At 37.3% G+C, this 140,040-nt stretch overlaps 11 protein-coding genes and 1 long non-coding RNA gene across 17 annotated transcripts; 5 read left to right on the top strand and 7 right to left on the bottom strand.

Annotated features, from left to right (window-relative positions):
* Positions 1–25,647: 25,647 nt before the first annotated feature.
* Positions 25,648–33,853, top strand: LOC104101619 (uncharacterized). Of its 5 annotated transcripts, none has more exons than XR_011409684.1 (11): positions 25,648–26,122; positions 27,234–27,374; positions 27,447–27,812; positions 29,076–29,321; positions 30,250–30,342; positions 30,644–30,844; positions 31,481–31,730; positions 32,873–32,934; positions 33,026–33,140; positions 33,307–33,593; positions 33,727–33,853. XR_011409684.1 is itself a non-coding variant. In XM_070181508.1 (8 exons), the coding sequence occupies exons 1-7, from the start codon at positions 25,808–25,810 to the stop codon at positions 31,694–31,696; spliced, it is 1,578 nt and encodes a 525-aa protein (XP_070037609.1). In that variant the 5' UTR covers positions 25,648–25,807; the 3' UTR covers positions 31,697–31,730; positions 32,657–32,795. The 5 variants fall into 5 exon arrangements, 2 of the variants coding, with proteins under 2 accessions (XP_070037609.1, XP_009607397.1); XR_011409685.1 differs by having other exon boundaries at positions 33,026–33,071; XR_687515.4 differs by having other exon boundaries at positions 33,026–33,593.
* LOC104101621 (cytochrome P450 716B1-like) lies at positions 32,394–34,193 on the bottom strand. The gene is made up of 4 exons (XM_009609104.3): positions 33,702–34,193; positions 33,178–33,619; positions 32,914–33,101; positions 32,394–32,798 (listed from the first exon to the last, which is right to left on the bottom strand). The coding sequence occupies exons 1-4, from the start codon at positions 34,191–34,193 to the stop codon at positions 32,442–32,444; spliced, it is 1,479 nt and encodes a 492-aa protein (XP_009607399.1). The 3' UTR covers positions 32,394–32,441.
* Positions 34,194–35,563: 1,370 nt separating this feature from the next.
* On the bottom strand, positions 35,564–38,225 carry LOC104101622 (cytochrome P450 716B1-like). The gene is made up of 4 exons (XM_009609105.4): positions 37,486–38,225; positions 36,790–37,231; positions 36,166–36,353; positions 35,564–36,048 (listed from the first exon to the last, which is right to left on the bottom strand). Exons 1-4 carry the CDS (start codon positions 37,975–37,977, stop codon positions 35,743–35,745), a joined length of 1,428 nt encoding a protein of 475 aa, XP_009607400.1. The 5' UTR covers positions 37,978–38,225; the 3' UTR covers positions 35,564–35,742.
* Positions 38,226–38,911: 686 nt separating this feature from the next.
* Positions 38,912–42,387, bottom strand: LOC104101618 (protein FATTY ACID EXPORT 5-like). The gene is made up of 3 exons (XM_009609101.4): positions 41,986–42,387; positions 40,164–40,251; positions 38,912–39,206 (listed from the first exon to the last, which is right to left on the bottom strand). The coding sequence occupies exons 1-3, from the start codon at positions 42,182–42,184 to the stop codon at positions 39,134–39,136; spliced, it is 360 nt and encodes a 119-aa protein (XP_009607396.1). The 5' UTR covers positions 42,185–42,387; the 3' UTR covers positions 38,912–39,133.
* A 963-nt stretch (positions 42,388–43,350) lies between these two features.
* Positions 43,351–44,700, top strand: LOC104101617 (uncharacterized). Its single transcript, XM_009609100.4, has 2 exons — positions 43,351–43,786; positions 43,961–44,700. Exons 1-2 carry the CDS (start codon positions 43,495–43,497, stop codon positions 44,506–44,508), a joined length of 840 nt encoding a protein of 279 aa, XP_009607395.1. The 5' UTR covers positions 43,351–43,494; the 3' UTR covers positions 44,509–44,700.
* Positions 44,701–45,531: 831 nt separating this feature from the next.
* On the top strand, positions 45,532–48,346 carry LOC104101616 (CRS2-associated factor 2, mitochondrial). The gene is made up of 5 exons (XM_009609099.4): positions 45,532–46,192; positions 46,800–46,927; positions 47,072–47,297; positions 47,411–47,538; positions 47,860–48,346. The coding sequence occupies exons 1-5, from the start codon at positions 45,655–45,657 to the stop codon at positions 47,950–47,952; spliced, it is 1,113 nt and encodes a 370-aa protein (XP_009607394.1). The 5' UTR covers positions 45,532–45,654; the 3' UTR covers positions 47,953–48,346.
* A 7,944-nt stretch (positions 48,347–56,290) lies between these two features.
* LOC104095666 (purple acid phosphatase 18-like) lies at positions 56,291–60,326 on the bottom strand. The gene is made up of 5 exons (XM_009601839.4): positions 60,162–60,326; positions 58,255–58,923; positions 57,232–57,420; positions 57,066–57,154; positions 56,291–56,795 (listed from the first exon to the last, which is right to left on the bottom strand). Exons 1-5 carry the CDS (start codon positions 60,324–60,326, stop codon positions 56,573–56,575), a joined length of 1,335 nt encoding a protein of 444 aa, XP_009600134.1. The 3' UTR covers positions 56,291–56,572.
* LOC117276635 (uncharacterized) lies at positions 56,698–60,245 on the top strand. Its single transcript, XR_011409686.1, has 2 exons — positions 56,698–56,818; positions 58,232–60,245. It is a non-coding gene; the product is annotated as an uncharacterized lncRNA (long non-coding RNA).
* Positions 60,327–61,690: 1,364 nt separating the features above from the next.
* LOC104095667 (polyadenylate-binding protein RBP45) lies at positions 61,691–67,223 on the bottom strand. Its single transcript, XM_009601840.4, has 7 exons — positions 66,758–67,223; positions 65,518–65,983; positions 62,893–62,948; positions 62,688–62,818; positions 62,506–62,602; positions 62,285–62,434; positions 61,691–61,955 (listed from the first exon to the last, which is right to left on the bottom strand). The coding sequence occupies exons 1-7, from the start codon at positions 67,085–67,087 to the stop codon at positions 61,953–61,955; spliced, it is 1,233 nt and encodes a 410-aa protein (XP_009600135.1). The 5' UTR covers positions 67,088–67,223; the 3' UTR covers positions 61,691–61,952.
* Positions 67,224–69,991: 2,768 nt separating this feature from the next.
* On the bottom strand, positions 69,992–77,067 carry LOC104095668 (DEAD-box ATP-dependent RNA helicase 32). Its single transcript, XM_009601841.4, has 8 exons — positions 76,517–77,067; positions 73,985–74,260; positions 72,848–73,171; positions 72,364–72,555; positions 72,078–72,233; positions 71,534–71,952; positions 71,063–71,226; positions 69,992–70,540 (listed from the first exon to the last, which is right to left on the bottom strand). The coding sequence occupies exons 1-8, from the start codon at positions 76,889–76,891 to the stop codon at positions 70,209–70,211; spliced, it is 2,238 nt and encodes a 745-aa protein (XP_009600136.1). The 5' UTR covers positions 76,892–77,067; the 3' UTR covers positions 69,992–70,208.
* A 1,892-nt stretch (positions 77,068–78,959) lies between these two features.
* On the top strand, positions 78,960–87,235 carry LOC104095669 (uncharacterized). The gene is made up of 11 exons (XM_009601842.4): positions 78,960–79,360; positions 79,763–79,884; positions 80,188–80,348; positions 83,138–83,210; positions 83,319–83,349; positions 83,935–84,224; positions 84,443–84,691; positions 85,366–85,467; positions 85,684–85,734; positions 85,894–85,981; positions 86,685–87,235. Exons 1-11 carry the CDS (start codon positions 79,183–79,185, stop codon positions 86,852–86,854), a joined length of 1,515 nt encoding a protein of 504 aa, XP_009600137.1. The 5' UTR covers positions 78,960–79,182; the 3' UTR covers positions 86,855–87,235.
* Positions 87,236–87,703: 468 nt separating this feature from the next.
* LOC104095670 (protein METABOLIC NETWORK MODULATOR 1) lies at positions 87,704–90,870 on the bottom strand. Of its 2 annotated transcripts, none has more exons than XM_009601843.4 (3): positions 90,730–90,870; positions 88,144–89,277; positions 87,704–88,046 (listed from the first exon to the last, which is right to left on the bottom strand). In XM_009601843.4, exons 2-3 carry the CDS (start codon positions 89,224–89,226, stop codon positions 87,933–87,935), a joined length of 1,197 nt encoding a protein of 398 aa, XP_009600138.1. In that variant the 5' UTR covers positions 89,227–89,277; positions 90,730–90,870; the 3' UTR covers positions 87,704–87,932. The 2 variants fall into 2 exon arrangements, with proteins under 2 accessions (XP_009600138.1, XP_009600139.1); XM_009601844.4 differs by having other exon boundaries at positions 88,144–89,268; positions 90,730–90,845.
* Positions 90,871–140,040: the final 49,170 nt, after the last annotated feature.

Here is a 140,040-nt window from a genome sequence, read left to right on the forward strand (position 1 = left end):
CGGGATCGCGATGCATAGCCGATACACCAGAAACCAGCAATCATAAAACTAAGGAAAATGGTCTGAGACCACCCCGAAACACACCCGAGGCCCCCAGGACCCCGTCTAATCACACCAACCTAACCCATAACATAACACGGACCTGCTTGATGCCTCAAATCACATCAAATAACGTCGAATTCATGAATCGTACCCCATTCCAAGCTTAATGAACTTTAAAATTTTAAACTTCTACATTCGATGTCGAAACCTATCAAATTACGTCCGATTGATCTCAAAACCCGATCTGGACATACGCCCAAGTCCGAATTCATCATACAAACTTGTTGGAACCCTCAAATTCTGATTCCGAGATCGTTTACTCAAAAATCCAACCTTAGTCAATTCTTCCAACTTAAAGCTTTCGAAATGAGAATTTGCTTTACAAATCAACTCTGAACTTCCGAAATTTCAATTACGACCACACGTACAAGTCATAATACCTGAAGTAAAGTTGCTCATAGCCTCAAACTACTGAACGACGCACTAGAGCTCAAAACGACCGGTCGGATCGTTACAACCCTATTAGTGGTTCAGGAGTTATGATGAAATTCTTGTACTCTTGCGCATTGGCATGATTAAGTGCATCAAGTAGCATGGGATTCGAAAGTTGGGATTCAAGATTTGCGATTCGGTGCTGACAAGGATGTCATGAGCTCGGATGAGCAAGAAAAGGATTTAGATGTTTAAAGTAATATTGTTTTCGGCGTCGCCTAAGGTCGATGTCATGTGTAAGAGGCCTTGTGTATTGATTTATGAATTCTTGATTTGCTTTACAGCTTTAGTATTGGTCGGTGGTATGGATGTGTAGACTTGTTACCTGGTGCGGAAGGTTGTGGGAGCATATCCCATGGGAAGTTTGTATAAGTGTGATGTGTAGTAACTTGAATGATTGAAGAATTGAAACCAAGTATGAAGATTGTGGTAATATCGCTAATTTGAGAACTTATGTCTGGAGAGCGCTCGGTTCATTTGGCCGTGGACTATGGAAGTTTTTTTCTGATTATAATGGTTGTTCTTGTGTGTTATGGGAGAATGAGGTTATTATGGACCCTTGAAAGGTTATTAGCCTAGTACGGTGCGATCAGAATCGGCTTGAGGTCCGTGGATGGATTTAAATATGAATATGGGCTCTATATCAGGCCGGATGTGTTCATTTCAGCATAGCGCTCCTTATGGAGGAGTATTAGGATGTTGGATGTCGTTTCGTCATCGGCTATTTCATGTAATACTATATTGTGACGTGTGAGTTGTGAAACGGCTTGACAAATTTCTTATGTGTTGAGGTTCCGCGTAGAGATGGTGTTATGTGAGCAGGATGGCTCTCGAGATTCAGATCATATATCGCACCTTAGTTGTGCTTGAGTTTTGTAGCGTATGGCGTTGTCGGTCCTCCCAGGGATGGCATTATGCACTTAGCATGCTTGCCTCCGATATTCGGATATTTTGTAGTAATAAGAATTCTAGCTCAATAAGTATTCCCTTATAGATTTTTTTTCTTTCGTTGTGTGGATCGGGTGGCACGCCTCCACGGGTATGTTGTTTGGATCGGGTTGCACGCCGCAACAGTGTGATGTTGGGTACAGTCCCCTATATCTATTTTCGTGTTTTGTTTTCCATTTTTTGAGGAAGGTTCATGGCACCTTTTCGGTTGTCTAATGAGTTACGTGGGTTAAGTAGTCCGTTCCAGAGTTCATTTTCCTTATGTATCACATCGAGTTTGTAGCCTATTGGCACATTGTGGCATCACATGAGACTTTTGGTAGCGTCTCAGGTGGCTTATTGCCTAAATAGCTTATACTGGTTGAGGCAAGATTATTGGATCCGGGATCAGTGCGATCGGGTTATATGAAATATAGTAAAGAGAAAATACCATTATTTGGTTCATAATGAGGTGATGATTCAAGTCAAGAGGAGAGGTTCAATGGTTTGTTGACTCGACAATTGGTTATGAATTTCTACAAATCTCTTCCGTCATGGCGGTATTGCCAGAGTTGAAACAACACTTATATATGTCATGAGGTATATTGTGAGCATCAAATTCATGAGATTTCGGCTATTATGATCAAAGAAAGTTATTATGGTCATGTGAATATTGCGGTGCATGGTATGAATTGTAACGACATGACTTGTCATTTTAAGAATTAATACCCCGTTCAGTGACTTAAGGTCTTGAGCAGCTTCGCAATATGTATTATGACCCACGGGTGTGGTCGAGTTTGATTTACTGAAGATTCGGAATTAAATTAAAAGAACAATCCTTATTTAGAAGCATAAATGGAAAGAGTTGACCAGAGAGTTGACTTTTGAGTAAACGATCTCGGATTCAAATTCTCATGGTTCCAATAGCTTTGTATGGTGATTTTGGACGTAGAAGCATGTCCGGAAAATTATTTGGAAGTCCGTAGTGGAATTTGGCTTGAAATGGCGAAAATAGAATTTTTGGGAAGTTTGACCGGGGAGTTGACTTTTTGATATCGGGGTCGGAATCCAGTTCTGAAAATTTGTATAGGTCAGTTATGTCATTTATGACTTGTGTGCAAAATTTGAGGTCAATCGAAAGTGATTTGATAGGTTTCGGCATTAAATGTAGAAGTTGGAATTTCTTAGTTTCATTAAGCTTGAAATGGGGTATGATTCATGGTTCTAGCATTGTTCGATGTAATTTGAAATTTCGACTAAGTTCGTATGATGTTTTAGGACTTGTTGGTATGATTTGATGGGTCCCGAGGGGCTTAGGTGTATTTTTGGATCATTGGTAGAAAGACTAGTAAAGTTAAGAAATTTGGGAGTTTGACCATGGTCAATATCGGGTCAAGACTGCCTCCTTTCAGTATTTTGAGTACGCGATCAGGTCCGTAACATGTTTTATGATTGAAATTCATATATGGTTTGTGTCCGAAAGGTTCCGGATGAGTTTCAGTGTGATTTCGGATCATTTCGGAGAAGTTTGAGTTTGCTGGTTTCTGGTGAAACACTGTTCGTTCGCAATTGCGAACCATTTATGGCAATTGCGAAAACACTGTTCATGTGAGGTACTGTTCATTCGCAAATGCGAAGCTTTTGTCCGTAAATGCGAACCTGGGCAGAAACTTAAGGATTGAAAATCTGTCATTTCTTCATTTTCGATTGGGATTTTTGGAGCTCGATTTTTGGGCGATTTTGAGGATTTCTTCACGACTTCGACTGGGGTAAGTGTTCTATATCCTAAAGTGATTATATTTCATGAATCTATGATTATATTCATCGTTTAATTCGGATTTAAATGGAAGAAATCAAGAGTTTTACAAAATCTTCCAAAAACGAAAATTTAAGATTTGGAGGTCGAGTTGTTATTGGAATTCGATAAAATTGGTATGTTTGAACTCGTATCGGAATGGGTGCTCGGATTTCAAATTATGTCGGGTTCCGAGGGGCGAGCCCCGTGTTGACTTTTTGGAATAAAATATTAAGTCGATGTATTATTATCCAGAATTATTTTCGATGAATTTTAATGAAGTTATACAATTAATTTGGATAGATTTGAGCTGTTCGGAGGCCAATTCAAGCAAGAATGCTATTTTGGAATATCGACCTAACTTCAAAAAGGTAAGTGTCTTGCTTAACCTCGAGTGGGGGAATTACCCCTTAGGCATTATGTCTTATGTGCCATTTGTGAAATGTGAAAAGCCGTGTACGCGAGGTGACGAGTATGTACTCGGTCTTATACGTGCAAAATTCATTGAAATAAAGTCTTAGGCATTATTGCGTAGTAAATTGGGAAATTATGAAAAATTATTAAATCATATGTTTGCCATGCCTAAATTCTTATTGTTGAATTTGTTTTTATATGATAATTTGATGTGATTATTACTTGAAATATTTATGAAATTTCGTGAGTATTGTTGGTTTAATATTTCTTGGAAATTAATTCCAATATGAATCTTCTTATGCAAATAATTAATTTAAACGAGCTTAAGAATAAGTGTTAATATAATTATCTAAATTTGCATTAATGAAGGTTTTGCTTTATGCTGAGTAATTTCTATCTCAATTGATTGTTTTTGGGTGTTATATACATTGTGTGGAGCCTTGGGTTAATTATTGTGAAATTAATTGATTTTGTTATATCTTTGGAATATGGTTGTGGCCATTGGGAAAATTGTGATATGAATTGATTTTATTATATTGTCGTGTTAATTTTCCGTGTAAATTATTGTGTTGTGTGAGTTACTATTTTGGGGAGATAAGGGTGGGATTTCACCGTTGATATTATGTGGGTATAAGGGTGGCATTTCACTGTTGTTGTATTTGTTGGAATATTGTCTGGGCGGAGCGATAAGAGTGGATATAGGAGCGATAAGGGTGGCTATTGATATTGTCTGGGCGGAGCGATAAGGGTGGCTATAGGAGTGATAAGGGTGGCCATAAGAGCGATAAGGGTGGCTATTGTCAGGGACGATATGTGATGATGTGGGGTTGTGGTGTTGATAATTTTCATGTGATGTTGTGATTTTCTTGTGTTTATTTCTATACCTTGTGCAACTTGTCTTATTGTTGGTAAATTGATAACAATCTGATTTATGTTGATATTGAGAGCTTGTGGCTATTGCCAGGCGGATTATTAAAAAATAAAATATGGGCACGAGGTGCCTTGAGTAAATAATGAGAATATTTGGCATGTGAACTGTCCGTGCAGTTGTGATATGAAATGTGGGCACGAGGTGCTGTGATGAAATGATAATGATAATTGGCACGTGAATTGTCCGTGCAGTTGTGATATGAAATGAGGGCACGAGGTGCCGGAAAAATATGATGATTTAATTATGGGCATGAGGTGTCGTGGAAACATGAAAATGGGCTAAGACCCGTGTTTACGAAAAATATGAAAATGGGCTGAGACCCGTATTTTTATGATTATGAAATGAGGTGTCACATGGTGACTTTTTAATTGAAAGAATTATATTCAAAATATTTATTTGGAAGGATTTTTACTTAGAAAGTATTATGTGAAAGAATTTTATTTGAAAGATATTTATTTGAGGAAATTATATTTGAAAAGATTTATTGAAAGAATTATATTTGAAAAATAATTATTTGAGAAAATTATATTTGAAAGAGAGTTATCTGGAAGAATTATATGTGAAAGACATTTATTTGAAGGATTTGATTTAATTGGGTGTACTTGTGTTTATTAATTGTTGAGTGATATTAATGGTATTCTTATTGTCTGTTGTGCATATCACTGGTTGTTCCATGTTGTCCTATTGTTATTTGTTTCCTATTATTTTGTATATTATATTGCACATGTTATATGACTAGTGAGTGTCTTGACTGTACCTCGTCTCTACTCCATTGAGGTTAGTCTTGATACTTACTAGGTACCGACCGTGGTGTACTCATACTACACTTCTGCACATTTTTGTGCAGAGCCAGGTATTGAAGATATCAGACTTGAGCAGAGTTAAAGCGCGATCATAAGGATTCAAGGTAGAGCTGCTTGGCCGTCATAGTCCCTTGGAGTCTTTTCATTTCATTGTACTGTTAATTTGTAATCAAACATCATTGTATATTCGATCCTCGTGATCATTCCATGTATTCAGTTAGAGTTCGTGACTCAGTACTACCAGTCTTGGGAGGTTGTGTATTGTAATTATTTTCGTTGTTAGATTTTAATCCAAAAAATAAATGGCTTCAAAATGTAAAAGAAATTCTCTTACCTAGTCTTAGAGACTAGGTGCCATCACGACGCCTGTGGTGGGATTTTGGGTCGTGACAAGTTGGTATCAGAGCTCTAGGTTCATAGGTTCTACGAGTCACGAATGAGTCTAGTAGAGTCTTGCGGATCGGTACGGAGACGTCTGTACTTATCTTCGAGAGGCTACAGTACTGCTAGGAAATTTCCATTTCTTTCATTCCTATCGTGCTGAATTTGTTGAATTTGGAATTTGAGCCTTTGTATCTCTATTCTCTCACAGATGGTGAGGACACGTGCTACCAGGTTAGCTGAGCAGGCATCCGCTCATACTGCTAGGGCTACAAGAGGTCGAGGTAGAGGTCGAGGAAGGGCACGTGCTGCGACTAGAGCACCTGTCAGAACAACAGTTGAGGAGCCACTAGTAGCTCCAGTTGGGGGACAGGTACCAGAAGCACCTATTGTTACCCCCGAAATTCAGGAGACTTTAGCACAGTTCCTGAGTATGTTTGGTACATTAACTCAGGCGGGATTGATCTCTGTTGCACCAAACATTCCGCAGATTGGGGGAGTAGCTCAGACTCCTACCACAACTCCAGAGTAGCAGGTTCCCGTTGGTCAGGTTCCCGGTGTAGTACCGGTACAACCTGTTATTCCGGTTTGACCTGAGGTCAGGCCAGAGGCATCAGAAGAAGAACAAAAGAGACTAGAAAGGTTTATGAAATATGATCCACCAACTTTCAGTGGCACAGCCACAGAGGATGCCCAAGAATTTTTGGAAAATTGTCACCGTATTCTCCGTACCATGGGTATTGTGGACGTGAACGGAGTTGCCTTTACTACATTTCAACTGTTAGGCGCAGCATATCGGTAGTGGCAAATCTATGAAGAAGGTAGACCAGTCGATGCAACACCACCAACTTGGACTCAATTTTCGGAAATATTCTTGAAAATATTTGTTCCCCAGACTCTCTGAGATGCGTGGAGCACGGAGTTTGAACGGTTGCGTCATGGCACTATGACAGTGTCAGAATATGCTATCAGGTTCAGTGAGTTAGCCCGTCATGCACCTATCTTAGTTTCTACAATCAGAGAACGGGTCCGCAGATTCATTGAGGGGCTCGATTATGATATTAAAATATGCATGGCTAGAGAGTTGCAAACCGATGCTCCATTTCAACAAGTAGTGGATATTGCAAGGAAGATTGGGGGTGTTTTAGGCGAGGAAAGGGAGTCTAAGGAGGCCAAAACTTCTCGAAGATCTGGAGGGTTCAATGGGTTTTACTCTTCAACTAGAACCCATTATAGCGGAGGCTCGAGCAGTCGGTCAGCTCAGTCCACACATCAGATTACTCGGAGTGTTCCAGTTTATAGTGCACCACCGATACGAGATTCTTACAGTGGTTATTCCATTTATCCAGCACAGACTCAGTACGAACAGTCGCGTCCTCATAGGGGTTGTTATGAGTGTGGTGATACTAGGCATATCATGAGAGATTGTCCCAGACTTAGGAGGGGTGGATTTCATCTTAACACCCCAGCCACAAGCTTTATTCCAGTTAATACTCCACGTGCACAGTCAGTTAGAGGCGAAGGACAGGCAGGTAGTGGGCGCCTAAGAGGTGGAGACCCGACCCATTGATATAATCACTATGATTTAGCTGGGGCCAATACACCAGATGGTGTCGTTACAGGTACGATCCTGATTTTATTATAAAAGGATATTTTTCCTTAATTTGATTCGGTTCTGAATATTGAGGTGAGTCCTCCTATTACGCTCCACTTATGGTGAGCTTCGTAAATTTGTGACCCACTTATATGTTTATCCCTGTTGGGAGATTTAAAGATGTGAGCCCGTATCTGTTATTTTATTTCTATACACCATTGAGGGCTATAAGTCCAAAAGTAATTTTTATTATTCATTACAGTAGGTTTAATATGTGTCGGAATAATTGATTCTAATTTTTGTGAATTATATTCCCTACCGGTATGAGGGTTCGTTATGTGTTATGAAAAATGTTTATGAAATTTATTGAAAAGAAGAAAGAAAGGAAATTGAAAATTTCAGTTGGCACAATATGCAAAATACTTGTGATTCGGAGTTGAGGATGAGATCCTTGCATTTTATACATTATGTGAAATATTTAAACCGGGCGGCAAGCCGCGATGAAAGTTATGTAAGGATGAGGTCCTTGTGGTGAAATATTTATGAGTTTAAAAAAAAATTCCCTTTGTAAAATTTAATTGTACAATAGTATTAATAGGGAGTCATGCCTGTTAGGCTTATTTGATAATTCTTGTATATTTTTCTGTGCATATTCAACCATTTTGGTATTGTAAACATTGAGTTTTAACCTATGAGATGAGTGCCCATGTGGCGTTAAATGTGACTCATTAATCCGAGTAAGCAATCATGAGGTCTTCATGCCTCACATTCTATTGTAAGTGTTGTGAAAATTCGGAATGAGGTGGTGGTTAATATGAGATTAATTGATGATGCTGGAATTAATTATGAGCAACTTTTAAGACCAGAGATGTGGTGATGAGCATACATATGATGTGCTTCATATCCTGATATCATTATGATAATGCAGTATTTGTAACGCTGAGATTGTGTTATTGATATATACATTGTGGATGTATTGTTAGGAGTTGTTTTGGTGTTACTCTGGCAGGTGGATATGCCCAATTACAGGGGAGACTCTGCCGGAATTTCTGAAAAATTTGAGAGTTAGTAAAATTTGAAGGATTGAGATTTGCAAAGGAAGAGATAAGTTATGTTATGTGTTTGAGGGCGAATGACCCTAAGCGGGGAAGAATGAAACACCCCAGAATTTTTTTTGAAGTACTTCAACACTATCAAGAAAAATGATGTGTGTGTAGGCATGAGTTGCTATAGCCAGTTGAGACTAATACCGTGCGTTGTTGTGGAAAACAAAATCAGACCTTTTGAAATGTTGGAGTGTAAGAAATTGATTTTGAAGTTTACAAATATGGATAAAAGAAATAATCTCAAATGAGATGATGTTGTCGGGCTTATCTCAAATGCGGTAGCGTGGAATCAACCGTGAGTATATGTGTAAAAGTAAAATCATCAATTTAGTAACCTCAGAATAATTTTTAGAATTATTTAAGAGGTGGAGAATGTAACGACCCGACTTGTCATTTTAAGAATTAATGGACCATTCAGTGACTTAAGATCTCGAGCAGCTTCGCAATATATATATGACCCACGGGTGTGGTCGAGTTTGATTTACTAAAGATTCGGAATTAAATTAAAAGAACAATCCTTATTTAGAAGCATAAATGGAAAGAGTTGACCGAAGAGTTGACTTTTGAGTAAATGATCTCGGATTCAAATTCCCATGGTTCCAATAGCTTTGTATGGTGATTTTGGACGTAGGAACGTGTCCAGAAAATTATTTGGAAGTCCGTAGTATAATTTGGATTGAAATGGCAAAAATAGAATTTTTGGGAAGTTTGACGGGGGAATTGACTTTTTGATATCGGGGTCGGAATCCAGTTTTGAAAATTTGTATAGGTCCGTTATGTCATTTATGAATTGTGTGCAAAATTTGAGGTCAACCGGACATGATTTGATAGGTTTCGGCATTAAATGTAGAAGTTAGAATTTCTTAGTTTCATTAAGCTTAAATTGGGGTATGATTCATGGTTCTAGCATTGTTCGATGTAATTTGAAGTTTCAACTAAGTTCGTATGATGTTTTAGGACTTGTTGGTATGATTTGACGGGTCCTGAGGGGCTTAGGTGCATTTTTGGATCATTGGTTGAAAGACTAGTAAAGTTAAGAAATTTGAGAGTTTGACCATGGTCAATATCGGGTCAAGACGACCTCCTTTCAGTGTTTTGAGTACGCGATCAGGTCCGTAGCATATTTTATGATTAAAATTCATATATGGTTTGTGTCAGGGAGGTTTCGGATGAGTTTCAGGGTGGTTTCGGATCACTTCGGAGAAGTTTGAGTTTGCTGATTTCTGGTGAAACATTGTTCATTCACAATTGCGAACCATTTATGGCAATTGCGAAAATACTGTTCATTCGCAATTGCGAACCATTTATGACAATTGCGAAAACGTTGTTCATTCGCAATTGCGAACCATTTATGGCAATTGCGAAAACACTGTTCATGTGAGGTACTGTTCATTCGCAAATGCGAAGTTTTTGTCCGCAAATGCGAACCTAGGCAGAAACTTAAGGATTGAAAATCTGTCATTTCTTCATTTTCGATTGGGATTTTTGGAGCTCGATTTTTGGGCGATTTTAAGGATTTCTTCACGACTTCGACTGGGGTAAGTGTTCTAAATCCTAAAGTGATTATATTTCATGAATCTATGATTATATTCATCGTTTAATTCGGATTTAAATGGAAGAAATCAAGATTTTTTAAAAATCTTCCAAAAACAAAAATTTAAGATTTAGAGGTCGAGTTGTTATTGGAATTCGATAAAATTGATATGGTTGAACTCGTATCGGAATAGGTGTTCAGATTTTATGAAAATTATATCGGGTTCCGAGGGACGGGCCCCGTGTTGACTTTTTGGAATAAAATTTTAAGTCGACGTATTATTATCCGGAATTATTTTCGATGAATTTTAATGAAGTTATACAATTAATTTGAATAGATTTGAGCTGTCCGGAGGCCAATTCAAGCAAGAAGGCTATTTTGGAATATCGACCTAACTTCAAAAAGGTAAGTGTCTTGCTTAACCTTAAGTAGGGGAATTACCCCTTAGGCATTGAGTTTTATGCGCCATTTGTGAAATGTGAAAATCCGTGTACGCGAGGTGACGAGTACGTACTCGGGCTTATACGTACAAAATTCATTGAAATAAAGTCTTGGGCATTATTGCGTAGTAAATTGGAAAATTGTGAAAAATTATTAAATCATCTGTTTGCCATGCCTAAATCCTTATTGTTGAATTTGTTTTTATATGATAATTTGATGTGACTGTTACTTGAAATATTTATGAAATTTCGTGAGTATTGTTGGTTTAATATTTCTTGGAAATTAATTCCAATATGAATCTTCTTATGCAAATAATTAATTTAAGCAAGATTAAGAATAAGTGTTAATATAATTATCTAAATTTGCATTAATGAAGGTTTTGCTTTATGCTGAGTAATTTCTATCTCAATTGATTATTTTTGGGTGTTATATACATTGTGTGGAGCCTTGGGCTAATTGTTGTGAAATTAATTGATTTTGTTATATCTTTGGAATTTGGTTGTGGCCATTGGGCAAATTATGATATGAATTGATTTTATTATATTGTCGTGTTAATTTCCCGTGTAAATTGTTGTATTGTGTGAGTTACTATTTTGGGGAGATAAGGGTGGCATTTCACCGTTGATATTATGTGGGTATAAGGGTGGCATTTCACTGTTGTTGTGTTTGTTGGAATATTGTCTGGGCGGAGCGATAAGGGTGGATATAGGAGCGATAAGGGTGGTAATAGGAGCGATAAGGGTGGCTATTGATATTGTCTGGGCGAAGCGATAAGGGTGGCTATAGGAGTGATAAGGGTGGCAATAGGAGCGATAAGGGTGGCTATTATCAGGGACAATATGTGATGATGTGGGGTTGTGGTGTTGATAATTTTCTTGTGATGTTGTGATTTTCTTGTGTTTATTTCTATAGCTTGTGCAACTTGTCTTGTTGTTGGTAAATTGATAACAATCTGATTTATGTTGAAAATGAGAGCATGTGGCTATTGCCAGGCGGATTATAAAAAAAATAAAATGTGGACACGAGGTGCCGTAAGTAAATAATGAGAATATTTGGCATGTGAACTGTCCGTGCAGTTGTGATATGAAATGTGGGCACGAGGTGCGGTGATGAAATGATAATGATAATTGGCACGTGAATTGTCCGTGCAGTTGTGATATGAAATGAGGGCACGAGGTGCCGGAAAAATATGATGATTTAATTATGGGCACGAGGCGCCGTGAAAATATGAAAATGGGCTGGGACCCGTGTTTACGAAAAATATGAAAATGGCTGAGACCCGTATTTTTATGATTATGAAATGAGGTGTCATATGGTGACTTTTTAATTGAAAGAATTATATTCAAAATATTTATTTGAAAGGATTTTTACTTAGAAAGTATTATATGAAAGAATTTTATTTGAAAGATATTTATTTGAGGAATTTATATTTGAAAAGATTTATTGAAAGAATTATATTTGAAAAATAATTATTTGAGAAAATTATATTTGAAAGGGAGTTATCTGGAAGAATTATATGTGAAAGACATTTATTTGAAGGACTTGATTTAATTGGGTGTACTTGTGTTTATTAATTGTTGAGTGATATTAATGGTGTTCTTGTTGTCTGTTGTGCATATCACTGGTTGTTCCATATTGTCCTATTGTTATTTAATTCCTATTATTTTGTATATTATATTGCACGGGTTATTAGACTAGTGAGTGTCTTGACTGTACCTCGTCTCTACTCCATTGAGGTTAGTCTTGATACTTACTGGGTACCGACCGTGGCGTACTCATACTACACTTCTACATATTTTTGTGCAGAGCCAGGTATTGAAGATATCAGACTTGAGCAGAGTTAAAGTGTGATCATAAGGATTCAAGGTAGAGTTGCTTGGCCGTCACAGTTCCTTGGAGTCTTTTCATTTCATTGTACTATTAATTTATAATCAAACAATATTGTATATTCGGTCCTCGTGATCATTCCATATATTCAGTTAGAGTTCGTGACTCAGTACTACCAGTCTTGGGAGGTTGTGTATTGTAATTATTTCCGCTGTTAGATATTAATTAAAAAAATGGCTTCAAAATGTAAAAGAAATCCTCTTACCTAGTCTTAGAGACTAGGTGCCATCACGACGCCTGTGGTGGGATTTTGGGTTGTGACATGAATTCAGCAAAGGTATGCAGTCATGTTCTGGTACATCGTTTGGTGATTGATACGGTGTTCGTATGTGGGAAGTCGGTCTGGCAGAGAATTCCGGATATTGGAACTGGGCTCTAAGGCTTATTTGCCTAAATAAAAGAGAATATCTTCAGATTTGATCGAGCTAATATGCTCAACTGAGTTGTGGTAGCAGGTAGGTGCACGAGGTGTTAAACAGTGATTTCGGACAACTCCATCGCAGTTCTTAGCACGTTCGAGGATGAACGTATGTTTAAGTGGGAGAGAATGTAACGACCCGATCGATCATTTTGAGCTCTAGCACATTGTTCATCAGTTTGAGGCCATGAGCAATTTTACTTCAGGTATTATGACTTGTACACGTAGTCGGAATTGGGATTCAGGGAGTTCAGAGTTGATTTGGAAAGAAAATTCTCATTTCGGAAGCTTTAAGTTGGAAGAATTGACTAAGGTTGGAATTTTGAGAAAACAATCTCAAAATCGGGATTTGAAGGTTCCAATAGGTTCGTATGATGACTTCAGACTTGGGCGTATGTCCAGATCTAATTTTGGATGACCCGGGAGCGTTTCGGCGCCTATTGTGGAAGTTAACATTTTGGAAGAATTTCATAAATTTGGGTTGAAGGGCATTTCAATGTTATCAATGTCTGTTTGAGATTCCGAGTCTGGGAATATCTCCGTATGGTGAATATGGAATTGGGAGCACGTCTGGAAGTGGATTCGGAGATCCGTAGGTCATTTTGGAGTCATTTGGTTAAAGTTAGAAATTTGAAGGTTTTTGAGAAGTTTGACTAGAAGTGGACTTTTCGATATCGGAGTCGGATTTCGATTCTGGAAGTTGGAGTGCAAACTTTGAGGACAATCAGACGTGATTTGATAGGTCTTGGCATCGATTGTAGAAGTTGAAGTTTCGAAGTTCATTAAGTTTGAATTGGGGTGCGATTCATGATTTTAATGTTGTTTGATGCGATTTGAGGTCTCGAGCAAGTTTGTGTTATGTTATGGGACTGGTTGGTATGATTGGACGGGGACTCAGTTGTGTTTTGGGGTAGTTTCGGATCATTTCGGGTTGTTTTGGACTGTTCTTGCTCGTATTTGGTTTCCTTCATCGCGAATGCGAAGGAAGTCCCGCGTTCGTGAAGAAGAAATTTTGGGGGTGCTGGATTTGGCCTTCGCGAACGTGAAGCAGTGGACGCGAACGCGAGGCAGGAGCTGGGCAAGCCTTCGTGAACGCGGCCAAGGCGACGCGAACACGAATAATAATGGAGAAGATGGGTCCGAGGTCGTTGGCCTTCGCGAACGTGAAGTGTGTAATGCGAACGCGAGGCAAGAACTAGTCAAGCTTTCGCGAACGTGACGCAGTGGTCACGAACGCGAAGAAGGAAGGGAGCTAGGCCTGGAAGTGCTTAGCCTTCGCGAACGTGGGTTTGGTACCGCGAACTCGAAGAGGTATTTGAGGCAGCTGGGTTTTTGGCCTTCGTGAACGCGAGACAGAGGTCACGAATGCGAAGAAGGGCCTGGCCTGGCAGATTGTTTTAAAGACGGGGTTTGGCGATTTTTCCTCCATTTTTCATTTGGTTGGGCGATTCTTGGAGCTCTTGGAAGGGAGATTTAAGTTATCTATGTCAAGTTAAGTGATTCCCACCTATTGCAAGTTAAATATTTGGATTTTGTAAGGATTTAGACATAAAAATTTGTAAAAAATTGGGATTTTAAGAGGAAAACCTAGAATTTGGTATTTGTGGATTTTGACCACGAATTTGGGCATGGAATTGGAAATAAACTATATATTTGAGTTCGTGAGGTTATGGGTAAAGTTTATCTTCGAAAAGTTTCGGAATCCGGGCATGTGGGCCCGAGGGTTGCTTTATCGATTTTTCGCGCGGAGTAAGAAATTGTTATAAATTGATTAATTATGAGTATTAGAGCATATTTTGATTGGGTTGCAACTTATTTGACTAGTTTTGGAGCGATGGGCGTCGGTTTGAGGTGTTAGAAAGGCTTTGGAGCCGGTTATGGAATTTCGGAGCGAGGTAAGTCTCCTTTCTAACCTTGTAAGAGGGAATTAACCCCATAGGTGAACTAAATTATTGTGTGCTTCTATTTGTGGGGGCTACGTACGCACGAGGTGATGAGAGTCCGTACATAGCTACTAGTTATGCCTATGTCCAGGTAGTTTTAGTCTCACATCATGCCTTGTTGATATTGTTACTGATTTATGTTTAATTATTTGCCTCGAGAGGGAGCGAGATTGAGTTTGCTTATTAAATGTTTTGAAAGGAGTTGAAATTGAAGAACTTAAGATTTAAAAAAAAGTTTCATTTGAACTTCGTAATTTCGAAAAGGATTGAGGAATACCATAATAGCTTAAGAAATCTATGTGTAACCGCGTCGCATGTATGTTTCGCGAGCGGGGAAATTTCCTTAAAAGCTACAAGCTGAATTTCCCTCATTTTGAAAAGAATCAAGAAAGAGATAGGATTTTTAATGTTAAATTATATTAGACAGCATTGCAAGTATGATCCGCGAGCGGGGAGATCTCCTTAAATTTATATTTGACTGCGTCGCACGTATGATTCGCGAGCGAGGTATTTCCTTCTACCACTCTTACGAGATCGGGTCATTCGCCTCGGTAGGATTTATGTACCACACTCTCATAGGAGCGGGCCGTTCACCTCGGCAGGTTCATAGATGCATCTATGGTTCGCGTCGTTCGACCCTGCGCAGAGCATAATTTATTTTTATGTTGGATCGGGCCGTACGCCTCGGCACTTTCTATATATATATATATATATATATATATATATATATATATTATCCTCATGGAATCGTGCGTAATATTTGGCAAGAAGCCAGTGTATCTGAGGGTTTTTTCCCTGATTTGAATTATGACAACCTCTTTAATGAAATCCACTATATCTAAATATATATGCTCCAATTACGGAGGGAACTTGCTAGTTGAGAGCTTGAGTAAATTGTAAAGAGGAAAATTGTACCACGTATTTTATACTTGTTTGTGTCATATATTTACTCTGTCTCATATTTATTCACTTCTTTACTGTACCTGATAATATTGGACCACTAGTAAATGTCGAAGTCGACCCCTTGTCACTACTTCTTCGGGGTTAGGCGGGATACTTACTGGGTACGTGTTGATTTACGTACTCATGCTACACTTGCTACATATTTTGTGCAGGTACACATATGTTTATCGGCCTTGTGGGGGCAGAGGCACGGTTATGAAAGGGACTTAGGTGAGCTGCATTCTTTACGATGATCTGCAGCCAATGGAGTCTCCCTCGGACTATTGTATTTTTCTTTTCTGTCCAAATTTGTATCCCAGACAGTTATTGTATTTTATTTTACCTTCCTAATTGATGCTCGTGCACTTGTGATACCGGGATTTGGGATGATTATGAGTTGTGCTGTATTGGAATTGTTTTTAAAGATATTATTATTTATTTTGTAAGTTTCATCTTTTACGATTTAAATTGAAGGAAAATATGATTTCATAAATAACAAAAATGAGAACCCATTTAAGTATTCATTATTGGCTTGCCTGACAGTGGTGTCCGGCGCTATCACGACCTTTATGGATTTTGGGTCATGACATGCGGACTAGGCTGACCGACTGTCCTGGCCTCCGCCATGATGAGTCAGAGTTGCAGAGTAGAATCCACTGAATTCTCCAAAATTCCGAGACCTCTTGGCCTCTTTAGACTCATTTTCTTCATTTCGAACACGTTCTAACATCCTGGCAATCTTTACTACTTGTTGAAATGGAATGTCAGTCTGTAACTCTCGAGCCATACATATTTTAAAATCATAATCGAGCCCTTCAATGAATCTGCGGACTCGCTCTCTAACTGTAGGAACCAAGATAGGTGCATAACGAGCTAATTCACTGAACCTGATAGCATATTCTGACAATGTCATAGTGCCCTGATACAACCATTCAAACTTTGTGCGTCACGCATCTCGGAGAGTCTGGGAAACAAACCCTTTCAAAAATATTTTTGAAAATTGATCTTAAGTTGGTGGTGTTGCATCGGCTGGTCTACCTTCTTCATAAACTTGCCACTACTGATACGCTGCGCCTGGCAGCTGAAATGTAGTAAAGTCTACATTACTCACTTCCACAATACCCATGGTGCGGAGAGTACGGTGACACATTTCTAGAAATCCCTGGGCATCCTCGGTAGCCGTGCCACTGAAGGTAGGTGGGCTATACCTCTTAAATCTCTCAAGTCTCTTTTGTTCTTATTTTGATGCTTCTAGCCTGACCTCAGGCTGAACCGGAATAACAGGATGTACCGGTACTATACTCAGAATCTAACCAACATGAATCTGTTGCTCTGGAGTCAGGCGGTAGGAGTCTGAGTTACTCCCCCAATCTGTGAAATATTTGGTTCAACAGAGATCAATCCCGCCTCAGTTAATGTACCAAACATATTCAAGAACTGTGCTAAAATCTCCTGAAGTCCGGGGGTAACAACAGGTGCTTCTGGTACTTGTCCCTCAACCGTATCTACTGGTGGCTCCTCAACTGTTGCTCTGACAGCTGCTCTAGTTGCGGCACGTGTCCTTCGTCGGCCCCGCCTCTTGCGGCCCTAGCAGAATGCGCGGGTGCCTGCTCAGCTGACCCGATCGCATGTGTCCTCACCATCAGTGAGAGAATAGAGATACAAATGTTCAAATTCCAAATTCAACAAATTTCGCATGACAAGAATGAAAGAAGTGAAACTGTCCTAATAGTCCTGTAGCCTCTCGAAGATAAGTACAGACGTCTCCGTACCGATCCGCAAGACTCTACTAAACTTACTTATGACTCGTAGCACCTATGAACCTAGAGCTCTGATACCAACTTATCACGACCCAATTTTCCCTCTGTTGGGTATTGTGATGGCACCTAGTCTTAGGGACTAGGTAAGCCTAACATTTACTGAACAACAACAATAATTAAATAACATCTAACAATTATTTTTTGAAATGGAAATCTCTATAAAATTTACAATTTTCAAAATCGGTAGTACAAGTCATAAGCTTTACAGAGTTTGTTACAATTTTCTAAATACGACTGTTTGAAATAAAGTAAACAGTGTGAATACAAATCAGAAGGTGACTCCGAAACCTGCGAACACAACAACAGGTTTACCTTGAGTCTCCATAGCAAGATATATACTGCTAGCGATCAGTCAACTGGCTCCACATTACCTGGCTCTGCACAAAAATATGCAGAAGTGTAGTATGAGTACACCACAGCCGGTACCCAGTAAGTATCAAGACTAACTTCAGTGGAGTAGTGACAAGGTACAGTCAAGACACTCAGTAGTCAAATAGCATGTGACATACTAAAATAATCAAAAACAAATAGCAGTGATAGCAACAATAATCTACTAGTATTATAAACAGTAATGCAGCAAGAACACCATAATTATTACTCCGACGAATAAGAAACACAAGAACAACCAATTAAACAAGTCTTTCACATATAATCTCTTCAAATAAATATCCTCCAAATATATTTCTTCGAATAAGTATCCATCGAATATAAAACTCTTCCAAATAAATATATCATATCATAATCAAAAATACAGTTCTCGACCCCCTTTTATTTTCCCACAGCACCTCATGCCCATATCTCTAATCACAACTTCACGAACAACTCTCATGCCAAATATTTCAATACATAAGATCCGTACGATTAATTTAGTTTCAATAAAGTAAGGTTACAATTTTTAAACCAAGTAAGAATTCAACAAAGAAATGAGTTTATTTTAGAAATAGTTTGAGTAAAGAAAAAATAACATTTTAATTTAAATAAAACATCAGATAATCTATTGCTTCGGATGTAAAACTTATTAATTTCAAACATAATAGTAACTTCTTTTATTTAAAACAACTCAGTTATAAAAATATTTTAATAAAACCTAGGAATATAAATCTCCAGAGTCTCGTACTAAAAAGCCCAAGCCAACACAATACAACAAGGAATACAAATACATAGTAAAACTCAAATAATACTTCACGGCAGATTACATGAATTTACCTAACACGAAAATACAAAATAACCAAAGGCAAGTGCAACCATAGAGAGATGTCAACAAAAAGGAACTCCCGAGATATCGTCTCGTAGTCCCAAAAGTAAATACTCAACAGGGGATCTCCCGAGGTACCGCCTCATAGTCCCAAAAGTAAATATGCAAGACATGAGGATCTCCCGAGGTACCGCCTCATAGTCTCAAAGTAAATATGCAAGACAGGGGGATCTCCCGAGGTACTGCCTCATAGTCCCAAAGTAAATATGCAACAACAACAATGCCCCCAGGCTATCATAAGTCATCACAATTCAATTTCCGACATAGCCCACCTTGTCTCGCCACGTGTGCAATAATAAAGTAAATGCCCGCCTTGTCTCGCCACACGCGCATAATAATATTCCCACTTTGTATCTCCACATGCGCAAACCCATATATATATATATATATATATATAGCCCGTCTTATCACACCGCATGTGCATAAATCAGTAGTAATAATCGCACGATAGAAACCTCGTGCAAACATCCGAACAAAACTTTCTAGCAACATAACGTGCCAATATCACATCTCATAAATTGCACCTCAAGTGCTCAAATATTACAACATATCATAGATTTGCACATCAATGCTCAAATATTATAATTTATCACAGATTGCACATCAAGTGTTCAAATATTATAATTTATCACAGATTGCACATCAAGTGCTCAAATATTACAACTTGCCACCAAATTCAACAATACATTATTTTTCACAATAAGAAGCCCATGGCTCGACCATAATGTGTACAAAATCTTAACAAATATATCTGGGAGAGAACAACTCAACAAAATAATCACATAAGAATCAAAGCGGCAATCACACCAAATCATCATATAAAAATAAATCCAACAAAATAAGAATTTAGGCAAGACAATTAAAGGATTTAATAAGTGCCAATAATTTTCAATTTAATACATAAGGGCGTCTTAGGATTTTAACCAATGTAATTTACACATATAAATCAAGTACATGCTCGTCACCTCGCGTACATAATTTTCAATTACACAAATTGCACATAAGACTCAATGCCTAAGGAGAATTTTCTCCCACTTAAGGTTAGACAAGATATTTACCTTTTTGAAGTTATGCCGATATTCCAAAAATTACCTTCTTGCTTGAATTGACCTCCGAACAGCTCAAATCTATCCAAATTAATTGTATAACTTCATTAAAATTCATCGGAAATAATTACGGATAATAAAACTTTGGCCTAAAAATTTATTCCAAAAAGTCAACAAAAGTAAAACACGGGGCTCGCCTCTCGGAACCCGACATAATTTTCACAAAATCCGAACACTCATTCCGATACGAGTTCAACCATACCAATTTTATCGAATTCCAATAATCAATCGACCTCCAAATCTTAAATTTTTATTTTTTGGAAGATTTTACAAAAATCTTGATTTCCTCCATTTAAATTCGAATTAAACGATGAATATAACCATATATTCATGAAATATAATCACTTTAGGATATAGAACACTTACTCAAGTCAAAGTCGTGAAGAACCCCTCCAAATTCGCCCCAAAACCAAGCTCCAAAATCTCAATGGAAAATGGCAAAATGACCAATTTTGGTCCTTAATGGTTCTGTCCATTTCCGCTTCTACGGATAAATTGGTCGCATTTGCGGGCTCGCTTCTGCGAGAAAAATTTCGCTTTTGCGAAGGTGCACTGTCCAGCCAAAGGTCGCACCTGCAGACAGAGTGCCGCTTTTGCGGTTTCGCATGTGCGGAACATGAATCGCACCTGCGACCTCTGCCCAGGCTTCCCAATATCGCTTCTGCGATGAGGCTTCCACATAAGCGAAAAAACCAGCAACAGATTTCCAACAGTTCCTTCAAGTCCAAAATCAATCCGTTAACAATCCGGAATTCACCCGAGGCCCTCAGGACTTTAACCAAATATACCAACATGTCCCAAAATACAATACAAACTTAGTCGAGGCTTCAAACCACGTCAAACAATGCCGAAATTACGAATCGCATATCGAATCGAATTATGAGTTTTCAAATCTTCCAACTTCTATATTTTGCACTGAAACGTATCAAATCAATCCGGAATGACTTCCAATTTTGCACACAAGTCATAAATGACGTAATGGAGCTATTCTCATTTCCGGAATCGAAATCCGACCTCGTTATCAAAAATTCAACCTTCCATCGGACTTTCCAAAAATCTTCTATTTTTTAACTTTCGCCAAAATGTATAGAATTGTCCTACAGACTTCCAAATCCAAATCCGGACACACGCCTAAGTCCAAAATTACCATACGAAACTATTGACATCATCAAAATTCCATCTCGGGGTCGTTTGCTCAAAAGTCAACTCTCCGGTCAACTCTTTCCATTTAAACTTCTAAATAAGAATTGTTCTTTTAATTTAATTCCGAATCTTCCGAAAACCAAACTCGAGCACACCCACGGGTCACAATACATATTGCAAAACAGCTCGAAACCTTAAGTCACTGAACGGGGCATAAATTCTTAAAATGACAAGTCGGGACGTTACAAATATCAATAAAAATTTATAAAATAATATGTGAATTGAATGTTGGCGAGTCATGAAAAGTGACGTGTTTGTTGTGAATATCAAGATTATACTTAAAATAGGTGTTTAACACTAAAATAATATAAAAATTTGGGTTCGGTAAAAAATTTAGTGTTCACAGCCCCAACAACTTTAGTCTTATTCCTACTCTTATCTTTTTATTTTTTATTCTCCCCCCTTTCTATTATATTTATTAACTTTCAAACATCCATTTTGTATGTATCGGCATATGGTCAAAAAGACTACTATAAGGGTGCATGTCTCATCCTTCTTAAACAAACTCATAAAAGTTTGACCGCAAATAATGTTATCTATCTTGGATAATCTTTCTGCATTCTAGTCAATGCAAGGGTAAAATGGTAACTTCAATCCTGAGGGTTATTTTAAAATTCTTTAACAAAAAATAAAACGCGCTCTCACGGCTCTCAATTCCCGCTCTATCAAAAGCCAAATCGTTTGTGCTGATATGTTGGTAGGTCTTTTCTGTGTTCTGGTGACATTATTCTTGCTATAATTTTATTTTGTTTCTCATCTGATAGCTAACATTTCTTATAAAAATAATTTTTGTTTCTCTTTTCTGCACGTATTCATAATTGATAATACGGGTACACTTGAAAAACTTGGCATAGTCTTCCTCCCACATCAAAATGATACTACCCTTGTATTGATGTGCTCCGATATAATATTTTCTTTCCATGGTTGAGCCTCACTTACCTCTTGCAAAGTAACTATGCGTGGAGAACAATGCTCAGCATATTTTTTATCGTTAAATTATTTTGCTTTCTTTCTTTGGTCTTATTTCTGGCAGATACGTTTTTCTTCCCATCCTTTCTTTCTTTGACTCTATTTTCGGCAGACACGTTTTTCTCATCTTTTTTTCTTTGTCTCTATTTCCGACAGATACATTTTTTTCCCTCATCCTTTCTTTCTTCGGTAGACACATTTTTCTCCTTATCATTTTTCGATAACGTTCCATGAAATTATTTTTAAGCTTTGTAAGCATTGAGATGAACTTTTACCTCCACTCATCTTTGATTCTGCAGTGATACCCGTTGGTACCGGATTCAAGGGATTAGTGCCGAGAAAAACTCTACTTTACAAACTTGCCTGCCTCCGCTCAACCTTTCTGCCCCACCTATACTAATATTGGAGGATTTTTTCTTATTTAGTAGATTTAGACGACTCCTTATTAACGGCAACTTCTGTATTTATTATTGCCTTCATTGCTGCTCCTCCAGTAGACATTGATGGTATTCGTGAGCTGGTCTGTTCCGATCGGTCCGGAGGATTTTTAGCTTAACTCCGAGGCCATTAGTAGTGCACGAGCTTCGAAAGAAAGAGAGATCGAGTCACTAAGCAGAGAATTAGATCCAAGAGCGAAAAAGATTCTTAAAGTTCTCCCACGGGGCAACCCAACCTTTGAAACAAGTTCTTGCCCTATATTCTGCACCGAAAAAACAGACTAGAGAATCTTCTCCTTCGGAGTCAAGGCTGTTTGAACCCCAATTAGTATTGAGATTGAGAGCCGTAAAGTCTTTTACATAAAATATAATTTAGCAAATAAAAATAATAATCATATATCAAAGTAATAATCTAATTCCTTATTTGGTTGTAGCTATTTTCTAAGTAGATACGCATGCTTTTTCTGTTGGATTTAAAACATGATATCAGATCATGTTACCCTTTACGTGTATGCTTTATTTTTATTGGTCATGCACGTAATTTATTTCTTATAATGGGTGGTTTTGAGACACGAAACATAATCTCTGCCTACTCTGATACCATGTTGAAGTCATACTTTATTCACTTAATTGTCTTTTCAGTACGCCCTCTCACGTGCAGGTTTCTTTCAATTTTATTGGCCAAACACGTGAAAATTTTATTTTTTTTACAATGGTGGCGGTGAGACTCGAACTCATGACCTTTACCTGCTCTGATACCATATTGAAAATAAGAGAATAAAATATTGTATTGATATTTACTTTTCTATACAATAATATTACAACAGATATATATTACAATAAAACTAGAAAATAAAATATTTTACAACTATACAACACTTAAATAAGGAAATAAAATAATATAATATAAAAGATTTATATAGAGATATAGGGAGAGAATATCTCGTAAAATTTCTCAGAAAATTTCTACAAAATAATCCTCAAAAGAAAAAAGTTAAGATTTTCATATTTTGGCTTGAAATCCAATGCAAGACTAAAAGGAAATTTTGGAACAAGAGTGGTAATAAAAAGCTCAATTAACATGGTATTTATAAGAAAATTTTAGCATTAGGTATTGGGCTTGCAAAAAATGAGGTTAGTGAAGGGGGAGAGATTGAATATTAAATTATTTCAGTCACAGGTTCAATACTTTTGAGCAACCAAATAACAAAGATTATTTTTATAGAGATTTCAAAAGAGGAGAGAAAGAAAAATTATGCACAATCGAGAAATAGTAGTAGCATATTTGATATGAATCAAATCTCTATACAAACAGTTTCTTTGATTTTTATTTTTTTGTATCTTTATGTTTTGGTATTGGGGATTACATCAAAATGGGGATAAAATGCAAAGAGAAATGTATAGCTTTATGGCTTTTTGTTATAAAGGTGAAAAAGAAGAAACGGAAGGGTAAGAACTTCACAAGAATAGAGTGTCTTAGCTTTTGACCATGAGGTTTGATAAATTAATTTTTTTACCATAGGTCATGGGTTCGAATGGTGAACGCCGGATACTTTGTGCACCGTGATCGTGATCTAATATTTTTATTTTAGATCCTTTATGGTTCTAAGATGTACAAGGATTCAAATGTTGTTCCATTTGACATTATTTTGTCATCAACTCAACTTGGTATATTTCTTTATCTCTCTATTTTTCCAGTTCTTGCGGCATTTTGACTTTTTTTTTTTGGATAAAGTAATGTGTTCATTGTAAAAGACAACAAGAAGAAGCAAAGTTACAAGAGGCATAATTACAAAAGAAACAAAAAATATAAGAGATCATTGTTTGCCCCAAAACAAAGTTTCAATATAGGATAAGAGAGTTAATAAAATCCAAAAGATGTCCGGCACTATTTACTGAGGACAAATTCATCTAGCAAACATTTAGATTTGAGCAAGTAGTATTGAAGTATCAAACTGATACAGTGAGTAGTTAATTGGAGCTGACCCAAGACCTATGGGATAAACTTTGTCAAAACAGAATGGGGAATGCATAATTAGGTAAATATCGAATTATCGTATCGAAATCGAAAATTTTATTTGGTATTCGATATTTTGGTATTCGGTATGATATTTGGTTTAAGTTTTAAAATATATTGGTATTAGATATGATATTTGGTATTTTAAAATGAAATACCGATACCGTACCGAAATATATATTATATTACACAATACACATATTATTAATTATAACATAAATATAAAAATCTAAAATTTACTTTCTTTTATTCTCTAAATTTATCAATTAACTCTAAGCAAGTAACAAGACATTTCTAATGATCAAATTTATTCTTTTATGTATAGTTTTCTCTTTCTGGGTTGATATTTGCTAGTTTTGGACAAAATTTTTATCAACAAATATTTTTAATTTTGTACTTTTGAGTACTTTAATTTGTAATATTACAGTCTATGACTCTATGTACTAGTTAGTATTTAAACCGAATAAACCGAAATTGAAAGGAAAAAAAACGAACCATACCGAATTTAATTAGGTACGGTATTGGTATTGCATTTTAAGAAACCGAATACCGAAAATACCGAACCGAAATATCTGAGTAAAACCAAAAAAGGAATCATTTTAAACTTATATATAGTGGACCAACAATCAATCAATCAACTTTCTTTCCAGTATGATATATCTAAATATTTAGAGACGATTTTTGATTATAAGCAACTTGCTTATTCGTTCACAAGAAAAAAAAAGCAGCTAATTGGAAATTACATAAATGTGCAAGTCACTGATATAGCGCGTCTAATTTTTTTAAAAACTCTCTTATTCCATTTGTTTTATTTTATATGATATTTTCGTTTTTATTAATTCTTAAAAAAATAATGTACTTTTTTATATTTTAAGCTTTTACTTATTTATCGTTTTATCCTTGGCGATGTGTTCCATAAAATGTCAATGAAGTATTTAAAAGTACTAGTTTTAAAAATACTTTTCATATGTGTAAAAATTGAATCTTTTTTTTAAGTTAAACCAAACATCTAGAAAGCTAAAAGGAAGAAGCAACAAATTCAAGAATATTCACAGAATTGTCTTTCCTGTCACTATTACGTAGTGACGAAAACCAATTTTGTCAGAACTATGAAACTTATTTTGTGATTGTAGTGACGACACATAATTGATTAAAATGGAATATATATCGATTAAAGAATTAATGAAACTGAACAAATGATGGGTCAGAAAATCGAAATAAATGAAATTGGAAAGAAATATCTATTTGTAAGTTAATGAATGAAATAAAGTTAGAACTTAGAAGCATGTGGAACAACCATTTTCCTAATAAACATAGTATTGAACAAAGAATCTTCCACAGAAGAAAGCCATGGCTGTTATATTGAAGAATCACAGCCTATTAATCACTTTCTTGTTCCTCTGCTGTTTATTGCCATGGCGGCAGATAGATGGGTTCAAAGTACCATTTCATCCAAAGGATATTCTGCCATTTTTACCAAGACAGGTCTCTTGGCCTATCCTCAACTCTCTCCACAGTGCTGTGGACCTCATGCCCACTTTTATTGGGGCTGCTTCAGATAATATACTGGAGTGGAAAGGTGCTTGCTTTTACAAGAATATTGCTTGGTTGGAGCTTCACAATAAGTCCCAAAGTCAATTTGGTGGAGGCACTCTTCATATTAAGGTCTCACTCTATCTATTTTTCTTTTCTTTTTCTTCTTTTTGCTATTTGTAAAATGGGTCTGAATTATGAGAAGTTTTTTCCTTGTGTGTTTGTATTTTTGAATAAGGATTAGTTGCTATTGTTATACTTACATTAGGTGTATGGTTAAGGACTTGTATGAATATGAGATCCTCTAAGTTAAGAGAAGAGAACCCATAATTTGCCTTACAATACAAATTATATACTTGTACTGAAAAGAAATGGGCCCAAATGGAGCGGAATGGATATAGAGGATTCCTACAGCTGAACACAATATGCTGGGATGGAGGCATAATTGATTGATTCATTGATTATGTTAAGTATTTTTTGAGTTGGTATTTACTGTGAATTCTGATCTAGGTGATTCCCTAATTTAGTTGACTAAGATAAGTCCTTGCAGCTGGTCCTAGTTATCCTTTGCTATTAAATATCTGTTTTTTTTAGTATTAAATATCTGTTGATTGGTGGATAGACTTAACTGGTACCTGTTGCCGGTGGAAGGTGGCAGGTATCCCGTGGAATAAGTCGAGGTGCGCGCAAGCTGCCCTGGACACGACGGTTATCAAAAAAGAATCTGTTGATTGGTTGCCAAATATATAGAAAAGATCATGTGGAAGTAAAGTTAATCTTGATTATTTTGCTCCACCCTCTTCATGGGAAGCCTAAAAGTTGACTTATATCTGTCTAATGTTATTCGTTGAAACTTTGCCGCAGGCTGTGGATGTGATGTATCTTTTATAGAGTCTTAGTCTTTGTATTGATTCTATGCTGGTAATATTTAGTGGAAACTGTGCTTAGCGATGTTGTAAATGCCAACATTATTGGTGTTTATGGAGAATGAAAACAATTTGGGAAGCATGATCTGTATACATTATTATTAATGATGAGTATTTGTTATCTGCATAAGTATATGAGATAGGTTTGATAAAGCAACTTGTAGATTGTAATTTTTACCTGCTTTTTACTTCTCTTTGTGCCTTCTTTTTAATGCTTGGATGGAAAGAGTTCCCATTTTAAAGCCAATGCTTGATCTATGGGATTCTTGTACTTATCCTAATATTAATGATTGTAATCCTATTAAAATATTATGCAGGTGAGCAATGCACACAGTTGGACATGTATGGATCTTTACATCTTTGCAACCCCATATCGTGTGACATGGGACTACTATTTATTGTCTCGTGAACATACTCTTGAAGTCAAAGAATGGGAGTCTCAAGCTGAGTTAGAATATGTGAGTACCAATCATTACTTAAATGAAGCTAAAAGCATTATTTATGAGACTAATGGAATAGATTTGAAACAGGTCAAACATAAAGGTATCTCAATTTTCCTAATGCAAGCAGGAATGTTAGGAACCCTTTCAGCACTCTGGGATGTTCTCCCTTTGTTCACAAACACTGGATGGGGTGAGAACTCAAATATTGGTTTTCTAAAGAAACATATGGGCGCTTCATTTGAAAAACGTCCACAGCCATGGGTCACCAACCTTACTACCGATGACATACATTCTGGAGATTTTCTTGCATTATCAAAAATTAGAGGTCGCTGGGGTGGTTTTGAGACTCTAGAGAAATGGGTATCAGGAGCTTATGCTGGCCATTCTGCTGTTTGCTTGAGAGACTCCGAAGGAAAACTATGGGTTGGCGAATCTGGAAATGAGAATGATAAGGTAGTATTCTAAACTATTCTGTTTTCACGTTATGTTACTCTTTGGTATTTACTCTTTCTTTTCTTGGGGAGCAAGGGCAAAGTAGGTTACGCAGTAAAGAGCTGGAAGAATAGAAGGATAATGGAGATAGAGAAAATTTTCTCATACTGTGCAAATTTGCTTTTGTTTCTCATTGTACTAGGCTGCTAGCATTGTTTTATGATCTTCTCTAGTCTTATTAATTAACTTCTCATTTGCTTATCTCCTACTATCGTTTAACATTCTCCAAATATAGAAATCACAGCCTTGAGAATTCAAATTCAAGATTCAAAGTAAATATAATTGTTCCATGACTTATTCTTGCTAGAATTTTTTTATTAGACATTCAGTTGTTGTTTACGGGAATTATGTAGTTCTATATTACTTTCTCCTGTATTTACTGTATAGAAAACTATTACTTTTCCGCTTCTTTTTTCTTCTTTTCTCCGTCCATGTTAATAAAACATTTATATCCTTATTTTGAGGGAATGCATTTTACTTTTGCCAGAATTATTTTAATTTTGGCAATCCTTATAGTTCCATTTTTTTGTTTATAAAGATTATTTACTTGTGTATTATTTTGCGGTGTCTTTATTATACTATGCTACTATTATCCACTATCTCTTTTCATACTTTCTCGTTTCAGAACTTATGTTCAGGGAATTCTGAATTTTTGCCAAAGTAATAAGGAGAATTGATAGAAAATTTAACTTTTAGGGAATAAAAAGTTCTTTTCCTAATAAATGAAAAAGAAAGAGATAAAAGTGCTACATGTTGGAACAATTGATTAAAGTATTAGAGTGATATTCAAATCAGCAAACTTAACGGGAAAAAAGCATCTAAGTTCGTGATTGTGGTCTGGCAAGCGACGCTTATTTTGGAGTGTACAACTTTAGATATTAGTATGACTATTACAACGTTGACTTCAAATATCACGTTGTATGAGTATCATATTAAAAGGTATGATCCCTATTCAATATTTGCACAAACTTTAAGCACCTCTAACTAGGTAGCAACTTGTGGGCATGCAATACACACAACACAATATCCAAAGGCGCATGGTTAACAACTTGAGTGTGTACGCTGTAGTTCTGGATATTCGTCTTGGCCCGGACACCTTGGGAATTGAGGGAGGTGAGCAGGTTGAAGATATAAGAAAAAGTTTAAGCATGAACGGCCATATATTTAGTAACGTAATCTCTAAACCATATTTGCACCAATTTTATTCTTCACATTTCCTTTCAGGGAGAAGATGTTATTGCTCTATTGCCATGGGAAGAGTGGTGGGAGTTTGAGCTGACAAAAGATGATTCCAATCCACATATTGCATTGCTCCCTTTGCACCCTGACCTCCGTGCCAAGTTTAATGAAACTGCTGCTTGGGAATATGCAAAAAGCATGGATGGCCAACCTTATGGTTACCACAACTTAATATTTAGCTGGATAGACACAATTGACGGAAATTACCCCTCACCATTGGATGCTCATCTGGTAATGCATGTTATTTCATATTACAGTCTTCACAATTTTGTGTTTGCACTTTGCAGTATTATTTTGAAGCTGTTTTCTTTCATACGGTCCTTTACTTCCTGATTCCTCTGGTTTGCGACTATAGCCAGTTGTTCTTTTGCTGAATTATGTCCTCACAAATAAATAAAATAAGTACGAAGACCGTGTAACATAGACGCCAGCTGATTTAGTTGCTCAGCTAGTGAAATAATAATGTTGGCAAATGAAGTATTTGGGTAAATGCATGCATTTCACACACAAGACCATTCAGCTTCAGGTTTCATGTATCGAACAGTATCTAGATTTCCATAAAGGTGTATCCATTCGAATTTTAACTTGATGTTATCATCAATTTCTTCTTGGAGCTTCATTTGACTGCTATAACATTCTTGTATGAGTCAAGTGTTCCATAGAACTCCACGAAGTATGCATATGTGCTTAAGAAGTGAATAAATGATAGGTTAGTATCTCGTGGGAGCTGAATTGGTATTTGTTTCGTTGTAAGAACCTTGAAGCACCATAGAGTCATGAATGAGCTTGAAATCACTCTATGTGATACCCTATGAATATGAGAAAGACAACTGAAATCAGAAATTTAGGAGGATGTCGGGTGAGGGATGGGAAGAGAGGATAATTGCATTAAGCAAGTAAAAATGACCGGCATTTATAGATAAAGTGGGTCATCGTGGCAGTTGGTTTTTGTGTGCTGAATAGCTGCTACTGTATTCCTGCAAATTGAAATTGAAAGTGGCAGAGTGGCCTTGCTACCATGATCCGCTGAGATTCAGCTCTTTGTCGCTCCTATTCGTATTAAAATTTAAAAAAAGCTTAATAAATGTTTTTCCTGAATTGAAACTTAACCTGTTTTTTTATGTAATTGTTGCTGATGGTTTAGTGATGTGTGGTGCAGGTTGCTTCTGTCATGACTGTTTGGAACCAATTACAGCCTGCGTATGCTTCTAACATGTGGAATGAAGCCTTGAACAAGCGACTCGGAACTCAGGTTATGTTTTTGTATGATCACATTCATGAGATGCCTCTGTTTGTTGAGAACAAAATAGTGGACAAAAACACTGTTAAAGCAGCTGATTGGATACTATTTTTTTCCATTTAGTAACTAATTTAAAGCAGATCAGATACTGTATTTACTAAGGTTGATGACATAAAACCATTGTTACACGGAAAATGTACTTTGCTTTGTTAACTCTCTGATATCTCAAGCAAAATTGATAAATTAGTGCAGACCTCTATCATGCACTTGATAAAATATAGTACTACATGCTGATCCATTTTGTTCCATGCAGAACCTTAGTCTTCCTGATGTTCTTGTGGAAGTTGAAAAGCGTGGATCCTCTTTTGCTGAATTGTTGACTATTCCAGAGAAGGATGATTGGGTTTATAGTGATGGAAAGTCAACATCATGTGTTGCTTTCATTCTTGAAATGTACAAGGAAGCAGGATTATTTGGTGAACTTGCAAGCTCAATTCAGGTTACAGAATTCACGGTGAGTTCGTATTCTTTATTTTCCACTTTTCAGTTGGTTTTCAGGGCATTTGCACGGTATGTACTTAGATGAACCTGAAGCTGCTTTTTTTCAAGTGGGGTGACGGTTCTTTTTTTTGGGGGGGTGGGGGTGGGGTCACATGTCTGCATCTGTAGCGAGGCATCTTTCGCTCGTTATTCCTATTATTCTTTACATCCCTACTAAATATATATTTTCGTCTTGCTCCAATTATTTTAAGTTCCAAATAAACTTTTGTACTTAATTGTTTGGGGTTGTCTAAACATTGTGTCCATTTTCCACTTCCCTAAAATAGAAAACTTTTTACTGTACTCTTGCATACCTTTCAGTATCTTAATTCCAAAAATGTATAAGGAACCAAATTTTAACCAGAAGTATTTCAATTCTTGGAAAGTTATCCAAATCTTCTATGATCTATGTTAAAGTTTCTTGTGTTTGTGAAACTATTGCATCAATTTTTGATCATCGGGAAAAAAGAAAACTACAATTCTTGCATTACTTGTTTTCTGTTGGATGTTGGAGCCTGGTGGTTCATCTCATTGAAAAACACATGGAAGTCTCATGTTGGATTCAACTTCTAGAGTTTGAAAAGTAATGTATTTATTGCTGGGAGTGCAGATAAAAGATGCTTACTCTCTCAAGTTTTTCGAGACCAATTCAAGTCGGTTACCGAAGTGGTGCAATGCAGATGACAGTGTGAAGCTTCCTTTCTGTCAAATTCGAGGAAAGTACCGGATGGAACTACCTGGATACAATAGTATGGATCTATACCCCCATATGAATGAAAGATGTCCATCTATGCCTCCGAAATATTACAGACCTCAAGGTTGTTGACAAGAGTTTCCCATCTTCCTTGTAATTATCAGAGGTTAGCATGTTGCATATAATTCTTCGCTCATCAGTTCTCAAGTTGCTGTACAATTCCCTAGGTACATAGTTTGCTGATGGACATATATGTTGCTCTTATTTAAGAGTTTGTACAAAGTTTGGTCTTTCAGTGCTTCTTGAAAGTTGCACAGGCCAGAATGCTAGCTTGACAAGTTCCTCGTTTTTATTTAGATATATACTGAACGATCTTTGGAAAATGAATCCCAAAGAACTTGTACATGTGGAAAAGAGTTGGTATTAAAAGTGAATATTAGTTGTTTCTTTCTGCCTTAAAACCTTAGAGATCTTCTCTCAACTTTCCATTGTAGAGTTATCTTAACGCTAAACCCCAAATTTCGAAAAGTTGCCCGAGAATCAAATTACATAGTTTAGAAGGACTAATAAGTGCTAAAATATGACCGTGAAAATTTTCATTTTTCACATCCAATTTTTAGCCTTCAAGTTTCAAAAAAGGAAAAAGGTTGTATAAATTTTAGCTGTAAACTCTGAATCTAGAAAAATATTCCAATTTTAAAAAATGGAGAATCTTGCTTATGCATGTCTAAAGTTTCAATTTTTCACATCCAACGTTTAGCCCTCAAATTTCGAATATTTCAGTAAATGTGGCTGGATGGTCAGACCTTAAAGTGTACATTTTTTAACATGAATACATCATAATATAGGGAGTATTCTCCTTAGGAGTTTGTGAGGGTTACAAAACTCTGCTGCCTCTTGGAGAAGCATGTAGGATTAAATTTGTTGAATTAGGGAGATTCCTGGGAATTATTTGAATGGGAAGTCCTTGAGTTGGTGCTGGCATTGGGTCCCTGCTGAAGAAATCATCTGTACAGCATAGCTTCCATGTGAAATGTGTTACTAGGTAATGGATTGTGACCAAGGTTTCAATCTTTGCAAACTCGTATCCAGGACATATGCGGGCTCCCCCTCCAAATGGAACAAAGTTGTAAGGAGGCAAGGATCCTGGGTTCTCAAAGCGTGCTGGATCAAATTTTTCTGGTTCTTGGAAAATGCTGCTATCCATGTGTGTTTTAACCGTTACCCAGAATATCTATGTACAGTCATTAGGCAGGGGTTAACTTTGGATTATGCCAATCAGAAATTAAAAAAAAACAAAATTAACAGGTTGATGAATGGAAGATCAAAGATGGGGATTCTGATCTTACTTGCCATCCTTTAGGAATGAGGTAGCCTCTGTACTCAATGTCTTTTACAGTTTGCCTGAAGCCTCCAAAAATGGGAGGGAATATTCTCATCGTCTCCATTGCCACTCTCCAGGTATACTTCATCTTGCCAAGGTCTTCCCAAGTTAAGGACTCCCCAGGTGACTTACTCTGTGCAATCTCTTCTTGTTCTGTACTTCCACCAAGCTACTTTAGAAGAAACTCGAAAGGTAGAATGACTCACATGACATTCAGAGGGGTTCTTACCTTTAAGGACAGCTGCATGAATGTTGGGATTGTTTGCTAAAAGTCTTACTATGAAAGTTATCAGGACGGATGAAGTGTCATGTCCAGCAACCATGATAAGCATGACATTGTGAATGATCTCATTTTCAGATATAAGTTGTTGGTTGTTCTCTCCACGGATGCTGAGCAAGCAGGTGATGAGGTCCTGGTGGGATGAAGCTAAGTTGTTCTCAAACTCATACTGTTTCTCGCGAATAAGTTGTTTCAGCATTTTCTGGACATCTTTGCTTGCCTTGAGGCTGCGGTTGAAACGTGTAAAGGGAAAGTTTATGGGGATTGACCACATCCCTTCTATCATCCGCTGGAAATACTGAACCAGTTGGTCTCTTCGCGCTCCACTTTCAAGCCCGAAAAGGAGAGAGCAAATAATGTCGAAGGTGAGTGTCTTCATTAGAGGCAATGCCTACCATCAAATACCATACACGAAAATTAGTTGTAAATGTCTATTTTTGTATGCAAGAATATTACAGGTATACTTGACAAACCTTAACTATTTGCTTGCCTTTCCAGTAAGTCTCAAGGTGGATTCTGACTTCTTCTTCCATCTTTCCAACATAACGCTTCAAACAATCTGGCTTCAAGAATGATACCAGAGCATCTCTAACCCGTTTATGATCTTCACCATTGAGTTCCAAAAGGCAACGCTCGCCCAGAATCATCTTGACTGATCGTGTCTGCTGGTTACTGAGGACAGAGCCATCACTGGTAAATATAAACTTGTTAGCTGCCTGTCCATAAATGAATACAGTGGGTTTGCCAAAGAGGCTTAACTTTGAGATAGGACCATATTTTTGAACTCTTTCCTCAAGCCATTTCTCTGCTGTGTTGGTTCTCATTGCCCTTAGCATGCCAAGGCTTTGGCCGATGATCGGTAATCCAAGGGATCCTGGTGGAACCCTTTTTGATGGTCTTCCCCTCCGAACAAAGAGGAGGAAGACTGGGAAAAGAAATAGGAAAATAGTTAAGATAATGTTCATGATTGAGGTATAAAGGGAAAGAGCTTAGAGGTAGGAGGATTTTATATGATCTTCTTGTGTTGTTGACTCTGTTGGTTACTGGTAATTGGTGAGATATCTTAGCTCCATAATGGTATCCTGAAACAAGAATATGCCCCATCTTGAGATACCAAGTTATACTCTCCTATATGATTGTGGATTGTGGTGTCTAACTCGAGCGACATGTCCAAAGAGAATAGTGTTTTGTAAACATTAACTGTTGTGTTCGGTTTTCTATTAAAAACAAGTTGTCCAAATCAATAATGTGACAAAAGTGGCGATGATCTTTATTAGGTTGCGTGGCTGGAAGGATCTGCTTGTGTTCATTGACTATCGTTCTTATTAAATGAGGAATCTTTCCATTATGCAAACTACCATTTATATGTTTCTACTCAATGGGAATCCACTTTCACCAAGCAAGTGAAGGCATTTCTGCTTGTTTTGAGCTATATTTAGCTAAACAGACTTACTCTTCTACATCATTTTTCTTCATATTTTGGTTTAAAAAATGTAATTTAAGTAGCGGTAATCCCAGTTTCTCGTTCAATTTCCTAAAATAGACTTAACAACCACAGGACTTCTATTCTGTTAGCAAGCTCTCCCACATAAATGCTGTCAAACAAGCGAACAAATACTGAAAAGATTTTGGTCTAATTTGATTCTGCATTGTGTTCTTCGTCATAATAAATAGAAATCACCTATTGGTGAATTATTTAAAAAATGTTGAAGAGGTAAAATGAAGCATAAGGAGACCTACCACCAAGTCTTACAGTGTAATGTGGTACTACTGAAAGTCTCTCAACGCAATAAGTTCAATTCTCACTGTCCTCTTTCTCCTTCCTGATTCCCCAATGTAATAGAAACAATTTTTTTATAAAGAAAAAACATAAGGCCAATCACTATTGGACGCTAAATGGCCAAATTTTTCAAATGCCTTCTTTGGCTTAAGCTTTTAGATGAGAAGGCCGAACACTTCTGTATTTATTACAAATCTCAAGGTTGTTAACAATGTTTTCCCTATTTTTCCCTGTAAATTGCATATTAATTTTTCACCCATGAGTTCGTGGTGGTGTTATACAATTGCATAGGATGCATAAGGCCATATATCTTATTTTAGAATTCGTGTACAAAGTTTTGTCTTTAAAATGCTTCTTCAATGTTGTACAGGACATAGTGTTTGCTTGACAAGTTGCTCGTGTTTGTTAAGTTAGCTTTATATTGCATGAGATTTAGGGAAGAAATCCAAAAGAACTTGTTCATACGGATGAGACTTGGTATAAAAAGTCAATATTAGCTGCTCATGTTCTGCCTGCAAAACTTTAGAGATCCGCACTTATTTTTCCATGGTAAAGTTCTCTAACCCCAAAACATTTTTCAAATAAATTACCCAAATGCAGAATACATTGGAATAAGGAGAAAGGATGAAGTTTTATGTCAATTACAACTTCATTAATCTTTCACGTCCAAATTTTAGCCTTCAACTTTCTATTCTAAAGTTGTACAGCTCCAAGCCAAGGATTAATTCATTGAATTAGAGAGGTTTCTTGGGAATTATTTGGATGGGAAGACCTTGATTTGGTGTTGGCATTGGATCCCTGCTGAAGGTATCCTCTATACAGCATAGTTTCCATGTGAAATGCCTTACTAAGTAATGGATTGTTACCAAAGTTTCAATCTTTGCAAACTCGTAACCAGGACATACACGGGCTCCCCCTCCGAATGCAATATAGTTGTAAGGGGGCAACGTTGCTTGGTTCTCAAAGTGCGCTGGATCAAATTTCTCTGGTTCTTGGAAAATGCTGCTATCCATGTGTGTCTTTGCTGTTACCCAGAATATCTACGTGCAGCCGTTAATCAGTGGTTAACTTTTGATCAGATATGATAGGGAAACAAAAGGCTATCAAAATTGTGTATTGAAGAATGGAAGTTCAAAGACAGAGGATCTTGATCTTACTTGCCATCCTTTAGGAATGAGGTAGCCTCCGTACTCAATGTCCTTTACAGCCTGCCTGAAACCTCCAAAAACCGGAGGAACCATTCGGAGTGTCTCCATTGCCACTCTCCAGGTATACTTCATCTTGCCGAGGTCTTCCCAAGTTAGGGACTCTCCTGGTAACTTACTTTGTGCAATCTCTTCTTGTTCTGTGAACTCACGGAGCTTATTCAGGGAAGCCGTAAAGCATAGGCTTAATTTCATGCGTGGTCACAGTAAAGTCACAAAACTATCTTCTGTCACATTGAGAGTAACTAAATTTTATCCACTATAATAGTAAAGCTAGTAATCTTTATCCACGGTAACGACAAAACATACCTGTCAAGGTGAATTTACTATAATAATCGGTAAAGTTTTGTGACATTACTATTATAATGGGTAAAGTTTAGTTACTTTAATACGGAAAAATAGTTTAGTGACTTTACTGTTATAGTGAGTAAAGTTCAGTTGCTTTAGTGTGACAAAAAGTAGTTTCGCAACTTTATTGTTATAATTGGGTAAAGTTCAGTGACCATACGTGAAATTAAGCCCAAAGCATAGAACGACTAACTCAGAACGAAATTCAGAGGAGTTCTTAGTTCTTACCTTTAAGGACAGAGGCATAGATGTTGGGATGATTAGCTAAAACTCTTATCATAAAGGTTATCAAGATGGATGAAGTGTCATGTCCAGCAGCCATAATTAGTGTGATATTGTGAATCATCTCTTTTTCAGATAAAAGTTCTTTGTTGTTCTCTCCGCGGATGCTGAGCAAACAGGTGATGAGGTCCTGGTGGGATGAAGCTGAATTGTGCTCAAACGCATAGCGCTTCTCACATAGAATCTGCTGCAGCATTTTCCGGAGATCTGTGCTTGCCTTGAGGCTGCGGTTGAAGCGTGTAAATGGCAAGTTTATAGGGATTGACCACATTCCTTCCATCATCCGCTCGAAGCAGTGAACCATTTGGTCTCTTCGTGTTCCACATTCAAGCCCGAAAAGGAGAGAGCAAACAATGTCGAAGGTGAGTGTCTTCATCAAAGGTAAGACCTATTATCAATCAACACCATATACAGAAGTCAGTTGTTAATGCCTAAGCTTAATGCAGGTAACAATTATAGTACGAGGGTCTGTGAGGGCGGAGCTAGCCCTAAAGATACGGGTTCGCTGAACCCTGTAACTTTTGTCCATTGTCTTAATAAATTATTGAATTATGTACAAATTATTGATTTAGTAACTTAAAAGAATTAGAATACCGAACTCATAAGTTTCAAATCATGGTTCCGCCTCTGTTTGTGGCATACCTTAACTATTTGGTTGTCTTTCCAGTGCTTCTGAAGATGAATTCTGACTTCTTCTTCCATCTTTCCAACATAAAGCTTCAGACTTTCTGGCTTCAAGAATGATACAAGAGCAGCTCTAACGCGCTTATGATCTTCACCGTTGAGTTCTAAAAGGCAGCGATCTCCTAGAATCATCTTGATTGATTGTGTTTGTGCATTACTGAGGACAGTGCCATCACTAGTGAATAGAAACTTGTTAGCAGCCTGTCCATAAATGAATACAGTGGGTTTGCCAAAGAGGCTTAATTTTGAGATAGGGCCATATTTTTGGACTTTTTCCTCAAGCCATTTCTCTGCTGTATTCGCTCTCATTGCCCTTAGCAAGCCAAGGCTTTGACCGATGATTGGTAATCCAAGTGATCCTGGTGGAACTCTTTTCGATGTTCTTCTCTTCCGAACGAAGAGGAGGAAGATTGGGACAAGAAATAGGAGAAGAATTAAGGTAATGTTCATTATTGAGATAAAAAGCAAATGAGCTTAGAGGCAAAGAATTTATACTGCAAATTTCAGAGATTTATAATGTTTCTGTGTAGTTGACTTTGTTGGTTTCTGGAAAGGTATCTTAGCTCCATTGGTATCTTGAGACAAAAATATGCCTTATTTAGAGATATCAAACTATACTTTCTTTTTGTGGATGGTGTCTTCTCAATGTCCAGAAAGAATTTTTTTTCGTAAAACGTGGGAGTAATTTTTAAGCTTTGTTAATTTTAGTTGATACTTTTAATATTTCATGTGCCTAATTGTTTGTGGCGACAAATCTGAGCCTCATTTCGTCTATCCTTCGCCACCCACCCGGGCCCCTAGATCCCAACCTACCACCTTCCTCGCATTACTTATTTTGTCTCTAATAGTTCTTGCCTAAATTATATATTTTTCAAAAAATATTTTCAGCTACCTAACCAAACACCATAAAATAAGTAAGAAAATCACTGATTTTTTAAGAAAATATTTTACTTCGTACCAAACACACTCTTAATTAGTACTACTTGTGATCTACACAGAGATTGCAGAATAATTTAACGTAGTAACACTGCCGGATGCCTCATGAAAAGTTAAAATGGTTATATATAGTTATAAACAAACATCAAAATAAGGTCAACAAGCCCCCCTCTCCATATAAAGTGGAAAAGTATATAATCAGCCTTTTAGCGTTATCAAAAGAAATAGTCGGCCTTTTAACTTTTACATTTGCAATTTCAACAGCTAACCCTAAGTTCCATTTGGGCAAATAGCCAAACGATGACCGATAATGGATTTGGCAGATTGATACACCATGAAAGCAAAGATAAGTGTGATTCCTTTCATCTGCCTACGCCTTGGTACGCGTAGTACCCATGTTGGTGGGAGATAATAAGTACCTGGTGGATTAATTGAAGTGCGAGCAAGATAGACCGAACACCATTGTTATAAAAATTGATGACCAATAATTGATTTGTTACATTGATACACCATAAAGTAAAGACAATTTGTCTATCACAAAACTAATGTTCAACACCTTAAAGTAATCCCTTTGTATTCAATAAACGTGCATTTTCAGCCGGCTGTGTACAGCAAATACTCAATACATGCAGTATGGAATTGGAACTCCAAATAAACAAATCAGATGGTATTACTCAGTCTTAGGTGGGAAATGGTTTCCTCCTGTGACAATTTTATAGAGGTAAAATCCAGTCATGAGGGCACTGCAGAAAAGAGAGAAAGAACAGAATAAATACACCATCAACCTCATAAAACAAGATAAAAAGACTTTTTCAATTATCATTTTAGCATGACAGATTCCCCAGACCCCAGATAAGAATAGCAAGCAAGATTCTTCTCTATTAACCCAATAAGAAACTATGTAGTGCCCATTAAATTTTTGTGAAGCTTCCAACTTTTAAGATCTACAAAGATTTCTTCATATGACCAATCTTTAGCTTTTGAGGGACATAAGGCAATTTCGGCTTGCAAAGGCTAGACAGATGAACTGAACTTCCACTCTCTTCTTCCCCTAATTTGCTCTATATTTGCAATGATGATTTAACGAGATAAAGGCTCCCTACACAGAACTTTTTAGTCTGCATAATTAACCAAAAAGAATAAAAAGAGATACATTGTAACTGCAGGTCGTGCATGTTACTTTAAAGCTATAGTAACACAGCAGTACATGTTGACACAGCTAGAAAAGTATAAGATAACTATCATGTATTCTTAATTAATACATGGAACAAACTACAGGACTGAAGTCTGTTCTGTTCTTATATTATAGCAAGTGTCTGAAAACAGTAGCGAAGATAAGCAAATTTTTCATCCTCCCAACAAATCATCCTGTCCCATATTGCATGGGATGAACTTTTGAAACAATTCGCTCTTATTCATGTATTATGGATAGACATGGAAATATTTTTTCACTATTATCCGCTTTAAACAAAATCTAACAACTTCTTTAAAAGGAACCCAACATTTTGTTTGCTGCTGATGTACTAGTACCGCAGATATAATGACCAGCATAGAGCATCTTCATATATTGTCCTATGTGATATGCCTCAAATAAAATATTCATACCACACAAACCTATTATGCTTAAAGAGACAAAATACAGCAAACAAGAAGCAAGTTGACTAGAAAACCAGTATGGCATCCTTTTCATTAGCAGTTACCTGATACCAGCAACAACGCCAGCCGGCATGATTTTTGAAGTTTGCATGTACCGCTGTCCCATAACCCATGTTAACATGACTGCACAAGCTGTTCGGAACCAAATAAAGTGAGTGGAGAAACCCGCATGTTTATAACAAAAAAGCAAATTCATTAACAGAAACAAAAAAGATGAAATTTTGATTTTTCTTTTCTGAATCAGAAGGTAATCATGCTGTCATCAGACAAACAAAAACTTAATATATTCTCTCTGTACTTGCATTTCTATTTCAACAAACTTTGAAGAAGTAGAAGATAAGCACCATAACAAGTAGGAAACTACAGAATTCTGGTCATTGGGAAACAGCTAGATTTCAACCTTCAAAAGTTATGTTCTTGTTATTGACCTTTTCTTCCTATTTGTTGGGGGGGGGGGGGGGGGGGACTGGGAAAATTGTAATGCTAAACGCTAAGATTGTACTTGACACTTCCATCTGCTAGAGTCCAAGACTAAGGGAGCCAAACCAAGGATGCTGTGACTCTTTGTGTCTTTCCGCAATTCGTCATCTATGTTGAAGGAGATGCTGAGAGGAAACTTGCATGATCATTTACCATCTTCTTTTTGGTTTTGTTTAATACACCATATAATGTAGTAATATTTTTAGAGTTCTCTTTTGATAATAGTTGCTCCTCCCAGAGAAATAGAGATGATTGTAAGCCGATGCTATATTAATGATAACGAAGATACCAAGCCAAATAATGAACTTAGCAGTCTGAAGAAACCACTTTCACCATGTAACATGTAGGAAGGAATTATATTTAATTGAGGCATCTAGGTATTACATATTACTTTAAGAGGCATCCCATTATTTCTCATGCACTTAAAAAGCAACAAAAGCCTAATTCTCTAAGTCTGTTTGCACTATGCAAACCACCATCTATTGGTTTCTTCTCAATGAGATTGTATTTCTTCCAAAACCAGTACTCAATGGGATTGCATTTCACTTTCATCAAACAAAGTGAAAGCATGCAACTCGTATTGTGCTATTTTTAGTTAAATGTTCTTACTCTTTTACATTATTCTTCCTGAACTTTTGGTCAACAAATTGCAATCCAGATCAGGAAATCCGGGAACACCAAATTAACTAGTATAAAATGTAGTAGCCTGAGTGCATGTTTTCTCTTTCCTAACCACAAGAACTTCAAATTCAACAGATATGAGAAAACGTAAAATGAAGTCTAAGGAAACCTAATCACAATTAGATTCTAAGCAATCAGAATTCCGCTAACAATATCCACGTAAGAACAAACAGTTCACATTAATTCTTAGGTGCAAACTATACAGTCCATATTATTTTTATAAAACAAGAGACAAACGCACAACAAGAAAACACACTAGGGCAGGGGCAGCCTTTCATTTTTGGTATTCAGGAGTGGCAATCAATTTCTTTGAAGGATAATAATCTAAGAACATTATATTCCTGAAGAGGAGTAATACTAAATCAGAACTAGTCTTAATACCCTACAGATCTGAAGAATATCAAGCATTAAAGAAACACTATATGATATATTCTATAGTCGGATCCAGGATTTGAACATTATGGGTTCGAGTTTGAAATTTTACCACAACCAATTTGATTTAACTCTATTATTTGTACTTATTTAGTATTTTTTTAATCATATATACAGGCTCGAGCCAAAGCTAGTGGGTTCGAATGACCGTGTAAGTCCTTACTGCTCTAGTGAACTGTGATTCAATACTATATCAGCACAATATAGAAATAAAGACCCAAGATTGACAAATATGAAATGCAGCTTTATTTAAGGAAATGAAAAGGGGTATACCAGTTTCAAGAATCGAGGCAAAGTAAGAATTTTTGCGCTTGTGAAATGCTTGTAGGCTCAAGTAACCAGCTAAGATGAGAGCAAATCCAGTACCCGCACCTCCGGCCAGTGAAGCTGTGCTTCCTTTGCTGGCATATCCAATGACACCACCACATACCAAAATTAACCCATAAGGGATCGTGAAGCAGAAATCATGCATCTTTTAACCAATTACTAATACTCCACCAAGATTTGAATTTTATGCAAAATTAGCTCAAGATTTCAGAGATCAAGCAAGACTAGACTTTCCAAGTTTCAAACTTTGGAACTGGTCATGGCATTGGCATATAAAACTGATTCCAACTTTTTGCCTTGCCTGTCCAAATTGGCCTCAGGATGTCTCTTGGATGTACTGAAAAATATGAAATATGCGAGGCTAATATGGTCAATTAAATCAGCAGGTTGTCCCTTTGACCCCAGGGTGCTTGTGTGCACCACGCTCAACATATGTTTGACAAAATGGTTCTTTATGTTTGTGATAGATTCAACATAGTTCCTTGAATATACTTTTGAACAGGTTTGGTCCTCCAAACTTGTCAAAAATGATTAATTTTGGTCTCAGGCAAATATTTATTAAACTATAAAAAGAAAATTTCAAAATACTAGAGAAGTCCCCAAATATCAAAAATCGCAATACCAACTACACCAAACACTAAAAAAATATATATAAAAAACCTCAAAAAGTTACACCTAAACTCCAAATATAGATTAAAAAACAGAAATTGCAAAAATTGCATTTCTAAATGTCAGTTTATTAAAAAAAATATTTCACAATTCATGTTAAATCTAACAACCATATCTTGTTAAATATTTGACAGTAGTGGTGGCAAAATGGTTAAAAAAATAGTTATCCATCCGTATTATCCAGTACAAAATGAGTTGAATAATGAATTTTTTAAAAACGGGTCCAATATAGATAAGAACCATATTATCCAGTTATAAAATGGATAATCAATGGGTAACCAATGGATAACTAATAGGTTTAATTTTTATATTTGTAAACCCTCAAATTGGGATTCCTCAAGTTTAGGAGACTAAGAATTTTCTCAAAAGTGATCATATTCAAGAAGTCATGAATAATATAGATCCGCCGGTTAACCTATTTTTTATCCGTATTAAATATGAGTCAGGTCAAATATTTATACATTTTGGCATTACCAGCTTTTGACCCCTCTATATCCGACACGACCTGCCCGTTTGACACTCCTATTTGATAGTTACCAAAAATGCTCGGTTTTGATAAATTTAGAGAATTAAAACTGCTCAAAGTATATTTATAGCACCATTTGTAATTACCCCAACCAGAAGGGACGATTTTTGTCATTTTTTCACATATGTTTTCTACTTCTCTCCCATGGACTTATTTCGTCATCTCCTTTCGTTCTGCAACTTCCAGGGTCGGGTCACACCTGTCCTATTTCCTTTTCGACCATACCCGAAAAAATCTGTTAGCATGGAACTGTGAAAGACATGAAATTGCAATTCAAGAATCGGGTTGCTTCATTGCCAGGTGGTAACCATTTCTTAACCCGAAAGAATCCTCTACCTTTTCGAGCTCACAATTTGCCTCAAGCCCTAGAAATGGTGACTGAATCGGGTCATTCAAAGAGACCCATGTGCCCATCATGCTCAAAACCGATCCGCCTCTGTCTCTGCACCCGACTGAAGACCCCATGTCTCCAAAACTCCGTGGCTGTCACAATCCTTCAACACAGTCTAGAGAAAAAACACCCTCTCAATTCAACAAGAATTGCTTCTATAGGTCTGCAAAATCTAAGTGTAATCTCAGTTTCTGATGTTAATTATGAAGCTCAATTTGTTATACGTTTGCTGAACTCAAATCTTGAAATGGCTTCTCAAAATTTGGATGAAAAGAGTAGCATAAACATTAAAGACTCCAACTTTGATATTAATGCTGTTGTTTCTTTTACTATAGAGAAGTATGATGCAAATTGTTCCTTTCAGAATCAAGATTTGAGTAAGCTATTTGGCTCTAGAGCAGCTACTGATGATATACGAAAAGGGTTTTTAGTAAAAAAGTTACAGAGAAAGCCATTGAATGGGAGCAGTGAGTATCAAGAATCGGAGGAGTTTGAAGTTGCAGTTCCTCCAGGGTCAGTGCTGCTTTTTCCAAGTGAAAACTCGATTGGCATGGAGGAGATAGATTTTGAAGTGAAAAATCTGATAGTACTGGATGGAACATGGGCAAAGGCAAAGAGAATGTATAATGAGAATCCTTGGTTAAAGGTGTTGCCACATGTGAAGTTGGATGTAGAGAAGCTGAGCTTGTATAGTGAAGTAAGGCATCAACCTAGAGCTGGATATTTGTCCACAATTGAGAGCATTGTATATGCTTTGAAAGCTGTTGGGGAAGAAGATTCTGAAGGATTGGATCATTTGTTGGATGTATTTGAGTCCATGGTTGGAGATCAGAGGAGATGCAAGGATGATAGACTGAAGCAAAGGCTCTCTAATTGTGACTAAAATTTAAATGAATGTTCTTAAGTTTGCTGAACTTGATTTGGATTGCTAGTTGAGCACATCCAATCTTCTTTCTCAATGAGTATGCTAGTACAAGGATTGTTCAATTTGTGTTGTATTTTTTTTCAGTGTACTCTGACTCTTGTTGCTTTTGCACTTTGAAGCAGCTAATGCTCTCAACTATTTCAAAATGAACACTCTTTCGCAGTGCTGTTACAATTCAGAGAACAAGCATGGCAAGAAAAGGAGAAATAAGTTTAAAATTAGGAAATCCATGCATGGGCAAGAACTCTTCAAATTGAAAGATATTACCACAAAGAAAAAGGGAATCAAACATTCCCTTATGCAAAATCTTTGTCATAACACATTCCACTTATGTAGATGTTAGAAGCTTGTTTTAAATAAGAATCAGACGCGTAGTGTAATACCCTAGGCAAATTCACTTCGAAGGAACATTTGAAATTGATATTGGGTATATAAGAAGCAAGCGTTAGACTTTAGTGACGCGTTTTAAAGTCGCATATACTATTATAAATGGTATTAGAGCAAAACTCTGCGTGAAACATTGAGCGAGCAAACCTCAACGTTCATTTGAATTAAAGGATACAAGTCTATATCCTAGTGATGCGTTTTAAAGTCATATTGGCCTATGCTCAAAGTTGTGTGCAACCTTTTTCTTACATCTCTAAAACCATGGCAATGCAAACCTTAACGTTCATTTCAGTTTAGTCAAATCTCACCTCTTTGAAACGATGGAAAGGCGAATCTCAACATTATAAGCGGAGTATATAAGAAAACAAGCTTTGGACTCTAGTAACACGTTTTAAAACTTAGTGGCCTAGAACTTATTTGTTTGAGAAGTAATTTCTTTGTAAAAACTTGTTTAGGCAATACTGAAGAACTTTCTTAAATAACAATTATCAAATGGAGTACGTTTTGTCTTTGTAAGAAATCCCAAAAACTTCTTCCAAACAAATTGTCCATAGAAACACCGGATACGTAAAAAAGAAAAAGAAAAAAGAGATTTGGCAATTTATATTTTTGTTTCTCCACATTACTTCAACACTTCGTAATCAACCAACTTGTCCCCAAGTTTTCTTGCTCTTCAGAGCTTCGACACACAGAGCAATAAAGTTATACGAGCCGAGTATGTCGAAGCTATTTCCATGGCGTCACTTAACCCGTCAAGCACAGAATACCCTCTATTCCAAAATCCCCAGTATCCCCTCTTTATCATTCATCAAGATTCCCCATTTCCTTTTCCATTCTCAGCCAGAGGAAGAAGATTTCGACCCTCCATTTTCTCCCACCTTAAAACCCCGGAAACCCAATAAAAAGAAAAAAGGAGAAAAGAAACAGAATGCTTCATCCACTGAAGATTGTGAAAAAGTTCACAACTTTACTGTGAATTCCGATTTACCCTTTGATTATCGATACTCTTACTCTGAGACCAACCCGGCGGTCGAGCCAATTGGTTTCCGTGAACCGACCCGGTTCTCTCCGTTTGGACCGGGACGGCTTGATAGAAAATGGACCGGGACTTCAGCTCCGCGTTTACAGTCGGGGGATTTGGAGAAAGTAGCTGAAGAGCGGCGGCTGGTTCTCGGAGAACCGCTCTCCGAGGAAGAAACGGCGGAGCTAGTTGAAAAGTATCGTCACGATGATTGCTCTCGCCAAATAAATTTGGGTAATTTCAGTAATGCCCCTTAACTTATTTTAAGTTACAGTTTATCTATCACCCAATTTGGTTATGAGTTTCCTGTGCAAAAAATGGAGTAAGTTTTTGGATATAAGCCAAAAGATAAAATTACTGAAGCAAAATGAACTAGTCCTTTTTTCCTGTGGCTTAGTTAATATGGTGAATATCGAATACTGCCAGCCTTTTGTGATAAAATTATGTAAAATAGAGCCATTTATATTTGCATTCTGAATACATTTTGTTACTATGTACTTCCCCAAAAAGTTATGGTATATCGTGTATATGAACTCCATCTTAGCTGGGGTAAACTGAAAGTAAGTTGACGGCCGACATAAAATTAGTCAATTATTAGGATGAATTCTTTGAATATTGAAGAATCAATTGGAAGAAATCCAAAGATTTCATATTGTAACCGCAAATACTCAAGTTGAAGTAGTTGAGTTAAGTGGATATTCTTGCACACATGGCTTCAGCTTCACAAATCATTAAATATAATTTTTATCCTCATGGACATCCACTTTTGGTATAATGACCACTGCATTCAATTCAATTTGATCCACATTTATACGGTTATCATGGCATTACTGTGTGTCAGGGCGGGGTGGAGTTACACACAATATGCTGGAAGACATCCATAGCCATTGGAAGAGGGCTGAAGCTGTAAGGATTAAGTGCTTGGGGGTGCCAACACTTGATATGGATAATGTATGCTCTCATCTCGAGGTTTGTGATCTAAATGCCAGTGCTGACACATATTTTCTTGAATGTTGATTTCTTTAACCTTTTACAAATGATCACTTCTGCTGACTCATCACAAAAAGAAAATAAACAGTTCTGCTGCTGATGCAACGCACAGTGTCATTGTAGGACAAATCAGGTGGAAAGGTTGTCTATCGCCATATCAATATCTTACTCTTATATCGTGGTCGAAACTATGATCCCAAAAGTAGACCTACTGTTCCTGTGATGCTGTGGAAGCCTTTGGCTCCAATATATCCAAAGCTTGTGAAGAATGTTGCTGATGGCCTGGCATTTGAAGAAACGAAGGCGATGAGGAACAAAGGGCTCAATTCTCCTCCTTTAACAAAACTCAGTGAGTAACTTGTGTTTTGTGAGTCCAAGTTAAACTCCTAATTTCTCCTCTTTATCGGGAACAAGTTAACAGTTGCCTTCTGTATTGCTGATTGTTACCTGTTACTCCTCTAGGCAGAAATGGAGTGTATGTGTATGTGGTGGACAAAGTCAGAGTGGCGTTTGAAACAGAAGAAGTCATTAGATTAGATTGTACCCACGTGGGTACAAGCGACTGCAAAAGAATCGGTGTTAAATTACGGGTATGACTCATATATGCTGCATCAGCTTTCAACTCTTTATTAATGTAAATCAAAATATCCTTGCAATGTTTAAACAAAAATTGGTTACCCCATTTCGGTCTTAAAAAATGAAGCTTTATCTCAGGAATTGTCAGTTTACCTCTACATCTGTCCATCTATGACAATAAGGCAAATAACTACTGAACTAGGATACATATTCTCCCCCATTCTCCGAAAACTTGTTCGTTCATACTTTTTGTGTCCCCATCCCCACCCCGCATCACCCCCCTTTTTTTCTGTGGATGACTGTGAAAGTTTCATTCCGCGCTTTATTAATTTCAGGATCTGGTACCATGTGTTCCTATCTTGTTCAAAGATGAGCAGATTATTCTCTGGAGAGGCAAAAAAGATGAAGAACAGAACTCCGGCTCCTGAATGGAACTTAAGCTCACAGATGTGTTTTGAAATTTCGAGCTTCCATCTCAGAGCAAGGCATTCACAATCTTCATTTGGAAAATGAATCTGGGGAGACTTCTCGACTGTTGCTTGAACTTGTTAATAGAAGAACTCGCCATTATGTTTGATGACATTATCCTGGGTTCTCTTATTGATAGATTTTTGGACTTGTGCTAAATTAGGCAGCTCAGATCACACATTACTCATAGATGCCAAGGAAATGCTAGTAGGGAATAGTGGCTGTAATTATTGCAATACCAGTCCTCTTTCAACAGGCGAAAATTAGTGAAATCTTGTAGTTGATAGATTGATACTCTAGTTACATGTAATGTTCACGCTAAAGCTTCTGAAATAGATGTTTTCTGCCGAGTAATTTAGTGAAAGAAACAATGTTGATTGAAACTATACTTTTTCCGGAAAAGGCCCATTTATGCTAGTAGAATATACGAAATTGGGCATATTTGCCCGTCGTTAAAAGGTGGTCTCAATCATGCCCTTGCCGTGTATAAGGTGGCTCACATATGCCATATTTTAGGCGGGCAACCCTAATAAAATAATTAGCACCAGATTTTGACATGTGTCACAATCTGGTGCAAGCCATCTATACATTAATTTAAATAACAAATCAACCTGACCCATCACCCTTATTTTAACAAACTGACCCGACCCAGTACCATATTTTAATAAACCCATATCCTATATTATTTCCCCCACTCTCTTTCTCACTTCGCTTTCTTCCAAATCCCAATTTCTCCTTAGCCGACCACACCACAAAGCTGGACCTTTAGGATTTCGTTTTCAGAGACAAGTCGAAAGCTTGATGCTTTAACTGGTATGTTATGTTTTTTGTCTTCTTCTCCTTTTTCTATTTGTGGGTCAGAGATTTGTTTATTTGTATTTTATATGTGGGATTAGGATTTCTTGTCTTATAATGGGGTTGTTGTTTATTGATATCTTTATGCTACTTTATCCTACTAAAGAATAATATAAAGTGAATAATGTGTTGTAATTGATGATTTTGTTATTTGGTTGTGGTCCTTCATTACCGTATGTTTTCGAAATACTTTTACTCGAAATGATTGTGGTCCTACTTATGCCTTTCTACTTACTGTTGTGGACTCTCACTTGTCGCTCTTTTTATTCCTTTGCACTATAGGGGTAATTGGGTATTTTCACCTGAAATAGTGTATGGTCAGAAGCATGTGTACACTTTGTCTGGTTATGATGCTTGCCTTGTCAACTATAAAAGTCTTTGCGAAGAATTTACCAAAAATTTAGGATTTAGCTCAGTCGAGCAACTTTTAGTGACTGGACCTTCGGGGAGGTACTACCTGGTAACTGATGATGATGGTGTGAGGACTCTTCAGTACTTATTCTCTAAAGAGTTCAATGTGATTAACTTTTTTGCTGTGGATAAGTTTGAAGTTAGGGTGTTTGCTCAAAATATTGTTCATCATAAAGAGAAATATTCTGTAGACATTGATACAGTTTCTGAATGTGAAAGTAGTTTGGGTGGTAGTATTTTTGATGATTCAGAAGAACCTGAAGCTATTTTTAAAGAGAAAAAGAGGGTTGTAACTGATAGGTTAGAACATTTTAAGGAGTTGGAATTAGGTATGACATTTAAGGATATTGAAGAAGCTAGAAGGACAATGAACTTCTATGCATTGGCTAATAGAAGAGGGTTGCAAGTGATCAAAACTGATTCAACTAGGGCTAGCTATAAGTGTGCTACTGGTTATCCATTTAGATGTTATATCTCACAGGATAGCAATAGTGATAGCTATCAAATGAAGACATGGAAAGATGTTCATACATGTGATCATTGCTTCAAAAATCCTAGGGCTGATCAGAATACTTTAGCACACCTATTTAAGAGAAAGTGCAGTATAATCCTCAGTATAGCCTGAAGGAAATGAAAGATGATTTAGAGACTGGGTTTGAATTAAATGTATCCATATATAAGCTTAAAAGGGCCAAGAATTTGGCACTTAAGAAGTTAGAGGGCAGTTTTGTTGATGACTACAAGAAACTTGAGGCATATGGGCAAGAACTTAGACAATCTAATCCTGGCACTGATGTTGTAATTAATATTTCTAAAGATGTTCTTGAAGAAGGGAAAATAAAGTTCTTAAGGATGTATATATGCTTCAATGCATTGAAGATGGGTTGGAAAGATGGCTTGAGACCATTTATTGGGCTGGATGGTACTTTTCTTATGGGGAGATATAAGGGCCAGTTGCTAGTGGCTATTGGTCAAGATAACATGAATTATTTTTATCCACTTGCATGGGCTATGGTAGACAAAATGCTAGAACTTGAGGATGGTTTATTGAGCTTCTGAAGCTTTCTTTGGATCTAAATGATGGTCATGGAGTTACTTTCATCTCAGATATACAAAAGGTATTACTTTCATCTTCTATTTCTATTCTGTCAATTTTGCTTTCTCACATTTATGTTTCTTTTATCAATAGGGTTTGCTTGATGCTGTGAGGAATGTACTTCCTAATGCTCAACACAGGTTTTGTGTGTGACATATTGAAGCTAATTGGTAGAAAAAAATGGAGAAGTGGACAAATGAAGAAACTTTTATGGTGGAGTGCTTGGAGCACTTATGAAGAAGATTTCAAAGATCAACTCAAGAAGTTGGATGAGATATTTGATGGTGTTGTTGCCGCTAAATACCTATTGCATTATCCACCACAAGCTTGGTGCAGAGTATCATTTGATACTCAGTATAAAAATATGATGGTTGACAATAATTTCACTGAATTATTCAATGCATGGATTCTGAAAGCAAGACATATGCCAATCATCAAGATGTTAGAGGAGATAAGGATAAAGGTTATGAATTTATTGGTTACAAATGGAGATGACATTAGTAAATGGAACGGTGACTTCAGTCCATATGCTTTGAAGCTGTATAATGACTATAGGGCAATAGCACATTACTGCAAGGTTGAGTTTAATGGTGACTTTGGATATAAAATTAGTGAAGGTAATGATAGACATATTGTGGATCTTAAAAAGAAAAGATGCACATGTAGAGTGTAGCAATTATCTGGTATCCCATGCCCCATGAAATCAAGGCTATATTATATGACAAGGTATGAGACACAACTATCTTTCACTAAATCATTCTAATGTTATCTAATTACTAATATATTTTTACTTTGGTAGGGTGAGCCACTGTCACAAATCCACTGGTACTATAGCAAAGAAGCATATTCATTGACTTACAATCATAAGCTCCAGCCAGTTAGGGGGAAATTTTTTTGGAAAGTAGAACCAACTCAGGTAATGGAACCTCCTGATATTTCTAAGAATGTAGGCAGACCTAGAGTGAAAAGAATCAAGGAACCAGATGAAGCAAGGAAGAGGGTTGGGGAGTGGAGTTACTCAAGGAAGGGAGTTGTGATGACATATAGCAATTGTGGTGGTAAAAACCACAATGCTAGGGGTTGTTTCAAGGTAAAGAATTCTGATATGCCACAACTTCTAAGAATTCTGATTTGTCACAATTCAAGGAAGTTGTCACAACTTCTAATAATATTTTTTTGGGTGCCAGGAGAAACCCACTGCAGAAACTTCAAAATCAAGGAAAAAGAAACACCAGAAAGGTGGTTCAAGTCAGACCTCAGCTCCAGAATTTTCACTTGCATCTGCTGCTTCTGAAGATGAAGGAATGGACTTTGACAGTGAACCTGTGACACAACAGACACAAGAATCCTCTTATGCCACTACTAGTTTATCACGAGGCTATGGTGTTGTTATTGGTACCAATGAAGATCCACCTCTAAGACCAATGGTTATTGCTGAATCAGAAATAAGACTTGCAGTTAGAAAGCTGAATGCAAGGCCACCAACAGGAACAAGAAGATTTCAATTTTGTGAAGATGCAGATGGAGTGGCAGTGCCATCAAATTTGCCTTACTCACCAACTAAGGCAACTTGGAAGGGGAAACTGGTTGTCACACTCAATGAAGCAAGAAAAAAGAAGAAATTGAAGATGGCATCAAATTGTGAAGTTTAGCAAGTTTAGAAATCTTTTTGGGGTAGATGTCTTTGTGTTAAGAACTTACATTAAGGTTGTTGTTATGGCTATTGGTTTTTGGTTAACAGGCTGTTGGTTTTTGATGAAATTCTAGGTGTTGGTTTTTTGTGAATTCAAACATCTTATTTGACTTGAAATTATTTTATGCAAATGAATATTGTTCAAAGTGTTGTTTAGGTTATTGTTCAGGCTATTGGTTTGTAGCCAACTACCTTGAATTGTGACAAATCAGAATGTTTGTAGGCCCTATATAGTGGTGCTAATTTCATATGCACTATCATAGCTAGAACAACTCCCTTGAATGTTTGTAGCCAAATCCGTCTATTGGTTTGTAGCCAAAAATATATAGGATGGCTATTGTGCTAAATGCTGATTGTCTATGTTTAAGTTGCGTATGTTTGATTGTGTATGTTCAGAGACTGTATGTTCAGGTTGTGTATGTTCAACTCCCTTGAATGTTTGTAGCCAACTCCATCTGTTGGTGTGTAGCTAGAACCTGTGGAGGGTATATTTATTCAATAACGTTTAGTTGACGGGCATATTTGAACTTCTTGCAAATACACACTGTTAACAAGTGTAGAAATTTTACTGAAAGTCGTTCTAAGCTGCACATTATAAGCTCAAACCATCTTTCTCGTTAAACATTTGCACTTAGGTTGTTGCAAACTCATTACATTAAGATCAAATCATTACACAAGCAAAATTTACGTAAAGTCATATATTTCATTCATATAGTCACAAAATATGATTACATTCCATCCAATATTCAAAACCTACATAACTTAACTATGTAATACATAACCAACAACAAACCCAACAAGGAAGCACAATAACATAACAAATACATTTTCTCTTCTTTGCATATCTCCCATCATTTTCAGTATGTGAAGGGAGATTTTCAATAACAGAAGATGCCTCCAAATCAGCAACTATATCCCTCAATGATTTAGTTTCAAGCTGAACAACAACAACTTTTTCTTTCAAATACATGGTTTCTTTCTCAAAAAAAAAGTCGCCTTTTTTCTTCAAGTAATTATTTTCACCAACAAGAGTTTCCTTTTCTCTTTTCAATTTGTTGATGACAATAGTGGCTCTTGGATGAAATTCGTCATTATCCCATTCCCAATAGCCGCATGGTCTTGGCTGCAACATAACATCTAAATTTGATTATTATTCAAAAATCTAAATAATCCTATAAACACAAATCTGAAAATTTAAAAGAAAATATTAACTTACATCAGGTTTATAACACCTAAAGAAACATCTCCCAGGATTTTCAGGAGTCCACGAAGTGAGATGGAGCGTAATATTTTCACATCGACAATTCCTTACACGCCAGTTAGAAGAGCTCGATGTTTGCGACATTTCATGAACGAAGAAAAGAAATAAACCCTATCTAAGTAATTCTGAAATTGTGTCAATTTGGGAAAGAACCCTAATGGAGCAGCTATGGTGAGAGGAGAAATTGGGATTTGGGAGAAGAAAGCGTAGTGAGAGAGAGCGAGAGAGTGGGGGAAATAAAATAGGATAGGGGTTTATTAAAATACTAGTTTTTCGACACGCGCGATGCGCGTGTATCTCATATCAATGAGTACCAAAAATTTGATGTTACATAAAATGTTATCAAAAATATATTTCAATTGTAAAATTGAAGTTGTTAAATGAAAAGTGAAATTTTTTATAATTAATGAATATTGTTCTTATTTAGCTAACTCAATTAAAAAAAAATCTGATGACTGACGGTTCCCTTAAATTCTTATAGTCTATGAGTTGTGTATTTTCTTTAGAAGCCAATAGCACTAACTGTTGATTCATCTTGACATTGTTCACAATAACTCTTCACTCCAAATATATGACCTATATACTTCTTTGAGAAAATAATTGGAAAAGGAAAAGATTAAAATATATGTAATACCCTAAAAGAAAAGAAAAAAAGAAACATGACCATATCTTTTCCAGAAAATCCAAAAAAATGGATATGAAATTTGTGTAAATTTAATAACTTAAGATTCTTTGTTAAGGATTTATTTGGTTTTTTTGTGCAAAATAATTTTGATAATTAAGAAAGTGACTGTCACATATTAGCAAATTAATTAATTTTATTAAAGCAATAATAATTAACTCAGAACAATATCTTGATCTGGTAATTAAAGTAAAAAGTGAAAATAAATAACAAACAATTCAATAATTTTGTAATATCATAAAAGTAAGAGAAAATGGCAAAGATATTGTGTGAAACAACAATACATCAAATGTTGCTATCTAGTGAAAAAAACAAACAAAAACTATAAGCTAAAAGCGGTTAGGAGAAGGGGGGGGGGGGGGGGGGGGGAATAGTTGAGACAAAAGACAGAAAAACTAACTTTGCTATTATACAAATTGAATACATGAGATCTCACCATATGAATATTCTTATGATTTTATCCACACAAAAAATTCATTGGAAGTAGTCCAACCAACATCAAACATAAGCATTGAATTAATTATCTTTTTTTCGTCATTATGCTTCCAAAATGTACAAGAATCAAAAGCTAAATTATGTATCCAAAGAGATTACATTACCTTTTGTTAAGCTCTTAATGTTGCCTTCATGAAACGAACCATGGCTCCGAATACCATTCAAAAATGTTTTGATTACGTTACCTTTTGGTCTCTCTTTCTTTTCCAAAGGTAACGTCTAGCCCTTTAGTCCTCCTGTAAATTCTTGTAATAAAGGTGAAACTACTAATTGCCATATTAGACGTACAATTAATGTTAAAGGAACTAAAAAAATTTCCTACCACTCCAAGTTAGTTCTTGAAATCCAACATCAAACATTTGAAATTATATTTTTGTTCTTTAATTCAGGATAGTTATTTGAATTTTAAAGGGCAAAAAAGTTGTTCTAATGTTTCGACAATATCTTTGAATCTACAGTAATTGTACATCTTGCCTTTAAAATATATGTCTCCTTATTAAAATTGATGTACTATAAGACATCTAAAATCTTCTAGAAATTTGAAAAGCCAAACTTAGAATTCTAAAACTGCAAAAGGTTAACTTTAGAAAAACGAATAGTCTTTAGATACATCCAATATGCGGTAATAAACTCTGTTAACATTTAATAGTAGATTTTAAGATATTATTTATTATAATTTTGTGTTTACATTCATGTCCAAAAATATTTACAATATTGTTTAATAGAAGGGCGGGCAATAGTGTCATTCAGCTTTGTAAGGACATTTTGGTATTTTAACTTTTCACTTGACATGTTCCCGCTTATAATATAGTATGATGGTACTAGGTCGGGTCGGTTTATTAAAATAAGGGTGATGGGTCGGATTGATTTGTTATTTAAATTAGGGTATAGATGGATTGCACCAGATTGTGACACGTGTCAAAATCTGGTGCTAAATATTTATTAGGGTTGTCCGTCTAATATATGGCATATGTGAGCCACCTTATACACGGCAAGGGCAGGATTGAGACCACCTATTAACGACGGGTAAATGTGCTCAATTTCGTATAGTTCACTGGCATGAATGGGCCTTTTCCGTATTGTTTTTCCTCTGGCATGGAAGTAGACATACTCTCTCGGTCTCTCATCGTCAAGTTTTTGACACTCACCTAAGCACGCGGAAAGCCTTGTTGCTGATAATAGTAGGGTGCTATACCAAGATACTAGGCCTTTCAGCCTCTATGTATTACCTCTTAATCGATTATACAATTATCTTCATTTTTCTTTTGGGTTGGTAGTCTCTGTACTACTACAGCTGCTTCTTTATCATCAAATGATGTTTAAATATAGCAAATGCGAAAAACTGATGTCTGTGGTTTGGCTATCTTCGTCAGCTTCATGTGTCTTAATGTATAAATTATTTGCTGGTGATAGAACTAATATTGGTAGTCAAGTACAAGGGTAGTTGAAGGCGAGTACGTAAGTAATAATCCCGTAAAGGAAAGAGAATTTACGAGTTACATTTCATTTAGAGACTTAAACTAAGGAGCCAATGGTCCTTTCCATACCTTAATCGATACATTCTTCTGTACAAAAAAATCACACTTGCAGAATATGTTTTAATCAATGTCTAATCTATTTTTATGATCAGAAAAGAATCTAGAATCCAACCAAACTGGCCCTAATCGATGTGACTTCATCCTACATACTGGTTTTCTTATCAAATACATATATTGGATGCAGCAAGCAAGTTGGATGAATAATCTGCCCAATCACGCGTTCTTATTTTTCTTTCTATTAATGTGTATGTGGGTGGTGGAAGAATAGGCCAGAAATGCTACATTTCTATAAACATCTGAGCCACACAAAGTGCAACCTAAACCAGCAACAGAGATTATAAAGACATCAAAGCCTCTGGCTTCTCAAAATTTATAGTACTAATCTACTTCAAAACAAGCCAGAATAGATCAAACTATTACAAACGGAGGTCTTACTAGGCGCAGTCCAAGATAATAAAGGACCAGGATATAATGGCGTAACAATAGATATAACTATCACCTGACTATACATATACATGCCTGTTTAAGAGTTCAGTTTCAAAGAGAGAGCTAAGGATCCACAAGGATTTTTCTTAGTTCATGACTGCCTGCAACGCTGCTGCATCCTGAACCAATCAACGAGGTAATCTGAACCTGATCAGACCTTACTGGTTCATCATCATCATTCCTATGCCAACTCCAAGAGGCATGAGTTAAATTAATTATCGCAAGTTCACCATGGCCAAAGCTTGCTTCACGGAAGACGGACCAATCTGGCTGGGGTAGCTTGTACCTGTCAGTAATTTGTCAAGACATGTAAGTTCAGCATCATAATAACTCCCACTCTAATTTTAACTAAAGTGGCACCTAGAAACTTCTAAAATCCAAATTTTGCACGTTAAAGTTGTTCAACTATGATGAACCACCTCCTAAGCTAAATGTGTGAAAGAAATGCGAAGAAGAATACAGAGACCATTTATGATCTAAACGAGTTTTTACTTCCATTCTCATTTTATGGATCCTGTGCTCAGCAAGCAGGAAAAATTACTCAAGGAAGACTTACTTGCGCGCTAAACCTTCTTTATTTCCTCCATCGCCAATTGTTATGTGAACAGCACCACAAGGATCAGGTCTACCATTATTAACTCGTTTCTGTTTTCAAAGAAGAGAATAGGTGTGTTATGCATCCAATATCAAGAATAAGAAGCTAATAAGCAAGCCAGGCATACCGTGCGCTCATAAGCATGAACATGTCCAGCAAACACTATATCTGCACCGCCTGCATACAGCAAAGGCTCCATAGTTGTCATCATGTCATCAGCTTCACCTTGATGGGCTTCGTTACTATTATACCATGGCACATGGAATAACACAACCAACCAAGGAGTCTTTTTACGATCTACTTTTAGGAGATCAGCCTACAGTTGAATTTCCAATAAATGCATTTATATTAGCAAAACGACATGTCGCTATGCTTTTCAATTAAGCATGCCAAGGAATTCTTAGTTTTTTTTTTTCCTCTGAATAATTTCCTTACATGCCATACAACCTGACTTCCCCCTCCGCCGAAACAATTAGATAGTTGAATAACCAGAAGATAGAGGCTAGATCATATGGATATTGTGTGAAATTCGAAGGAAGCCTCTAGTGCTAATATGAAACACAAAATGAACTAGGTGTTCATTTATAAGCATAATAATAAATTCTCTACTTGTTGGTATACCTCTTGTATAGGGGAGCTTTTCCCATTTTGTTAATAAAAAATACCATTTAGCTTATTAAGAAAAGATAGACAAGTTGGACTTTAACTCTAAACAGCCATAAGGAAAATTTTGCTGCTTACTAGTCTACATTTTAAAAGCTACATGCCTAACGTCCTTAATTTCTTCAATACGTATACCAAGTGTGCTTTCCCCTACAATTTTCATAACTTTCTATAAAAATAACCTAAATACCTAGAAATCTGAAAGAATGAGCAGCCAAAAAGAAAGAAAAAAAAGAAGGGGGAAGGGGGGGGCGCAGATTAGGACTTCCTAGAGATTAAATTCCAGAAAAAGGAAATACTACAAATGTCATAAGTGAACCAAATGGTCAAAAGCAAAGGAAATACTACAAATGTCATAAGTGAACCAAATGGTCAAAAGCAGAAGTGTCATATTATTCTTTAAACTGTGACTCTACTTTTATATCAGAACACTCTTCAAAAGCAGAAGATTTCCATTTTTTCAGGAATAAATGAGAGCTCAGCTAACCTTCAGCCATCTATATTGATCAGAGTACTCATCATAGTCAGTATATGAACCAAGCATGATTGTATGAACCCCTGCAACATCAAATGAATAGTAGAGATTTGAAGTAGATCCACTCTCCTCAAATGGCATCTTCCACCTGGAGTTGTAAGATATAAATTCATTCACAATGAATGGTATGTTTTCCTTTTCATGATTCCCTTGAGTCACCATCCATGGCCTAGCACTAGCCAGCGGCTGAACCAGTTGACCAAATGTGTCCCACCTATGTTGAATATAATCAGCATAAGAAAGGTCACCAGGTAGCAAATGAACATCATATTTACATTGGTCTATATGGTCTAAAGTTGACTTTGTCCATCCAGTCTGGCCCAAATCTCCTGCCACAGCAAAAGTAACCGGAAACTTAGATGGTGGAGTTTTGAGCTGGAACTCCGGACCTTCTCCACCACATCTGTAGAAGTACACTGTGTTGTCTTGCAATGGTCCAATCACAGTATGGTGTATCATTCCAGAACTATATAACAGGTAACTGTACTTGGTACTTTCTCCTTGAGCTTTAAAACTGTATTTTCCAGTAGATGTTCCATATTCAATAATTGAAGGAGAAGATTTATCAGTTGTGACCCATGACACCCTTATGTGTTTGTCCCCAGCTAATGAGATGTGAACCTGCCAAGAGAATATCAATTCACATGATTAAATATACAGGCTCCATTTATTCACCAAAACAGCATACATGTAACTTAAGGAGGAGATAACAGGCTCCATTCCTCATGCTTCTCAAAAGTATTTCCATCAAAATATGAGTAAGTCTTCCGTACCATCTTCCTCCCATTTCCTTTCCTTTGAATTTTGTTCCTCTTCCAGATATGAAAAATGCAGCTTTAACAGATGTGTTTCTTTTTCTTATCTAAAATCCAAGTTCCAAACTGTGACCTTAGGAGTTAGGACAATGTAACCACCTTTCAGCCCACCTTTACCCCCCCCCCCCCAACAAACCAAGAAGCACCCTTTCGCCATTATTACACTCCACTAACTAATGTCCATGGAAAGATTTTAGGTCCTCCTAAACAGGACATAAAACCAACTTGAACAAACAAAAAGAAAATGAAAGACCGGATAATGAAAAGAACCTTGGCGTCTACGAGCTTTATTAATGCTAACTTAGTTACATTGCACTTGGAACTGTGGAGGTCATAGAAAGCAACACCTAGAAAATCATAACTTCTTTTTTATTAAGTATGAAATACAGACACCAATTAAAATTGGTAACTCCAACAGCTCAAAGATCAGTGAGGAATAACAAAGTTTTAGCAAAACATTCACACCCGCCAGAAACCGTTAACAGATAAAAAAAATACTAATAATTAAGCTCCCCTGATTTCATAGCAATTATAACAAAGACTAAGTTGTACTCCTAGACTATGCTAAGCTACAGTATCCAGCTGTAATCCGGATTCAAATCCCAAAAACTTGAGTAAAATCAGTTGAAATTGACACCAAATGACATAAACGAGAAAGGCATGGGCGGATCTACATGTTGCAGCTGAAATTTTTGCTTAAAATATAAATATATATATATGATTAGTAAGTCCGCACTGTCATAAAAAGAAATACACTCCCCATCCCATTTTATGTGATGTTGTTTGGCTATAACACAGTTTAAAAAAGAAATATTTTTAAAACTTGTGATCTAAATCAAGTGATAGATATTTACTCCATAAATTATCTCCTTAAGGTAAAATAGAAAGTTTAGAACTAAACTACTTCTAAATAGAGAAAACTTTTTTTTCTAGAGACACGGAAAGTGCATCTCAGAAATTGAAGGGGAGAGAGTAATGATTATACTGACTTAAAATTGTGAATCCACATCAAAGCAAGTTATAATGAAATTGTGAAATGATTACCTGCTGAGGCTGAGAGGAAGGCTTTGGATCCCATGGCAAACGAAAGGCTTTACGAGGTGGACGTCTGACGTATTCTCCTTCTCCAGCTCTGACTGTTACGCCGATGAACAAAACGGCCGTCAAAGAGAGTAATTGTAGTATTATTATCTTCACGTTGAGTTCCATGATCGGTGCTGATGTATTTTGGATGAAGCTTTTTCAAATTTGGCAAATGAGCGTCCTGATACTCTCACTCCCCTAATCATTGCTCTTTTTTCCTCCTTTTGGCTTTTGCTTTCCCATTCCCCCCAATCAACGCGCTTTTTGTTTGCTTCACACCTACAATAACCAACCCCAATATCACCCCGCTTTTTCCTTTTTTTCTTTTTTCGATTTATTAAAAAGGTAGTAATAGAATGTCAGTCGGTGGATTTATAGATAGTCAAATCAACTGCATGAAGAAATGAACTTGGTTCTGTTGGGTACATTTAACATTTTCCTGTTTGAGGATTTATTTTTTGGATTTGTACATTTCGGAACATTATATCTAAGGTCGTTACTCTTTTGTTTTTCCTCTATCTTCTCCTCTTCTCTTCAAATTATACTGCCACAGTACATAGCTTCAATAGAAATGCTTGAATATTTGTACAATTAAAAAAGTGAATGTCCTAAATAAGTCTAAGAAATGAAGCTCTAAACTTGGAACATGAGCTTCCCGGACCAGTTAAATTATTTAATCAACCCCCAGAAGATATAGCTGAAATTGTCTCATATTTACGTTAATGCTTGTTTGGAGCGTTATATTGTTACTTTAAATATAATATTATTTTAATTATTATTTAAATTTAATTATATTGTTTAAAAAATATCAATTTATAAAACGACAAATTTGGTAGGATAGCATAGTTGCCTATTATTTTTTTAAGTAAGGTTGCAAGTTCCTTCTTCATATTATTAGTACGTGACATCATGAAATGACATAAAATGATACAATTTATCCAAACATTGTATTCATATTAAACAATACAATACAATACAATATGAAATGACCAGAAACAACAATCCAAACAAGTTGTTGGATGTGGGAACTATCGCAAAGTATTTTCGAGTATTGGGCAACTACGACATCCAAACTGAGTTCCACTTGGCTTTAAAAATAATGTATACAGTAGTAGTTAATAAAACCGCTAGCAATTAAAAAAAGGATGGCAAAGAAGACGGATTGTGAATTGAAGACAAACGAATAGAGTTCCGCCGAATATCGGTTTTGCGCCTCATAGGACTCCAAAATACATCTCCCAATCTCACCTCCAGCTGCACCTGTACTTCTGGAATTTCTTATCTCTTTTCATACCAAAATACAGCTATTCAACTATTTTCATTCGTCAACTTCAAGCACCACATTCAGCAACTTCAATTTGAAAGCTGCTTGCAATTAAATACGTACACCATGGCTAACATGAAATTAAGAGGACAGTAAAACCGAACACAAACAAGAACTACAAATCAGAAATACCAAGAAAAAAGTATGACAAATATACCGGAGAGCCTAAAACATTAATGCATCGGCCAATAAAATTAGGATATTAGGTCAAGATAATGCTCAGAAGGTTTCGGTACACATACAACGTAACAGCAAACTCAAGTTTCACCAATTACAGACAGAAGAAAAGAAAATGTCTCACAAAAAGCTCACACGATCACTCAACTTATCAAAACATTGTACAACCAGTCTCACTAACTGGAAACATCAGCATGAGCACTGGAAACTTGAACACCATCTAGCAATTTGCCTCCTTGAAATGAGCAACATCACTGCAAATGTGAATGAAAACAACCAATGAGAAAATATATTTGAAGGAAAAAATAGGCCTTGCCATAAGAAAGTCCATACGCAACGAACCACTAGACTAAGCAGATAGTTAAAAAACACAAGTCAGAGCATGCAAAAAAGAAAAAAAAATTAGCAAGACAGAAAACTAGATAATTGCATATATTTGACGAAACTAGAGAAACCCATGTACTTACTGAACTAGCATCATAATCAGAGAAAAATGCTGATACCCAAAATTACAATATTTGGTTCCTCATCTAAACACCAAAATGGCAAGCCATAGAGACCTTCAAGGCCATGTTTGTCATACCTGCTGTGGCTGCTGATAATTCGTATATCCTGGGTAATTTCCATAATACATATTAGGGTCCTGAGCAGGTGGAGCATATCCATAAGCCTCATATCCTTGGCCATACCCATAATACGCGCCACCACTACCACTCCATTGAGTCTGGTCAGTCTACATAGAGAATCAGAGTCAAAACAGTAGCGAATTTATCTAAGTTTAAAACTAGAAAGATAGGCAAAAACCTGTTTGCTAGAGGGGCTACGCCCCCAAGAAAGCCGAATGCTTTGTCCTCCCAATTGTGTGCCATTCAAGCTTGACAAAGCCTGCTCGGCAGAACCTCTGGAAATGGCATGTGATAGAACATGAGAAAAAAACATGGACAAGAAATCTAGAAAGAAACATTTTAATTGTACAGTGACATTACCTAGTACCGAACTGAACAAAACCACAGCGTTTTCCAGCAACTATCTTCACATGAACCAATTCACCATATGGGGAGAATACCTGCCGCAAATGCTCTTCTGCAACAGTGGGATCCAAACCACCAACAAATATCTGCACATTTGAATGTGAACGGTTAGAAGGGCATACACTAGAAAAACAAACTTACTTCAAAACAAGCTACCCACAGTTGTATTATTGGGGTCACTTTCGCCTTGAGTTGCTTGAGGATTTTGATAGGTAGCTGCAATGATAAAAGATGTGAAGAGTAGAAATGCAGTCATCAAAAAGTGCTAGCATCTAACAAAGGCTAACTCTCCAACACATAGAGGAAAATGAACAGTAACACAGAATCATAATGAAGAAACAAAGAAAGAGAGAATAGGCATCAATTGATCCAAGCTTTATATATTCGGAGTATGAGGATACTTCTAAAACAGAAAATATATTTTTTTTAAAAACACTTACACCATTCCACCAACTCATTCTAACAACCATTTTACATTTCCCCGCCACGGCTTTTATGAAAAGAAAATCCATGAGAAGCGGAAACAAACGAACGCATTCACACATAGAGCAAGCAGAAACTTAAAAACAGCTTATTCAACTAAAGGCACTGCCATCCCTAAAAAAAGACAAAAGATGATCCTTTAATCAGGAGTATTCACAAGCATTACAGCATTACTTCATATCCTTACACGTGAATGCATGCTCCTTTAAAGTCATGGATATAGAACTCCTAGGTCTGTTGCATGTTCCGTTGTTAAAACAAATTGCAAGGCAGTTCATAGGGCGATGAGCTGAGGGAGCTCGAGAACCATTCTACTGACAGCGCACTGACTTTAGACAGTCAACAAGCCCTTCTAATTCTTAAATCCAAAAACCAAACAACAAAATATCAACAGAGTACCCCATGAATCATGAAAAAATTAGAAATGCTTTTTATGGTAATTCTAAAAGTATCAGTGCATTATGTATTCAATGAATAAGTCATCTATCGTATATTGGTAACTGCAGTCCACTTATAAAATAACAAGTTTAAAAAGAGGAGATATTCACATGAATCATTTTCTTTTGGATAGCAAAACAATTTTCCAAATCAAAGAGCGAGACCGTGTCCTAAGTATTTGAACCTTTTTTTTTATATCTTAACATGGAGAATCGAACACGCAACTGTTGGAGGTGGAGGGTGCTTTCCACTTGAGCTACCCTTTCTTGTTTGTCAAAGGTTTTAGAACTTACAATGCAGACATCACAATTGCAACCAAGGAAAAAATAAAAGATGGAAGACGGCCCCACTGAAACTAATATATTATTTCTAAGCAATTATGCTAAGACTAGCATCCATACACCTTATGTGTACATAAGGTATTCCAACATATGTACTGAACAGCCATTTTGATCCACAAGTTTCTACTCCCCCATTTCCATCTTCTTGTCACCTGCTCTTAGTTAGTCGATTGTCTTCAGCATTTCAGTAATTTGGGAACAAAATATTACAACTTGCGGAATCTTCCATGTAGTTTCTAAATCTCTATATATTATTTTCAAATGACCAAATGACTAATTCAAAAAATGAAAGCCAGTGGATAAGTGGAATAGAAAGAGCATTGTCCACTAGTTTACACTACCCATTTCCAACTTAATCAGCTGTTCTTCACAAATTGATTGCTTTATACATTTCAGTATTCTGAAAACAAGAGATTAGAGCTTGAGAATCTTTCATTTAGTTACTAATATTATTTCCAAATGACCAATTGGACAAATAAAAACCAGTGAGGACAGTAATTGGAACGGAAAGAGTAATGTCCAACAAGTGTATTAGAACTTGGTTATCAAGAATGTTTTTCTTTTTTTTTCTTTTTCTTTTTGGATGAAGTGGTTATCAAAAAGAGTATTAGAGCTAAAAAGGTAGAACCACCTCAAGGCATCAACCAAAGGCATCTCATCTTGAGAACAAAACTAGTCATATAAATCTTCTTTGCATCTCCTACACGATTAATCAATTTTACATTACTCTCACTGCGAGAGAAAAGGTGCTGATAGATGAACTTGAGTTCCCAGAATTAGTAGCATACACCATTAACACAGACAGCTCAGAACGTGACACACAAAGAAAGGTAAAGAATTGTAAGGAAATGAATGGAAACAGCTCGCCGCAGCATTATTTAAAGGTGCGAGAGATTGATCCTAACTGAAATTACACAAGGCCAGCTGAGGAATTAAATAAACTGGAAAAATGAAGGAAGGAAATTTAATTAAATAAACTGGAAAAATGAAGGAAGGAAATTTAAACTTCGATAGAATTGGAAATAAATTTACTAAGGCTCATAATAGTAATTCTGGAACCGGAAATCAACTGAATGTAGCATAAGAATGCCACAAGAATACGAAGTAAGGAAGCGTGACATAAACGAATAAACTGACCTAAAATGAGGCCACGCACTAAAGTGGAATCATTTCAGCTGAAATCAGTTCCAGGCCCCCATATGAGAGCCTCTCTGTTTCCTGCTTTGAGACAACACGAGTTTTATAAGTTTGTGCACATTTCGAAACAATTAAATGCCCCCAAGTGTAGAAAGTTAAGTAATAGAAGAAAATGATTTTAAAGATTCCGTTTCTTCAAGTGCATAGCTGAAAACCCAATCAACTTAAAGACTCTGAACATGTCAGGAAATTTATAGCATCACTGGGAATCTGGGACAAAAATCAGGAACGCAGATGATAAACAGCACAATTCCTACTGCAAACAACATTTCGAGCAGAAAAAATCCACCTTCAGAACAGCAGATGAAAGGATGACATGGCCATACCTTTCTGCAGTGTACCCACTGGTTTCTTGTTCGCAGCGGGGCCAATCCTCATGGGCCTAGTTGAACAGAGTACGCCATTCATTTCGGTCATAGCACGCAATTGTTCACTCTCATCGGCAAACTTAACAAATCCATAGCCCTTGGAACGTCCAGTGATTCTATCTGTTACAACTTTTGCACCTTTTACCGACGAATACACAGATTTGAATGTCTCTTGTAACATATAATCCGTCACATCAGCAGCCAAATCACCAACAAATATTGTATGCTCAGCTGAATCATCTCGCCTCTCACCGGCACCAAGAGAGGCCCAGTTCATACGGAAATTCTGTTCCACATTTGGCATCAAAGTGCCATTATACGTCTGTAAAATAGTTTCTGCAGCTGCATGACTCCTGAACTCAAGGAATCCATAACCTTCAGACTGACCAGTTTGCTTGTTCCTAATGACCTTAGCAGAAACAAGCTGCACAAAACAATGAAGCCCATTATCATAATGCAAAACAAAGTGCCAGTACAATGATGCACTAATGCAAATGTTGAGTTTTAATATTGATTCCCAACCCCTCCTCTTCTAGGCAATCTTTAAATACTTCAATACATCTTTTACTAAATTCAACTCCAATTTTCTTCTCCTTTTTTCTAGGATGATGGTGGTGTCCGAGCCAGCTTGCGTGCACCTCGGCTAATCTACAGGATACCAGGTAACTCTACCCACTAAATCTTAGGTAAATGAAAAGAAATCACCTAGTATTTTTTTATCCCACTGCTCTTTGAACCTAAGACCTCGTGGTTCTCCTACCATTTTAATGACCACTAGGACACACTCTTGGGTAATTTTTGTTCTTTTTCTAAGCTACTATATTAGTTTCCAACCCCTCCTTTTAAATCAATCACCTAATCCACTTAAAATAAATTGCAACTAAATGCAAACGAGAAATTTAAATGATAAGGCAATCTTTCCAAATTCAATCGACTCCACACAAATGAAAACAGATAACTACCATTTCCTAAAAAACAGCCTGGCAGAAAGATGAGAGGAATGCATCATAAATTTAAGAAATTGTTTTGAAAAGTCAGAAACAACGTCAGCAAACTATATCAGAAATACGAAATTTTTCTCCCCACGTCTACAATCACCTAAGCAACCACGATTTTCTAGCATTTATTTCCTTAATTTAACAATATTTTTCCTAAAAACTGCAAACAAATGGAAACATGGTTAGATTTGTAAAATTACCTCGCCGGTATGATAGAAACAAGTGGAGAGATAATTCTCATCCATCCAATACTGCAAATCCCCAATCCAAAGAGACCGAACCTCGTTAGGATTACCGGTAGGGCTAGGGTTAGGGTTTGTCGTCGGCATAACACCGTACTGTTGTTGCGATGGCTGCTGAGCCCAAGCAGGTTGAGATTGAGGTTGAAACTGCGGTTGTTGTTGTGGCTGTTGAGGTGGCATCATCCATTGTTGTTGTTGTGTTGGCGGTGGAGCCTGCTGCTGGTACTGATGCTGATCCATCAACATAGGAGCCATAGGTGGTTGAGCAACTCCACTTTGTGGCATCATTCTGAAGAAATTGAACGAGCTGGATTGATGAAGAAGAAGAAACCCTAGGTAAGAAAGAGAACAAAAGGGTTCGATGTGATTGAACCGTGACGAGAGATAAGGTTCTCGCCGAAGAGAGGGGGAGATTTGGAAGCGCACGTGGGCCTTATAAGAGCTAGTCAGCAGGGGAACCGGTGTAGCGAATGGATGGATATTTGGGCCTTGTTAACCCAACCCATATGGACCGTATTTATATTTTGTATAAATGACACTGAGTAGCCGTTTTGAGCATCCCTATTTAAACGTAAAAATAGCATGGGCTACCTATTTTTCGGACTGGTAATTCAAAAATAATCAGCGTTTGTAAAGTTATTGAAAAATAGTCACTATTTTGCTGCAACACGGATCGATCCAGCATAATATACTGGAGATTGAACCACTTTTGTGAGAACTTTCAGTGTATTATGTTGGACCGGTATATTATACTGGAGTTCCAGTATATTATATTGAAACTCCAGTATATTATGCTGGAATATTTTCTGGATTTTGAACAGTATTTTTGAAAATAGCCAGCTATTTTTGGAGTTCCAACTATTTTTCAATTACCATTTTCGGGAGAAATTCAAAAATAGCCAGATATACAAGTGGTAATTGAAAAATAGCCACAGTTTCAAACGTAATCAAATTTTAGCCACTTTTCATGTAAAGATAAATCTGAACGAAAACACTATTCAAACTTTGGAAAATATTTCAGCATAATATACTGGAGTTCTAGTATAATATACCGGTCCAGCATAATATGCTGGAAGTTCATACACATGTGCTCCAATCTCCAGTATATTATGCTGAAACTTTCCGCGTGTTGGAGTTCCGGCATAATATGCTGGAAGTTCATACACAAGTACACTAATCTCCAGTATATTATGCTGGACCGGTCCGTGTTGCAGCAAAATAGTGGCTATTTTTTAATGACTTTGTAAACGATGGCTATTTTTAAATTACCAGTCCGAAAACTGGCTAGCTCGTGCTATTTTTACATATAACATATCTAATTATTAAAATTTTAGCCAATTTTGACAAACTTCAAACCGTTCGTGCTATTGTTGTTGGTTCTTCTTATTTTTCTTCTTTCTCATACCTTCAAGTTAACTTCAAACTCAAAAGTCTGAAATTAGACTATGTAGGTGTCTCAATTCATATCGAAGTCTGGAGTTGAACTTCATTCAATCTCCAAGCTTGAGGTCTGAAGTTAGCCTTTCACAAAGCGTAACGCCAGACCTTCCATTGAAAGTTGAAACTTCATACTCGCGATTTAAATTTTAAACCTACTCGGTGAAATCAATTTTGACACAGCTAAACTTTAACAAAAAAAATTTAAAAAAATCTGACTATTCATTAAATATTGGGTCTTAAAACGGCTATTTGTGCACTTTCCCTATTTCATATTTGGCCGCCCCCGGCCCATGTATTTTTGATAAAAATTGCGTGTGCGCCCTATTTGGTCGCCCCCATTTAACATGTATTCATTTTTAATTTTTTTTAACTTGTACCCACTGTTTAAACAACTTCAGGTTTTTTTCTTATCTTTCTTCTTATTCGGGTAACAGTGATTTTATATGGTGTTTGTGAATATATTTTAAGGTAGTTTATGATGTTTTACAATTGTGAGCCGTTACGATACTTTATTTTTTTACTATTGCTTAGGATTTCTTCTTTTTCTTTTCTTAATTGCAAAATATGTTCGTTAGATTTATTGTTATTTTGATAAATTGATGATTGGGGTTTGTTCTTGATGATATTTGGAGGTTTTGTTTCAAAATTGAGCTCATTTGGAGTAGATTTAGGTATTAAATCGTATATTGAATTATTAAAATTCGAAGAACAAATTTATGTTTATAGGCAATTTACGCTTTAGGCTTATTTGGCCTTTAAGTGCATGAAAACGTTAGTTGCGCTTCAGACCTTTTGGCCTTAAGTACATTTGAAGTGTAATTTTTCACTTCAGACTTATTAGCCTTAAGTGTAGGAAAACGGTTGTTGCGCTTCAGACCTTTGGGCCTTAAGTATATATGGAGTGCATTTTTTACTTTTGACTTATTGGCCTTAAGTGCATGAAACCATTGGTTGCACTTCGGACTTATTTGGCCTTAAGGTCATTTGAAGTCAATTTTTCACTTCAGACTTATTGGCTTTAATTGTAGGAAAACATTTGTTGCACTTCAGACCTTTGGCCTTAAGTGCATCTGAAGTGCAATTTTTCACTTCAGACTTATTGGCCTTAAGTGCATGAAACCATTGATTACGCTTCAGACCTATTTGGCCTTAAGTGCATCGGAAGTGCAATTCTTTCACTTGAGACTAAAAAAAATTTAACTTCAGACCCGATAAGTCTGAAATTGATCGTAAAATGGGTAGGCTTGCAATTGTTTTTGCAAAGTGGGTATATGTCCAAAATCGAGTATAGATGCAAAAGCCCCATATTTTTGTCATTCATTACTTTTATTTATATTTTCACATAGTTTATTTAAAGAATTAATTTAAATAATCGTCCAACCAACCATTTAATAAAAAATAAACCGGCAAATATATAGTAATTGTGTATAATACGTGTAAAACCATATATACTCTATGTATATCAGCTAGAAAAAATATAAAGTGAATTTGACCGGCTATTGGTGTAAAAATCCCAAGTTATTTAGAAAAGAAATGTCCAACTAAATATGCATTAAAATTCGAATTCCTAATGCTTTAACGTAAGTAATAACTTTTAAAACATTGAAATTGCAATTCTTGATCAGTAAATTATCCCCAAAAGGGACCGCTTTTATTCGTCACTTCTTTGACATAAGAACTCCTTGTTTAGTGACTGTAACCAAAAGGTCGTTTTTTTAATTTCCCAAAAATAGTTACTTTCATTTTAAAACCTTATCTATTGCAAAAAGACAACATTCTCTTTTATCTTTCAGGCACAAAAACATTACATTTTGCTTAAATTGTGCAAGAAAGCAACTGGCATATTGCCAATCATTTCATGTTCCCCTGTAAGCTACCCAATAAATTCTACTGTTGGAACTATTCAAGGTACTATAACAAAATTTATGCTGAGAATAATATGAATTTCAGCTATCAAAATGTTCTTCCATTACGAGTTCATAGAACTTAGCAACTTCAGAGCCAACTCTTCTTGCTCTGCCACAGATATAGCGTCAGCAGCAATACCCTCTTTAGCCATATCCTTTGGTTTCTCGCCATCATCGTCATCACTGTCAAAAATCTTGGTTTTCTTGTTGACTCTACCTCCGGAGAGTTCCCCGTCTGACCCGGAGAGTTCTTCATCTTCCTCTTCCTCTCTACCTCTCTTATACTTCATCTTCTCCTTGATTCGTTTTTCTTTGAGACGTTTGCGGTCCAAATCCTTGTCTTCCTTGTCGACCAACTTCAAGTTCTTTCTCAACTCAGCATATCTCTCATTTACTGCATCGTCGACAAGAATAAAACAAAGTGTAAGAAAGCAACATATGCAATTGAAAATGAGATGCAACAACAACAACAACCCAGTATAATCCACTAGTGGAATCTGGGGAGGGTAGTGTGTAGACCTTACCCCTACCCTGGGGTAGAGAGGCTGTTTCCGATAGACCCTCGGCTCCCTCCCTCCAAGAACTCCCCACTTTGCTCTTGGGGTGACTCGAACTCACAATTGAAAATGAGATGAACTAATACAATATCTAGTGACTTAACATCAGTGAATAAAATAATCACTTCAGGCCTGAAAACAGAACTATGATCAAATAACCAAATTTTGCTGCGGATTATGCACAATACGCAGGAAACAGCTAGGTAGATTCGATAATGCAAGTTCAAAAGTGTTGGATCAAAAGCAGCAAAAGTTCTATCGTTTTTCCTAGATATTACTTGGATATAATAAAAACAATCTCAGATAGTACAAGATCTTGGAACAAAAGCCTTTGAGACTCTTGGATATATCAGTCGCACCTTTTTCTTTGTTAAGCTGCACAGAGTCAGCACCACCGCTCGTGTCGGCTAATCTTGCAAGAGGTGGTAAAGTGTTTCCTTCCTCATCAAACACAACCCTTGTCCCTACAGGTCTGTGGACATTGATCTTTAGTTTCTTTTTCTTCAAAACTCTAGTGGCCGGCCTACAAAACAATTCAAACAAGAACAGGAAGCAAAATCAATCACAAAGAAGATTATAAACACTATATAAAAAGAGCAGCAGCTAAGAGAAATGTGAATTGCAAGAAGAGTATCCTGGAGATGAAACATCATATCATCATACATTTAAGGTCAGCAGATCATTGCTTAATGAAAGATTTTCCAAAATGGCAGTTCCACCATTCAACGCAAGTTAGATTAGCAACAAATCCATTCAATTTAGCTAATGCCTTCTTGCTTAGAAGAAAGTTCCACGCATTAAATAGACAATACAAGAAGTGTTTGACGTACATATCATCTCCTTTGCTGTTAATTTTGAGTTCTCCTACTTCTTGTGTCTCCTTAGCTAGAAGGAGGTCTTCCTCCACTTCCTCTCCCTCTGATTTACCTGTATCAGGCTTCTTAATTGGAAGTTCCAACAAATTGTCATTGCTTGTGTCATCTGGCAGGAGAGATAATGCTTCAGACACTGTCTTCCCTTTGAGCTTCTGTTTCAGAAAGCGGATTTTTGGAGTCATAGGAAGACCCAACGAAGCAGAGAATTCATCAATTGGAAGTTTTGTAACATCAAAGATCTCTTTCTCTCTCTGTTTGTGTATGGACTTCAAGTATGTCACAAAAGCCCTTTGAGACAGATGCTGTAGGTCAGGGTACTTGACCAATAAAGAAGCAAGTAGATCGGAGACAGACTGTATCCTCTTTTCATTTGCCTGTTCACCATGATTAATAAAAAAATGATAATCAGCCAACAACAGGACATATGCTGCATGTGAAAAGAGAGTATAATTTTATGTCCTCAATTTCAGTGGTTAAGCAAAAGTGGATGAAATCCCACCTTGATAACTCGAAGGGGAATCTTTTTCTCTTCCAATTTTTCAAGCATTTTCATCTCAGATGGCATCACGAATAAAAGAGATCTTCCCCCTGAAAGGTATCGAGCAGTGCGGCCAACTCTGTGTATGTAAGCGGCACAATCTTCGGGACAGTCCACCTGAAAGGGAAATTGCGTCAAATGCATGTCAAATTTCTACTTTCTTACAATAGCATCCATGTCCTTTAATGGATGAAAAATCAATAACTACATATCAGGCTTTCGACACTATAAAACATTAAGAACTAACCTGGACAACCCAATCAACCGCCTTATTAAAATCAAGCCCCCTTGAAGCAACATCAGTGGAGAACAAAACAGAACGTTGTTCACAAAATTGGGAGTAAATTCCCATCCTTCTATCTTGCTTCATCCTTCCATGAAGACATTTGAGGGGAATTCCAGGACGGAGTTTTTTGAAAGCTTCAAATACAAATTTTACCTGTTGAATGGGAAACAATAAAAAATGACAAAAGGAAATAAATCACAGAAAAATAAGAGCAAAATTTTGAGCTTTTGAATACGCTGAAACCTGATTCAATATACAGATAGATATTTTACTTTTTAAAAAACTGGTGATATAACTAATGTAATCAGTGCTTTCGACATTAGGCAGTAAACTCGTTTTTCCAGTGCTCTAGGTTTAAGTGTAATATTCATGTCAAATCCACGATAAAAAGTTCTCCACCGTAAAGTCTCGATTTTAGAAAACCCTAAGAAGAAGTTCCAGATACCTGCTTGCAGCTTGATAGGAAAACCAATATCCTTGAATTAAGATGTGCCTTTATAAAACTCCATAACATGTCCAATTTCTTATCGAGAGGAACAAGCATTGCTGTTTGTTGTAAGCGGTTGGGAGTTGCAGTATCAGACTCCTCGTGCACACCCAAATATTCGGGGTCTTTCAGACTGAGCCTTGCCAGATCTTGAACAGACTTAGTCTGAGTTGCTGAAAACAACAAGGTCTGCCTATGTTTAGGCAATTGTGAAATGATTGCATTTAATTCCCTCTTAAACCCCACATCAAGAATACGATCTGCTTCATCAAGAACTAAAACCTGTTCCCTAGCCAGAAAAATGTACCCAAGTCACCAACTAAATAAACATAATAATTCTAACATATAGGAGGAAGACAGGTACACAAGTGTTCTGTCAAAAGACAGCGAACAGCAGGATGCAAAGCAATACGAAACATACGATTTGTAATTTCAAAAATATCTTTTTTTACTTGGTCTTTCTAACATAATGAATACACACATACTTTTTTATTTTCTAAGTAGCACAAATGAAGACATCAGGGTGGTCTTCTTTAAAGAGGATTCAAACTTTTCAAATATTTGGGCGGACAAGGCATTAATCAAAAAGCAATTACAATAAAAGATATACGATTGATGACTCTAACAAAAAAAATACAATGAAACAATTTGGTAGATTTTATAAGAGCATCCAATAAAAAACAAATAACCTTGTACTAAGAATACTACTTATCAGAAAAATACACATATATGTGCATCTATATATCAGAAAATTACAGAAAGGCAGTGTCTTTGAAGAAACAATTGAAGGAGAATAAACAAAAGATGAAGGATAATAATTTCAAATATTATACTAGATTCATCAGATTACTGTTCGATAGCTATGTTTCCAAGAAAAAAACAGAGTAAAGGAGAAGCAGGTTCCAAACCCTCTAAGGGGAAAAAAGGAGAGTCAATCAGTGCCTTAGATGCTATAGAAATACGATTGGAATGCTATGATGAGCAAATTACAGCATTGCCTGCCGTGCAAGGTAGTTATACTAACATTAATAAAGTAGGAGCAAATCAGAAAACAATTCATGACGATACAGAGAGGGAGAAAGTTGTTAACTGGACCTGAAGTTGTGAACAATCAAAATTTGGTGTCTCATCCATATGCTGAAGAAGCCGGCCAGGGGTGCAGACCAGGATGTTCAGCGAATTAACATGCTCTTTTTCAGTGTCAACATCTTTGCGGCCACCAATTAGAAGGCCAGCACTAAAGCCGTGATGCTTCCCAACAGATTTCAGTACGTCAAAAAGTTGCCCTGCTAACTCCCTTGTGGGAGACATTATGATGCATCCAACACCATCCTCATCTCCCCATCGAGCTTTATACAATTTCTCTAACACCTAGAAATCAAATCTAATTAAGTGGCTTAATTTATTAAGATGGGTAAAAAAACAAGATATAATACTACTAAAGAACTAAAGGTTTGTTTGGTTGGTGGGATAAGGGATAATAATCCCGGGATAAAATGTGAGATTATCTTATCTCGTGTTTGGTTGCCTTTTCGAATACGGGATTAACAAACAAATCCCCGGATTAGATTATACCACCATTGTGGTATTATCCTATCCCACATTGAGGGTGGGAATCCAGGGATTAACTAATCCCGGGACAAAACACTAAAAGGACAAAGATGTCCTTCTCCGCGGCTCTTCTTCCAAAGTCCTTTAAAACATCCCAAGTTAAAATTGGAAATAAAAGTTACGTAAAGTCGTAAACCAAGCACATGTTTTATATTATACCCTGTATATCTCATTTTTAGTCCAATGAACCAAACATCTTCCAAAGTATATCCATTAAATAAATCCCGTTATTATTTAATCCTCGAGCCCTTCCCCGGACCCCGTGCATAGTGGGAGCTCAATGTACCGGGCAGCCCTTTTTTTATTATATAATCCTTGTATTATTCCCACCATTATTATCCAACAGATTGGACATCTAAGCAGCATTCCACATAAGAGATTGGACATCTACTTTCTTTTGTCAAGGAAGGGATGATTTTCCATGAATAAGAGCTATATCACATGACAGTTCATATGATGTGAAGTCAACATTCATGCCAAATCCAAATAGAATACCTGCACTACACAATCATAAAAAAAAACATGGTAAAACATTTCCATTTGATCTCGTTCAAATTGTTCGATAAATCATTTTTTAACTTTGTCAGGCAGAATTTTATGACTTTTTTGGGCAGGGAGATCAGCTAATAGCATCGAAGATTCGTATGGTAAAATGTTTCATTTGCTCTCAATGCTCTCGTACACATTGTTCGATAAACCACTTTTAACTTTTTCAAGAGGAATCATGACTTTTTTGGGCAGGGAGATCAGCTAATAGCATCTAAGATTTCGTAGTTCCATAGAGCCAAGTTCATGTCAAAAGAATTAGAAAGAGTTTGGTCAGACAATGACTCAAATTACTTTGAGTTGGAGAAGGATATAGACAATTTTTTTAATTAACAGAAAATAGATAATTTCCTTACATTCTTTTATTGCAAGCCTTCAAGCCAACTAGTGCGCACCTCGACTCTTCTCTCGGGTACCTACTTCTTCCACCAGCACAGGTACTGGGTAAATCTGTCCCACCAGATGGGAAGAAATCACCTAATATTTTTTGCCTATGCTCGAATTTGAATGCTGATTTCCAAGATTTGCACCCACTTCATTGACCACTAGGCCACACCCTTGGATGCGAATAGGTCTTCCTACGTTTTGGTCAGCCTCTTGGTACCAGAGACACAATTGTCATGATCGGGTTGCAATTTCTCTTGCATTTATTACAAAAAAAAGGGTATATAATCCATTGACTCTTATTGAATTAGGCACCTCATTTTTTACAAGTACTAGGCACCTCATACCTGTTTTCCTTCAGACAGTTTATGGATGCACATTTTTTAGCTTGAAGCTTTCTTATTTAAGTCACTAGTATCAAATTATAAGTTATTGTTTGCTGCTTCACTCCACTACTCCAATCTCATATTCCCCACAAAACTCCATCTTCAATTCTTCATCGAATCCATTTCTCCTTCCGTAACGTATCCATCTATCTCTTTTTCTTCCAAAAACACAATGGCATAAGCATCATTTATTCATTCCAGTCCTTTTAATTTTCTGTTAAGCTGGTGTAGTTATAGATTGCAGTAATTGATCAGGTTCCATTGTTTGCAATATTGTGTCATGTTGAGATAACAGCCTTTTTTAAAAATAAATCAAAGAACTACGTACAACACCATCACTTTTTGTTCATCTCGCATGGATACAATCCAATAACTAACACCTCTATTCATTTATGTTTCATCAAAAAAAAAACATAGCTATTCATTTATGTATAATTCACTACCCAAGTCAACTGATGAGAATAAAAATCCAAATTTTGACTGAAAGACTAGAAGTGTGAAAAAAGTTATGAGTTTAAGTTCTATGCATTAATGGTGCAAAAAATATTTACAATATCATGTCATCTAAAAGGTAACTATAGGTAAATCTATCTCATAAGCATGGATTAGTAACCTAAAATAAATGGTAACTAACCTACTATAACAGGTTAAAATACATTGAAGCTCTAAAATATCATCTAAAAAATACTTGCAAACGTACCGGAATTACGAAAGCTAATGTCTTTCCGGAACCAGTTTTCGCAGCCCCAAGTATGTCACGGCCACAAAGAGAGTGTGGTAGAGAAGCCCTTTGAATGTCAGTCATGGTTTTGAATTTGCAATCAATTAACCCATCCTTAGTTTTCTTACTAACCGGCAACTGGCTGAACCTATCACAACCGGCGTACCTAGAGAACGAACCATCAGGAAGGCATCCAACCGGAGCTTTGTGTGGTAATGGCTCAAGTGATAGCGGGTTGGAACCGGATTCGGGTTTACCCGATTCTATCCATGCTTCCAGAAGTTCAATTTCATGAACCTCTGATAAGCGGCTCTGTATTTTAGCTTTACGTGACTTAGGCGTGTGCTTTCTCATACCTTTCCAATGGATTTCTGTGTTTTGTGTTCTTCAAATTAGCAGAGCCAAGTGAGAGTTATGGTGATTCTCCCAGAGATTTAGGGTTTCAATGAAAGAGACGGTCTCTCGCCGGAAGGGAAATGTAATACAATTAAACGGACGGCGAAATTTAAAGCAGGGGAGGGTTTTGGGAAGATTTTAAGAGGTTCGGACTCGGGCCAACAGACGTGTTAGATGGGCGGGTCAAACAGGTTTATAGGTAAACGGATCGCAATTTAATTTGCTCAATTTTTTATTTTTTATTTATAAAAATTTGATTGGGATACGGAAAAGAAAAAGAAAAAGGGTGTTAGTGAGAACTGAACTCACACGACACGATTGTGTAAGAAATTTGCACTAGTATCATTGCATGCGAGCTTTGGTGGTAATTCCTTTAAAAATTGATAGAGTTTATACATGTTAAAGGTCAGTCAATATGTGTCAAAAAAAAAAGTTTAACTTAATTTGTTTAACATGATCCGACCTTGCTCTTTTCTTTATTTTCTAAAGGTAAAAGTTAGTATATTCTTAAGAAAATTCTTATTATTTTAGCGGTTTATAGTTATTTGTTATGAAAATTTGATATAAAATATTCATTTGAAAGAGTTGTTAGTATGTTTTTCATCTACAACAATTAATTGTATCATATTATCCCTTTGAGAATATTGGAGATTTTTTGTGCCATATTCAACAAACAAAGTCTGAGCTTGAAAATTATTGTGTAAGCTTAGTTAAGAATAGTATACAAAATGCTACTACGTCTCTTAAAATATTTGATGATAAACTTTGTTCAAGTACACAACTGTTAAAACATTCCTCGCGAATTAATAGAATCAATTGAATGATACTAATTTTATAACCACCTTATCTTACTAATAAAATATTTATTTTGAGTCTTTTAGTTTATAATTATTTATTTATAATTCATGTACTATTAAATTCTATAATTAAAGCTAAAACGTCATTTTTTGGATCAAACTTTTTAATAATTAACTAATAAGGATCACAAAAAAAAAATGATAATTGGACAGTAGAACTATGTAGCATACTAGTGATGCAACTCCAACAATGTAAAATATACAACTTGAACCTTTTTTTGCAGCAAGTTTGCACGTTGCAACAAGGTAGCAGTGTATAGGTTTATATATAGAATTTAAACCAACTATTCTCCTTTTTGCTAAAACTAATGATGAGCTAGGAGAAAAACAAACCATATGGTTAAGAATTTATTCTTTCAATAGTTTTCATCATCTCATGTTGATCCAAGATTGAGTTCTCCCAATTGAAAGGGTCTTATGATGTTTCCTAAGGCGCACAAGAAAAAAAATCAAACTAATCATGTTCAAAGTTTGAAGATCAAAATTCGTTCCAACTTTAATTAAAGGATTTCAGAATATATTTTTCCTTCAAATATGCTTGCAACTACTAGAAGATGGGAAAAGATTAACATTGTCAGGAAAAAAAGAGGTATTGACACCAAAGAGAACGCGAGATTCAATTGAAAGATGCTTTTTGTTAGGACATGATATCAAATATATAGACATTATTAATAATTTTATCAGATTATAGTGCTATTAGATTTCTTCATTTCTGCATTATCACCTCCAAAGAGAAGGGTGGTTTGAATGGAAGAGATTTAACATGATTTGTATTTATAGAACCTTTAGAAAGAGTAATCAGCCATATATATCTAATTAACGTGAATGTTCATTCATCACATAATTTTCTTTTATATAAACAGTAATATTAACATTTACAACTTATTTTACATCAGCATGTTAGTCTATTCCATTCCATCATCTTTTTGAAGTTTATTTTTCTTAATAAGCTCACTAAGCTCCCAAATTTCAAATTGTCAATTTCCTCATTGGTCAATTAATTTTTTTCGTCGTTGTTGGTCAATTGGTAGAACTCTCTAGATTTAGCCCGGGCAAATCCGAAAAGATAAAATGTCAATAGCCAATAATAGAAATGTCATAAGTAGCGAGGGCATCTAAGCAAAATTTCAATAACAAATAAAATGTTCCATAAGCAAAGGTACAGTCCCGTTTTTGTTGTAAGTGTATACTTGTTCTTCTTTGTTATACGTTCGATTCAATTCCCCTCATCTCCCATAAAAAAATACCAGGAACAGAAAACAATTCATTCTTCAGATTTATTTGCAAATACGAAATATACATATACTACAAAGTGACATACTCAAATCAATATATTTGAAATATATACGAGGGGTTATATAGAGTCGGTCTAAAAGTGCCAAAAAGTGAGCTATGGGTTGCAAAAAAGGAGGATTTTTGGCGCCGGAAGAGAACGGCGTAGATGCTACATTGAGCGATGCTTTGTTATTCACAACTATGTGTATTATTGGCCTCCCAGTTGATGTTTATGTCAAAGATGGTTCTGTTTATTCGGGTATTTTTCACACTGCCTGTGTAGATGATGACTATGGTGAGTTTTTTCAAGACCCTCTTTTGATTTCTTATAGTATTATCTTCGTTTTTGTGATTTTGGGTAGTTTATTCGAGGCTTTTTTGTTTGGACTAGATCAGTTTCTGCATCCGATCTGGACTTAGTTTTTCAAAAAAAAATTCTTCTGGGTTCTTTTGCAGGCCTTTTTCATTTATCTTTTTTTTTTTTATAGTTTTTTTATTTATAGTTTATTATTTTAAATGAGGAATGTAAGACTTCCGGTCTTTGATTTTCTGTACATTTTCTGTTTTTTCATAGAGAGGAGTAGCAGGGAATGATTATATAGGGTTCATATAGCTAACTTCAGCTAATTTGGGATTAAGGCTTAGTTGATTAAGTTATTGATTGTTTTTTTTTTTGGGTGTTTGTTACTTGGATTAGCTATTGTTTTGAAGAGAGCAAAGATGATTAAGAAGGGTAGTCGAAAGGCAAATATTGCTCGTGGAAATTTCATAGAGACACTCGTAATTCTGTCTGAAGATCTTGTTCAAGTTGTCGCAAAGGTATGATTTTGGACGTCCCAATTTTGCAATGTATGTTTGTTGCTGCTGTGATTCAAAACCTGTAAAATGCCACATGTAATAATTTTGAACTACTTTTACCACTACACCAAACCCCCCACCCCCACCCCCTTTTTTTTTTTTTTTAAATTTCAAGGGATTCAAACTTTTTTTTTTTGTGTACTTTTTTTTACCCTATTGCACACTGTGATTTTGGGATGAAGGGGATTGAACCCAATCCCTAACATGTGGCTCCCGCAACTGGTGGTTGATCCTTTTTTCTCTACTTATACTTGTGGTTGGCAGGGGGTTATGCTATCTGCCGATAGTATTCCAGGACATTTCGATGGGGATAGTTTAGGAACCATTTCTAGCAATATCACTTGCCCTGAATATCCAAAGAAGGAGATAAGAGCAACAAAGTCAAATGAGTCTACCGTGGATGCAAAGAAAGCTAGTAAAGAAAGGTTCGTGTTACCAAGACTTGTTATTGATTCTTTGTTGGAAATGCCTCGTGATCTATTAGCTTTTGCATGGAAGAGCATCCTATTGTTCCAGAAGACATGACTGTGGCTTGTTCTTTAGATTTTGCCCTTAAATTTTAGAAAGCAATGTCATCACCCACCTGTTCCTTGCCAATCAAAAATAAATTATTGAAAACAACGTGATGAATATCTGTAGAGCGGAGAAGTGATAACATTAAAGATAATTTCTTAATTAATTCTGGTTAACTATATCCTTATTCGTTAATAGGCTGATAAGTGAAGGGGAAATCTTATACGATAAAAAATGAAGTGGAAAAAGCTTGCTCACTCGAATGTAATTGTTTCTCCTATCACATAGTTTTTTGATGACTTAACAGAGGTTGTTATAAGAGGAAAGTTATGTGATAGGAAGATACCTAATAAAGTGAAAGATAAGCTCTATATAATACTGTTGTTAAGAGGCCCGTTTGAGGTGCAGTTAGACCTTGAAGCTCGGTGCACCACAAGTTAGGTGGTTCGCCTCGTTTAAGTAGCATCTTACTGCAGGCGGCAGCACTCATTAATCATGCGTTCCATCTTAAAAAGAACAATATCAAGAATAAATATTGACAGTACAGAGATATATTATTCTTTAATAATTTTTTTATGGATAAATATATTAATGATCAAGAATACTAGAGTAGCAATGTATTAAGAATTAGTCACTAGTCTAAATTCAAAAGTTGTATTTTGTCAGGTCCCACATTGGTTGAGGGAATGGGTCGTGGTCTCCTTATTTGATCTTGGGCAATCCTCTCCTCATGAGCTAGCTAGCTTTTGCGTTTGAGTTTGGCCCAAGATCCATTTCTTCACATATTTGAATCATAAATCTAATGTCGTTTTTGGAGTTGATTGATATGGTTTTTTCTTCGTACATTCCAATTAATTGCAGTGTCTCAATATGTTGGTCCATATAATTGCTGATTGTATTTATAGTTTGTTTTTCTTGCCTTACAATTTACATATATATTTTTATTTTTCACTTCATTTGCACATCTCTGCAATAAAGCTCGCATTATAATTGTGCTTTGAGCTAAAAATCGAGCAAGCACTTGGCGTTTTTCTATGCTTTTTGCTGTTGATAACATTGCTATAGAACGGCTGTGAAACCAAAAATACTACATAGGAGCGAATATTGGACCTACAAGATGAAAGTCGTAAAAAAGAAGATGCTTACAAAATTTGATAGAAATGATCACATCTAATAAAGGGTGAGATGGTAAAGTATGTAAACCTCCATATGCAGCGGTGCATAAGTCTAACTTATGATTATTAAAGGTCTTAAAGACTTCAAGGTAAACATAAAAAAAAATAAAAAAATATATCAGATGGAGGAAAAGTGTGTTAAAAATCTACAGTTTCTAGGTATGCAGCGGTTCATAAGTCTAACTTATGATTATTAAAGGCCTTAAAGACTTCAAGGTAAACCTAAATCACATGGAGAAAAGTGTGTTAAATATCTACAGTCTCTAGGAATTAGTGCTGATTTAGCTAAGAGTTAATCACAATAGAAGCAAAGGATCCATATAGGCAATACCAGCTAGTTGGGATTAAGGTTTTAGTTGCTACACTTATTTTCGATCTGGTTTTTGCTAGTCAATTTATTCAGTTGGAGAGTTATATATTGGTCTAGGTGAGTGTAAGACAGTGTAAGGAGCAGTGGCGGAGCCACATTGAACCAAGGGGTGTCAAGCGAAGGGGTGACACCCTTCGCCGGAAATATACACTATATTGCTAGATAATTTTTTTAATTTTATGTATATTAACTATACGTTGACTCCCCTTGATTTTTCGATGTATCTAATTATTTATATTTTGACACCCCTTGATGAAAATTCTGGCTCCGCCACTGGTAAGGAGATGTACGACACTTAGAAAACCTCTCTTTTTTTTAGAACCCTTCATTTACCTTGAAAGACAAATTACGTACTCCCTCTGTTTCAAAAAGATTGGCACTATTTCCTTATTAGTCCATTTAGACACCTTTCAATATTTCCTTAATAGGAAGCATTTATAGCAACATAAATTCTATGGCAGATTTTAAGACCACGAGATTCAAAAGTTTTATAATCACACAAATGCTATGCCTTATTTAAGACTACATATCTCAAAAGTCTTTCCTTTTTTATTAAAGTTTATGCCAAGTCAAACTAAGACAATCTTTTTGAGACGGAGGGAGTGGTATTTGAATAAATGGGTACTAATAGAGCGAGATGGTTGTAGAGGCTTCATAAAACCGACCATAGCAAGTTTGGGATGGAGTGGTAGTCCATTGATTTATTGATTTATATACTTCCTATATTGATCTGATTTTGCATGATCCTCATGATGGCCCATATTGCATTGAATTTGAATTTAGTTATAGTGTTGCTCTCCCTGATGGACATATGCTCCTGGAGGTTTTTCTTTTCTTTTTAAAGAGGGATGTCGTTTTTTGGTGAAAAGTCAATAATGAGGTTTTCTGGCATAAGTTACTTTCTAGATAAGCATGTAACCATCTTATTATTTAAATACCGCTGAATCAAGTCATCAACACAATTTGTAGCTGGCATCTGCAGTTTTGTTATCTGATGAACTGTAAATTTAGGGAAAGGTCATCCCAATATCTAATACCTGCTGGATTCTGCCATTTCCCTCATGAGATTATTATCTCACTTCTCATAACCTTAATTTTTCTCCTCTCTATGGTCAATTGAGCACTAACAACTCTCCATTCATGTCAATCATGACAGACTTGTGCGTGATGTCTTAATCAATAAGCAAAGTGATTGCAGGGAAAGCCATGAGTCTCTAAGGGAGAGAACTGTACGTTAATCCTATCATTGTCTGAACATCTAGTGAGAGATAAAAAGCTGTGATTTCGTTGTTATTAGTTAATGAGCACTTATTTTCTTTTTTCTTTTCATTTTGTAGATCCTTGAAGTTCAAGGCTCAAGCTCAAATCGTGAGTATTGATTTAATGCTTTAGTTCTCGCAATATCATAGTTTTTCATGCGGACCCCTCTTGATGGGTGGCAAAAAGATTAGGCAGTAGTCTCTCGTTGACCGAGTTTCATGATGAATCATAATCAACCTAATCTCTGCTTCCCATCATTCTTAACTCCATATAACCAATTAAAAATTGCTATAAAAGAATCGAATCAATGGACAAGAGGGGGTTGTCCTCGTGGATGGGACACCGAGTCACCAAAGGAGAAATTGGAAAAATGGGAAAAGCCATTTCTCCCCCCGCATATCAGTAAGACGAAAGAAAAGGAAAAAATATCAAATCACTTTCACAGATTGTGACTTTTTCCGTGTTGTTAAAGACTTAATGGTGAAGGGAATCCTTAGTTGCCCTTCTCAAAAAAAGAAGAAGAGGGAATCCTTATTTGAACATGCTATTTCCTTATTCTGCAAAAGAACTCTTAACGAAATTATGATTGTTGGTAGATAATGAGATCTTTGAGTTCTTTATATTATGTACATATCTATCATAAACCAAAAAAAATGTCATTCATGAATGGTATTATAAATTTTTCACTTGCAGTGGATGTTTCTGTAACTCAAACAACTGCCATTGAGAATGTTGACTTCAAAGCAAACTCAGGGTTGTCATCAAATGGCATAACTTCTGGTAGTCCTCCTCTTTCCTCAATCAGACTTGATGATCGGAATAATGAGAGGCACAGCCATGAGCAGCAGACTCTAGGCAAGACTCCTTGTTTGGGCCCTACTTCCTCTGGTGCTCCAATTGCCTCAGTCTCTTGCGTCAGCTCATCATCAGCTCCAGCTGATTTGGCGCCTCCACGAAGTTCAATTCATAATGCTAATACGAAGGTAAAGTGAACTTAGTGGGGTCAGTTGCTGCAGGTGCATGATCAAAATTTTTGTTCATTCGTATACATAGTTATATAAGCTAATTTTTTCAGTAGGTTTATGGTGATGTCAAGCTTATCGTGGTACTTGAGTTTTTGGAAATTTTTATCCTTACTCCTGTATTAATCATTGTCTAGGATGATTTGTGAGTTGTTACTGTTGATTTTCCTTCTCTCTAGGAGTCTAAGCTCAACCCTGGGGCAAAGATATTTTCTCCATCGGCTTTGCAGCATAGAACTGTTACTCCTCATGTGATGCCAACAATGGTGTACATGCCAGATTCCTGTCCTGTAGTACCGGTGGCTACAGCTGAGCCTGAAGTTGAAATCACCCCTTTTGCTTCTCGTCCATCTGTGCCAGTTAAGTTTGTTCCTTATAATAATTTGGCAGCTGGAAATGGTGGCTTGGACGTACAATATGCTCAACAGGTATGTGATTATGATTATTTATCTTACTTTGAAGATGCAGCCCCCACCCCCTTCTTTAGTTTTCTGACAACTAGAGTTATTTCTCTGAGTAACTGAGATTATTCCATTGATTACGAAATCCTTTTGGTTGATTGACTGCCATTTTCTGTACCTAAATCAACCATCTCATAGTGACCATAAGAAATGTGCATTCCTAACATAACCACATCGCACTTCCATAATTTGGTGTTTGGAGACTAGCCCATCGGTTTGAATGGAAGCTATTATGCAATTCTGTGCTTTATCTAATCTAATTATGTCACTGATATACATTTAGGAAAAGGCAATTGATAAATATGTTGATAAAAACAAAAGGAAATGAAAAGTTAATGAAAGAAAAATCTTTCTTATACAATGATTTATCATAAATCATGTGCTAATAGGATATATCTTCTGTTGTATAAAGAAGTTGAAGGTAGAAAAAAACAATTGGGTCTGTTTCTTGATATTATAGTACGCAGTTTACCAAAATGCTGCTGCTTGTCAGATGCCCTTTCAAATTAGTTGTTACAGCTTAATATCAAACAAATGAAATCAATCACATGTATTATTTTACATCATGCTTACATAGAATCAATTATTACTGTTTTGATGTTGCTGCATATTTTTCTGAAGCCATCTTTGTTAACATGTAGACTATTGGATACATGGGAAGCAGGAATCAGCAGGCTAGGTATGCCGGTCAGTATCATCACCTTCAGGCTGCAACCGGTTATGTGCATCCAAATTCTCAAAATGTAAGGGAAATTAGCATGGCACTCTCTTGCTGAAGCCATTTACTTTGTTAGGCTGGAAAGTAGAAGAGAGTCCTTGAGTCTTATCATGTCGAGGGGTGTGGCCCTATTATTAAATTGACGTCCTTATGACAATAGCATGCCATCCTGTTGTTATTTTTGTGCTTGTAAGACGGTTGCAGATGTTAATGTCACTTCTAAAATTCTTCATGTTGTCAGGTTATGGTTGGACGGTTGGGACCACTTGTTTATATGCATCCCGTTTCTCATGTAAGACGAATTACTTTGTATAGTATTTTTTTGGGACAACTTTTATGACTTTTAATAGAACTTGGATGGCCCTTTATCACTTTCCTCCATCTGCTGTTCTGTGTGTGTTTATAGCGTTGCAATTTCCTGATTCTTTTCTGTCTGATATCTTGTCTATAGGATGTTGTTCAGAGTGCAGTGGGGTTCTCTCAAGCATCCACACGTCCTCTATTAATTCCACATCCGGTCCATCCTCCTAAGCATCAAGGTACGTGTTCGTGGACATTTAATGGTATAACTAGAAGTGGTCCAAATGTTTATAGTTTTGAATGGTAAGTCTCGAGTTCAATTCAATAGTTTCTAGTAGCTTCAACTACTTATTTTCAGAGGTTCGAATGCATAATGCTTTACTGTCTGATTTAATGTAACGACTAGTTAAATGCAATTGTTGCTAGTAGTTGTAGATAATTACTATATCAAAGGTCCAAGCTTGCACACTGGGATCTAAGGGGGATGACCTTTTAAAGCATTATTCCTTTACAAGGTAGATGACCCAAAAATTGTAGACCTACAGTAGTGTCAGTAGTAGCAGATAGAATGTGTAGGAAGTTTTAGCATTTGTTGATACCGTAGCAGGTTACTTTTTGTTTGACCGGTTCCATATCAGCGCTATAATATGTTTGTTGAGTATGAATTTGTGTTCCTATTTGCCATTAGCTTGCGATTTCAACTAGATGGTGAACAACAATTTGTGACTGACTACAACTTGCTGCAATGATTTATCACTTGAACATTGATGTGCTGTGGATTTGGATTTGTTAAAGTAGTGTTAATAAATACACATTTCTCCCTAATATATTGCACTATCAACCTGGAATTGCACATTAAGTACAGTTATTTACACATTATAGTACTGTTATAAGTTGCCTGTATTTTACTGGCAGAATAACCTAGTACATCCCTTGTTGCAGGAAGTACAGCAACGCAAGCATTGCAGTTATATATGGCTCCACCAGTTATAACAGGGTTACAACAACCATTCACTATGCCAAGCATTCCTATTACACAGGCGTCTTTTCCTGTTATACGGCCTATGCAAGTCCCAGGATCTAATGGATTTCTGCCTAACAAGTTTGCATGAATATACTTCTGTAGTTGAAATATGCTGCCCGTTGAGATTCTTTTTTCGTTTGTTCTCAATCTCTGGCAGGGTGATTCTTTTCTGAAGTTTCCAGTCTTACAGTATGAGCAGGTTATTCTTTATTAGTAGAGAGAGGCATTAACATTGTATATTGAGTTACACAGTTGCTTTTGTAAGAAGGTAGAGGAGGACTTCACACAGGGGTTCTTGTTTTTTGTGGTGATCCGAAGGAGATAGATTTCCAGTTTTGAACTGCAGGAAACAAATTTTTGGGCGTCAAAATCGCACCTTTTGTATGATTCATACAGCTTGAATGTCGGATGTTAAAGTGGAATTGAAATTAATAGTGACAGATAGCTCCATGTTTAATTTTGATCATTATATTACATTTTGCCGTGTATTTTGGTTATCAAACATGTCATGTCCACATTTCATTTTTGGGGTCAAGCTAGATTTTGGTCAAAGCCATTCCTCGGATTCAATTTTAAATATTCTGTGATGTACAGGTCCCCAAACTATAACATGTTCTTTGGTGAGTATGACTGGTAATATTAAGTAAAATTTTAAGACAAGTCAATATAATAAATCAGTTGCCCGGTGAACCAAAACGACAGTATCGAGTGATCTGGCTAAAATTGGGGCGCTTTTTATGTGAAATAAAACCTGCTATAATGTTGACTTATCCATATAGTTACATTGGACCTACCATTCAAAGCGAAAGCTATAAAACAAGTTTGTGCTAAGTACAAAACCAGAATCTATAATATCAAGTGGTCACCTTTGCTTAATTTGGCAACCTTGACATAGCCACATAGTATAATTATTCAATAGAATTGCAAGGCAGACACGTACGGAGATGATAATATACCATTATAAACAGTTCCCACAAGCGTTTAATATTATGCATATTTCTAGTCTGAATTTATAAACATAAAAGAGACGGGCTTTATGTTATGCCGGAGCTGCTTCCTATTTTATGGTCTTTTCGCATCCGCCATCTGACTAATTCCACGTAAGGACCAGCTGCAATTTCATAAGGTAGTTAAATAACATAGTAGCACTATACAATCTGCCAGATCTACTGAACACTAGTCTCCTCTTTACTGCTATCAGTTTTTGGGATAGTTGTCACACCGAGACCTGATTCTCCAGCACGAAGCAGCTGGTTCTCCATCAGATTTTCCTGCACAGCCTTCATGTGGGAAAAAATTTCAGAACCTAGACAAATCTTTATTGATGTAGTAAACTTCTAGAGCTCGAAATGATTATTGAAGTTTTGGTTACTTTACCTGTAAAAGTTCAGTCATCCTGCCAGTCCCATAATTCATTAACGGCTTTGAAACAGATATAGCCTGGGTATGAAGAGAGGGATTTACAGGTTCAGTTGGTTCTGCCGAGGGAACCTGATTCATGTCACGAATATCTCGTTTGGGTCCTACAGGTGACTGTTCTGCTGACAACTCATGAGAGGCCTCATTATTTCTCGTATCTGTTTTCGCTGGCGGAGCAGATCCTTGAGACCCCTTGGTTACTTCAACAGGTATGCTAACGTTGGTTGATAAAATTGGTTTCACCTCTTTCCGTTGCACAACTTCTGTTCCCTTGCTATGAGAGCCACCCTCTTTCTGCCCAGCACCTACTGCCACTTTGTCGCTAACTTGAGTTTGTGAAGGAAATGTTTCACGAGTTGGTATCGGTGGTACCTGACCACAGGTTACTGATCCGTCAGGTGGCAGCATAGCTAATGGCGCAACCATCTGGACCTCTCTCTCTCTTGCAGACTCCATATTAGAAGCTTGGTGTGCAGGATTTTGGCTAGATGCTAATCCATTTGTTAAATTGACAGGTTGTAGCACAACAGGAACCACTGTGCCTCTGGCACCCACTGGAGGGACTGAAGGATGTGGTACTACCTGTTTATTTTTTGAGGACCTAGATCCAACATTAAGCAATCCATTCCGCTCAGCCCTTTGGCCATAAACTTGAATTTGGTTTTCAGCAGGAGGACGGACCTCGTTTCTTCTAATCATCTGAACATGTGGGGCTACATCATTTGCTGCTGTGACAGGAACATAATGTCCTGGCTTAAAAACAACACCCCTGTAGTTCGTATTGGAGTCGCCAATTCTAACACTAAGCAAATAACCAGCATCAAATGCAGCCTCAACAACACCTGTAACAGCCTGACCTATCATCCCATCTGTTCTATTTACTTGCTGTGGTTGGATCTCTTGCACTAGCTCAAAACGTGGAGGAACTTGAGGTCGACCTACACGCTTTAGGCTAGGATCTTTACGAGGGCGACCCCTTCTTCGCTTCAAAGGAAGGGCAACAGGGGCGGTGGAGTTGTCCCCTTGAACAGCTTGGCTCATTTTCACAAAATTAGGGTCTAATGTCCGCCTTTCGCAAGTCTTCTGCAGTACCTGCCAGCAAATCAGTTAACTCTTTCAACTCAGCCAAGTTGCAGAGAAAATAAATGATGGTACATTTGATCTTCCGACAAGATTAAACTGGGTGTCCCATAGTGTTTTGGTTCTAGGACAGTACTTTGTGGTCGCCTAAACCGGGGAAAAAAAGGACATTCAGTTCCAGGAGGATCACACAATTCGCAATACTTTGCAGAATTTGGGCTCATAGTTGGAAGTGGACGGTAAAATATTGATGAACTTAATTGACAGTTAATTAATTGGTAGTAATAGAAATGGAGTACAGGTTTTTGATAAGTGAGCATCTACAGAATAAGATAAATCAACATAACATAGATTAAACTTGTCTAGAAATCTTCAAATAGCAGAAGCGAGGAGATGAAGATTAGTAGCTCATTGGTGAATATGACCCCAAGTTAGATACAAATGGATGCAGCTGAACAACCAAATCATACTCAGTTGACCAGGGTGGAAAGGGAGAGAGGGAGCGGAGTGATGAGCCAAACAAGACAATTACTATCAGAGCAATCAATTACAAGCTCAGCTACATCATTGATATCCGCGAAAACATGAAGTCCATTCTTCCCCAATACTAAGAATATCAGAAGACACTACAAGTACCGCTCAAAATTGCTGATAAATACTGCAAAATCATTCCGATACAATCACTAGCCACCTCCAGAAACTTCTCTGATTAATCCTCTAAGACAATCAATACCAAGGACTCCATCGATTCATTTTATGCGATACTATTTCCTTCTTAATTTGTTCCAAATAAGAACTAACCTTTTTATGTACGTAAACAACTTAAGTTTAAACTTCCCATTTTACCCTTTAAAGACATGATTTTATAGCCACACAAATGTGATGGCATGATTAAGCCTAGAAGTTCCAAAAGTATTTCTTCCTTTCTTAAACTTTGTGCTAGTCAAACAGGTTCCATTCTCAATCTTCGTGCCTACTCAAGTAACACATATAATGAACCAGAGAGAGTATACAGTACATTCTCAAGCCAAGGAATACGAATAAAAGCTCTAGGAGCTCCCAAAGGATTTACTTGTCTAAAAGTGAGAAAATCAATCCTTAACCTGAGAAAATTTCTAATTTAAGAATGTATACGACATCATGCAACAATTACTTAGTCGTATACGTAGCATCTCACAAACGCCTAGTGAGTTTACATTAATGCATATAAACAAGTTGAACTAAGCCGAAATAAAAATTAATTTCCACAAGCTTCGTTACTGAATGTGAAACATGCCAGCATATGAGACACACAAAATCCAAATTTTGACACGAATTAAAAATAAAAGCTATTATAACCTCAAAAAACAAAAGAGGAAGCTAGAAATCACCAGAGTATATCTGAAGCACAAATTCGAAATCAAATTCTCCGGAAATTTCCCGAAAAATGAAAAACAGAAAAGAAAAGCAAAGAAAAAACAGTACCTCTAGTACATGCTACTTGCACGGAGAGGCTTCAGAGCTAAAGAAAAAATACTAGTAAATTCGGAACCCTAAGATTTTGTTGAGTAGATTTAGAGAATGAGATTTAGATAATTCCGATAATTAATTAGTGTAATCTGCTGCTATAACTAGTACTACTTATTTAGCGGGGTCCTCGGGTGGCGTGGTTTAGGGGCTTTGGTGTTTTTGTATTTAACACGTGGCATTTAATGATATTTTTTGCTTTTGGACTGCTGGTAAAAGATAGAATAACCCCGCTGTGATGCTTAGTTGGGCCACCAACAATCGACATGTGTCTTGTCGACCAATGGGCCCATCGATTTTTGTAGTTGGACTACGCGCACTAATTTTTTTCATTCCTATACAATATTTGAAACTTATTTAATAAAATTATCCTAATTTTATATATTACCCGCCCTAATTGAAAGGGAAAAATAGTGTTAACCACGTTTGAGTATCTGGTGGTGGCAATAGCAGCTCCCGTCATCGGAAAAATATAGACCCGAAGTATATAATCCTAGATCGTGCTGAGTTGTTGGAATAGCTTGAGTGACTGGCAAGATTTACTTAAACATCAAGTGGGTTATGAGCCTCGGAACGATAAACTTTGGCTACAAAATACCTGAACCAGTCACAAACTAAATTTGGTATTGAACTCTTTGAAGGTGATTGACTTTTCCATTTAATGGCTCTGTTGAAGCATTGTACTACTGTCCAAAGTTGGATGAAATGAGTTGGATGAAAATCCTCCTAGACGATGAGCAATAAAGAGTTTTTAGTATTCAAGTGTTTGAATCTCTACCATTGACAGCCATTAAAAAACTTTGAAGCTTTGAATTCGAATTTGGGTTTTCAAAAACCATTATTTGTTTGGATTAATGTTGTTGCAAACAATTGGCAATATTATTTGGATTTTATATCCCAATTTTGAGGGTGTTTGGTGAAGATTAGACTTGATTTTGGCTGAATTTAAGATTGAAACTCGAAGAAGAAGAAGAACATATATATAGTTATTTGAATGTTGTATGAAAGTTAAAAAATAGTTGTATAATCTATGAATCGTTGTATAAAATTTATATTTCCAAAATTTGAACTATGTATATGTTCTTCTTCTTCGAGTTTTAATCTGAAATTCAGCCAAAATCAAGTCTAATTTCACCAAACACCCTCAAAATTGAGATATAAACTCCAAACAATATTTTCAATTATTTGCAACAACACCCAATCCAAACAAATAATGATTTTTGAAAACCCAAATTCGAATTCAAAGTTTCAAAGCTTTTTAATGGCTGTCAATGGTGGAGAGTAAAACACCTTCAAAATTTATTGATTGACAATTTCAATTTGAACACCAATTGTGCAACATGAAAGGAAATTGCTAAGTTAAAACTCTATAGTAAAACGATTGAAATCCATTGATGAATTCCATTAAAATATATACAACATGACAGGATAAAAAATAGAGGGCATCAGAGGAAGAAAAATTGGGGAAAGAGCAAAAAATGAGAGATTGAGAGAGAGAGAGAGAGAGAGAGAGAGAGAGAGAGAGAGAGAGAGAGAGAGAGAGAGAGAGAGAGAGAATAAGGATGAGAAATAATTGATTCCTTATTCAATTCCTAATATAAAGGGATACTCATTTAATTTCTAAAGCGTATATAATTGGTAAATTGTATATGCCTATATAATTAAATTGAAACTTGAGTAGGGAGGGTAATAAAGTTTCAAATAGTGTATAGGAAGGTAAAAATCAATTTTCCTTGGGCCATGCGGAATTGGGCTTGGGTCGGAAGAAATTTGGGACTTTTTCGTATATGTACGAAATTTCAAACTTATTTTACTCGGTTTTTCTATATTTTTCTATTTACCAAAAGTAACTATTTTTTTTTTATAAAATATATATAAATTCGATCAAGATCTACAATTTACCTACAACTTGAGTACAATTGTTTTTAACAAAATCCGGTCAATTTATATAGAACTTGTATATAACTATGTTAGTGATATATATATATCGTTTTTATACCAGACATACAAATTATATACAAATTTATTTATGTCGTCTTTTTCGAGTTTCAATTTGAAATTCTAACCAAAATCACCTCGAATCTTCACCAAATTTTCTCAAAATTGAGATATAAATTTCAAAGGATATTCCCAATCATTTGCATCAACACCTAATCCAAACAAATAACAACTTCACAAAATTTAATTTTCGAATTTAAACCCTCGAAACTTTTTAATGGCTGTCAATGACTATTCATTAAAGAGATGGTGATGAGAAACTTTAAATCTTATGTGGGTGAACAACGCATTCGACATTTTTCAGTAATTGAGTATTTCAGAAATTAATTTTAATTGAGTATCTAGGAAATCAAGTTCATTCTCCTTATATTTACACTTGCCACTGAAAATCAAATTCATTCCCCTTATATTAACACTTCGCTCACTTCTTGTAATTGATTTGAGTTATTTGAATTCATATTTTTTTGCATCTCGATTTTGAGTCAATTTCAGGCCACTAGTAACGCCATTGCCATTAGTAATTAGGGATCCTTTCTTGAGAGAGATGAGTGGAATGGGGAAGGAAAAACAAGGTAAAATTAGAGGCTAATGCATTATTTTGTAGATGGACGATAAATCGTATATCAACTTGCAATTAAATTAAAATTTCAATATAGAGGGTAAATAAGTTTCAAAAGTAATATAGATAAGTAAAAATCTCAAGAAGTTTTCTCGATAATCCTCTCTTTGGATTCTCAAACATTGTGGGGGGGGGGGGGTTAAAATGCAGTATTTCAGAAAGAAAAGGGGCTGGAAAAATATGCTAAGGGACAGCTGTCCATTTTCAGTTACAACAGGTGCCCTTATCTCCTAAAATTCAGCTGACATTCCCTATTCCCTCCCTTTTCCCTTCACATAGGACCCCTTCTACATTCTATAAAAGAAGATGATTCTCTCTTCATTTTGGATACGAATTTTACACTCATCTTCTGGACAGAATTTGAAGCTTTTCTTTTCATCTGATACTGATTTCTTCTGAGGAAAGACACTCTCAAAAGTTTCGATTTGAAAAATACAAAAAAAGAAAGAAGCAAAAAGAGAGAGGAGAAAAACTGTTTGGAATTTCAGCATACTTATATGGTAGTTTTCTGGGGTTGTCAAAAGATTTTCAAGCTTTAGAGATGCTGTTTGCTGACTCGATCCTGTTGATTTTCCCTGTTGTTGTTGAATTTGGGAATCCTAGACCTTGTTTGGTTAACTCATGCTTAGTTACTGCTTTTAGGTATGTTAATTCTCACTTATGATTCTCTTCGAGATTGTAAATGAAGACTTGAATGTTTGTTTCCATAGTTATACTCAACTTTATGCCTTATCCTTGTGTTACATTATCATATCTGCTCTATCTTTGTCTTTCTTTTAATGACTAGTTCTGTTCACTTGTTTCTCTGATAAAATCAGTACAAAATCATTCATGAACTAGTTTATGTGCTATTGATAATCATCTGTCTTAATGGGATCTATTAGTTGTTCCATGTTTCAAAAATGTATGAAAATGGTGAAGTAGATCGAAATTTGATTCCTACTAAGGTTAATCTATGTGTTGTTTTTAGTTAAAATGGTAGTTGTGTTATTTGGCCATTTCAAGCTTAAAACCACTCATTTTCAAAATTTGAGATTGTTTCCTATAGACAGATAAAGGGGCAGGAGGCTACTGAAGGTAGTAGGAAGATTTCTTATGACGTTTGTGTAATGACCCGGCCGATTATTTTAAGAATTTAAGTCCCGTTCGGTGGTATAAGGTCTTGAGCAGCTTCGTATTATGTGTATTGATTTGTGTGCGTGATCGAGTTGAGTTACCGGATGATTCAGAGTCAAATCGGAAGAATGATTCAAGTTTTAGAAGCTTAAGCGGTAAGAGTTGACCGGAATTTGACTTTGTGAAAACGGATCCAGAATGGGTTTTGGATGATTTCAACAGCTTCGTATGGTGATTTTGGACTTAGGCGTGTATCTAGATTTGAATTTGGAGGTCCGTAGGGTGATTTGAAGTATTTCGGTGAAAGTTGGAAAAGTTGAAGTTTCGAAGGTGGAAAGGTTTGACCAATAGTAGACTTTGGTGATATCGGGGTCGGAATGCAATACCGAGAGTTGGAACAGCTCCGTTATGTCATTTGGGACTTGCCTGCAAAATTTGACGTCATTCCAGGCTAGTTTGATTGGTTTCGGCACGAGTTTTCAAAGTTGGATGTTTTGGAAGTTCATAAGTTTGATTCGTGTTGCGATTTGTATTTTCGGCATTCTTTGATGTGATTTGAGGCCTCGAGCGAGTTCGTGTTAGGTTGTAGAACTTGTTTGTGGGTTTAGACGGGGTCCCGGGGGCCTCAGGTGTGTTCCGGGTCCTTTTCCCCTATTTTTGAACGGATGTTCCTGTTTTCTGGTGTCCTTCTTCGCGATCGCGAAGCGCCTTTCGCTTACGCTAAGTGTTACTGCTGACCACCTCAAGATCCTTCTTCACGTTCGCGTTCGCGAAGGTTTGGTTTTCCCCTTCATCGTGTTCACGATTAGCCACCCGAGTTCGCGAAGCTCTTCCCGGCAGCCTCATATTTCTTCTTCGTGTTCGCGTTCGCCGTTTCGCATTCATGTAGGTTCCGTTCCTTGTTCTTCGCGTTCGAGGATTAGGTCATTTTTCATCATATTTTGACTTGTAAAGCTCGGTTTTGAGCGATTCTTTGTCGGATTTTCAAGCAAATCGATTGGGTAAGTGTTCTTCACCTAGAATCTAATATATTCCATGATTTTATGAAGAAAGTTTTTAAAATGAAAAATCATGATATAAGGGACGAATTGGTATCGGAATTTGAAAACTTTAGTATGGTTGAACTCGTATCGGAATGTGTGTTCGGATTTTGTGAAATTTGTCGGGTTCCGAGGTGCGGGCCCGGGGGTCGATTTTTAGATTTTGATAAAGATTGAGCCTTTATGACCCGGAATAGTTTCTTATGAGTTCTATTTGTGCTTTGAGGTTATTTTGGTTAGATTTGAGCCGTCCGGAGGTCATTTCACCCCAGAAGTTCATTTTAGAGTATCAGTTTGTCTTCTTTGAGGTAAGTATCTTGCCCAACCTTGTGTGGGGGAACTACCCCTTAGGATTTGAGTCTTGTGTATTGATTGTAGTCCGTGTATACGAGGTGACGAGTATGTGCTCAGACTTATTTGTTGAAATTGGCCTTTTAGGGTTCCTAGGTCCTTGCATTCATTGAATATGAAGTTTTACTTATTATGATTACGTTCCTTAATTACTAGTTTCACCTTTACCTGCTTAATTAGAATCAATTGCTTCATGACCCACTCTTACTGTTTACTTGATTTATATGTGCCTTAATTGAAATTGTTATCTCTTCCATTGCCATGTTATCTTTTCCCTAACTACGTATCTTTATTTGAAGTTGTAGTTGTCCTTTTTTGTAAATGTTCACCCTTAATTGAGGTTATGGTAATTTTCTCGCTGTCCACTTTTATTTGAATTAGTTATATCTCTTCCATAATTTTCCAAACTTAAAATAAGCTTAGATATCCTATGCCTTAATGGACTTGTCCTTATTCATAGTTATTTGACTCGTGTTAGTTTCTTGTTGTTGAACCGTACATTGTGGGACCATTGTTACATATTGTTTCCTTCCCTGTTGAACTGTTCTTATTATGCCTAGTATTATTTATTATGGTTATTCCCTGTGAAATAGTTCTACCGTTTCTTGTGATCGAAGGTTCTTGAGTTGATTTACTTGCCGTACTTTGTATTATTGTCATTGTTGTTGTGATGCACGAGGTTTCTGCTATGCGGTTGTTATTGTGTTGCACGAGATTTCTGTCGTGCGGTTGTTGTTATGGGGTTGCACGAGATTTCTGCCATGCTGTTGTTACTACTGATATTTGCACATGCGGCGTGACAAGGCGGGATATATATATATATGTGGGTTGCTCATGTGGCGAGACAAGGTGGGAACATTATTATGCACATGTGGCAAGACAAGGCGGGCATTCACTTTACTATTGCACACATGGCGAGACAAGGTGGGCTATGTCAGGGATTGATTTGTGATGATTTGTGATGGTCTGGGGGCATTCTTCTTGTTGATATTTTTGTAGTGGTACACTTACCCTGTGTGAGCTTTATCTTGTGAAAGTTGTGAGAAAACATTCTGCGTGTTGTCCGTTCTTTTCCCTTATGCGTACTAGCTGGTATGAACTATGTTAGGACACTTGCACATGCATACACCTAGTTAAGCACTCTTATCGGATAAAAGGTTTTCTTGATATTGTTGATTATAGATGTACACCCTTTCTTACTTGTCTTCTATGTGAGAATGACTCTATTTGGCACGCGAGTCGTCAGTGCGGTTATGAGGTGTAATGAGGGCACATGATGCCAAGTGTTAGGGTTTAAGTATTGAGACCCATGAGTTGGGATTTGTCCGAGGTTCGGTACCTCGTGGAGTTTGTTGACTAAAACCTGATGTGAAAGCGGTCGTTGTTGCTGAGTTATTAATTGTCCTTGCTGTATCTATGATTTAGGATTTAGGTTGTATCTACGTTCACCCTTCTGTGTTATTATTATGGTATTCCGCTGATACTTGTTGTTGTCCTTTCCTATTATAATTACTGTATTGTTAGTCATATCGCGCAGTCTTTATGTAGATATTATACTCTGTTGTTTCTATACTGATACTTTGTTTAGGTTATTTAGTCCAGTAGGTGTCTTGACTGTTCCTCGTCAGTACTCCACTGAGGTTAGTCTTGATACTTATTGGGTACCGCCGTGGTGTACTCATACTACACTTCTGCATATTTTTTGTGCAGACCCAGGTATTTCGAAGTCCGTTGAGCATTAGCTAGCCATGCGGATTGCTGCTGTGGAGACTCAAGGTAAACCTGTCGCTGCGTTCGCAGGCTTCAGAGTCACCTTCCTATTTTGTATTCATACTATTTTTACCTATTTCCAAACAGTTGTATTTAGAAGTTGTAGCAAACTCTGTAGAGCTTATGACTTGTACTATCGGTTTTGAAAATTGTAAATTTTATAGAGATTTCCATTTCAAAAATTGTTCGATGTTATTTAATTATTGTTGTTATTTAGTAAATATTAGGCTTACTTAGTCCCTAAGACTATGTGCCATCACGATACCCAACGTATGGAAAATTGGGTCGTGACAAATTGGTATTAGAGCTCTAGGTTTATAGGTGCTACGAGTCATAAGCGAGTTAGTAGAGTCTTGGGGATCGGTACAGAGACGTATGTACTTATCTTTGAGAGGCTACGGAACTATTAGGACAGTTTCACTTCCTTCATTCCTATCGTGCGAGTTCATTGGTCTCGAAGTTTGAACTTTTATCATTCCATTCTCTCACAGATGGTGAGGACATGAGCTGCAGTTGTTGATGACGTTACCCCTGGAGCAGATGTCGCTAGGGGCAGAGACAGAGGCCGACGAGGAGCACGTTCCGCAGCTAGGGCACCTACCAGAGCAGCAGTTGAGGAGCCGCCAGTAGCTCCGGTTGGGGGACAGGTACCGGAGGTGCCTGCTGTTACCCCTGGATTTCAGGAGACCTTAGCACAGTTCCTGAGCATGTTTGGTACATTGTCTCAGGCGGGGTTGATTCCGATTGCACCAGCTATTTCACAGACCGGGGGAGGAGCTCAGACTCCTGCCGCCCACATCCAGAGAAGCGAGTTCATATTGGTCAGGTTCCAGGTGTCTTGGAGACACAACCTATGGTTCCAGTTCAGCCCGTGGTTAGGGCAACAACATCTGAGGAAGAACAACTTAGACTTAAGAGGTACAAGAAGTACCACCCTACCTTTAGTGGATTGGTGACAGACGATACCCAGGGTTTCCTGGAGGAGTGTCACCGTATTCTTCATACTATGGGTATTGTGGAGACTAGAGGGGTGGCCTTTGTTACGTTCCAGCTCAGGGGAGCGGCTTATCAGTGGTGGCGGGCATATGAGTTGGGCAGACCGGCCGAGTCAGCTTCACTTACATGGGTTCAGTTTTCAGAGATATTCCTGAGAGAGTTTGTACCTCAGTCCCTTCGAGATGCATGGCGCGCGGAGTTTGAGCAGCTGCGCCAGGGCACTATGTCAGTGTCAGAGTATGCCGTTAGATTCAGTGATTTGGCCAGACATGCACCTGCTTTGGTCGCTACAGTTAAAGAGCGTGTCCGTAGATTCATTGAGGGGCTCAGGCATGATATTCGGTTCAGCATGTCTCGAGAGTTAGAGTCGGATATTTTATTTCAGCAGGTGATAGGGATCGCTCGCCGAGTGGAGGGCATGTGGGATCAGGAGAGAGAGGTCAGGCGGGGCCATGAGAGAGAGGACATGCAAGGTTAGGAGAGAAAGGACAGGGAGGCTAGTAGGCCTCGTAGGCTAGAGAGATCTACTGGTCCTTATTTTGGAGGCAGGGTACGACATGGTAGAGGTTTTGTGGGTCAGCCAGTTCAGTTTGACCTTCCGGCTTCGCACTATATTTCAGGTGCTCATGGGTCTGAGAGTACTCGTATTGCACAGTTTCCACAACCACGTCAGTAGAGAGGTTGCTTTGAGTGTGGAGATACCAGCCACATCGTGAGAGATTGTCCCAGACTCCGGACAGACATGTCACAATGGGGTATTCAGGCGAGTAGAGGGTGCCCAAAAGGGGGAGGCCCAACCCGTTGATGTGTTTCATATAGTAGGCTGGGGGCCGTTGCGCCAGATGATGTCATACATGTATGCTTTTGATTTGTTTCAGAGGGGAACCGTTCGTATTTTGTTTCGGTTCTGCTTATCGGGACAAGTTCCTTTATTTGTTTCTTCACTTATGGATGAGTTTCATGATTAGCACTTTGTTTATGTGGTTGCCCTATTGGGAGACTCTATGAGTGGTAGCCCGTGTCTATCGTTTGTTTTTATTCATTATTGAGAGTTTCAAGGCTAGAAGTGAATTCTTGTTGCCCATTATGGTAGGTTTGATGTGATTCCTAAGTAATTTGGTTACGATTTATGATTTGATACTCTACCGGGGTGAGAGTTTAGTAAGTGTTGTGATTTTATTGGCAGAATTAAGTTAGTGGAAGATTTCCATTTGGTATGATGTGTATTCGACTTGTGATTCAGAGTTGAGGGTGAGACCCTCGTGATTCCATGTGAGTTGATATGTTTGAGCCGGGCTGCGTGCCGTGGTGGAAGTTATATTAGGATGAAATCCTTGTGATTTGTTCATATACCTTGATTCTTCCTTTTTAAATTTATTCGTAGTATGGTACTGATAGAGAGTTGTGCCTGTCGGACTTGTTTGGTATTTCTCTTATGTGTTTCTCTTTACATATTCAGTCTTTTTTGTTCTGTGCTTCTTGAGTTTTAACTTGCGGGGTGTGTGCCCGGTGGTGTTAGTTGTGACTTGTTGATTCGGGTGTATAGTTAAGAGGTCTTCATGTTTCTTGCATCGTTGTCAGTATTGTGGAGGTTTGAAACAGGGTTCTAACGTATATGAGGCTAATTGTCGGTGCTGGTTTTGATTATGGGTAGCTATTGTGATTAGAAATGTTATTATGGGCCTATGTATGGCATTTCATGTTGAGTGGTCATACCTTGTGGGTGTAGGCATGAGTTGTTGCAGCTGGTTGAGACTGATACCAGGTATGGATTTAAAATCGGGTCTTTTGGAGATGAACGAAAGGTGAGAATTTTGACTCTAAGGCTTATCAGTGTTAGTAGAAAGGATAAATTACAGTTGAGATGGTGTCGTTAGGCTTATGTGGATTGGGGTGATGTGGGATCACCCGCGGGTGTATGTTGGATATGTGCATTCAATAATTTGAAGACTTCGAGGCGATTCTTGGCATATTCGAGGACAAACGTTTGTTTAAGAGGGGGAGGCTGTAATGATCTGGCCAGTCGATTTGAGAATTTAAGTCCCGTTCGGCAGAATAAGGTCTTGAACAGATTTGTATTATGTGTATTGATTTGTGTGGATGGTCGAGTTCAGTTATCGGATAATTCAGAGTCAAATCGGAAGAATGATTCAAGTTTTGGAAGCTTAAGCGGTAAGAGTTGACCGGAATTTGACTTTGTGTAAACGGTTCCAAAATGGGTTTTGGATAATTTCAATAGCTTCGTATGGTGATTTTGGACTTAGGCGTGCATCCGGATTTGGATTTGGAGGTCCGTAGGGTGATCTGAAGCATTTCGGCGAAAGTTGGAAAAGTTGAAGTTTGGAAGGTGGAAAAGTTTGACCAATAGTTGACTTTGGTGATATCGGGATCGGAATGCGATTCTGAGAGTTGGAACAACTCCGTTATTTCATTTGGGGCTTGCCTGCAAAATTTGATGTCATTCCGGGTTGGTTTGGTTGGTTTTGGCACGAGTTTTCGAAGTTGGAAGTTTTGGAAGTTTTTAAGTTCGATTCGTGGTGCGATTTGTATTTTCGGCATTTATTGATGTGATTTGAGACCACGAGTGAGTCCGTGTTAGGTTGTAGAACTTATTTGTGGGTTTAGACGTAGTCCCGGGCGTCTCGGGTGTGTTCCGGGTGGGCTTCGGGTCCTTTTCCACTATTTTTGAACTGTTGTTTTTGTTTTCTGGTGTCCTTCTTCGCGATCGCGAAGCGCCTTTCGCGTTCGCTAAGTGTTACTGCTGACCACCTCGAGATCCTTCTTCACATTCGCGTTCAACCTCTCACGTTTGCGAAGGTTTGGTTTTACCCTTCATCGCGTTCGCGATTAGCTACCCGCGTTCGCAAAGCTCTTCCTAGCAGCCTCATATTTCTTCTTCGCGTTCGCGTAGGTTCCGTCCCTTGTTCTTCGCGTTCACCCTCCTTCCCTCGCGTTCGGGAAGGGTTTTTCTGGAGAGCCTTACTTTCCTTCTTCGCGAACGCGAGCCTTTCTCCGCGTTCGCGATGCTTTCAGACCTAGGCAGAATATAAGTTTTCCAAAGCGAGGGTTAGGTCATTTTTCATTATATTTTGACTTGTAGAGCTCGGTTTTGAGCGATTCTTTGTCGGTTTTTCAAGAAAATCGATTGGGTAAGTGTTCTTCACCTAGAATTTAATATATTCCATGATTTTATCTTTATTTTTATCATTTAATTTGTGTTTTGAGTTGAGGAAAATTGTGTTTTTTGAAGAAAGTTTTCAAAATGAAAAATCATGATTTGAGGGACGAATTGGTATCGGAATTTGATAATTTTAGTATGGTTGAACTCGTATCGGAATGAGTGTTTGGGTTTTGTGAAATTTGTCGGCTTCCGAGGTGCGGGCCCGGGGGTCGATTTTTAGATTTTGATAAAGATTGAGCCTTTATGATCCGGAATAGTTTCTTATGAGTTCTATTTGTGCTTTGAAGTTATTTTGGTTAGATTTGAGCCGTCCGGAGGTCATTTCACCCGAGACGTTCATTTTAGAGTATTGGTTTGTCTTCTTTGAGGTAAGTATCTTGCCTAACCTTGTGTGGAGGAACTACCCCTTAGGATTTGAGTCTTTTGTGTTGATTGTAGTTCGTGTACGCGAGGTGACGAGTACGTGCTCGGACTTATTTGTTGAAATGGCCTTTTAGGGTTCCTAGGTCCTTGTATTCATTGAATATGCAATTGTACTTGTTATGATTACGTTCTTTAATTACTAGTTTCACCTTTTGTCACGACCCAAAATCTATTAAGGTCATGATGGCGCCGGACACCGCCGTCAGGCAATCCAAAAATAAATACTTGATTTGGTTCTCATTTTTAATATTTTTGAAATCATAGTTTCCTTCGATTAAATAGTAAAAGATGAAATTCACCATGTAAATAATAATATTCTTAATAATTTCAATACAGAACAACCCATAATCAGCCCAAAACCCGGTATCACAAGTGCATGAGCATCAACTAAGAAGTAAAAATAAAGTACAACATCTGTCTGGAATACAATTTAGACAGGAATAATACAAATAACTCTGAAGGAAATTCTGCTGGATATAGGTCATAATATAGAATGTAGCTCACGTAAGTCCCCGCATGCATACGCGCCTCTGCTCTCACAAGGCCACTAATCACATATGTACCTGCATAAAAATGTGCAGCAAGTATAGTATGAGTACGCAATCAACGTGTACCCAATAAGTATCTAGCCTAACCCCGAAGAAGTAGTGATGAGGGGTCGACATCGACACTCACTAGTGGTCCAATAATATCAAGTACAATAAGGAGGTGAGCAAATACGAGACAAAGTAAATAAATAAAATAAACAAGTGTAAATATGTGGTACGATTATCCTCCTTACTATAAACTCAAGCTCTTAACTAGCAAATTCCTCCTCAACCGGAGCATATATATATATATATATATATATATATATATATATATATATATATATATATATGTATACTGGATCTCACCAAGCAGGTTGTTATAATTCGAATGAGGGGGAAATTTACAGATACCCTGACTTCTTGCCAAATATTACGCACGATTTCCATGAGGATATGACATAGGAAATGCTGAGGCGTACGTCCCGATCCAACATAAGAGTTTAAACTGTGCACTGTCGAGGGTCGAATGGCCCGAACCATAGATACATTTATTAAACTGCCGAGACGAAGGACCCGCTCCCATGAGAGTTTGATACATAAATTCTGCCGAGGCGATCGGCCCGATCCCATAAGAGTGAAATACAATATCCTGTCGAAGCGAATGACCCGATCCCACAAGAGTGAAATACATAATCCTGCCGAGGTGAACGACCCGATCCTATTAGAATAAGAAGTTTTGACGGGTCCTTTACCCCACTCACGAATAAACGTGTGAGTTGTAATTTCTTTAACAAAAACCTTTCAATGAAGTATGTATGTATATATATATATATATATATATATATATATCACGGAAATATGCCGTAGGAGGAGTAAAGTTATTCGGTGACTAATCGTGAACTCGTAAAGTCTCTACAATAACAAGTCTAGTCTCAAGTAGTAATGTAAAACATAGAAATTTAATAGGCGAGAGACTGCTCAAATAATACATCTATAGCATGATGTGAACCTAAGCCTACCCGGACAATAACATGAATGTAGCTACGTACGGGCTCTCGTCATCTCACGCGTACGTAGCCCCCACAACAAGTAGCACACATCCATATACAACACCTAGGGATAATTTCCCCCTCACAGAGTTAGACATGAGACTTACCTCGCTCTAAAATTTCATAACCGGCTCCAAATCCTCTCTAACACCTCAAACCAATGCCCGCCGATCCAAAACTAGTCAAATAAGATGCAGCCCAATCAAAACATACTCTAATATCCATAATTAATCAAAACATACTCTCTCTCTCTCTCTCTCTCTCTCTCTCTCTCTATATATATATATATATATATATATATATCACAGAAACATGCCGTAGGAGGACTAAAGTTATTCGGTGAATAATCGTGAACTCGTGAAGTCTCTACAATAACAAGTCTAGTCTCAAGTAGTAATGTAAAACAGAGGAATTTAATAGGCGAGAGACTGCTCAAATAATACATCTATAGCATGATGTGAACCTAAGCCTACCCGGACAATAACATGAATGTAGCTACATACGGGCTCTCGTCACCTCGCGCGTATGTAGCCCCCACAACAAGTAGCACACATCCATATACAACACCTAGGTATAATTTCCCCCTCACAGAGTTAGACAAGAGACTTACCTCGCTCCAAAATTTCATAACCGGCTCCAAAGCCTCTCTAACACCTCAAACCGATGCCCGCCGATTCAAAACTAGTCAAATAAGATGCAGCCCAATCAAAATATACTCTAATATCCATAATTAATCAATTTATAACAACTTCCAGCTCCGCTCAAAAAATTGATAAAGCAACCCTCGGGCCCACGTGCCCGGATTCTGAAAATATTTGAAGACAAACACTACCCATAGCACTACGAACTCCAATATATAATTTATTCTCAATTTCATGCCCAAATTCGTGATCAAAATCCAAGAATACCAATTTCTAGGTTTTTCTTCAAAATCCCAAATTTCCACAAATTTTAATGCTAGAATCCATGTAAAAACCATGTATTTAACTCACAATGTGAAAAAATCACTTACCCCATTATAGTTGATGAAGATGGCACTCCAAAAGTGCTCCAAAATCGGCTCACATGGATGAAATGAAGTGAAAATGAGCCAAAACTCCATTTTATAAAACCTCACTGCCTAGCGATCCTCGCACCTGCGGTGCAATAGCCACTTATGCAGCTCCGCACCTGCGGAAATTTCATCGCAGGTGCGGTTTATGCTCAGCCCAACATTTCCCGCATCTGCGGCCTGGCAACGTTTCTGTGCATTCGCTTCTGCGGCTCTTCGTGCCCAGGTGCGGTCCCGCTTCTGCGGTCCCAGCCTTCCCCAGCCAGAACTGCTTCTGCGACCCTCTTGGCTGCTTCTGCGGATCCGTACCTGCGGCTAAAGCCTCGCAGGTGCGGTTACACCAGATACCAGCTGCCTTAACATTTGCCTTAGTCCAAAAATCAATTCGTTAAGCATCCGAAACTCACCCGAGGCCCCCGAAATCCCGTCCAATCACACCAACCAGTCCGATAACATAACATGGACCTGCTCGAGGCCTCAAATCATATCAAATAACATTGAAATCATGAATCACACCCAATTCAAGCTTAATGAACTTTGAAACTTTAAACTTCTACAATCGATGTCGAAACCTGTCAAATCATGTCCGATTGACCTCAAAATTTGTACACAAGTCACATTCGACATTAAGGACCTACTCCAACTTCCGGAATTGGAATCCGACCCTGATATCAAAACGTCCACTCCCGCTCAAACTTCTCAAAATCTTTCAAATTTCTAACTTTCGCCAAATGACCCCAAAATGACCTACGAGCCTCCAAATCCATATCCGGACATGCTCCTAATAACAGAATCATCATACGGAGCTATTCCCAGACTCTAAATCACAAACAGACATTAATAACATTGAAATACACTTCAACCCAAATTTAGAAAATTCTTCCAAAAATGCCAACTTCCATAATAGGCGTCGAAACACTCCCGGGTCTTCCAAAAGTTGCTCCGGGCATACCTTTAAGTCTAAAATCATCATACGAACCTGTTGGAACCTTCAAATCTAGATTCCGAGATCATTTACTCAAAAATCACACTTTAGTCAATTTCTCCAACTGTGATGACCCAAAATGTCATCTTTAAATTTAATAATTAATTATGTGATCTAAGCACTATTTACCATTACTCGACTTGCGTGTGCAGTCCGTAAAAATTTTTCGGAAAGTTATCAGGTGAAAAATGGATTAAAATGTGAATTAGATGTTTAAAACACAACTGAGTTGACTTTGGTCAACGTTTTGAGCAAACAGACTCAGATCAGTATTTTGACAGTTCCAGTATGTCCGTATCGTAAATTGGGACTTAGGCGTATGTCCGGAATTAAATTCCGAGGTACCTAGCCCAAGATATGGAATTTTGATGAAAAATTTAAAGTTTAAGTTTAAATAGTGACTGGATGTCAAATTATGTGCAAATGACCCTGGAATAGAATTTTGATGATTCCAACAGCTCCTTATGGTGATTTTGGACTTAGGAGCGCGGTCGAAATTTTAATTGGAAGTCCGTAGTGGAATTAGGCTTGAAATGCCGAAAGTTAAATTTTGGGAAGTTTGACCGAGGGGTTGATTTTTTGATATCGGGGTCAAAATTCGATTCTGAAATTTTTTATAGCTCCGTTATGTCATTTATAATGTGCGTGCAAAATTTGAGGTCAATTGGACTGGATTTGATAGGTTTCGGTGTTGTTTGTAGAAATTGAAAGTTCAAAGTTTATAGATTTTGATTTGAGGTGCGATTAGTCGTTTTGATGTTGTTTGAAGACTCGATTAAGTTTGTATTGTATTTTGGGACATGTTGCAATAATTGGTTAAGGTCCCTAAGGTCTCGGGTGGAATTCGGAAGGAAAACGGAATGGATTTCGGACAAAGAAGGTTGCTGGAAATTTGCAGAAATTTCGCCAGAAATTTCTGGTGTGTGGAGCTAACTTTGGAAGCTTATATCTAGTAATTCATAAGGAATCGAAAAATTGTCAAAACATAAAAGTTGTAGTCTTTTGTTTCTAGTTTCCAGAAAATTAAACCATTCATTATTTAGACATTTGAAAAGAAAGTTATAATGGATTGAATAAAGGCTGGTAGAGTAGTTTCGCCAGAAATTCTGATGCATGGAGCCGACTTTGGAAGCTTATATCTCGCAATTAATAAGGAATCAGAAAAGTTGCAAAACATGAAAATTGTAGTCGGTTGATTCTAGTTTCCAAAAAGTTAAACCATTTATCATTTGGACATTTATACATAAAGTTATGATCAATTGAAGGAAGGCTGGTAGAGCAGTTTCTGGTGGACTTTTAGTGACGAAAAATGGACTTTTAGCGACGGAAAATGGACTTTTAGTGACGGATTGGCAGAAACTTAAGGACCAAAAATGGTCATTTCATTCATTTCGTTTTGGATTTTTGGAGCACGGTTCTTGGGCGATTTTCACGGGAAAACATTGGGGTAAGTGTTCCTTATCCTATATTGATTATATTTCATGATTCCATACTCATTTACATCATGAATCCGTGAATTTATGGAAGAAAAATTAATATTTTTGCAAAATCTTCCAAAAACAAAAATTTAAGATTTGGAGGTCGAATTGTTATCAGATTTTGGTAAAATTGGTATGGATGGACTCGTAATTGAATGGGTTGTCGGATTTTGTAAGTTTCGCCGGATTTCGAGATGTGGGCCCCACGAGCGATTTTGAGCTAATTTCGGATTTTATTAAAAAATATAGTATTTTCTTATGAAATTGATTTCTATAATTTTTGTTGACTGTATCAAATTAATTATGACTAGATATGAGTCGATCGGAGTCGGAAAAATCGAGGAAAAAGCACAACACTTGGTTAAATTGGAGCAAGTCGAGGTAAGTGACTTGTCTAACCTTGTGTGGGGGAAATTTTCCCTAGAATTGATATTAATGTGATTATTGAAATGTGTTAAAAGTCGTGTACACGGGCTAAATATGAAAGATTATATTTTTAAATTGTGTAGATCATTGTTGCGCATTTATTAAATTATTTTATCTTGTTATATTCTTCATCATTGATCTGTGATATATATATTTTAAGATTTGTTTTTGGATTATTCTGGCATGAGCCGTGAGCTCTTTATTATTGAAAAATATTGTTGTTTATTTTTTTGTGGAAAAATTAAAATATTGGACACTTGAGGTGCAAATTATGATATATTGTGATATTGATACGCATACGGCGGTATAAGGTCTGGGTGTTGAAACGCATGAGGTAAGATAAGGGTGGCTTGATACGCGTGGCTAGTAGGGGTGACTACTAGAAGTCATGCGGTGTGATAAGGGTGGCTAAAACGCGGGATGCTATTTCAGAAAAAAATATTTTCTTTAAATAAATTGTGAAGGCTCCCGCGGTGATATAAGAAAATGAGATATTGTGAATTTGTTTATGATTTGGGACTACGAGGCTGTACCTCGGGAGTGCCCTTGTTGATATTGATTTATGGTTGCAGTTGCCTTTGATTATTGTTGTGATTTTCTTCAAGTTGAAAAGAATTCTGTTTTGTTTCCGCGAGGTATTTATTTGCCATTATTTGATGTAATTAAATGTGACATACTACTTGATTTATTTTCATTGTCATTTTATCTTATAATATTATTTAAATATTTTACCATGTCATTATTTATTCTCCAGTAGGGCCTGACCTGACCTCGTCACTACTCTACCGAGGTTAGGCTTGGCACTTATTGGGTACCGCTGTGGTGTACTCATACTATGCTTCTGCACATCTTTTTGTGCAGATCCAGGTACATTTTACCAGCTTAGACTTCAGTGAGTTACCTGCACACGGAGACTTCGAGGTATATCTGCCAGCGTCCGCAGACTCCGGAGTCCCCTTCTATCATTTTTTGTTGCTTCCTTATATTTTATTTAGACCTTGACTTATAGAGACATTGAGAATAAATTCTTAGAAACTTGTGACTTATTTCTACCGGGTTTTGGGAGTTGTAATCATTTGAATTGTAGATTATTTATTTTCAGATATTTATAATTATTCCGCATTGATAGGCTTACCTAGTCTTAGAAACTAAGTGCCATCACGACACCCTACGGAGGGAAATCTGGGGTCGTGACACCAACTTAAGGCTTCCGAAATTAGAATTATCTTTCCAAATCAACTCTGAACTTCCCGAAAGTAAATTTCGACCATGCGTACAAGTCATAATACCTGAAGTGAAGCTGCTCAGGGTCTCAAACTACTGAATGATGCGCTAGAGCTCAAAATGGCCGGTCGGGTCGTTACACCTTTATCTGCTTAATTAGAATCAATTGCTTCATGATCTACTCTTACTGTTTACTTGATTCATATGTGCATTAATTGAAATTGTTCTCTCTTCCATTGCCATGTTATCTTTTCCCTAACTGCATATCTTTATTTGAAGTTGTAGTTGTCCCTTTTTGTAAATGTTCACCCTTAATTGAGGTTATGGTGATTTTCTCACTGCCCACTTTTATTTGAATTTGTTGTATCTCTTCCGTAATTGTCCAAATTTAAAAGAGGCTTAGATATCCTATGCCTTAGTGGACTTGCCCTTATTCGGAATTATTTGACTCGTGTTAGTTTCTTATTGTTGAACTGTATATTGTGGGACCATTGTTGCATATTGTTTCCTTTCTTGTTGAGTTGTTCTTATTACGCCTAGTATTCTTTATTATGGTTATTCCTTGTGAACTAGTTCTATCGTTTCTTGTGATCGAAGGTTGTTGAGTTGATTTACTTGCCGTAATTTGTATTATTGTCATTGTTTCTGTGGTACTTGTTGTTGTGATGCACGAGGTTTCTGCCATGCGGTTGTTATTGTAATGCACGAGATTTTTGCCGTGTGGTTGTTGTTATGTGATTGCACGAGGTTTCTGTCGTGTTATTATTACTACTGATATTTGCATATGCGGCATGACAAGGCGGGCTATATATATGTGGGTTGCGCATTTGGCGAGACAAGGTGGGAACATTATTATGCATGTGTGGCGAGATAAGGCGGAAATTCACTTTACTATCGCACACGTGGCGAGACAAGGTGGGATATGTCAGGGATTGATTTGTGATGATTTGTGATGGCCTGGGGGCATTCTTGTTGTTGATATTTGGGTAGTGGTACACTTACCTATGTGAGCTTTATCTTGTGAAAGTTGTGAGAAAATATTCTACGTGTTGTCCATTCTTTTCCCTTATGCTCACTAGCTGATATGAACTATGTTAGGACACTTGCACAAGCATACACGTAGTCAAGTACTCTTATTGGATAAGAGATTTTCTTAATATTGTTGAGTATAGATGTACACCATTGCTTACTTGCCTTCTATGTGAGAATGACTCTATTTGGCACGCGAGTCGTCAGTGCGGTTATGAGGTGTAATGAGGGCACATGATGCCAAGTGTTAGGGTTCAGGTTTTGAGATCTGTGAGTTGTGATTTGTCCGAGGTTCGGTACCTCGTGGAGTTTGTTGACTAAAACCTGATGTGAAAGCGGTCGTTGTTGCTAAGTTATTAATTGTCCTTGTTGTATCTATGATTTTGTACTTAGGTTGTACTACGTTCACCCTTCTGTGTCATTATTATGGTATTCCGCTAATACTTGTTGTTGTCCTTTACTATTGCAATTACTGTATTGTTAGTCATATCGCGTAGTCTTTATGTAGATATTATACTCTGTAGTTTCTATACTTATACTTGTTCAGGTTATTTAGTCCAATAGATGTCTTGACTGTTTCTCGTCACTATTACACTGAGGTTAGTGTTGATACTTGCTGGGTACCGCCATGGTGTACTCATACTACACTTCTGCATATTTTTTGCAGACCCAGATATTTTAAAGTCCGTTGAGCATTAGCTAGCTATGAGAATTATTGCTGTGGAGACTCAAGCTAAACCTGCAGCTGTGTTTGCAGGCTTTGGAGTCACCTTCCTATTTTGTATTCATACTGTTTTTACCTATTTACAAACAATTGTATTTAGAAGTTATAGCAAACTCTGTAGAGCTTATGACTTGTACTACCGGTTTTGGGAATTGTAAATTTTGTAGAGATTTTTATTTTAAAAAAATTGTTCTATGATATTTAATTATTATTGTTATTTAGTAAATATTAGGTTTACCTAATTCCTAAGATTAGGTGCCATCACGATACCCAACAGAGAAAAAATTGAGTCTGACTGATTGGTGGTATAAAGGCTTAGTCATAGCTCTGAATTGGTTACTGTGTTGATTCTTTAGTAATGATACTCACTTAAATGTTTTGATTTGTATAAAAGGAGTTTATTGATTACTTTAATTGTAGTAATAATTATTTTTATGCAAAATGATCAAGGCTTAGACCTGGATTTCGTCATTTTGAGATTTATGACTAAATTTGACAAATTGTATGATTGATAGTGATTACCTCTAATCTTGCAATTAGCAGATTGACTTTGTTTAAAATTCAATTTTCAATTTATTCAATCTCCTATGTTGCTGGGCTCAATTGGAGGCCCAAGCACCTTACCTGGAATTAATTTGAATTAATTTGAACGCCCATAATCATGTCTGCAAATCAAATATTGACTCCAACAGTTCTTAGCCATATTTCATGACCTTCAATAATCTCAAATTAGTTGTTTTTATGAAAATCATGAACACCGTAGTTTGCTTTAGCCGGGTTTAATAATAAATCGTGACTATGGGTACAGCTCTCGTGGCATAGTCATGATACATGATCCCCCATTCGAGTGTGCATTTCAGTGACTCGACCTTACAACTTCAAATAATAATAATAAACACGTTGTAAATCACGGGTGTGTTTCACGTGGTGAGGTTTGCAATGTGTACCAAAACGACAAGTGTACGACATCGTAACTTGTTCAAAACATAACTTCATAAATATTAAAAGCGGTAAAAGGTAAAATAACGCATAAACGGTTTTAAAACAGTTAATAAATTAGATAATTAGGCCAAGTATTAATTGTTAAACGACCGTGCTAAAACCACAGAACTCGGGAGTGCCTTACACCTTCTCCCGGGTTAACAGAATTCCTTACCCGGTCTTCTGTGTTCGCGGATCATAAAATAGAGTCACTTTCCTCGATTTGAGATTTTAAAATAAACCGGTGACTTGGGACACCTTAATAACTATTCCAAGTGGCGACTCTGAATTAAATAAATAATCTCATTTTGAATAATGTCACTTAACTTGGAAAAACTCCCCCTATCCCCTCGAAAAAAGGAGGTGTGACAATTTTGGCGACTCTGCTGGGGATAAGAACCCAGAATCTCTGGTTCAGGGTTCAGAATTCGAGCTTAGATGACTTTTATATTTGGCTTTTGTTTATTATCTGATCTTCTGTGTTTGTGCCTAATGTACTAATTGCCTCTCTTTACCACTTTGATATTGGCGTGAACTGTATATATAAAGCTGTTACGACACCCTTCTTCTCTCTGAGTCTTCTAAATCTTCTGGGAAGCGTGCGCTTCACGTGGTTTCTTTTCTGTTAGAGTCATACCCTAATTTTAAAATGAGATTCAGACAAGTTGCAAAGTCGGTGAAGCTTATGTATTCCCGGTACGCTGCCCTCCCCCCTGGCTCGAGTTGTTCGCTCGAGTAAGCAAGGTCTAAAACAATATACCCAGGATTTAAACTTAGAATAACATAGCTTCATGCCGAATCCCTAGTATGAACGTTTGTTTGCATCACATGCATTTGACTTTGGGGACTCAACACAGGGGTTGGGTCCGTCTAAGACAAGTGTACCCAAATCAAAAGACCATCCTGATGCATTTTTAGGTGCAACTTGTGCATTTATTTGTTTCGACTTGCATGTTGACCGGCTTCTAAAATAAGGAAAGAAAAGCAAGAAAAAAAAAACAAGAGTGAGGCAAGAGAGAGAAATTTACCCGGTTTCTGAAAATTCAGGTATTTGAAAATCCTACAACTCTGCCGAAATTTTGAAAAAAGAGAGAGAAAGAGGAGTCATTTCAAAATACGCCAAATAATTACTAAAAATAAAAGGGGTCATACTTTTCTTACCGAACTACGCAGGTCTGATTCTCACCGGATGTGAGATACGTAGGCAAATCTCATTGGTTCCGGCCCCAATTTTCAAAAAATTCAAAAATATTTTCCCTTTCCTTAATTCCTTCTTTAGAAATCTTTCCTTAGAAAATCCAAAAAAGAAAACTAAATCCAAAAATATTTTTCTTCTTTTCCGAAGTCTTTCATTCGATAAAAAAAAAAGAAAAAAAAAATTCAAATCAAAATCCAAAATATTTTCTTCCTTCTTTTGAATTTTTCAAAATTTCATAAAAAGAAAAAACTCAAAAAAAACAATATTTAAAAGTCTTTATAAATACAAAATGGGTTAGTCTATTCCCGATCTTCCCGAACTACGCAAGATCTGATTCATGCGGCGTTATGATACGTAGGCAATCCCTATCGGATTCGATCATTGCCATCAAATAAACTGAGTGAAAAAAAAAAGAGAATTTGAGTGAGAAAGAAAGAAAAGAGTGAAAAAAATAATAACAGAGAAAAACAAAAAGCGAAAACAACAAAAAGAGAAAAAAATCAAGACGTAAAAAAAAAAGAGAAGAAAAGAAAAAAAGAGTGAAAATGAAAGAAAAGAGGTACAAAGTGAAAAGGGACATCTAATGACCGGGATGAAAAACGCAACTGTTCAAACACTTGGTAGAAGCGTTTAACTGCTAGGTGCATTGCATCCCAACGTGTGATTTCCTATATGTTAAATGTCTCAAAACTAACAAGGTTGTGGTGTGTACAAATTAGCCAGGTTCTGTTCAGATGGTTGGTTTTGTTTGTAATCTGGCTTTCCATCCATACTTCACAAGATCTAAAGGCAAGGTTCTTATGGCCTCTGACAGTCATCTACCAATTATTGATCCTGAGGATAGCCCATCATCGGCTACTCCACAACCAGAATCAACAATTGCTGAAAAGAATAGGATGTTGCGTCTCCGCATGATTGAAATATGGGACGCCTGGTCTAATGGTAGGGAACCGCCAAGTGCAATCCCTGGGTTCTCTGAGTTGATCCCGAGATCAATTGGGGCTGCCAATGTCCCTATGTCCAACCTGTTTATTTCATGCGGGTGCCCTCCAATGCCGTTTAACGGTCCCAGAATACCTTCTGTGGTTTGCCCCTAGGCGCCGACCACAAAGACACTGCCATCAATGTTTTCTGCAGCACCAATCTGCACCACAGCACAACCAACTATACCACGGCCATATCTTGAGCCTCCAATGTTCACCTTTCAAGGTCCACAGTTTCAACCAAAAATAACATACGTGACCCCATACTCAGTTACTCAACCACCGCAATATGATTTCTCGGTGGAGCAAGAAAAGGTTGTCAAGAATCCCGAGCAAGAGGAAATGGCTTGGAAGATGAAAAGCCTGGAACAAAGCCTGAAAAACATGCAAGGCCTGAGTGGCCAAAAGAGTTTCTCATACTCCGACCTATGTATGTTTCCCCATGTTCACTTGCCAGCTGGCTTCAAAATGCCAAAATTTGAAAAGTACGACGGGCGCGGAGACCCGATCGCTCATCTGAAACGATATTGTAACCAGCTAGGGGGTGCTGGTTGAAAAGAGGAGCTGTTAATGGCTTATTTTGGAGAAAGCCTTACCGGAATTGCTTCTGAGAGGTATACGAATCAAGTAATTACCTATTGGCATGTGTGGGATACTCTGGCCCGAGATTTTGTCCGCCAGTTCCAGTATAATGTAGACATTGCTCCCGACAAAAGCTCTTTGCCCAATTTGAAAAAGAAAACTACGGAAAGTTTCTGTGAATATGCTGTCAAATGGCGTGAGCAAGCTGCCAGGGTAAAGCCTACAATGGATGAAACAAAAATGGTTGTGGTCTTTCTACAGGCCCAAGAGGCGGACTACTTCCAGAACATGATGTCCGCTATGGGTAAGCCGTTCGCTGAGGCTATCAAAATTGGGGAGATTGTAGAAAATGGGTTAAAAACGGGCCGAATCTTGAGTCATGTTGCCTTTAAGGCCACATCACAGGCCGTTCAGAATGGTTCGGAGGGTTTGATGAATAGAAATTGGAGAGAAGAGGGAGCCATGATGGCTTCGAGCTCGAAGGGGGCCCGCAGAGCATTCAACCAATCATATCTGCTTCCTAAGGTCCCTCAACACTATTATCCCCACCAAGATGCTGCTTATGACATGGCACCACCTCCCTATGCGGTGATGAACGCGCAACCTTATACGCAGCCATAATATTATACATAAAACCGAGCTCCACCTCCCAGAAATGTCCGTTCTTACCAAGCTCCATATAATCCCCAACCAAATGATCCCCAATACAATCCTCGCCCAAGTGAGCTCCTCAGAATGAATCAGTTCACCCCTATTAGTGAATCGTATTCAAGCTTATTCCAAAAGCTAATCAGGCTAGGTCTGCTGCAGCTAGTGGATCCGAACCGGCCGAACCCCGAGTCCCCCTAGCACCGAGCTGATGCTAGATGTGAATACCATTCGGGAGTAGAGTGCCATGACATGGAGGACTGTTGGACCCTCAAAAGGGCGGTTGAAAGCTTGATAGAACAAAAAAGGGTTGTGTTGAGGGACGAGGAAGTTCCTAATGTAACTAACAATCCATTACCGGCTCATAACAATAGGCCGGTCATTGGAATGATTTGTGAAGATAAGGAATTTAATCCATCATTGAAAGACACCATCATTACCATCGCTGATACAGAGGCAAGACCTAAAGCGGCAGTGAAACAAGCCAAAACTTAGAAGAAAATCACTCTGGTTCCTCAAGTTGAAGAAACAAAGACAGGGGCAGCACCTGCTAAGAATGTGATTCTCTATGTTCCTAAAGCCCCAAGAAAAGAACAACTTATTTTGAACACTCCCAAGAAACTCGAGCAAAGGAAGGCTACGCTAAATGTGCCGAGATTGTATGTGCCGAAAGGGACCTATGTGGCGCGGGGGCTGGTAATTCCACTAAGGCTGACTGAGCCCGTGGTTATCAGTCGCGCACCACAGAGCCCTATGAGAGACCCCACCGCAGTCCCCTGGAATTACAACAGAATAGTAGTTACCTACAAGGGGAAAGAGGTTACGGGAGAAGTGAATGAAATAAACCAGTTTGGGAAGTACCACAACCTAAAAGAGTTACAGAAATCCAAGCTGAACAGGGATAAATAGTTACCATCTAAGAAGCCTGTGAGCAGCGAAGAAGCGAAAGAGTTCTTCAGAAAAATGAAAACTTCAGAATATGCAATAGTTGACCAGCTCCAGAAGACTCCTTCCCAGGTTTCACTCTTATCTCTGTTGCTGAGCTCGAACGAACACCAGAATGTGGAAAAATAAGAATAAAAGGCTTTCACATCTTGCCCGATCATTTGTCAAACCCAAGTGTGTGGAAGAATAATAAAAGGCTTTCACGGCCGAAGAAATTGATGATATTTGTGAAGCCATGAAACAAATGCTATATGAGTCTCACATGGTCCAGCCAGAGGAAGGCACGAGCACTGCTGAGGTGCAGTATATGGGACGAGATGACAAGCTTCAGAATTGGAAAGCTACCCCATTCCCTGTCAGACGGGAGTCCCGGTAGTCTAGTCTTGCCATCTCTTCTACATTACGAGTTATTTCAGGGTGTAACTTGAATGTTTTTACTTTATTGTCTTTTGATTTTGATGTAAACCCTCATATCTTTAATTCAATGAAATGAAATCAATATTTCATCATCTATAGATGTCTTTTTCTTTTAATTCTGATTTTTCTATTTTCTTATCGTTTCCTTTTCAGTTCTAATAATGCGGACTTAAATAACATAACATGCTTACCGGCTTCATGTCCAGATCATAAAACGCTGTCTAACTTTGAAATAATGAATCAAGAACCAGAATATGATGAAGATGAGGCTTTTAGGGAAATAGATTGAGAATTGGAACAATTTGAGAATAAGCCTAAGCCAAACTTAAATGAAACCAAGCCAGTTAATATGTGCAGTTCAGAAGAGATCAGAGAAACCATGATAAGTATTCACGCTGATGAAAGAACCAGAGATGCTTTGATCCAAATTTTGTTTGAATTCAAAGACATTTTTGCATGGTCCTATGATGATATGCCAGGACTGAGCGTCGATTTGGTGGTACATAAATTGCCGACCTATCCCGGTTATCCATCTATCCAACAGAAGCAGAGAAAGTTCAAAATAGACATCAGTGATAAGATCAAAGAAGAAGTCACCAAACAACTGAAAGCTGGTGTGATCCGATACATAACGTGGTTGGCTAATATGGTTCCAGTGTTGAAGAAAGATAGGAAAACCCGAGTGTGTGCTGATTATCGGGATTTGAACAAAGAAAGCCCCAAGGATAACTTTCCATTGCCAAACATCCACATTCTTGTTGACAACTGTGCCAAACATGAGATACAGTCTTTCATGGATTGTTATGCTGGGTATCACCAGGTTCTGATGGATGAAGAAGATGCAGAAAAGACAGATTTCACCACACCGTGGGACACTTACTGTTACAGGGTCATGTCATTCGATCTGAAAAATGCTGGGGCAACCTACATAAGAGCTATGACTGCCATCTTCCATGACACGATGCACCAGGAAATTGAGGTCTATGTGGATGATGTGATCATTAAATCCATAACGCAAGAAGACCATGTGCGAGGTCTGAGAAGTTCTTTGAGCATCTGCGCAGGTATGGTTTGAAATTGAATCCAACTAAATGTGCATTTGGAGTTCTGTTTGGAAAACTTCTGGGGTTTGACCATGTGCATTGAATCCAGCTCAGCTTACTACCACGTGTGAGACCATATTTATGTTGCTGAAGAAAGACGCGACAATCAAATGGATAGACGAGTGTCAAGAAGATTTTGATAAAATCAAAGAATATCTGTCAAATCCGCCAGTGTTAGTTCCGCCTGATCCAGGAAGACCTTTGTTCTTGTACCTGACAGTCTTGGAAAATCCTTCGGTTGTGTCCTGGGGCAACACGATGTGACCGGGACGAGAGAGCAAGCCATATATTATCTGAGCAAGAAGTTCACCAGCTATGAGGCCAAGTACACATTGCTGGAAAGAACTTGTTGCGCCCTAATTTGGGTCGCCCAGAAACTCAGACATTACATGTTGGCCTGCACAACATATCTCATCACCAGAATGGATCCTTTGAAGTACATATTCCAAAAATTGATGCCTATGGGAAGGTTAGCAAAATGAAAAATCATGCTTACCCAGTTCGATATTGTCTATGTCACTCGCATGGCGATGAAAGCTCAATCCTTGGTGAATCATCTAGCAGAAAACCCGGTCGATGATGAATACCAACCCCTAAGCACTTATTTCCTAGACGAGGAAGTGAACTCAATTGAAGCAATTCCAGAGGACACCAATGCTTGGAAAATGTTCTTTGATGGACCTGTAAATGCAAAAGGTATCGGAATTGGAGCAATTCTGATTTCGCCCACAGGTCAGCACTATCCGGCCACAGCCCGGCTTCGGTTCTTCTGTACAAACAACACCGCCGAGTATGAAGCTTGTAACATGGGCATGAACACGGTAGTTGATCTGGATGTAGAGGAATTGTTAATCATGAGGGATTCTGATTTGATCATTCGGCAAGCCCATGGTGAATGTGAAACTCGAGACATCAAACTCATCCCATACATACAACATGTGGAAGATCTTAGTAAATAGTTCAAGTCCGTCAAGTTCAGGTATATTCCTCGATTCCACAATGAGCTAGCTGATGCACTAGCTATAATGGCCTCAATGCTGCCGTACCCGGGTAATGTTCATATTGACCCGCTGGAAATCCAAATTCGAGAAAGGCATGGTTATTGTAATGTAATTGAAATGGAGCCAGGTGTTCAGCCATGGTACCATGATATTAAAAGGTATTTGAAAACAAAAGAATATCCCGAGAAGGCCAGTGGAGATCAAAAGAGAACTATCAGAAAACTTGCCATCAATTTCGTTTTGAGTGGAGAAGTCCTACACAAAAAAACTCCGAATCTGAATCTGCTGAGGTGCGTAGATTCCCGAGAAGCCGAAACGATCATGAATGAAGTCCATTCGGGAGTATGTGGACCTCATATGAATGGATACATCATTGCAAAGAAAATCCTTTGAGCAGGTTATTACTGGATGACCATGGAAAATGATTGCTTCCGTTTCGTCTGAAAGTGCCTTCAGTGCCAGATACACGGTGACCTGATTCATGCACCGCCTTCAGAGTTACATCCTATGTCAGCGCCTTGGCCATTCGTTGCTTGGGGCATGGATGTTATTGGGCCGATCGAGCCGAAATCTTCAAATGGGCACAGATTCATCCTGGTTACCATTGATTATTTCACAAAGTGGGTCGAAGTAGTCACTTTCAAATCCATCACTACGAAAGCAGTGGTGGACTTCGTGCATTCCAATATTATTTGTCATTTTGGTATTCAAAAAATCTCATTACAGACAATACTACAAATCTGAACAGCCACTTGATAAGGGAGGTATGCGAACAATTTAAAATTACGCATCGTAATTCTACCCCTTATCGGCCCAAAGTTAATGGCGTTGTTGAAGCTACAAACAAGAATATCAAGAAGATCCATAGGAAAATGATCCAGGGCTCCAGACAATGGCATAAAAATCTGCCTTTTGCATTATTGGGATATCACATAACCGTGCAAATATCAGTTGGGGCCACGCCTTATTTATTGGTTTATGGCACTGAAGTCGTAATACCTGTAGAATTTGAGATTCCCTCTCTTCGAATCATTGTTGAGGCCGAGATCGGGGATGATGAATGGGTCAAGACCCGGTTGGAACAGTTGCCTATGATTGATGAAAAATGGATGGCCGCAGTTTGCCATTGGCAGTTGTACTTACAAAGAATAGCCGTGCCTACAACAAGAAAGTAAAACCAAGGAAATTCAAAGTGGGGCAACTCGTTCTGAGACGTATTCTCCTGTATCATGAAGAAGCAAAAGGAAATTTTGCTCCAAATTGGAAAGGTTCGTACATTATAAGAAGAGTATTGCCGAATAGAGCGCTGCATTTGGGAGACATCGAAGGAAATGACCCCGAAGCAGCTATCAATGCAGATGCGGTCAAAAGGTATTATGTTTGACCCTTTTACGCAACTTTAATACTCTCTGATTGGGATGACGAAGGCCTTCGTTCTCGCTACCCAAACACTACCAACCCTTGCCAACCCTTTGAGCCGGGTCCCTTTTTCTTTGATTACCCTCTTTGGAACATGGAAGTTATTATTAAAAAAAAATGAAATGAAAAAATGAATGAAAAAGGAAAAAATGAAAAGAAAGAGAAATAAAAGAAAAGAAAAACAAAAAAAATCAAAAACAAAAACTGCTTGAACTACGTTTGACTTGATTCTAAAAGGATACGTAGGCAACCTCTCTCTGGGGTTCAGTCACACCAAAATAAAAATCCAAATTACCCCAAAAGTAAAACTGGGGCAGATGTTATAATGGTTAGGCGATGTTTTCGCCTAAAAGGTTTCAAAGTTGTAATTCAATCCAAATTCTTTTTACCCCAAATCTTGTTCAAGTCCTTCCGATCAATCGGTAAAGAGGTTCAAAATGGGAGGATACAGTTACTTGGATGTGATGCAACTAAATGAGAGAAATAAAATGAGAGAGTCTTATTGGTGAAAACCCTCACAGACACCATAGGGCGATGGCAAATAAAGAAAATAAAAATGAGAGAATCTTGTTAGTGAAAACCCGTAAAGGGCACTATAAGGCAATGGTGAGAAGAGAAATGAGAGAGGTCAGCTGGTGAAAACCCGCAAAGGGTATTACTGATCGAAAAAAGGATCTTCACAGCCATTGGTATTGACAGTCCTGGGCAAGGTTTCTCTATTTCGAGGCAAACGTTGTGATGAATTTCTGACAGTCGGACGGTTTACACAGATCAGACTTCCAGTCCAAAAGACATGTCATGTTCATTGAAGTCCGCATGTACTCCAGATAAGTCCTTATTTCCTTTCCCCAAAAGGGACACCTCTTGTTTAAACTCATTTTCCCATTCCATTATTTATTTTTCTTTGAATCCCTTTCGGTCTAACTCTGTTCCAAAACTAAGGCAAAGAAGAGATGATAAGACTGATTTACAGGGCTCTCGTTTGATACAAGCTAATATGTAAAAAAAGAGGCACCCAGCCTCGACAGGGGCATCAAGTCAACCCCGACTGGCCATGGTGGCTGATGCTTTAAAATTAAAAACTCTCGAAAGGAGGAAATCAAATTGAAAGCACCTACAAGGGCAACATGAAGTTGAAAAAGTTAAGTCCCAAGTGGCTAACCGTCTTAGAAAAGTTTGAAAAGACAAAGGTTCCCCAATGCTCTGAAGTTAAAATTAGAAAAGAAGAAGAAGAAGAAGAAGAAGAAGAAACCATGCGGAATCTAGAAACATCTCTGCGGAAGCAACAACTCCAAAAGGGAAGTCTTCTTAAAATTATTTAGCGCATTTACTCATTCTCTAAAAAAATAAAAAATAAAAATGAAAAAACATTAAAATGATGAAAAAGAAAGAAAAGAAAGGAAGTTCAAAATCATGGTAGTATAGGGTACACCAATCCCTAGCTGCATTTCCAACATAGGGTCTCTACTCCCTAGTTGATGTTATTTTAGACATAGGGTCTCCACTCCCTAGTCGCTTTTCCAACATAGGGTCTCCACTCCCTAGTTGATCTTATTTTAGACATAAGGTCTCCACTCCATAGTCGATTTTCCAACATAGGGTCTCCACTCCCTAGTTGATTTTATTTTAGACATAGGGTCTCCACTCCCTAGTCTCTTTTCCAACATATGGTCCTCACTCCCTAGTTGAAGTTATTTTTGACATAGGGTCTCAACTCCCTAGTCGATTTTCTACCATAGAGTCTCCATTCCCTAGTTGATTTTATTTTAGATATAGGGTCTTCACTCCCTAGTCTCTTTTCCAACATAAGGTCTCAACTCCCTAGTTGATGATATTTTAGATATAGGGTCTCCACTCCCTAGTCTCTTTTCCAACATAGGGTCTCCACTCCCTAGTTGATGATATTTTAGACATAGGGTCTCCACTCCCTAGTCGCTTTTCCAACATAGTGTCTCCACTCCCTAGTTGATTTTATTTTTGACATAGGGTCTTCACTCCCTAGTGATGTTATTTTAGACATATGGTCTCCATGTTACGACCCCAAATTTCCCTCAGTAGGGTATCGTGATGGCACCTAGTCTCTAAGACTAGGTAAGCCTATCAATGCGGAATAATCATAAATATCTGAAAATAAATAATCTACAATTCAAATGATTACAACTCCCAAAACCCGGTAGAAATAAGTCACAAGCTTCTAAGAATTTATTCTCAATGTCTCTATAAGTCAAGGTCTAAATAAAATATAAGGAAGCAACATAAAATGATAGAAGGGGACTCCGGAGTCTGCGGATGCATCATGCCGCCTGACTTCTAGTAGTTACCCCTACTAGCCACGCGTATCAAGCCACCCTTATCTCACCGCATGCGTTTTAACACCCAGATCTTATACCACCGCATGCGTATCAATATCACAATATATCACAATTTGCACCTCAAGTGATCAAATAATTTAACTTGCCAAAATAATTCAACAAAAATATTTTTTCCACAATAAAGAGCTTACTGCTCCATCACAATCAGTACGAAAATCTTACAAAAATATTCAGGAGTAAATAATTCAGGAAAATAATATTTCAAAATCTTTAACACGTTGCTTCAATATCAAGTTTACAAATGCCGAATACTTCAAATTAATAATGTTTAATTTAAAGAAAATCAACCTTCAAGTAATGCACAGAATAAAAGAAATCAAGTTCCAACTAAACAGATAAAACAATTAGCAGAAAAGGTCAAACAAATTTAAAATATAAACATTTAATCAATGATGAAGAATATAACAAGATAAAATAATTTAATAAATGCGCAACAATGATCTACACAATTTAAAAATATAATCTTTCACACTCGTCACCTCGTGTACACGACTTTTAACACAATCCAATAATCACATTAATATCAATCCTAGGGAAAATTTTCCCCACACAAGGTTAGACAAGTCACTTACCTCGATTTGCTCCAATTTAATCAAGTATTATGCTTTTTTCTCGATTTTTTGACTCCGATCGACTCGTATCTAGTCATAATTAATTCGATACAGTCAACAAAAATTATAAAAATCAATTTCATAAGAAAATAGTACATCTTTTTCAATAAAATCCGAAATTATCTCAAAATTTGCCCGTGGGGCCCACATCTCGGAATCCAGGAAAAGTTACGAAATATGAACGCCCATTCAACCACGAGTCTAACCATACCAAAATGACTAAATTCCAATAATGATTCGACCCTCAAATCCACAAATCTATCCAAGAAAATCTATCCAAGAGGGTTTTCAAATCTTTCCAACTTAAATCAGCAATTAAGTGTTAAAAACAGTGATGGATTCGGGTAATCTAACCAAGATTGAGTTAAGAACACTTACCCCAATATTTTTCCTTGAAGATATATCAAAAATCGCCTCTGCTCAAGCTCCAAGCTGTTAAAAATGGCGAATGGGACGAAACCCCCCTGTTTTTATAACTTACGGATCTGTCCAGGCTGACCTCGATCGTGGAGTCCGATCCTGGACCTCGATCATGAGAGTCCGATCCTGGACCTCGATCATGGGAGTCCGATCATGGGGAGTCCGATCATGGGCCTCGGTCATGGCCTTTGATCATAGCTTCGATCATGGCCCTCGACCCTGGGGCTCGATCACAACCATCGATCCTGGCTATCGATCATGGCTTCGATCTTTATGGCCTTTGATCACTGGCCTTGGTCATAGCCCTCGATCCTGGGCCTTTGATCAGTGGCCTTCGATCATGGATCTCGAGCCTGCCTTCGATCCTCAGCTTGATTTCCGGGGGCTCGATTTCTGGGCAGAAACACACTTCCAACAGAAGGAAATTACAGCAGCTGTTCTAGTTCAATTCTTGATCCGTTAACCATCCGAAACTCACCCGAGGCCCTCAGGACCTCAACCAAATATACCAAAAAGTCCTAAAACATCATACGAACTTAGCCGAATCCTCAAATCACCTCAAACAATGCTAAAATCATGAATTACACCCCAATTCAAGCCTAATGAACTTTGAAATTTCTAATTTCTACAAACAACACCGGAACCTATCAAATCAAGTCCGATTGACCTCAAATGTTGTACGCAAGTCATAAATGACATAACGGAGCTGTAAAAATTTTCAGAATCGGATTTCGACCCCGATATCAAAAAGTCAACCCCTCGGTCAAACTTCCGAAAAATTCAACTTTCGGTATTTCAAGCCTAATTCCACTACGGACTTCCAAATAAAATTTCGATCATGCTTCTAAGTCAAAAATTACCATACGGAGCTGTTGGAATCATCAAAATTTTATTCCGGGGTCATTTGCATATAATTCAACATCCGGTCACTATTTGAACTTAAAATTTAAATATTTCGTTAAAATTCCATATCTCGGGCTAGGGACCTCAAAATTTAATTCCGGGCATACGCCCAAGTTCCAATTCACGATACGGACCTACCGAAACTGTCAAAACACTGATCCAAGTCCGTTTGCTCAAAATATTGACCAAAGTCAACTCAATTGTGTTTTAAATATCTAATTCACATTTTAATCCATTCTTCACCTGAAAACTTTCCGAAAATTTTTTACGGATTGCACACGCAAGTCGAGTAATGGTAAATAGTGCTTAGATCACATAATTAATTATTAAATTTAAAGATGACATTTTGGGTCATCACATTCTCCACCTCTAAAACAAACGTTCGTCCTCGAACGAAGTTAGAAAAAGTACCTGAGCTGGTGAATAAGTGTGGATAACAGCTGCGTATATCATGCTCGGCCTCCCAAGTCACCTCATCGACCAGATGACCCCTCCACTGAACCTTTACGGAAGCAATGTTCTTTGACCCCAGCTTTCGAACCTGCCTATCTAAAATAGCCAATGGTTCCTCAACATAAGATAGATCCTTGTCCAACTGAACCGAACTAGAGTCTAACACATGAGACAGATCACCGTGATATTTCCGAAGCATAGAAACATGGAATACCGGATGAACCGCAGAAAGACTAGGTGGTAGTGCAAGTTTGTAAGCCACCTCTCCAACTCTTTCAAGAATCTCAAAAGGCCCAATATACCTAGGGCTCCACTTGCCCTTCTTCCCAAACCTCATCACACCCTTCATAGGCGAAACCCGGAGCAATACCCGCTCACCAACCATGAACGCAACTCACGAACCTTCCAATCCGCATAACTCTTCTGTCTAGATTGGGCTGTACGAAGTCGATCCTGAATCAACTTAACCTTTTCCAAGGCATCCTGAACCAAGTCTGTACCCAAAAGGCTAGCCTCGCCTGGTTCGAACCAACCCACTGGAGACCGGCACTGCCTACCATACAAGGCCTCATACGGAGCCATCTGAATGCTTGACTAGTAACTGTTGTTGTAAGCAAACTCCACAAGTGGTAAGAACTGATCCCAAGCACCCCAAAATCTATCACACACGCACGAAGCATATCCTCCAATATCTGAATAGTGCGTTCGGATTGCCCGTCCGTCTGAGGGTGAAATGCTGTACTCAACTCTACCCGAGTACCCAACTCATGCTGTACTGCCCTCCAAAATCGTGAGGTAAACTGTGTACCCCGGTCAGAGATGATAGATACTGGTACACCGTGAAGTCTGACAATCTCGCGAATATATACCAGAGTCAGCTGCTCTGAAGAGTAAGTAGTAATCACAGGAATGAAATGAGTTGATTTGGTCAGCCTATCAACAATCACCCAAACTGCATCAAACTTCCGCTGAGTTCGTGGGAGCCCAATAAAAAAATCCATAGTGATTCGCTCCCATTTCCATTCTGGAATCTCTAACTTCTGAAGTAATCCACCCGGTCGCTGATGCTCATATTTCACATGTTGACAATTTAGACACCGAGATACATACCCCACTATGTCTTTCTTCATCCTCCTCCACCAATAGTGTTGTCTCAAGTCCTGATACATCCTTGCAGCACCCGAATGAATGGAGTACCGCAAACTGTGAGCCTCATGGAGAATCAACTCATGCAAGCCATCCACATTAGACACACATAGCCTGCCTTGCATCCGTAATATATCGTCATCTCCAATAGTGACTTCCTTGGCATCACCATGCTGAACTGTATCCTTAAGGACAAGCAGATGGGGGTCATCATACTGGCGTTCCCTGATACGATTATAAAGAGAAGACTGAGAAACCACACAGGCCAAAATTCGACTCGGCTCGAAAACATCCAATCTAACAAACTGGTTGTCCAAGGCCTGAACATCCAAGGCCAAAGGCCTCTCTGCTACCGGTAAATATGCTAAGTTGCCCAAACTCTCCGCCTTACGACTCAAGGCATCGGCCACCACATTGGCCTTCCCATGATGATAGAGAATGGTGATATCATAATCCTTAAGCAACTCCAACCACCTCTGCTGCCGCAAGTTAAGGTCCTTCTATTTAAACAGATGTTGTAGACTCTGGTGATCGGTGTAGATCTCACAATGGACACCGTACAAATAATGCCGCCAAATCTTCAAGGCATGAACAATAGCTGCTAACTCAAGGTTATGGACCGTATAATTCTTCTCATGTACCTTTAACTGTCGGGACGCGTAGACAATCACCCTACCGTCTTACATCAACACTGCGCCGAGACCAATACGCGACGCATCACAATACACAGTATGAGACCATAGACCTATAGGTAATACCAACATTGGGGCTGTAGTCAAAGCTGTCTTGAGCTTTTGAAATCCCTCCTCACATTCCTCGGCCCATATGAACGGAGCACCCTTCTGGGTTAATCTGGCCTTAATAGTTGTTCATAATCAATTACAAAATTGTCAATTAACTTCATGTTAACAAAAATCTCGTTTTAAACCTTCATAATACTGATAATGAGATACGAGGCATGAAGACCTCATAATTATTTACTCGAGTTAATAAGTCACATTTATCGTCACCTGGGCTGGAACCTATCTCGTAGGTTAAAACTCAATAATTACAACACAAAATTGGCAAGTATGCACAGAGAATTTCATATAGAATTTTTAAATAAGCCTAACGGGCATGACTCCCTATTAGTACTATAGTACAAATTTAATTTCACAAGGGAGAACTTAAACACAAGAATTTTCCTCATAAGGATCTCGTCCTTATATAACTTCCACCGCAGCTCGTAGCCCGGTTTAAATATATCAGTTTATTTTAAAATGCAAGGATCTCGTTTTCAGTTCTGAATCACAAGTAATATGCACATCGTGCCAATCGAAGCTTTCCATTTGCTCCTTCTAAATAATTTCCGTTAAACAAAATCACAACACATAATGAACCCCACACCGGTAGGGCATATAATTCATAATTTGCAATTAATTATTCAGAATTTACATCAAAACTTACCGAAATGAGTAACATAATGCCACCTTTATCCTCACAACTCTTATTAGTGACCAACATGGAATGATAGGCATAGTTGTCTCCATAGAATCTCCCAACAGGAGGAAACACATAAGTAGATTACAGAATTACGAAGCTCACTCATAAGTGGAACACCATAGAAGGACTCGTTTCGATATTGAGAACTGAATGAAGTTAAGGAAATTATTCCTTTATATTATATCTCGGTCGTATCTGTAACGACACAAACTGATGTAGTGACCTCCGCCATACCATAATATATATATATCAACGGCTGGGTCTCCACCTCTAGGAGGCCTTCTGCCCGTCTGTCCTCCACTACTAACTGGTCATGTGGGTGGTGTAGTAACTGCAATGGGGCACATAGCCTGAGTGCTTTGATGAAATAAGTCTCTCCCAAGTTTTTGACAATTTTTTTTTCTCATGATATGCCTAGTATCACGGTATTCATAACAACCCCTTTGTGGGTTAAGCTACTCATATTGAGTCTGTGCCAGATAACTGGAATAACCATTGTAGGAACTCATGTCGCAAGTGCATTGAAAGAACTTGATGGAGCACCCCGAGTAATCCGATATGCGAACTGGGCTAGCTGACTGCCCGAGCCCCCTCCATAATGATTTATACTTACAGAGTAGAATCCACTGAATCCCCCAGAACCTCGAGACTTCTTGGTCTCCTTAGTTTCCTTTTTCCTCACCCCGAACACATTCTAATATCTTGGTAATTTGTACAACTAGCAGAAATGAAGTATCAGTTTGTAGCTCCCGAGTCGTACAAAATTTTACGATCATAATTGAGTCCTTTAATGAGTCTGTGAACTCACCCTCTAGCTGTAGGAAGCAAAGTAGGAGTATGACGGGCTAACTTATTGAACTTGATGGCATATTCTGACATCGTCAATGGTGACCTAACGCAACTATTCAAACCCTATGCGCCACGCATTACGGAGAGTCCGGGAAATAAACTCTTTCAAAAGTGTTTCTGACAACTGAGCCAAGTGGGCGGTGTTACATTGGCCGGTCTGCCCTCCTTATAGGCTTTCCACGAACACCGGTGGAGAATTATCTCTCCCAAGGCAATTTCTTCTTTTGTTATGCTGACTCAACACTGTTGAGCTGACCCATTTCTTAACATACTCTTCGACTCTTCTTTGGGGTAACCCTTACCCCTATTTATACACAACAATCACAAAAGTAGAGCTCCATACAGACAAATCTTGTGACGAACCACATAGTCCAGACTCTCATCAATAAGTGTACTTACTCCGAAGCACCCCAAAATCTGCAACAATGACGTCCACACTAAGTAGACCTTCTACAAATTTAGAGTTATTTCTATAACTCCTTTGGTATTGAAGTATAGGATTATTAAGGAAGCAAACATACCACAAGTCCCAACCTTATCCTCTACAAAATCTTAGGTCTTAAACATGTGTAAATTTTAGGGAACCTTTCAGTACCACATATATACATTTCAGGCCAAAACTGATATAATACATGACCCCGCAATCCACCCATTGATAGTGGACGGCATGAAATCATAGGTCACAATGTCCGATGATCCACAATAATAACCTTCACAGCTCGTATAAATCAACTAGACGCCAATGTCCGTTGCACGCCGCACATGATTCACTAGGTGATCCCTTAATACGCCCGTATCTTCAGTCGGAACCACACGTTAAGGCAATGTTTGAGCATCTCTAGCTCCCTCGTAGTCCATCTGCGGCATCACGAACCGTCAACGCACAACTGATACCGAATGCGCAATGTCATACACGAATGGATACAAAGGAATATAAGATATATGTTTCAAGATAAATCAATGCCACACGATAAGGAATCAAGAAGTGAATATTTTCTAACAGTTCCATAGCCTCTCGAAGATAAGTACAGACGTCTCCGTACCGATCGGCAAGACTCTACTAAACCTGCTTGTGACTCATAACACCTATGAACCTAGTGCTCTGATACTAACTTGTCACGACCCCAAATTTTCCTCCGTAGGGTGTCGTGATGGCACCTAGTCTCTAAGACTAGGTAAGCCTATCAATGCGGAATAATCATAAATATCTGAAAATAAATAATCTACAATTCAAATGATTACAAATCCCAAAACCCAGTAGAAATAAGTCACAAGCTTCTAAGAATTTATTCTCAATGTCTCTATAAGTCAAGGTCTAAATAAAATATAAGGAAGCAACATAAAATTATAGAAGGGGACTCCGGAGTCTGCGGACGCTGGCAGATATACCTCGAAGTCTCCGTGCGCAGGTAACACACTGACGTCTAGGCCAGAACTGTCAAAACACTGATCCAAGTCGGTTTGCTCAAAATGTTGACCAAAGTCAACTCAGTTGTGTTTTAAACATCTAATTCACATTTTAATCCATTCTTCACCTGAAAACTTTTCGAAAAATTTTTACGGACTGCACACGCAAATCGAGTAATGGTAAATAGTGCTTAGATCACATAATTAATCATTAAATTTAAAGATAACATTTTGGGTCATCACACTCCACTCCCTAGTTGATGTTATTTTAGACATAGAGTCTCCACTCCCTAGTCTCTTTTCCAACATAGGGTCTCCACTCCCTAATTGATGATATTCTAGACATAGGGTCTCCACTCCCTAGTCTCTTTTCTAACATAGGGTCTCAACTCCCTAGTTGATGATATTTTAGACATAGGGTCTCCACTCCCTAGTCGCTTTTCCAACATAGGGTCTCTACTCCCTAGTTGCTTTCATTTTTAGATATAGGGTCTCCACTCCCTAGTCTCTATTTTCCCAGGATACACCAATCCCGACGTTTTATTGCTTGCAATAATGAAGTAGTATAGAGTTTTATTACAAATAACTTACGAAATTTCCCTAGTGAAGTAGTATAGAGTTTTATACCTTGAGGCACATGGTTCGAGATGACCAAAAAGAAGTCTCAAATCCAGAATAAAGAAAAGAAAAGGAAAAGAAGTAAATCCAAAATGCAGAAGCGGAGAAAAGATGTGGACTACTCAAGACATGACTGAAATCACGAGCTTTGCATGTCCCATTTTGATTCGAAAAAGCCGAAGAAGAATGAACTAGTACCTGCAGCTAGCAAGCATCAAGTTTCAAATCAAAGTCTGCATGAAGAACCAGTCAAGACTCAAGATCAAGTTTCAGAAGACTTATATATATGAATCTTGTAACTCATAGCTGATAGGCTTGTTTAGTTTCTTTTCATTTTGATTTTGGTGTAATAAGGAGTTCAGCAAGCAGTAACAACAGCAACAGCAGTGAAATCACAGCTTCTCGATAGTCCCAGGTACCAAAATTATAGAACTACACTAACCTGATTCTTTTATAGTCAAGGATATGTAGGCAACCTCCGAAGCAAGGTTCGGTCAAACTTTTTTAAAATACTTCCGAATGGAGTGTCAAACGGGCAAAAATTGCTCGTAATTGCTCACTTTATCTTTACCCAAAAACTCTTCATATTTTCGAGCAAAGAGGAGCAGCTGTGAGCACATAACTTTTGCCCTATGAAATTATTCCTACAAAATCTGCAAAAAAATAAAATTTTCTAATTATTTTTAATTTTTATAGAATTTTAGGAATTTATTTTTAATTGTTTTCTTGCATTTAGTTGCATCTTTGTGCATATTTAATATTTTAAAATAATATAAAATACCATAAAAAATGTTCAATTTTTCATTGCATAGCATTTTAGATTTTAATTGTATCTTAGGATTTAATCACGTATTAATTGCATAATTAATAAATAAAAGTCACAAAAATACCCTAGTCATGTTTACATTTTAACTTTCAGTTTTAAATTAATTAGTGTTAAGTTAATAGAAAATAAGTAAGGTTAGTTTTGCAAGGTAGGCTAAGTTAGGATCTAATTTACGATTTTATTTAGTTTGTTTAGGATTTTAAAAATCAAGGAAAAAGAAAGAAAGAAAGAAAGAAAAGGCTTTTGTTTGGTTTTATTCGAAATTAGGCCAGGCCTCAATGGCCTAGTCTTCCTCCATCCGCCCAAGCCCCAAACCCAGCTTCATCCGGTCCAGTTCCCCCTATTACACCAAACGACCATGTTTCACTTCAAATCAATCCTCACCATTGATCCTCCTCCAATCTAACGGCCCTGAACTAACCTACCATCCCCTTAAGAGTGTCCGAAACCCACCCCCAAAAGCCCCAAAGACCTCACACTTCTTTCATCTCTTATCTTTATATCCTAAACCTTAGCCGCCCTAGGATTCCCAAACCCCACTCGCCGGTGGCCGCCACCAAACAACCCCAATCTAATACCATATAATCCCCATCCCTCCTCTTTTCCAAATCCCTTACCTGTTTTCTTTAAACCTATCTCAAACGCTATCTCTAGTAGATCTAAGATTTTGCCAAGAACCAATATGTCCCTTTTTCGATTTTTGTGGTATTTTCAACTGGTTTTGACCCAGAACCTACGTCGATCGATTGTTATTGACAAGAACAATCGATTGACGTTGGTTTTTGTTTATTTCGAAACCACCGAGTCTTGGTCAGTCCATCTTTGACCGGCTTGAATTCACGATGCCTCGATGGTTCGCCGGAGTTCTATGTGCTGACTGGATTTCTTTGAATATATTGGTAATCCTCTACTCCTTTTCTTCATTCGTTAGAGCCCATACTTTATGTTTTAGTTTGTTTGACAACATGCTTAGGCTAATTAAAAATATTTTAGTTTTCTGGTTAATTATTTGATATAGTGATATTTGAGGTTTAATCGATTAATTAGCTTGTGGTTTTAATTACGCATTTTCTTAAATGATAGTTTGCTGATTGTGAGTAACTTGTACTTAATAGCTTAATTTCAATTTAATTTAGTTGTTTGTTAGTAATTATTAATTCTGTGAGATAAAAGAGGACAGTGATTGAGGTAAAGGCTTTAGTTGGTATCAATTGGAACTTTAGGGGTTAAATGAGATGAAAAAATTAGGGAATCTTTCTTTTAGCTAATGGAAAGATCTAGAAGGGTCTAGAAGGGGTATAAAATGTAGTATTTCATAAAGAAAAGGGGCTGAAAAAATTAGGAAAAATAGGCTAAGGGACAACTGTCCATTTTCAGTTACAACAGGTGCCCTTATCTCCTAAAATTCAGCTGACATTCCCTATATTCCCTCTCTTTTTTCCTCACATAGGACCCTTCCTACATTCTATAAAACGAGACGATTCTCTCTTCATTTTGGAGACGGATTTTATACTCATCTTCTGGATAGAATTTCAAAATTTTCTTTTCATCTGATACTGATTTCTTCTGAGGAAAGACACTCTCAAAAGGTTCGATTTGAAAAATACAAAAAAAGAAAGAAGCAAAAAAAAAGAAGAAGGAGAAAAGCTGTTTGGAATTTCAGCATACTTAGGTGGTAGTTTTCTGGGATTGTCAAAAGATTTTCAAGCGTTAGAGCTGTTGTTTGCTGACTAGATCCTGTTGATTTTCCCTGTTGCTATTGAATTTGGGAATCCTAGTCCTTGTTTGGTTAACTGTTGCTTAGTTAGTGCTTTTAGGTATGTTAATTCTCACTTATGATTCTCTTCGAGATTGTAAATGAAGATTTGAATGTTTGTTTCCATGGTTTCCATGGTTATACTCAACTCCATGCCTTATCCTTGTGTTACATTGTCATATCTGCTCTATCTTTGTCTTTCTTTTAATGACTATTTATGTTCATTTGTTTCTCTGGTAAAATCAGTACAAAATCATTCATGAACTAGTTTATGTGCTATTGTTAATCATTTTGTCTTAATGGGATCTATTAGTTGTTCCATGTTTCAAAAATGTATGAAAATTGTGAAGTAGATTGAAATTTGATGCCTACTAAGGTTAATCTATGTGTTGTTTTCAGTTAAAATGGTAGCTGTGTTATTTGGCCATTTCAAGCTTAAAACCACTCATTTTCAAAATTTGAGATTGATTCCGATAGACAGATAAAGGGGCAGGAGGCTACTGAAGGTAGTAGGAAGATTTCTTATGACGTTTGGTGGTATAAAGGCTTAGTCAAAGTTCTGAATTGGTTACTGTGTTGATTCTTTAGTAATGATGCTCACATAAATGTTTTGATTCGTATAAAAGGAGTTTATTGATTACTTTAATTGTAGTAATAATCATTTTTTATGCAAAATGATCAAGGCTTAGACCTGGATTTCGTCATTTTGAAATTCATGACTAAATTTGACAAATTGTATGATTGATAGTGATTACCTCTATTCTTGCAATTAGCATATTTACTTTGTTTTAAATTCACTTTTCAATTTATTCAATCTCCTATGTTGCGGGGCTCAATTGGAGGCCCAAGCACCTTACCTGGATTTAATTTGAATTAATTTGAACACACATAATCACGTGTGCAAATCAAATATTGACTCCAACAGTTCTTAGCCATATTGCGTGACCTTCAATAATCTCAAATTAGTTTTTTTAGGAAAATCTTGAACACCGTAGTTTTTTTAGGCCCGATTAATAATAAATCGTGATTATGGGTATAGTTCCCATGGCATAGTCATGATATATAATCCCCAATTCGAGTGTGTGTTTCACGTGACTCGACCTTACAACTTCAAATAATAATAATAAACATGTTGTAAATCGCGGGTGCGTTTCACGTGGCGCGGTTTGCAATGTGTACCAAAACAACAAGTGTACGACATCGTAACTTGTTCAAAAAATAACTCCATAAATATTAAAAGCGGTAAAAGGTAAAGTAACACATAAAAGGTTTTAAAACAGGTAATAAATCAGAAAATTAGGCCAAGTATTAATTGTTAAGCGATCGTGATAAAACTACGAAACTCGAAAGTGCCTCATACCTTCTCCCAGGTTAACAGAATTTCTTACCCGATCTTCTGTATTCGCGGACCATAAAATAGACTCAATTTTCTCGATTTGGGATTTTAAAATAAACTGGTGACTTGGGACACCTTAACAACTATTCCAAGTGGCGACTCTGAATTAAATAAATAATCTCATTTCGAATAATGTCGCTTAAATTGAAAAAACTCCTCTTATCCCCTCAGAAAAAAGGAGGTGTGACAGGGAAGCTGCCTTGAGGGTTGTGAAGTACAATAAGACCTCTCCATGTCTTGGTCTATTGGTGCCATCAGAAGGGTCAGGTAAGCTTGAAGCCTACTGTGATTCTGACTGGGGAGGATGCTTACAGACCAGAAAATCAGTAACAGGTTGGTTACTCAGTGAAATTTGGTAATGCCTTGATCTCATGGAAATCTAAGAAACGAGATATAGTTGCAAGGAGTTCTACTGAGGTGAATTTAAAAGCATGGCCTCTACAGTTGCTGAGATTACTTGCCTAACAGGCCTCTTCAAAGAGCTAGGAGTAAATGTAAATATGCTAGTTGATCTCTTCTGTGATAGCAAAGCTGCTATCCAAATTGTAGCTAACCCAATATTTCATGAGAGGACTAAACATATCGACATTGACTGCCACTTTGCACGTGAAAAAATCAAGGGGCTGTCAAAACTCATCATGTCTCTACAAAAGAGCAGCATGTTGATCTTCTCACTAAAAGTTTAGGAAGACTACCACATGATCACTTGATTTCCAAGCTAAAGTTGAAAGATATCTTCAAACCATTAGCTTGAGGGAAGGTGTTAAGTAGGTAGTTAGTTGATAGTTAGTTAGTTAGCCAGTTGTCCAGTTATGTGATGACAGCTATAAGTTAAAGTATGTTAGTCGGTTAGTTGTGTATATATTAAACAATGTATTGTAGAATTTTCCTAAGTATATTGGTAGCCCAATAGGTTTAAGGCCCGTAATTAATATTTAATTAATGAGCAAATCTCATCCGTCCGATCGGTTACTTGATGGACGTACCGGATTAAGTGAGAACCTCTATAAATTAGTCCTCTCCCCACCCATTAGGGTTACAGTATTTTTCTATTCTCTTTTCCATCACTAAAGTCGGCGGTAACAAAAGTTAGGGCAAGGGGCAAGAAACCAATTCTAATTAACGCTTTCGCTTCGTGATAATGGATTACGATTCAGGTATGTTTTCTGTAACAATTTTATGTAAGATTATCATGTTAAGGATCCTGGTATGAATTAAGTTTATGTTTACATGTGGTATCACGAGCCTGGATTATTTGAACTAATAATCTTCATTATGAAATCGATTCAGATTAATTATCGATAATCAATCTTACGAGATTCGTATAAGATAATTCTTCTTGTTAAAGTTCGAAGCATGGAAATAACAGAACTAATTGTTTAACCCATTGATTTATCAAGTTTTGCGTTGAATTTTGTGTAATCTTAAGCATTGCCGCTTTGGGCTTAAAGATCTGACCGATTAATGTTCTTTCACTGATTCCTTTTAATTTAACGTGTGTACTGAATTTGGTATTTTTTACTAATATAATAAAGTAGGGTTGTATGAAAAAAGCCTAAGCTTTAAAAAGCGGCGCCGATGATGAGTGAACGAAGTCATGGTCTATAGGATTCTGTAATGTTTAAAGAATTAGGTTATTAAATATCTCTCACCTAATTATGATTTCATTAGAAAGAATGGTAATTTAGTTTGTGTCTTGCCCTACTTTGTATTTGCTGTGGAGATATTTAGATTAAATTTTCGTCCATTATGTTTTGGACTATAATGTTATGCTTCTTTGTTATTTGACCATTAAAGTAATGAGGTTTCTTTGCTAAAAATTCCTGGAATATACAAACTTTAACGGTTGCACATAAATCCCACGTAATGTATAACTGTGATATGGTTCTTATATTAGTATTATGCAATAACTAATGTATTCGTTTAAAGTTAAGTAGTTTGTTAATCACTAAAGTGATCAAACTAGAATATTTAAAATATATACATATATAATATTTATATTTTATGCATGTACTAATGTTCATATAGTTTGTTAGTAACCAAAGTGATCAAACTAGATTGTTTAAAGTATTCACATGCAGAAAATCTTGTGATATTTATTTTATGTGTGCGTTTATGTTTATATAGTTTGTTAGTCGCCAAAGTGGCCAAATATTATATTTATGAAAAATATGCATACATAAAAATTATAGTTTTTCCATAAAGCTAATGAAATGCCTATTATTGAAAATAAATGGATAAATTAATTTTTACTATTGCTAAAACTTAAAGATTTACCCAAAGGTGGATCAATTATTCTATGAATAGTGAATATGATGAGGTAAATTAATATTCTTTAGTCAAATATATATTATCTGTCCAAAGATGTCATATATGTTTGGTTAAAAATATTTAATTACCTATTAAATACTAAAGGGCATTTAAATTATGATAGTGCGTCATAGTATTTACCCAAAGGAGAATTGCGATATGCTTTAACTGTTTTGCTGAATCCATATTGATTTGTGAGCATGTATTATCTATTTTGCAGCTATTCCTCTTCATTCGCATGCTTTGTCTGTTACTGTGTTCAATGGATTGAACTTCTCTGAATGGCATGAACAAGTCCAGTTCCACTTAGGTGTAATAGATCTTGACTTGGCTCTGCTGAATGATAAGCCCGTTGCCATTACTGATACGAGCAGTGCGGATGAGAAGTCTTTCCATAAAGCATGGAAACGCTCTAACATGCTAAACCTTATGTTTATGCGAATGAGTATTGCCAAAAATATTAAGAGTACTATTCCATAAACAGAAAGTACTAGGGAATACCTGATGTTTGTGGAGGAACATTTTTGTTCTGCAGATAAGTCTCTCGTTGGTACACTAATGGCTGAACTCACGACCATGAAGTTTGATGGGCCGCGTAGTATGCAAAATCATATCATCGAGATGACTAACATTGCAGCAAGACTTCAGACCTTGGGGATGAAAGTTGATGACTCCTTCTTAGTTCAGTTTATTCTGAACTCGTTGCCTCCTGAGTATGGACCATTTCAAATTAACTATAACACTATTAAGAATAAGTGGAATGTTAGTGAATTGTCCAGTATGCTTACTCAGGAGGAGTCAAGACTTAAGAAACAAGGGAGTTATTCAATTAAAATCATGGGTCAAGGAGCTGGTAAAGGACTTAAAGTGAAGGCCAACAAGTTCAAGAAGAAGAAAGCACCTGCTAAAGCTCCACAAGATGCTAAGAAGGAACATAAGGCAGATACGTGTCATTTCTGTAATAAAGAAGGACGCTATCAGAAAGATTTCCTGAAACGTAAAGCTTGGTTCGAAAAGAAAGGTACAATTAGTGCTTTTGTATGTTTCGAATCAAATTTAATAGAAGTTCCTAATAATACTTGGTGGCTTGATTCTGGTGCAACTTCTCATGTATCTACTACGTTGCAGGGATTTCTTACGATCCAAACTACAAATCCAAATAAGGATTTCTTGTTCATGTAAAATCGTATGAAGGCTCCAATTGAAGGCATAGGGACTTATCGTTTGATCATAGAGACTGGACGTCACCTTGATCTATTACAGGCTCTTTATGTACCTTCAGTTTCTAGGAATTTGATCTCTCTTTTAAGACTTGATGTTTCTGGATCTGATTTAAAGTTTGGAAATGGATGTTTTAATTTATATAAGAATGTTATTTTTTATGGTTCTGGTATTCTTAGTGATGGTTTATATAAAATGAAACTCGATATTGGTTTTTCTGAATCTCTTCTTACTGTTCAATATAATGTTAGAATTAAACGTGGTTCACTAAATGAAAGTTCTGCTTACTTGTGGCATAGACGTTTGGGTCATATATCCAAAGAAAGGTTAGAAAGATTAGTAAAGAATGAGATTTTTCCGAATCTAAATTTTACTGATCTTAATATATGTTTGGATTGTATTAAGGGAAAGCAAACTAAGCATAGTAAGAAAAGTGCCACAAGAAGCACCCCACTTCTTGAAATTTTACACACCGATATTTGTGGACCCTTTGATATTCCATCTTTTGGTGGAGAAAAATATTTTATCACTTTTATCGATGACTTTTCACGTTATGGATACATCTATTTGCTGAAAGAAAAAATTCTCAAGCATCAGATGCGCTCAAAGTATTTGTTAATGAAGTTGAAAGGCAATTAGATAAAAAGGTAAAAATTATTATGTTAGATAGAGGTGGTGAATATTATGAAAAATATAATGAATCAGGACAATGTCCAGGTGCATTTGCAAAATTCCTCGAGTAACATGTCATATGTACACAGTATACTATGCCAGGAACACCTCAACAAAATGGTATTGCAGAAAGGCGTAATCGAATACTAATGGATATGGTTAGGAGCATGATGAGTAATTTCTCATTACCCAAATCATTATGGATGCATGCTCTTAAAACCGCTGTAAATTTATTAAATAGGGTTCCTAGTAAGGCAGTTCCAAAGACTCCTTTTGAACTGTGGACAAGAAGAAAACCCAGTTTAAGGCACCTGCATGTTTGGGGTTGCCCAGCGGAAGCTAGAGTTTATAATCCACAAGAAAAGAAATTAGATTCTCGAACAGTAAATGGTTACTTTATTAGTTACTCAGAGAAATCTAAAGGGTATGTGTTTTACTGTCAAAACCATAGTTCGAGAATTGTTGAAACCGGTAATGCAAGATTCATTGAGAATGGTGAAGTTAGTGGGAGTGTTGAAAAATAAAGTGTGAAAATAAGAGAGGTGAGGGTCAATGTTCCATTACCCATGAATGTGCCTACTTCCACATAAATACCAAATATTATTTCAGTTGTTGAAGAATACTTTGACAACACCGAGCAACATTTGGATGAAACACTTTATGAAGAAACTAACTCACAAATATCTGACACAAATGAACCACAAGAAATACCATTAAGAAAATCTCAAAGAGTTAGAAAATCGGCTATTTCAGATGATTACGTGGTTTATTTGCAAGAGTCAGATTTTGACATTGGTCTTAATAAGGATCCAGTTTCATTTTCACAAGCCATAGACAGTAATGAGTCTGACAAATGGATTGATGCCATGAATGAAGAGTTAAAATCCATGAAATACAATAAAGTCTGGGATCTCATTGAATTGCTAGAAAGTTCTAAAAGAATCGGGTGTAGATGGGTCTTTAAGACCAAGCACGATTCAAAGGGCAATATTGAACGATATAAAGCCAGACTTGTTGCCAAGGGTTATACTCAGAAAGGAGGCATTGATTATAAAGAGACCTTTTCACCGGTCTCAAAGAAAGACTCGTTAAGAATTATTATAGCTTTGATGGCTCATTATGATTTAGAGTTATACCAAATGGATGTGAAAATTGTCTTTCTTAATGGAGACCTCGAGGAAAACGTTTATATGGACCAACCAGAGGATTTTGAAACTAAAGGAAAAGGTCAAATGGTGTGTAAACTTAAGAAGTTAATAAATGGACTTAAACAAGCCTCACGGCAATGGTATATAAAGTTTAATGATACCATAACATCTTTGGTATTTGTGTAAAATACCGTTGATCGGTGTATATACCAAAAGATCAGTGGGAGCAAGTTTATATTTTTAGTCCTATATGTTGATGATATTCTACTTGCTGCTAATGATTTAGGCATATTGCGTGAGACTAAAGATTTTCTCTTTAAGAATTTTGAAATGAAAGATATGGGTGAGGCATCATATGTGATAGGGATAGAAATATTCCGTGATAGATCACAAGGATAATTGGGATTGTCTC

This window comes from Nicotiana tomentosiformis, chromosome 7 (assembly GCF_000390325.3).
Source record: "Nicotiana tomentosiformis chromosome 7, ASM39032v3, whole genome shotgun sequence".
NCBI lineage: Eukaryota > Viridiplantae > Streptophyta > Magnoliopsida > Solanales > Solanaceae > Nicotiana > Nicotiana tomentosiformis.

Coding starts and splice junctions, on each gene's coding strand:
- LOC104101619 (XM_070181508.1), top strand. CDS start 25,808: ATGGCTGTTATATTGAAGAATCACAGCCTATTAATCACTTTCTTGTTC. Junction 27,375..27,446: donor CTCAAGCTGAGTTAGAATAT/GTGAGTACCAAT, acceptor GATTTGAAACAG/GTCAAACATAAAGGTATCTC. Junction 30,845..31,480: donor TTCAGGTTACAGAATTCACG/GTGAGTTCGTAT, acceptor CTGGGAGTGCAG/ATAAAAGATGCTTACTCTCT.
- LOC104101621 (XM_009609104.3), bottom strand. CDS start 34,193: ATGAACATTATCTTAACTATTTTCCTATTTCTTTTCCCAGTCTTCCTC. Junction 33,620..33,701: donor AAGGCAAGCAAATAGTTAAG/GTTTGTCAAGTA, acceptor ATTTGATGGTAG/GCATTGCCTCTAATGAAGAC. Junction 33,102..33,177: donor TCATGCAGCTGTCCTTAAAG/GTAAGAACCCCT, acceptor GTGGAAGTACAG/AACAAGAAGAGATTGCACAG.
- LOC104101622 (XM_009609105.4), bottom strand. CDS start 37,977: ATGAACATTACCTTAATTCTTCTCCTATTTCTTGTCCCAATCTTCCTC. Junction 37,232..37,485: donor AAGACAACCAAATAGTTAAG/GTATGCCACAAA, acceptor GATTGATAATAG/GTCTTACCTTTGATGAAGAC. Junction 36,049..36,165: donor TCATTCCTAAAGGATGGCAA/GTAAGATCAAGA, acceptor GGCTGCACGTAG/ATATTCTGGGTAACAGCAAA.
- LOC104101618 (XM_009609101.4), bottom strand. CDS start 42,184: ATGCATGATTTCTGCTTCACGATCCCTTATGGGTTAATTTTGGTATGT. Junction 40,252..41,985: donor TGCCTCGATTCTTGAAACTG/GTATACCCCTTT, acceptor GGTTCCGAACAG/CTTGTGCAGTCATGTTAACA. Junction 39,207..40,163: donor GGCGTTGTTGCTGGTATCAG/GTAACTGCTAAT, acceptor TCTTTTCTGCAG/TGCCCTCATGACTGGATTTT.
- LOC104101617 (XM_009609100.4), top strand. CDS start 43,495: ATGAAATTGCAATTCAAGAATCGGGTTGCTTCATTGCCAGGTGGTAAC. Junction 43,787..43,960: donor AACAAGAATTGCTTCTATAG/GTCTGCAAAATC, acceptor CTTTTACTATAG/AGAAGTATGATGCAAATTGT.
- LOC104101616 (XM_009609099.4), top strand. CDS start 45,655: ATGTCGAAGCTATTTCCATGGCGTCACTTAACCCGTCAAGCACAGAAT. Junction 46,928..47,071: donor ATGTATGCTCTCATCTCGAG/GTTTGTGATCTA, acceptor GTGTCATTGTAG/GACAAATCAGGTGGAAAGGT. Junction 47,539..47,859: donor GAATCGGTGTTAAATTACGG/GTATGACTCATA, acceptor TATTAATTTCAG/GATCTGGTACCATGTGTTCC.
- LOC104095666 (XM_009601839.4), bottom strand. CDS start 60,326: ATGGAACTCAACGTGAAGATAATAATACTACAATTACTCTCTTTGACG. Junction 57,421..58,254: donor ATCAATATAGATGGCTGAAG/GTTAGCTGAGCT, acceptor ATTCAACTGTAG/GCTGATCTCCTAAAAGTAGA. Junction 57,155..57,231: donor TTCATGCTTATGAGCGCACG/GTATGCCTGGCT, acceptor CTTTGAAAACAG/AAACGAGTTAATAATGGTAG.
- LOC104095667 (XM_009601840.4), bottom strand. CDS start 67,087: ATGATGCCACAAAGTGGAGTTGCTCAACCACCTATGGCTCCTATGTTG. Junction 65,984..66,757: donor GTTTCTATCATACCGGCGAG/GTAATTTTACAA, acceptor TGTTTTGTGCAG/CTTGTTTCTGCTAAGGTCAT. Junction 62,819..62,892: donor GTGACCCCAATAATACAACT/GTGGGTAGCTTG, acceptor TCAAATGTGCAG/ATATTTGTTGGTGGTTTGGA.
- LOC104095668 (XM_009601841.4), bottom strand. CDS start 76,891: ATGAGAAAGCACACGCCTAAGTCACGTAAAGCTAAAATACAGAGCCGC. Junction 72,556..72,847: donor TCCTATCAAGCTGCAAGCAG/GTATCTGGAACT, acceptor CCCATTCAACAG/GTAAAATTTGTATTTGAAGC. Junction 72,234..72,363: donor CGGTTGATTGGGTTGTCCAG/GTTAGTTCTTAA, acceptor TTTCCCTTTCAG/GTGGACTGTCCCGAAGATTG.
- LOC104095669 (XM_009601842.4), top strand. CDS start 79,183: ATGGGTTGCAAAAAAGGAGGATTTTTGGCGCCGGAAGAGAACGGCGTA. Junction 79,361..79,762: donor CTGTGTAGATGATGACTATG/GTGAGTTTTTTC, acceptor TACTTGGATTAG/CTATTGTTTTGAAGAGAGCA. Junction 84,225..84,442: donor TTCATAATGCTAATACGAAG/GTAAAGTGAACT, acceptor CCTTCTCTCTAG/GAGTCTAAGCTCAACCCTGG.
- LOC104095670 (XM_009601843.4), bottom strand. CDS start 89,226: ATGAGCCAAGCTGTTCAAGGGGACAACTCCACCGCCCCTGTTGCCCTT. Junction 88,047..88,143: donor GGATGACTGAACTTTTACAG/GTAAAGTAACCA, acceptor TCCCACATGAAG/GCTGTGCAGGAAAATCTGAT.